This window comes from Hemiscyllium ocellatum, chromosome 13 (assembly GCF_020745735.1).
Source record: "Hemiscyllium ocellatum isolate sHemOce1 chromosome 13, sHemOce1.pat.X.cur, whole genome shotgun sequence".
Classification (NCBI taxonomy): domain Eukaryota; kingdom Metazoa; phylum Chordata; class Chondrichthyes; order Orectolobiformes; family Hemiscylliidae; genus Hemiscyllium; species Hemiscyllium ocellatum.
In genome coordinates, this window is record NC_083413.1 from 73,461,187 (window position 1) to 73,605,365 (window position 144,179).

A 144,179-nucleotide genomic window follows, 5' to 3' on the forward strand; every position below is an offset into this window, starting at 1 on the left:
CCAAAAGAGTTTAAATCTGCTGACATCAATGATGTTTCACGTTCCTTGTCTTAAAGGCTTTTAATAGTGTAGCAGAACGATGTTGTTTCCTATAGTGCTTACAGTTGTGAAGGGGTGCATAATTTGTGAGTTTGTGGCTAGCATTGACTATCTTTCGTGCTTGCTCCAAGGGGTAATATAACAATCAAAGGAAGGCAGTAACATATGTAGGGCTGGGGAAGTTATAGGCAAGTTGCTGCAGTCAATTCAACAGCTTGTTGATCCAGCTTCCATCAAGGAACAAACGATACATAAAGTCCTTTGGAACAGTGGTTTACTTCTGCTCGGTGGTAATACATACAAGAAAGTGTTACAGATCAACTCCCTTTGAAGTGATAAGTAAGGAAGGATGGGAAAGGGTCATAACTCAGCTCCTACTCAGGGGTTTAATACCTCTCCACCTCGCTACCACTCCCTCCTCAAGCAAGACCCAACCTCAGACCCAGTTTTTCTGACCTTCCCCAATACTTCCTTCCATGACTTGGTGTCAAATTTTGTTTGATAGCATTGCTGAAGTAGATTGTTGATATGAAGTGTTTCTATGATGTCCATTCATATCCAGACAATAGGAAACCCTAATCACAATGTTACTTGATGTCAAGAGTCTTATAATAACTCTACTTCAATACACGTTTAATCCAATATCTCACTTTGGTTTGTGGAATTGCATTCAAATGATGACTGAAATCAGTGAGTGACAGAAGTAGACTCTTTATTCAACAACTGCAGTAGCACAAGATTGAGGCAGCAATAGAATACCAAAATACAGCTCTTACAATAACCTCTTTAGTTCTCACAAATATTAGAATTCCATTACTATGGTGTTACATTGTTTTATCTTAAGGGTTTTTACAAATACATTAAAGACAAAAGAATAACTAGGGGGAGAATAGCGCCCCTCAAAGGTCAGCAAGGCAGCCTTTGTGTGGAGCCGCAGGAGATGGGAGAGATACTAAACAAGTATTTTGCATCAGTATTTACTGTGGAAAAGGACATGGAAGATATAGAATGTAGGGAAATAGATGGTGACATCTTGAAAAATTACAGAGCAAGAAGTACTGGATGTCTTGAAACACATAAAAGTGGATAACTCACCAGGACCTGATCAGGTGTATCCTAGAACTCTGTGGGAAGCTAGAGAAGTGATTGCTGGGCCCTTTGCTGAGATATTTATACCATCGATGGTCACAAGTGAGGTGCCGGAAGACTGGAGGTTGGCTAACGTGGTGCCACTATTTAATATTGGTGGTAAGGACAAGCCAAGGAACTATAGACCAGTGAGCCTGACGTCGGTGGTGGGCAAGTTGTTGGAGGGAATCCTGAGGGATAGGATGTATACGTATTTGGAAAGGCAAGGACTGATTAGGGATAGTGTGTGGGAAATTATGCGTGGGAAATCATGTCTCATAAACTTGATTGAGTTTTTTGAAGAAGTAACAAAGAGGATTGATGAGGGCAGAACAGTAGACATGATTAGTATGGACTTCAGTAAGGTGTTCGACAAGATTCCCCATGGGACTTTGGTGAGCAATACAGAGTGAACTCGCCATTTGGATACAGAACTGGCTCAAAGGTAGAAGACAGAGGGTAGTGGTGGGGTGTTGTTTTTCAGACTGGAGGCCTGTGACCAGTGGAGTGCCACAAGGATCACTGCTGGGCCCACTAGTTTTCATCATTTATATAAATGATTTGGATGTGAGCATAAGAGGTATAGTTAGTAAGTTTGCAGATGTCACCAAAATTGGAGGTGTAGTGGACAGCGAAGAAGGTTACCTCTGATTACAATAGGACCTTGATCAGATGGGCTAATGGCTGTGTTGTGGCAAATGCAGTTTAATTTAGATAAATGTGAGATGCTGCATTTTGGGAAAGCAAATCTTTGCAGGACATATACATTTAATGATAAGGTCCCAAGGGGTGTTGCTGAACAAAGAGACCTTGGAGTGTGTGTTCATAACTCCTTGAAAATGGAGTCACTATAGTAGATAGGATAATGAAGAAGGCATTTAGTATGCTCTCCTTTATTGGTCAGAGTATTGAGTACAGGACTTGGGAGGTCACATTTCGGCTGTGCAGGATGTTGATTAGGCCACTGTTGGGATATTGTGTTCAATTCTAGTCTCCCTCCTATCAGAAGGATGTTGTGAAACTTGAGACGGTGGAAAAGCTTTACAACGATGTTGCCAGGGTTGGAGGATTTGAGCTATAGGGAGAGGTTGAATAGGCTGGAGCTGTTTTCCCTGGAGTGTTGGAGGCTGAGGGGTGACCTTATGGAAATTTTTAAATTTCTGAGGGGCATAGATAGGATAAATAGACAAAGTGGGGAGTTTAGAACTAGAGGACCTAGATTTAGGGTGAGAGGGGAAAGATATAAAAGTGACCTAAGGGACATGGAATGAGCTGCCAGAAGAAGTGGTGGAGGCTAATACAATCGTGACATTTAAAAGGCATCTGGACGGGTATATGAATAAGAAGGATTTGGAGGAATGTGGGACTAGATTAGGTTGGGATATCTGGTCAGCTTGGATGAGTTGGACCAAAGGGTCTGTTTCTGTGCTGTACATCTCTACGACTCTACATGCTGGCTGCTACTTCTGATAGGATTAAGAGTGTCTGTCTGGTCTGCTTGCCTAATTAAGAGATGTTAGTCCTTTTGTCTTTTAATAAATGTTAGTAAAACATACTAGGCTTATATGCTGTAAATAAATTAGAAATTGTACTTGTACTTAATAAAAGAGTAAATGATATTAAACTGATTCCCGCAGCTAGGTTGAGAGATTTGTCGACTATTTTCCTGTGTGAGTCAAAGAGTGTGGTGCTGGAAAAGCACAGCAGGTCAGGCAGCGTCCGAGGAGCAGGAGAATCGATGTTTCAGGCATACGCTCTTCAGGAATGAGGCTTGTGGACCAAGGGGGCTGAAAGACAAATGGGAGGAGGGTGGGACTGGGAGGAAGATAGCTGGGAAAGTGATAGGTAGATGAAGGTGGGGCTGAAAGTTATAGGCAGGAGAGGAGGGTGGACAGGTAGGACCATTGGGACTAGGATAAGATGGGGGAGGGGAATGGGGAAACTGGTGAAATCCACATTGATCCTGTGTGGTTGGAGGATGCTAAGGCAGAAGATGAGGCGTCCTTCCTCCAGGTGGTTAGGCTTTGGCGATGAAGGAGGCCCAGGACTTGCATGGCCTTGGCGGAGTGGGAGGGGCAGTTTGAGTGTGTAACCGCAGGGTGGTGTGGTTGGGTAGTTTGGGTGTCCCAGAGATGTTCCCTGAAATGATCTATAAGTTGGCATCCTGTAGGTTTTGCTGTGTGCATTTCATCCATTCATGTAATTTCACATATATGCTGTTTTGATCGTAGGTTTCTTAAAGGGATTGTGGTCCAGTTAGTACATACAAATTGGGGAAAATGTTTGGTGTTCTGTAATTTATTCAGGTCTGTGTTTGATAAGGGCTGATTAGTGTAATAATCTTTTGTGGAGACATGATGGCGGGGTTGGTATGCTTTGAATATGTTACACTTATTCAGAGGTAAATAAGCCTAAACACTACTTGTAGCAAGGGCTGATAAGAATTGAAGATGTGAAAAGGCAGTAATGGTTGAAAGGGTTGTTTTAATTTGGTCTACCTTATAATAGTAATGTATACTTCAGAATCTCAGTTTTATGAATGAAACCATGTTATAGTAAATAACGGGATAGTAAAGGGTTATGAATGAATGAACAGGGACCTGGTATTAATGAATATCGTGAACTAGTGAGTGAGTTAATAAAGGTAACCTATAACACAACATCTCACGGTTTATTTAATCTCTCACTGCAGTATATTTCCTGTTCTCCACAGGAGATGTGAATGCTTTCTTGTTAAATTTCAATGGCCCTCGGTTAACACTGGTTCTCAGAAATGTGACAAAGCCCTTACGAGTTAACATCATTCCAGTACTTCGGAGAGCTGCAGCAAAGTTACTTGAAAATGGATTTCAGAACGGGCACAGCTTTCCAGAGTCAACCAGCCAAACGACACTCGAGAACCTTGACATCAGCAATGGAACTTATTACCGATGGAGGTATTGTATTGGGCTCGAATGAATGATACTGCAAATTGAGCTAATTTATTTAAAATTGTCACATTTTTTGCCAGTGTTTTGGGGCATCTAATTCTGGGATTCTTTTCATGTTCCCCTGAAATTAAACTTTTTTTGCCATTTATGTTGCAGATAAAATGATGTTTATATTTCAATTCCATCAACTCAGCATGATTTGGATTTGAAGTAATGTGCTAGAAATGAAATTATGTTAATCAATGACTACAGTATTAGCCTTTCAAGGGATCTTGCCCTATGCCGAAGTCAAGTTTGCCTTTGAACCTTGTTTGTTTTCACTGACATTTATGTTTGTCTTCAGTGACAGGAAGCTTAGTTTTGAACAATTTGAACTTCTTGCTTAGTTGCATCAATATAAGGAATACACTATTTAAAGTAATTATTAACTGTGTTAATGGACAAAGTGTGGGTTGTCCAATTTGGTAGATATCCATCTCTCAGAAATCATGTGGATTGTTTCTGAGATGTTGAGGCCAACACCGCTTGAGTGACTTCGTGTGCTAGCACACATTGAATCCAGTGATAGTCTCAACATATTTCCGATTCAGGATGTTGCGTTGCTTGGAGAGGAACTTGTAGGTGGTGGTACTCCTATGTCTGCTGCTCTTGTCCTTTGAAATGGAAGGAGTTGTAATTTGGAAGGTGCCATCTAAAGGATTTAACTTATGCATATGAAAAGCTACCCTGAAGAAATGATTTCCCATCACCGCCTATCTCCACAGCAATAAGAAATCACCCTCAGATATAATATCTGGATGCTGCTGAATGTCAATACTTATTAATCACAAATTCTGCTATCAAGGACACTTCCTACCTCATGTCTGCTTTTTAAAATTTTGTTCATGGGATCTGAGCATCATGCATTTATTGTGCATTCCTAATTGACCACAAGGTAGTTAAGATTCAACTACATTTCTGTGAGTCTGGAGTCACATGTAGGCCAGACTGGGTAAGGCCAGCAGTATCATCTCATAGAACCATACAGTACTGAATAGGTCCTTCAGCCCATCATGTCAGTACTGCCAAAAACTACACAACTACCTACACTGGTCCCATTTGTCCAACCTCAGTCCATAGACTTGAATGTTATGACATTTCATGTGCAGTACTTACAGTCATAGCCATAGAGATGTACAGCACAGAAAACAGACCCTTTGGTCTAACTCATCCACGCCAACTAAGTTGTCCCATATCCCCCCCCTCAGTCAAAGCAAAATGCTCAGAGACACACAGTGTAGTTTTACCTCCTTCACCTTTATCCTGGGCCCTGGAGGGAGAGAGAACAATCACCCATGTGCACAGGGACATGAGTTATTAGTCTTCTCTCTGGAATAGCAGTTTCTTAATGAGTTATATCATAATTTTACAGGGATGAGTATCCAGATAAGGCAACATACATATTGATAGGGTGACCATTACAATCAGCAATTGTCAGTAGGAAAGATTAAGCCATCTGCTGTTACACAACTGGCTGCACATAATTAATACTTTTCATCTTGTTAACTGACTTTACATACTGAATGCTTCTAATATTGTGAAATAGTTCTACATAGTGAATGCTTTTCCACCAAATTAACCCATTACCCTTGCCTCCAGCACGCCATTGTTAACTGCAAATTCTTATCTGATCTGAATCATGCTCAGCAGAACCTCAAAACTTAATTCTTTTCCTACCTGCTCACACCCTGTACACATTCTCAACTGGATATCTTAAACTAGATTGTCCCATTTGCCAGCACCTGGCCCATATTCTTCTAAACCCTTGCTATTTATATACCCATACAGTTGCCTTTTAAATGTTGTAATTGTACCAGCTTCCACCACTTTCTCTGGCTGCTCATTCCATACGCACACCACCTAAGCGTGAAAAAGTTGTTCCCTTTTAAATCTTTCTCTTCTCACTTTAAACCTATGCCCTCTAGATCTGGACACCCCCACCCTAGGGAAAATTCCTTGTCTATTTATCCTATTCATGCCCCTCATGATTTTATAAACCTCTATAAGGTCACCCCTCAGAAGTTACCCATCCCAACTACCCCATTAAGCATTGCATCCCAAACCCCCACCATCTTCTGGGTGAACATGCTTTTTCCTCAAATTTCCTCTAAACCCCTTCTCTTTCACTGTAAAGTTTTGCCCCTTCTTACTGACCCTTCAACTAAGGGGAATAGTTACTTTTTACTCAGTCTTACAACCTCTATCAGGTACCTTTGCAAAATTCTCCAGTCCAAGTAATCTAACCCAAGTTTATCCAGCCTCTTGTCAAAGCTAAACTGTTCCACCCCAGGCAACATCCTCTGGAGACTTCCCTCTGCACTTCCTCCAGCGCAACGACATCCTTCCTAAAGTGCAGGAACCAGAACTGCACACACTACTTCAGCTGTGACTTAACCAAAGTTCTGTACAGCTCCAACATAATCCCCTTGCTTTTATAATCTATGCCATGACTGACAAAGGGCAAGTGCTCTTTTTACCTTTTCAACTAATCTATTTGCCTGTGCTGTCACCTTCAGGGATCTGTGGACAAGAATTCCAAGATCCCTCTGTTCCTCTGAGCTTCCTAGTCTCCTGCCATTCATTAAGTAATCTCTTGTGCTGCTACTTCTTCCAAACTGCATCACTTCACCTTTATCAGGTTTAAATTCCATTCACTACTGATTTGTCCATCTGACCAATACGCTTATATTCTCCTCACTGTCAATCTTCCCTAAAGGACATTGGTGAACTAGAGAGTTTTTTTTCCTGACAACCGATAATGATTTCATGATCATTATTAGATAATCATTCCAGATCTTTGTTGAATTCAAATTCCACCATCAGCCATGGCAAGATTTGAACCCAGGTCCCTCAAATGTAACCTGGATCTCTCATGAATAGTCTGGTGATAATACATCTCAGCCATTGCTTGCCCTTTGCTAAGGAAGAACTAAGCAACGTCACTGAGAGTGATCCATGTTGTAAACAGGTTTTGTTTTGAACGACCGATGTGGAAGTTGCTGGAGAAAGCAGATGCAGATGGGGGCCATCGCCTGGACAGCCTGTGCCTCCTGGACAGAATTAAAACTGACCACTGGCTTCCGGGGGAACACAAGCGAGGACTCACATTTAACATGCTTAAGGTGAGCGAACTGTTTTTCCGTAAGGAGACAGAAGGAATTCTTACCTTAATGAGTGAAGTCATTTTGGATTTTTAATTCTCCTCTTTTCTAAGCAAGCAATCAGTGAGTTTTGCATGTCGACTAGTCAGGTAGGAAAAAGTGAGGACTGCAGATGCTGGAGATCAGAGCTGAAAAATGTGTTGATAGAAAAGCGCAGCAGGTCAAGCAGCATCCAAGGAGCAGGAGAATCGACGTTTTGGGCATAAGCCCTTCCTGAAGAAGGTCTTATGCCTGAAACATAGATTCTCCTGCTCCTTGGATGCTGCCTGACCTGCTGTGCTTTTCCAGCAACACATTTTTCATGTCTACTAGTCATTCAATTATAACACTAATACCAGGTAAAACAATTTCAATCTATTCCCTTGCTTCCTCAGATGGGTAGGCTGGTTGATGGGTTTAAATAAGTCATGACTCGGATGGCAGCTGGATGCTCCACACAGATCCCCGAGACCTGGAATGAAATGTTACTGCATTTACTCAGTGATATCCCAAGAATCTTCAGGGTTCTGTCAACTTGGATTGCTTTACAGCCACTGTGTGCGCAGTCTGCTAATACTATTGAGGCATGATCAGGAATGGCTAACTAACAAGGACAGGAATGTAACAGCATTGATGGATCGACCTTGTTTCAGATTGTTAATTGAGCAATATAGAAGCTACTCTACCTTCACAGAAAGACTGATCCCCAGTGGGAAAAAGCCAGAACATAATGAGCAGACTTTTACATTTCCTTGCGGACAGGTTGTGGGGGAGCGTGGTGGTGAGCACCATGGGGTGTGGTGCCAGGTCCCCATGGGTGTTTTATCTATGGCAGAGATGGCTTGCCATTATCCAAATGTAACTATCCAGTGAAACCTTGCAGCACTGTGACTGGGCTGGATGAGTACACCCTCTGTTGGATACACTGCTCCCATTGGAGGGTCCACTCTTCTCACACAAGGTATATCCCCTCCCCATGTTTCTTCTCACCCTGCCTGTCCCAGAACTCACATCTCAGATGTCCTTGTCAGGGCCTGTCAGCTCCCAGTCCATAGGTCTTGGTGACAACATGCAGTGCCAGGAGTGACGAGTGACGAGTGACCACCCCTGGTGGTAGACTCATAGAATCCTTCCAGTGTGGAAGCAGGCCCCTCAGCCCAACAAGTGCACAATGACTCTCCAAATAGTAACCCACCCTGACTCATTCCCCCTAACCTATTACCCCACATTTACCCCTGACTAATGCACCTAATCTACACATCTCTGAACACTATGGGCAATTTAGCATAGCCAATTCACCTAACCTGCACATCTTTGGATTGTGAGAGAAAACCCATGCAGACACGGGGAGAATGTGCAAACTCCACACAGACTTTTGCATGAGGCTGAAATCGAATCCAGGTCCCTAGTGTTTTGAGACAGTAGTACTAACTCTGAGCTACCATGCCGCCCCACACGGGGAGAATGAGGTGGTGCTGTCGAGACAATAGTGCTGCTACCATTCTATTGGCCTGCAGATGATGGAAGCAGGCTTTCCTCTCCAGTTGAAGGGAGAGCCTCCCCTCAAGCCGAATCAAGGCTTGACGATTATAAATGGTCACTGTGTGAGGCTGCCAAACAAGGCAGGCATATCCTATTACTGTATCAGGGAAAGGGGGTGTCTGATTTGCCCATTGGTCCTGTTGGCTGTCATGTATCACAAATGATAGGGTCAGAGGACAAGCACATCCACATTGTTGGAAAAACCCAGCAAGGTGAATTACATACTCAAAACCCACCACATAAACATCAGGACCATCAATGAGGGGGTGGTTGGGCTAATGAACTCACTTTCCATATCTAGCTTCCAACCATCTGAATAAGAGAGAGTGGGAGATAGAGACAGATAGATGGATAGACAGACGGACAGACAGACAAACTGATGGATGGCTAGATAGGCAGATGAATAGACAGACACAGGCACTATTAAGGGAAGGATACCTGGGATAACCTTATCTCCAAGATTGTTTCTACACTGCATATCACCATGACCTGAAAATATATTGCCATTCTTTCATTGTCACTGGGTCAAACATCTGGAACCCCCTCTCTAAAAGTACCCACACCGTGTGGACAGCTGTGATTTAAGACAGCAGCTCACCACCACCTTCTCAAGGGCAGTTAAAGATTAGACAATCCTTACAGCCATAAATGAATAGAGGGGGGAAAATGTATCACCTGAGCTTGTGTATTATTTGCAAAAATCTATTTAAATATCAATTTTGGCATAGTCCTTACGTTAGACTTATTGACCAATTCTAAATTTTCTAATTTTCAATAATTTCTCTTTTGCTAAATTTTATCAGATGGTATTACTGTGGGCCATGAAGTTTTTCCCAGCTCCGGAGGACTGGATCGACCTGGAATCGTCGGTTTATCGGGTGGTAGTGGTGCTGCTCCGGTGTCTTGCCCTCCGGAATCTGCCCAACTACTTCATGCACGAGATCAACCTGTTCCAGGAAGATTTTCAGGCCCAGTTCGACTTCCAAGCCATTTACGAGAAGGTGCAACAATTTGCTGACACTCCTGAGAAATTCCTGCAGATACACCTGACCCACCTCCTGCCTGCCCCACGCCAGCACATTGACAGCTACCTGAAGATGCTTCTGCAAATCCAGGACAATGAGGGCCTCTACTGGAACACAGCCTACTTTGACATCATCTTAAACAAGGTAAACCTGTGGGTCTTGTTGTGGAGGGGATCGCGCAGTGAGTAAGAGAGACTAATGAACAAATCAACGCCTCTATTTAATCAAAAGTCCCAGGTCAGAGATATCATGGGCGTTTAATAGAGGACACCTCTTATCACTTGCTACCAGGGTAGAGACAACACAGGTTAGGAACACAACAGAGCTCTCCCAACACTCTCTCAAACACAGACTTTGTTGCCAGTTTGATACCCAATTTCTTCCTTGGAAAAAAAACAGGAAATGCTGTGTTCACTGCAGCAATTGTATTTGGCACCTCACTTTCCATATAAACATTTCTTGGGATTGCACTTCAGAGATGGGGAAAGGCATTCACAGCCCTCAGGATTATGTTAATGACGTGTCCGGTATGGTCAGAACTTGTTGTTTGTCAGTGGAATGTCACTTTCTTTCTTAAACTGATGGCAACATGATTAGATCACTCCCAATTTACAAAAATAAATGGGCAATGAATAAACAGCTGGATGTTACAGTTAGCATTGCTGGCTTATTAACTGCATCGTCTGATGGGTGTGCAGACAATGAGACCTTTCCTTAAAAAGCTGGATTTCCATCTCTTTATCTCTGAGTTTGATAGTTTCCACCCCTTGTTTTAAGGAAGTAGGAGATAATATTGCAACTGTATCAGCAACAATCTTCTAAAACTTTGTTGATTCAAGAATAATTCCTGTTGTAGGGCATGTTGAAAAGTGACATCATTATTTAAGAAAAGTGCAAGTGAAGCATGTAATTTATAGGCCTGTTGGTATAGGATCTGTTGTGGGGAGGTTATTGGAATCTACACAAGGAGAGAGTGACTGATCTTAGACTCAGAGATGTACTGCACAGGAAGAGACCCATTGGTCCAACTCGTTCATGCTGACTATATCCCAAATAAACCTAGCCCCATTTCCCAGCACTTGGCCCATATCCTTCCAAGCCCCTTCTATTCATATACCCATCCAGATACTTTTAAATGCTATAATTGTAACAGTCTCCACCACTTCCTCTGGCAACTCATTCCAAAAAATCACCACCCTTTATGGAAAGAGGTTACCCCTTAGGTCCCTTTTTGATATCCCCCATCTCACCTTAAACCTATGCCCTCTAGTTTTGGACCCCTGATGAAAGGCGTTTTGGTCTGACCAAAACCCTCCTGCTCCTGGGGTGCCACCTGACCTGCTGTGCTTTTCCAGTATCACACTCTCGACTGAGAAAAAGACCTTGTCTATTTATCCTATCCATGCCCCTCATGATTTTATAAACTTCTATAAAGTCACCCGTCAGCCTCCAACACTCCAGGGAAAATAGCCCTAGCCTATTCAGCCTCTCCCACTTAGTATAAAATACAAGCTGATTAAAGAGACAGGTCATGTTGAACAAACCTAGTTGAATTTCTGAGGAATTGCTGAAAATAGGTAGATCAACATCTACGGGCATCACACGGACTTTCAGACTTCCTTTCACCTGGAAGATTGCCATCGAAAATTAAAGCTTATAGACTCTAGGTAACTTATTAACCCATCAATCCATAGGAGATAGTGTAGGAATTATTGGTATGTGTACAAACTGGAAAGTGATTAGTATTGTCCAACAAATGGGGGGCCTCAGCTTTTTGTAATATTGATTAATATGTTAGTTAACACAATGTTAGAATCATATATTAAACTTATCAATGATGCAACGGTTGGTGAACTAGTAAGTCACGTAGATGGGAGCACAATCCATCGGTAACTTTTGTAATTGTTAGTGAATGGATATAGCTGTGGCAAATGAGAATTTTCACAAGCAAGTGTGCAGTTAGCCTTTTTGAATCAAAAGTGACTAAATCTGATATAGTTTAAATACTGAACTAAGGAACGGCGGATGTTCAAAGTTCACATCACGGAGTAAAAAAATGTAAAAGTCAGGTTTTGAAAAAGATCAAAAGGCTGACCAGAATATTAGCTGTAGAGGGCTGGGATACAAGGGGAGCTTGCTATGACAGCAATACAAAGCCCGAGATACACTCCATCTGGAGTAGAATGAATAGACCTGGGCTTGGAAGGAAGACCCATGAATTTATATTTCCAAGAATCAGATTATGAGGAAGAATTACATAAACTAATTCTCTGGAATATTGAAGGTTAAAAGGCTGTTTTGATTGAAGTATTAAGGAATTTGAAGGAAATTTTAGGGTAGATAGAGGGCAACATTTTTCTGCTGTTATGGTCACATGTGACAAGAATCATAACCTTAAAATCAAAGCCAGGCCATTCTGTAGACAAATTAGGAGACAAATTGAAAAATGTGTGGAACTCATTCACAAATAAAGCAGTGGATGCTAGCACTATTCATAATGTTAAGAGTGAGATTGATAAATTTTTGTCAGACATGGGTACGGAAGGATATGGAGCCAAGGTGGATGGATAGAGTAAAGATATACTACCACACCCTGGAATTCTTGTTCCTCTCTAGTATCTTTATTTATATCTGTACTATATTCGTCGCTGTCAAGAAACCCATTCTGTGTTTTCTTCAAGCACAGTCTTATTAACCTGCTGAAAGCCCAATTTCAAGGCCTGATTTTAACTAACATTGTGTGCATCTGACTCACTGGGTACTGCAAAAACAAGCATCACCACTCCACTCAAAATACTCCAACACATGAAACCTTTGTCCTTGCAATCTATTGGCTAATCCTTATCCTTCCTTCCTTTCCTGTGATGACTTCACCTGAACAAGGAACAGCGCTCAATTTAACCTGTTGGGACTATAACCTGGTGTCGTGTAACTTCTGACCTTGTCCAACATCAGTGTCTCCCCATCATGACTATAACTTTGGCTTTGACTATCCTAAATATAATGCATATTCAGTCAATAGGTCACCTTTTTTTGATAAATTTTATCCATGGAAGTTCACAATTTGTCCAAACCTTTATCTCTGTTCAAATTATTCAGCTCCAATTTTGAAACCCTGTTCTTCTCATCCTGCTTCAGTTTAGAAATAGAGGAGCTAAAGCAATGTAATCAGGTCCACATTGTAACTTCATTTTTCTGCTAGTCATCAGGCTCACTTTCTGAAAGCAGGGCTGGGCAATCACAACCTGAAACTTCACGTTCTGACTCAACTGTCCTCTGTCCCCAATGTTACCCTGCAAAAGATAACTGTATTTAAATAGAATTCAAATCCACACTTTTAGGCGAGAACGTTATTTCAGTTAACCACTGTTACGAAGATGTGGGTGTACTGTATCTTTAAGAGAGTTGAAGGACTTAGAGAGGCAAAGAGAGTACTGGAAAATTTACAATGCAACGTTTGGTCCAGCAGCTAGTAGTACCTGGGTTGCTATGAGACAAAAGAAAAATTCAAATTCGGCCAATCAGTTTAAATTATACCCCAATCAAGTTTGAATTTGATATATTGATAATATTATGACCAATGAAACGATCCAATGCTTTGGGAAGTGAGACTGGGGAAAATTGAACAGTTGGAGGAGAACTGCCACGCCACCAGCATGTACAGACTGCCTGAAAAAAGCTCTCTTAAAGGTACCTTTATCAATCAATGACCTGTGCAACATAATTCTTAAGACAAAGTAAAGAAGACAGAAAAAGATACAACAAGAGGATTCAACAGCTGCCAGGTTTTGAAATTTGAATTTTTTGGTAAATCCTAATTGGGGGTTTTATTGGAGAGGAAGATAAAAGATAGGTTAGCGAAAGGAGATGTAAATAATTGTTAGTCTTTAAAAAATAAAGTTGTTACTTTTCACTTTAAATAGTGACTTTTGGGAAGAGTTCTTGGCCTCTCGAATTTTCACAGATTACCACATGGGGTAAATCTTTTCTGTATTGCTTGTTTAAATCAGTTGTGGGAGGGGCGGGGTTTGGTTTACCCAGTGTTGTAACAGTTTAGAGGCTTGTCTGGGATTTGAACCCAGGACCTCTTGCACCTCAGTCAAACTCATAAGCAATTAATTACAGATCTCATATTTATATAATCATTCAAAACCAATTAACTCTTAGTTAATATATGTACCACCTATTCATTCATTCCTTGAGGTCTCAGGCATTCCTTCAAGGCTATATAAATGAAGACACTCCATCTGTCAGATTTTATGACAACTCATTACACTTGTCTACATCTTTCAGCAAAGCCCTCCAGTTTTCTTTACAACATATGTTCCTATCTATCTTTGTAAGGTCTTCACATTTAACACCATGCCCTTGCTCCACTTAGAATAATAGAATCCCTACAGTGTGAAAGCAACCGTTCAGCCATCCACACCGGCCCTTCAAAGCGCATCTCACCCAGACCCGGCTCTCTATCATATCCCTGTAACTCTGCATTTCCCATGGCTAATCCTCCTAGCCAGTACATCCCAGAATTCTACAAGACAATTTGGCCAATCCACTTAACCTGCACATCTTTGGACGGTGGGTGGAAACCGCAACACCCAGAAGTAATCCATGTAGACAGGGAGAGAATGTGCAAACTCCACACAGACACCTGAGGGTGGAATCAAACCCAGGTCCCTGTTGCTGTGAGGTAACAGTGCTAACCACTGAGCCACTATACCATCCATCTAAATCAAAATCATGATGAAAATTGTGAAAGGGTTGAGGCCTCAGAAGAGACCCCGCAAGGACTCCACTTGTCACATCATGCCAATCAGACTAAGATCATTTATGCATTCTGTTTTCTGCTAGCCAGCCCCTCCTCTATCCATGCCAATACACTAGCCCCTATCCCATGAGACTTAATTTCTGCAATAACCTATGTGAAACCGTATCAATTTCTAAGCCTTGGGTGTCCAACTAAATCACCAACTTCTAGACCCATAAGGGAACAAATGAATTAATTAATGTTTATTGACTCACACAAACTCAGGTGGAATAAAAACAGAAAGAGCTAGCTGAAGGTTATGAATCTGGCAGCATCTCTGGTTGATGTTTTGCATCTAATTACTTTGGAACTGAAGAGGGGTGCAAAAGTCAGGGTTTTATGCTATTAGGGTGAAGGGGCAAATGGTACAGCAGAGTGGGCTAGGAAAAGGTGAAGGGAGATTTCCTCAAGAGGTTATAGGGAGACTAGGCTTTGATCCATCATAGATACTAATTACAGAATCAAAATGAGCTATGACTGAAGGCAAACTCTGACACCCATTAGCAACATTCTGGGGAGGTGGTGGTGGAATGGGGGATGAAGTAATATTAAAGCAGTAGACTGATATATTATTAACACCCACAAGATAACCTAAAGTGCTTGATAACCAAAGAACTTTTTGTGCTGTGATTACTGTCAAAATGTAGAAAACACAGCAGCTAAGTTGTGCACAGAAATTCCCGTTAACAGGAATTACAAATGATCAACCAGTCTGGCTTAGTGATGTTGATTGAGGGATAAATATTGGCTGGAACACCAGGGAGAACCATCTTGCTCGTTTAAGAATAGTGCCTTGAGATTGTGTCATGCGTTGATCACCATCTGAACCTTTATTGTTCTTCCACCTTTGCAGCAACAGCCTGCTTCATCACATCTGCTGTGGAAACCTTCATTTATTCCTTTGCCATCTCTGGAGCAATAATTTCTTGCGTTTGCCCATGGTCTTGCACTTTCCTTTTGCTATTGCCCTGCAGCAGAACTATTTGCTCTGATTTTGTCCACTCCCCACTCCCCCCCCCCCCCCCCCCCCCCACTTCATCTCACCACTATTAACCACTGAGGCCCTCTCTATAAACACACCTTAAACACCAATGATTTTGATTAGCTTTTAATCAAGCAATGCTCCTAAAATCTTCCATTTCCTTTAGTTTTTTTTGAGTGCTAGGGTAAATATAGATTGTTGCCATGAATATAAAATGTATATATTAAGTATTAGTGCCAAAAGAAGATTGGGTACATTCAACAACTCGCAGTTTTGCAGCTACACTGGCACCACCCCCCACCTTTTCCTCCGCTACATTGATGATTGTATTGGCGCTACCTCGTGCTCCCATGAGGAGGTTGAACAGTTCATCCACTTTACTAACACCTTCCACCCTGACCTCAAATTTACCTGGACTGTCTCAGACTCCTCCCCTTCCTAGACCTCTCCATTTCTATGTCAGGCGACCGACTCAACACAGACATTTACTCCAAACCGACCGACTCCCACAGCTACCTGGACTACACCTCCTCCCACCCTGCCCCCTGTAAAAACGCCATCCCATATTCCCAATTCCTTTGCCTCTGCCGCATCTGCTCCCAGGAGGACCAATTCCAATACCAAACAACCCAGATGGCCTCCTTCTTCAAAGACTACAATTTCCCCTCCGACATGATCGACGATGCTCTCCACCACATCTCCTCCACTTCCCGCTCCTCCGCCCTTGAGCCCCGCCCGTCCAATCGCCACCAGGACAGAACCCCACTGGTCCTCACCTACCACCCCACCAACCTCCGTATACAGCGTATCATCCGCCGTCATTTCCGCCACCTCCAAACAGACCCCACCACCAGGGATATATTTCCCTCCCGTACCCTATCAGCGTTCTGGAGAGACCACTCCCTCCGCAATCCCTCGTCAGGTCCACACCCCCCACCAACCCAACCTCCACTCCCGGCACCTTCCCCTGCAACCGCAAGAAGTGCAAAACTTGCACCCACACTTCCCCCCTCATCTCCCTTCAAGACCCCAATGGATCCTTCCATATCCGTCGCAAATCCACCTGCACCTCCATACACATTATTTACTGCAACCGTTGCACCTGATGTGGTGTCCTCTACATTGGAGAGGCAGGCCGCCTACTTGTAGAATATTTCAAGGAACACCTCTGGGACACCCGGACCAACCAACCCAACCGTCCCATGGCTAAACACTTTAACTCCCCCCTCCCACTCCGCCAAGGACATGCAGGTCCTTGGCCTCCTCCATCGCCAGAGCCTGACTGCATGATGCCTGGAGGAAGAGCACCTCATCTTCTGCCTAGGAACCCTCCAACAACATGGGATGAATGTAGATTTCTCCAGCTTCCTCATTTCCCTTTCCCCCCCCCCCCCATCTCAGTCCCAAGTCCAGGATTCAGCACCGCCCTCTTGACCTGCAATCTTCTTCCTGACCTCTCCGCCCCCACCCCCTCTCCGGCCTATCACCCTCACCCCCTTCCACCTATTGTATTCCCAGCGCCCCTTCCCCAAATCTCCTCCCCCCCACCTTTTATCTCAGCCCGCCTGGCACACCAGCCTCATTCCTGAAGAAGGACTTATGCCTGAAACGTCGATTCTCCTGCTCCTCAGATGCTGCCTGTTCTGCTGTGTTTTCCCAGCACCACATTTTTCAACTAAACGTAAGAGCTGTAAATATCAGTTGCATGTGACAATCTGGATGAACTGTAAATGTATTGACAATTGAATATTCATTTTCCTGCACTGTCTCTAGTTTCAGGTTTATCACGTCCCAGATGCTGATAGAATTGGAGCCATGCAACTTGCCTGGGCCAAGACAACCAAACTAGTGACTGATGAAGGATGCTCATCATAAACCAGAATGAAAGGCAACACATACCTACACCACCTTCAGATTAGACCAAAGACTCTTCTCCACTTCAACTGTAGACTCGATCACAGTGTCACATTCACACTAGCTATGGACTGGATCACCACTTTGTGTTCACATCAATTACAGACTGGATCACAATGTCATGTCCACCTCAACCGCAGTCTGGATCACAATCCTGTGTCCACATTAATGTAGATTGGACCACAACTTCATGTTCACTTCAATTGTAGAACTGCATCATAACCCTGTGTCCACATCAAGTGCAGACTGGATCACAACCTCATGTCCACACTACCTGTAGGTTGGATCACTAAAAAACAGTCTTTCAATTCCAAGAAAAAGAGTAAAGAGACCGGGGATACAACAAGACAACACAAATTAACGAGATAATTCTAGACAAATTTCCTGTTGATGAAAATTGTTCTTTTATTTTATTCATCCCTGGTTTGCAATTGTGAAACGTTTTGTAGCAACAATCTGTGTTGCTGCATTCAACTAACTTGACAAAAGATTTCCAAGTACTTATTACAAGTCTATTATCTGAGCAAGTCCATTGTCTCATCCTAGTGCCAGTGTCACAGGCTCATGCTCTCTGGGAAGCAACAGGCTCTGTGGTCTAATATGACTACCATAGAGGGGTATGATTGGGTTGTGTGCTGTTGGAGAGTCTGACGGTAGACTAGGGAAATGGTTCTTCATATGACATTTGATTATACAGTTTGGCTAAGTGGGGGAAGGGGGAGCAGGGTTTGTATTGATCAAATACCCCATCTGATTCTTATTATGAACCATGATTTTGGGAATGGAGGCTGCGGAGGGGAGGAGAGAATGGGTGGGGGCAGGAGTGGGCACAGCAGTTTCTGCTTTGGAAGGAACAGCAGCAAAGTGGTGAGTGGGAGAAGCACTGACAAACCAGTTAAAGGAGTCAACAAAATGTGAAGATTTTACTGATGAGAAATATTGAAGAATTATGTTATCTATTGGGTGATGCTGTATAAAGTAATGACACTGAAAGGGTCCATGGTGAAAACTCCAGTAAGCTCCACCCAATCTGTTGCTGGCAAGGGACTCAGTTGAGCAAAGGCAGAATATTTTAGGATCTCTAAAAGGACAGACCTGTTATCCTCAGTCTCTTCATAGTCTTAGGAACACAATTTATCTTACAGATGTAACTTGTGTCTGATTGCTATCATGCAATAAACTGCACCATGTTTAAGACAAGATCCTTTTTTCATCAAGTGCCTAGTGGTTTTTCCTACCACTTTAGACTAAGTTAATCCTGTACATCCAGTCAGCAAATGAGAACGGTAGCAGCAATCTATCCAATGTATGTTGATATTGCACACCATACACCAGGCGAGTACAGAATTAAAGAAGAGAAACCAAGCATTACCGCTGGGAAAATCGCAGAGGCATATTTCTTGAACATGGGACTATTAATCATCTGTGGATTTGAAATAGAAAAGGGATAAGCATTTGAAAAGGAAGAATCTAAAAGGATCTCACAGACCTGATCCACGTTCCCTCCCCTCTCGAAAGTCTTTGAACACGTTGTCACTTTTCAAAATAAAAGCCGAAAGAACTGTGGTAAATCAGAAACAAAAACAAATTGTTGGAAAAAGCTTGGTAGGTCTTGTAGATTCTGTGAAGAGAAGTCAGAGTTAATGTTTTGGGTCTGGTGACCCTTCCTCAGAACTCAGGTAGGGTCACCAGACCTGAAACATTAACTCCAATTTCTCTTCACAGATGCTGACAGACCTGCTAAGCTTTTCCAACAATTTCAGTTTTTGTCACTTTTCAAATTCCTTTCCATTTTTCCAACAACTAGATTGCTGAATCCCCCAGTCAAGTTTCCAATCCTGCCATTGTCCTGAAATAGCTCTTATTAACAACACAGATGATATCCTCTGGGAATGTGCCCATGGAAAACTATCCCTCCTTTATCCCAGAATGTCTAGTATTTGACATGGTTCACCATTGTCCTCCATCATCTCAATTCCATTGTAGAGCTAGATGAGACCATACTCACCTGGTTCAACTCTAATGTATTCGGTCTCAGCTGGAGAATCAGTTGAAATGGCGTCCCTCTGCCCTCTCACAGTTTTATCTTTGTTAACCCTGAGCGGCCATCCTTGGGTTTGCGTACCTGCCTGTTTCTCACCTACATACTGCCTCTCATCTGAAAACATAACATTCACATATATACTTATGATGCCCAGGTCTACCTCACCACCTACCTCTCATTATTCTCTCCACTGTCACTAACTTGAATTAGACTGCTTGTCCACCATCTAATACTGCATCAGCAGAAACGACCTCCAGCTGAACATTGAGAAAATGAAAGTTGCACATGAGCTGATTTGGCCACAGTTTGCCAGCAAGAAGAATGGGGTAACAGATGGTGTCATGTTTGGCATCAAGACGAGTTTCGAACTGCATAATAGTGCAACCATCATCAAAAAGGCCTACTTGCTCCTCCATTGCATTACTGTACCCCACTCTAACCTTTGTGAACCTAGTGCTGAAATGCTCATCAGTGTGAGAATCCCTCTTCTTTGTTATCTTTAGCTTTGACAAGACCAATATCATGGTGGTTGGAACCCTCGCTTCCATGCTTCATAATCCTGAGCTTATGTAAAACCCATTTGGCCATATCAAACTTGTGTTACTTCACATACACACATCATCCCTGTGTTCACTGACCCATATTGATCTATGGGTGACAACTCAATTTTAAAATTCTATTCATCACAATCAGTTCCTTCTACAACTTCACTCTTTTATAACCTCCTACAGTTCTTGCCTCTGGGGTCCTCCATGCCTACCTTAACTAATCTCTTGACAGTTGCGACGCATTCTGCCTCTTAGGCCTTCGACTCTGGAATTCACTCCTTACATCTTGCTGTGTCTCTTCCCTCCTTTAAGGCCCTCCTTAAATGTAGTGATTTGACAACTGTTCAAATACTTAAACATCAGTCCTCAGTTTGTGTTCTGCCATTCAGCTCCAGACTTCATTGCACTCTTAGATGGAGAAAAGAGTTGAACTGCTATCATGAGGGGAAAGCTATTCTGACACTAAGGCAGCAGTTGATCAAAGAAGTCATGGCAAAATTAAGGCCAATGGGAAGTAAGGGGAATTTATGCACTAAGAAGGCACATAACAAGATGGTTGTGGTTTTTGGCGGCTAATCATCTCAGGCAAGGAGCATTGTTGCAAGAGTTCTTCAGGCCAATCATCTAAGCCCAACCAGTTTCAGCTGCTTCATCAATGACCTTCCCTCATGAAATAACTCTGCAGAGGCCACTATCCCATCGTCACGAAACCCTTTATTTATTAATGCACAGTACACTGGCTGTGACCAGCCAGCTCAGAGTCAATCCTCAACTGAGAAGATTCTTATCTCCTGGTTATCTCCTGGTTATATTTTAATCTCCAAGGCTTTCCTGGTTGGCCCAGGTTAACTACCCCAATCATGACCCTTGTAGTCATGAAGTCCACCTGGATCCAATCACTACACTTCATAAGGTCACCATGGAAACAACACCACCACCTATAATTTGCCCACTAAGCTACTCATCATCCTGAACTTGGAAATACATTAATGTTCCTTCACTGTTACTGAGTCAATTTCCTGGAGCTACCTTCCTAACAGCACTGTACCTCCAGCCCAAGGATGGTAGCGGTTCAAGATGGCAGCTCACCACCATTTTCTGCACAGCATGTAGTAATGGATAACAAATGTTGACCTTGCCAATGATGTTCACTTGTGAGCAGAGAAAAACATTCTTTATGCGGCTCGCTGTCAAATTTTCTTTGGATAACATTCCTAGGAGACATCTTGGGATATTTTACAGCATTAAAGATGCCATAAAAATGCAATTTGCCTTTACAAGAGAACATCAGCCAAATGTCCATCCCATGTAAATACTGTAGTTCTATAAAACACTTCCTTATTGATGCTGAGTGACAAAGTGGTTTATAATTGTTGATGCTGAACTAAGCTTAGAACAAGGTGCTACCTGAAAAGAGTTAAGCCTAGAGTTAACATGTATCACATCTAACATTGGGTTATACCTACCCGCATAGCTGCGGTTAGCTCCCAGCTGTGCAGACAGACTTAGTTCAAGTTCACCAACATGGGCTGATTAACACAAGGTTCACAGTCAATCCATTTATTAGATTTAAGGTGCACCAGTGAGGAGACTGCAACTTTGGGCTAACATTCAACATTGGAGGTAGCTGCGATCTTCATTTAATAACATCACTGGATGGACCTGCAGTTTGGTTTACTTCCCAATCATCTTCAAGTTTACTAAGGAACTGTACAGAGGAATCTTGGAGTGTCAGTCTGTATGATAAATCTTTATTACTGTGGAATTTGAAGCTGTACGATTCTAAGCTGGCACCAAGCAAGGCTCCTCCTGGTGTTGATTCTCCCCCAATGGATAGGAATTTGTGAAATTCTGAATAGTGTATTATAGGTGTAAAAAGGGCTTGGAGGGAGGGAAGGTAAAGAAATTCTACCTGCTTAAAGCATAAGGTGGGAGAATATTTGGAAAGGAAATTCACATGGTTGGATAATTTGGCATCTTCAATGCTGTAGTTAATACTGTCAATATTCCTCCTTCAGTAATCTTTCTGAGTTTGTCTCACACTGCATTGAAATCTATTTTGCTTTTTCCTTCCTCAGTCTCAGTTTATCTTGGCTTGTATTTTCTCTCGATGTCCCACTAATTCTTGTCATTTTCTCTCTAACTTTTGTTCAAGCCTTTTAACCCACAGGTGAACTTATTAAAAAATAAAACCAGCCTTTAATTTTACTTGGTTTGGAAAATGTCAAACAATTGGATCAGTTTGAGACTGTCAGACTTGAATCAATTTGAGGAGTTATTCATTTTAAATGGGCTCACATCTATTGAAGTTACGAGCACAGGAATGCCACATAATGAGTTCAAGTGTCTGCTGTTATCCCTATAGTCATTTCTAGACGCCTGCAGTTTCAGTTTCAAAAGCAGGAAATGTTTAAAATGTACAGCAAGGCTGAAATGAATTATCAAATTGGGTGCGATGTGGAGCAGACTCCATTCTGCAAGTTTGTTGCATTGTTACTAATCTCACTTGGTTTAAAGGAAAACTCTCCTGTTTAAAATAGCGAAAAAAAACCCCACAATTTCAATTCTGGCAAAACCTCCTCTGCCCCATGGGAGACTATAGTTGTGAGCCAATTCTATCTGGCTCATGTCAAGTGGAGCACCCGTTGAGATTACTGTAGCTGTATTCTTTTGAAAAGGCTTTGCTTCACCAATTAAGACAACAATGTATCATACTAATTTGTGAATAGTGTCTGATTACCAAAAGAAGAAACAGGATTCTTAAGATTTACTGCAGTCCTTACAACTACTTCAATGCTCAAATTGTAGTATTTGGAAGCTTTGAAACAAAATCTCACCTTTTGAATATCTCCCAAATGCTATCCAAAATGTTAATAATAAAGAGAGCGCAGTTCTTTGGGAGGTGGAGTGGAGGGCTGTTTCCTGCTCATCCACCTTACCTCATTAAAAGAACAATGAAGCCCCAGAAACATCTTGCTTTAAAATGGCTGACCCTTTATTCTGAGATGATGCCCTTTGGTCCTGGACTCTCCCACGAGGGGAAACAACTTTTCTGCAGATCGCTTCTCATTGTTCCAGATTTCAGTGAGTACAGACCCAATCAACTGAACATCTCTACATAAAACAGTCCCTCTATAGTTGGTATCTGCCCAGTGAACCTTCTGTGGACTGCCTCCAATTCCAATATATCTTCTCTTGGTAAGAGGCACAAAACGGTTCACAATATTCCAGCTGTGGTCTGACTGGTGCCTTGTATAGTTTATAGCTAATCCTCCCTACTTTTACACTACATTCTCTTTGAAATAATGACCAACCTTCTGTTTGACTTCCCTAATATCTGCTGAACTTGGATGCTAGCTTTCTGCAGGGATTTCCAAGTCCCTCTGTCCCATATCATTCACAGTCTTTCTCCATTTAAATAATAGTCAGCCCCTCTATTCTTCCTGAGTGTCTAACTTTATATTTTCCCACATTACATTCCACCTGTCAAGTTTATGCTCACTTTCTTAACCTGTTTATATCCCTTTGCTCACTCATTCTGTCATCCTCACAACTTGTTTCCCCATCTATTTTTATATTATCTGCAAAGTTTTCTCCCGTTCATCCACTTTTCTCATCCAAGTCATTATTGTACATTGCAAATAATTGTGACCCCAGCACTGCTTCCTGTGCCACTCCACTAGTTACAGGTTGCCATTGTGAAAATGCCTCCCTTCACCTAACTCTCTGTCGTATGATAGTTAACTTATTCTGTATTCAAGCTAATACACTATCTCCAACAACATGGGCACTTATTAAGTTGTGTAATATGTGGTACTTTTATCTGAAAATTCAAATATATTAGATCTACTAGCTCACTTTTACTTATTCTCAAGGAATTCTAGTAAATTGTCAGACATGATTTCCCTTTCATGAAGCCATGTTGGCTCTGCTTGTTCTTAAATATATTCCTAAATGTTTTGCTATTACATCCTTTATTAACAGACTGTACCAATAACAGACATTAAGCTAACTGGCCTATACTTCCCTCTCTTTTGCATCCTTTCATCCCTCTTCACTTGAAAGCCTGACGATCTGGGGTATTCATCTGGAATCATGATAATTTAGGAGATATCGCTTATAGATATGTGAAATGTTTATATCTGTCTTGATGCTAAACTAGCCCTAACATTTCTTGGTTACCTCACTTTTCCCTAACTGTAAACCCAACACTTGGCTTAGAATATCCCAGATGTAACTGGATAAATAGCGGCAGAGCAGTATTGTTACGAGACCAGTATTTCAGAGCCCAAGGTAAATGGCCAAGGGACGATGCGTTCAAATAACCCTATTCCAGATGGGGGAAACTAAAGGCAATCAATTAAGAAATCTGGATAATCATTTACTGGAAAACCTATAGTTCTCCTAATGTCCTCTAGAGAAGGAAATCTGCCATCCTTAGCTTGGGACTCTGATCCCACAGCAATGTGACTCTTAACTGCCCTCAAAAGTGGCCTAGCAAACCACACAGTTCAAGGTCAATTAGGATGGGGAATAAATGTTGGCCTTGCCAATGATGCCCACATGTTGGAATTAAAATTAAACTTATCACCAACCTGATGGTAGCACTCTAATACTAATAGTAATGAATGACTGTATCTTCCAGTTCAGAATGCCAGAGTGGCACCTTACATTATTTTCTGTTTCATGAATATCTTGTTTTGGACAAGTTCCTTGTCTTCTATCCTCCATGTGCAACGTGTGATGTGGGTAGACTAAATATGGAGAGTAGGGTTGGGAGGAGCTTTTGTACAAAAGAATGCAGCTGTGTGTCACTATAGAGGTCTTGAGGTGAGAGAGGTATATGTACAAGGTAAAGCCTGAATCAGTCTCCCAATGGGCAGGTTGAAGTAATGGTGCTGGAAAAGCACAGCGGGTCAGGCAGCATCCAAGGAGCAGGTAAATTGACGATTTGGGCAAAAGCCCTTCATCAGGAATGTTGATTTTCCTATTCCTTGGATGCTGCCTGACCTGCTATGCTTTTCTAGCATCACACTCTTGACTCCAATTTCCAACATCTGCAGTACTCACTTTGGCCAGGTTGGTCTGAAGTCTTGCCATTGTGCTAAATCCTACACTACTGGCTGCATCAACATTGGGTTTGTGAAAACACACAGGGGAGTGCCATTGCCCTGCGTCTTGGATTCACAATGCATATTTACAGTCCATCGGAAAACAGTGCTAGTCCTACAGGTTCTGTTCTGTACAAACATTTCAAATTGTTTAAACACTTTAGTTGACAAATATGGAAATGCGACCATGAGGCTGCAAATTTATTCGGCAGACTTTGACCTCTGACCAGGCTGTGGATATACAAATTTTAATCTTATCATTATCGTTGGGTAATAGTCAGCAATTGTACAATAAAAAGTTGATTAAATATGTGGGAATGCTCTCTTAATTATTAACGTGTGGAATGAGATCATTCTCACTGCCTGCCATGAACAGCCTAAACATTCACTTTATGGTGTTGTGAAGGAGGAACTGGTGTACATAAAAAAAATTCACTGCTGATTCTCTCTGTATCTACTTGATAGAAAGTGAGGACTGCAGATGCTGGAGATCAGAGTTGAGACTGTGGTGCTGGAAAAGCACAGCAGATCAGGCAGCATCTGAAGAGCAGGAGAATTGACATTTCGGGCATAAGCCTTTCATCAGGAAGCCCTTCATCATCCATTTCTGATGAAGGGCTTATGGCCAAAATGTCGATTCTCCTGCTATTCAGATGCTACCTGATCTGCTGTGCTTTTCCAGGACCACACTCTTGTCCCTGTATCTACTTGATGATCATTATAAAAAATGAACACACTTGCCCAATATAGTGGGTCAGACATTGTCCTCCCATAGCTACCTGCACTATACAAGTAAAAGACTGCATTCCCTTCTCCCAGTTCCTCCATCTCCATTGCATATGTCCCGATGAGGCCAACTTCAACAAAGGAGCCTCCTAAACCTTCTTCCTCAACCAAGGATTCCCCAGTACCATTGTTGACAGAGCCCTCAGCCAAGTCCAACCCATCTCCTACACGTCCGCCCTCACCCTCTTGCATTACACCAGGCTTCCCCTTGTACTTACCTACCATCCCACCAGCATCCACATCCAGAAGTTCATCCGCCACCATTTCTGCCATGTCCAGCAGGATGCCACTGCCAAACACATATCCCCTCCCCTCCCGTGTCAGCCTTCTGCAGGGACCATTCCTTCTGGGACACCCTACTCTACTCTTCCTTCCTGCGTTCTGCATGGTAAAAATGACCATGAGCTTCCCGTTGCCTGCCAGTGTAACACACTACCTGTTCCCTGGCCAACATCTCTGTCTCAGACTTGCTGCGGTGCTCCAGCGAAGCACAGTGCAAGCTGGAAGAACAACACCTCATTTTCCACTTGGAGACCCTGCAGCCCTCTGAACTCAATATCGAGTTCAATAATTTTAGGGCCTGAACTCTCCCATGTCCAAGCACCATATCCCACACACCAGGCCTTGTTATCAGTTAGTCTGCTATTATACACTACCTATTGTTAGCCACTAACAGTCTCCATTAACAGCCAGATTGTTATCGATTCCTTTGCCCGTCCAATTGTTCTTCTCTCTCTTTGGGCTCAATCCCCGCTTAACAATTACTCCTTACTCCCTCACTTAGCGTCTGTGTTCTGCATATAAAAAAACATTTTCCTACCTACCATCAGTTCTGAGGAAGGGTCACTGGACGTGAATGCTAACTTTGATTTCTCTTCATAGATGCTACCAGACCTGCTGAGCTTTTCCAGCAATTTCTGTTTTTGTTTCTGTTTTACAGCATCCGTAGTTCCTTTAGTTTTTATCGTCTTTTCACACTCTGGGACTGACTGGGACAGTGGGTCAGACACTGTCATTTCACACTCTGGGACTGTATGGGACAGTGGATCAGACACTGTCCTTTCACACTTTGGGACTGACTGGGACAGTGGGTCAGCCACTGTCCTTTCACACCTTGGGACTCGCTGGGACAGTGGGTCAGATACTGTCCTTTCACACTCTGGGACTGTATGGAACAGTGGATCAGACACTGTCCTTTCACACTCTGGGACTGGCTGGAACAGTGGGTCAGACACTGTCCTTCACATTCTGGGACTCGCTGGGACAGTGGGTCAGACACTGTCCTTTCACACTCTCGGACTCGCTGGGACAGTGGGTCAGGCACTGTCCTTTCATACTCTCGGACTCGCTGGGACAGTGGGTCAGGCACTGTCCTTTCACACTCTTGGACTCGCTGGGACAGTGGGTCAGGCACTGTCCTTTCACACTCTGGGACTCGCTGGGACAGTGGGTCAGGCACTATCTTTGCAGATGCTCAGACCACGAGTCAAATGCAATTTAAATTGATAGATGACAACCAGTTCTTCAAGCAGTCAGTCCAGTTTCTGGTAGAAATGGGTCCACATTAAAAAGGATTGCCTCTAAGCCAGCATCAACAATTTCAGACAACGTATTTGAAAAATGGAAAATCTCATGTTGGTGTTCCATGGAGTTGCTAAAGGGACAGTGTGGAGGATTTTTTCTCTTTTTATCGAGCTGGTGTTGTACTTGGCCTGGGTGCGAGATGATGAAATTTGTTCTTGTCTTTGGAACCAAATGTCAGCATTTCTCCTGAGACCTGGTTTTGCCTGTGTGGAAACACTCACCAAGATTGGTGGGTTCTTAGCTGTCTCCAGTAATCTTGCTGCTTACTGCAACCGTGATGTAAAAATGACTGAGACCAGCCATGATCATTCCAGCCCATTATTTGGTCCAGACTGTATCAGATGTTAGGCTGCATGAACCTCTCCATCCTTTCTCCAGCTTTATCAGTGTAAAGATAAAGCTGAAGAAATTGGAACTATTTCAGATAACACATCACGACCTCTTCCTGTCATCTCTAGCATCACAGATGTCAGTTTTCAGCCATTTTGTTTTACTCCCTGTGATATCAAGAAATGGCTGAAGGTATTCAATATAGAAAAAGTTATGGGGCTGGACAACATTCTGACTGTAGTACGAAAGATATGTACTCCAGAAGTAGTTGCACCCCCTAGCCTAGAAACTCTGACGTAGTTACAACACAGGCATCTACCTCACAATGTGGAAAATTGCCCAGGTAAGTCTGATAACCACAACCCCCCAGGTCCCTGGTCCTTACTCTCTCGACCCACCGTCTGTCCAATCCTCCTTGCACTCTGTCCCTCCCTCTCTCACACTCTCCCCGACCCAGTCCTTGACCCTCAGTCTCTGGTTCCTGGACCTCACTCTCTTCACTCCACCCCACCTAGAACCATGTTTCAAAATTGCACTTCTTCTTTGTGCACGTCATCAATGACATTTTACTTGTTAACACCTGGAACTGCATGCATCCATAGTTCCCACAGTTGTAGCCAATGCTGTACAGATAACGAGGGGTTGATGAACCCTGCTCAATAACATGCAACCTCCTGTGAATATTTTTTTCTCGCTCTTGTATGTATCAGTCTGAGTTCACTGTGAGGATCACAGTGGAAGAACTACCCCCCAGTCACCCCTCTGTTACAGGAAAAGGAAGATCCTCTGATTCTGAGTGCTGAAAAGTAGACAAAAGGAAACATGACAACTAAAGGACACTCTCACCCTGAACACTGGGGTTCAATTATGTTCCAAAGGAATCCAAACAACAGAATCTCAACCAATCTGCACAACTGTGTGGGCGGCACGGTGGCACAGTGGTTAGCACTGCTGCCTCACAGCACCTGAGACCCGGGTTCAATTCCCGACTCAGGTGACTGACTGTGTGGAGTTTGCACGTTCTCCCCGTGTCTGCGTGGGTTTCCTCCGGGTGCTCCGGTTTCCTCCCACAGTCCAAAGATGTGCAGGTCAGGTGAATTGGCCATGCTAAATTGCCCGTAGTGTTAGGTAAGGGGTAAATGTAGGGGTATGGGTGGGTTTCGCTTCGGCGGGTCGGTGTGGACTTGTTGGGCCGAAGGGCCTGTTTCCACACTGTAAGTCTAATCTAATCTAAAAACTAAGGATCATGAAACTGACTCTTCAGCTTCCACTCTCCATGCTACCTATAACGTCCACTGCAATAGCAGCACTATTTAACTATTCATTCTTTGCAAATAATTCAAACATTAACCTGAATTTCTTAAACTTTTATCCTTTGGAATACTGTGTCCAGTTCTAGAGAGAGTTCAGAGGAGATTTACCAAGATGCTGCTGTGATTGGAGGGTTTGGGTTATAAGGAGAGGCTGGAAAGGCTGGGACTTCTTTCAATGGAGCATAGAGGGTTGAGGGATGACCTTATGGAGGTTTATAAAATCATGAGGGGTATAGATAAGGTGAATAGCAGGTGTCTTTTTGCTAGGGTGAGGGTTTCCAAGACCAGATGGCATATTTTTAAGATTAGAGGAGAAAGATTCTAAAACGACATGAAGGGCAATTTTTAAATGCAGACTGTGGTTCATGCATGGAATGATCCTCCAGAGGAAGTGGATATGTTAAAATGTTTAAAAGACATTTAGATGAGTACATGAATACAAAATGTGTGGAGAGATATGAGCCAAGCGTGGGCAGGTGTCCTAGTTTAGTTTGGGATTATGGATTGGTTGGACTGAAGGGGCTGTTTCTGTGCTGCATGATTCTATGACTTTAGGCTTGATATTTAATAAACTCACTCTTTGTCAGCTCAAGAAGGCCTGGTTAAATTGGGTCATAGAGTCATAGAGATGGAAACTGACCCTTCGGTCCAACCCATCCATGCTGACCAGATATCCCAACCCAATCTAGTCCCACCTGCCAGCACCCGGCCCATATCCCTCCAAACCCTTCGTATTCATATACCCATCCAAATGCCTCTTAAATGTTGCAATTGTACCAGCCTCCACCACATCCTCTGGCAGTTGATTCCATACCACTCTCTGCGTGAAAAAGTTGCCCCTTAGGTCTCTTTTATATCTTTCCCCTCTCACCATAAACCTATGCCCTCAAATTCTGGACTCCCCAACTCCAGGGAAAAGACTTTGTCTATTTATCCTATCCATGCCCCTCATAATTTTGTAAACCTCTATTAGGTCACCCCTCAGCCTCCGACGCTCCAGGGAAAACAGCCCCAGCCTGTTCAGCATCTCCCTATAGCTCAAATCCTCCAACCCTGGCAACATCCTTGTAAATCTTTTCTGAATCCTTTCGAGTTTCACAACATCTTTCCGAGAGGAAGGAGACCAGAATTGCCCGCAATATTCCAACAGTGGCCTAACCAATGTTCTGTACAGCCGCAACATGACCTCCCAATTCCTGTACTCAATACTCTGACCGATAAAGAAAAACATACCAAACGCCTTCTTCACTATCCTATCTATCTACAACTCCACTTTCAAGGAGCTATGAACCTGCACTCCAAGGTCTCTTTGTTCAGCAACACTCCCTAGGACATTACCATTAAGTGTATAAATCCTGCTAAGATTTGCTTTCCCAAAACGCAGCACCTCGCATTTATCTGAATTAAACTCCATCTGCCACTTCTCAGCCCATTGGCCCATCTGGTCAAGATCCTGTTTTAATCTGTGGTAACCCTCTTCGCTGTTCACTACACCTCCGATTTTGGTGTCATCTGCAAATTTACTAACTGTACCTCTCATGCTCGCATCCAAATCATTTATATAAATGACAAAAGGTAGAGGACCCAGCACCGATCCTTGTGGCACTCCACTGGTCACAGGCCTCCAGTCTGAAAAACAACCCTCCACCACCACCCTCTGTCTTCTACCTTTGAGCCAGTTCTGTATTCAAATGGCTAGTTCTCCCTGTATTCCATGAGATATAACCATGCTAACCAGTCTCCCATGGGGAATCTTGTCGAACGCCTTACTGAAGTCCATATAGATCACATCTACTGCTCTGCTCTCATCAATCTTCTTTGTTACTTCTTCAAAAAATTCAATCAAGTTTGTGAGACATGATTTCCCACGCACAAAACCATGTTGACTATCCCAAGTCAGTCCTTGCCTTTCCAAATACATGTACATCCTGTCCCTCAGGATTCCCTCCAACAACATGCCCACCACCAAGTTCAGGCTCACCGGTCTATAGTTCCCTGGCTTGTCCTTACCACCCTTCTTAAACAGTGGCACCACGTTGCCAACCTCCAGTCTTCCGGCACCTCACCTGTGACTATCGATGATACAAATATCTCAGCAAGAGGCCCAGCAATCACTTCTGTAGCTTCCCACAGAGTTCTTGGGTATACCTGATCAGGTCCTGGGGATTTATCCACCTTTAACCGTTTCAAGACATCTAGCACTTCCTCCTCTGTAATCTGGACATTTTGCAAGATGTCACCATCTATTTCCCTATCCTTTTCCACATACTGATGCAAAATATTCATTTAGTATCTCCCCCATTTTCTGCGGTTCCACACAAAGGCCGCCTTGCTGATCTTTGAGGGGCACTATTCTCTCCCTAGTTACCTGTTTGCCCTTAATATATTTGTAAAATCCCTTTGGATTCTCCATAATTCTATTTGCCAACACTATCTCATGTCCCCTTTTTGCCCTCCTGATTTCCCTCTTAAGTATACTCCTACTTCCTTTATACTCTTCTGAGGATTCACTCGATCTATCCTGCCTATTCCTGACATATGCTTCCTTCTTTTTCTTCACCAAACCCTCAATTTCTTTAGCCATCCAGCATTCCCTGTACCCACCAGCCTTCCCTTTCACCCTGACAGGAATATACTTTCTCTGGATTGTTGTTATCTCATTTCTGAAGGCTTCCCATTTTCTGGCCGTCCCTTTACCTGTGAACATCTGCCTCCAATCAGCTTTTGAAAGTTCTCCAATTTCGAACTTCAACTTTTATATCTGGTCTATGCTTTTCCATCATTGTTTTAAAACGAATAGAATTATGGTCGTTGGCCCCAAAGTTCTCCCCCACTGACACCTCAGTCACCTGCCCTGCCTTATTTCCCAAGAGTAGGTCAAGTTTTGCACCTTCTCTAGTAGGTACATCCACATACTGAATCAGAAAATTGTCTTGTATGCACTTAAGAAATTCCTCTCCATCTAAACCCTTAACACTATGGCAGTCCCAGTCGATGTTTGGAAAGTTGAAAGCCCCTACCATAACCACCCTATTATTCTTACAGATAGCTGAGATCTCCTTACAAGTTTATTTCTCAATTTCCCTCTGACTATTAGTGGGTCTATAATACAATCCCAATAACGTGATCATCCCTTTCTTATTTCTCAGTTCCACCCAAATAACGTCCCTGGATGTATTTCAGGGAATATCCTCCCTCAGCACAGCTGTAATGCTATCACTTTTCAAAAATGCCACTCCCCCTCCTCTCTTGCCTCCGTTTCTATCCTTCCTGTAGCATTTGTATCCTGGAACATCTAGCTGCCAGCCCTGCCCATCCCTGAGCCATGTTTCTGTAATTGCTATGATATCCCAGTCCCATGTTCCTAGCCATGCCCTGAGTTCATCTGCCTTCCCTGTTAGGCCCCTTGCATTGAAATAAATACAGTTTAATTTATTAGTCCTACCTTGTCCCTGCCTGCCCTGACTGTTTGACTCACTTCTGTTCTCAACTGTACCAGTCTCAGATTGATCTGTCTCCTCACTATCTCCCTGGGTCCCATCCTCCCACCTTACTAGTTTAAATCCTCCCAAACAGTTCTAGCAAATTTCCCTGCCAGTATATTAGTCCCCTTCCAATTTAGGTGCGATCCGTCCTTCTTGTACAGGTCACTTCTACCCCAAAAGAGATTCCAATGGTCCAAAATTGTGAATCCTTCTCCCATACACCAGCTCCTCAGCCATGCATTCATCTGCTCTATCCTCCTATTCCGCCCTCACTTGCTTGTAGCACTGGGAGTTATCCAGATATTACTACCCTTGAGGACCTCCTTTTTAAATTCCTGCCTAACTCTCTGTAATCTCCCTTCAGAATCTCAACCTTTTCCCTTCCTATATCATTGGTTCCAATGTGGACAATGACCTCCTGCTGGCCCCTCTCCCCCGTGAGAACATTCGGCACCCTCCCTGAGACATCCTTGATCCTGGCACCAGGGAAACAACACACCATTCTGCTTTTTCTCTGCTGGCCACAGAAACGTCTCTCTGTATCTTGGACTACAGAATCCCCTAACACAACTGATCCTTTAAAATGCAGGTTTATTTGGGTTTAGGAGAAAGGTTTCCAAAGGAAAGGGATCCATTTTTAACTTCATCTTGTGATCAACTGAGAAGATGGGTGAATAAAGACAGGGAGGAGGTCATCCCTCCACACCTGGGGTATCCTCTCTCAAACTGGGAAGCATCATCGGGATTTGATGTTAAACATGAGTTAAAAAACAAATTGCAATTTCTCAGATACTGTTCAGGTCATGTCCATATGTAGCAAAGTCCTAGGAAATATTCAGACTAGAGATAATAAGCAGCAAGTAACATTTGCTTCACACAAATACCAGGCAGTGACCATCTTCAACAAAACAGAATCTAGGCATTTGCCTCTGACAAGGCTGGGGCTGTTTTCCCTGGAGCGTCGGAGACTGAGGGGAGACCTTATAGAGATTTACGAAATCATGAGGCGCATGGATAGGATAAATAAACAAAGTCTTTCCCCTGGGATGGGGGACTCCAGAACTAGAGGGCATAGGTTTAGAGTGAGAGGGGAAAGATATAAAAGAGACCTAAGGGGCAACATTTTCACGCAGAGGGTGGTACATGTATGGAATGAGCTGCCAGAGGAAATGGTGGAGGCTGGTACAATTGCAACATTTAAAAGGCATTTGGATGGGTATATGAATAGGAAAGGTTTGGAGGGATGGGGCTAGGTGAGACTAGATTGGGTTGTGATATCTGGTTGGCCTGGACGGGTTGGACTGCAGGGTCTGTTTCCATGCTGTACATCTCTATGACTCTATGATTCAATAGCATTACCATTATTAGACACTCTACTGTCAACATCCTGGGGGTTACCTTTGATCAGAAATTGAATTGGACCAAACATCGGTTGTGATATCTGGTCATTATGGACAAGTTGGACCAAAGGGTCTGTTTCCATGCTGTACATCTCTGTGACCCTATATAAATGCTGTGGCCTCAAGGGCAGGTCAGAGTCTAGGAATTCAGCAGTGTGTAACTCATCTCATGGCTCCCTTAATCTTGTCAACTCTCTACAAGACAGTAATTAAGAGTGTGATGGAATACCCTCCACTTGCCTGTATGAGTGTAGCTCCCTGCAACAATGTTGAGGAAGCTTGAAACCATCCAGGACAAAGTAGCGCATTTGATCTTGCCACAAGCATAAACGTTCATTCCCTCCATTACCGATGAATGGTGTCCAGCTGCTGCAAGATGCATTGCAGAAACTCACCAAGGCTCCTTAGACAGCACCTTCTAAACCCACAACCTCTGCCAACTGCGTGGACAAGGGCAGCAGAGACATGGTAATGCCACGTCTCGCAAGTCCCTCTCCAAGCCACTCAGCACCATGACCTGTATCACTGTTTATTCAGCACTACTGGGTCAACATACAGAGACTCCCCTCCCCTATAGTGTAAGTGTTCCCATACCACACATATTGTAATAGTTCAAGTAGGCAGCTCACCAGCACCTTCTCCAGGGTACTTCACAGAGAGTGAGACAGACTGGCCCAGCCAGTGATGACGACAAACCACTGTATATGTATTTTTTAAAGGTGCAGATGCTCAGGCACCCGGTCCCCATATTCCACTGTCAAATAAAAGCAAAATACTGTGGGTGGTGGAAATCTGAAACATAAAAGAAACCCAGCAAGCTATTTCAGACTGGAAACGTTAACTCTATTTTTCTCTCTCTCTCTCTCACTCACTCACACACAGATGCTGCCATACCTGCTGAGTTTCTGCAACATTCCCTGGGTTTGCCCTTTACTTTAATACCTGGCTGACAGAGCCAGCAGTTGAGGGGCATCACTCCCTCTTGTTCAGCCTGCACTCAGAGTGACAGGCCAGCAGCCTGTCAGAGAGAGACAGAGAGGGAGGAGGGAACATCAAGGTGATATCACAGAGGCAAGCCAGAAAATGGATCCATTGGAGAAAGCGAACGATGAGCTTTGAGTTGGTCAGGAAGGCTGACCTTTATTCACAAGGGCAGGGGTTAGGTACATTGTTAATATCACGCGTTTTACAGCGAGTTGAGTGAACATTGCACTTTAACCTGAGTATTTGACAGCAGCCGAGCCAGTCACGGAAGAGCCAGTGTCCGTGCTCTGACAGAAGCAGCTCCTCAGTACGTGAGGGGAGCAGGGAGCCGGCACAAGGACAAATGGTTCATGTTGCTCCCCCAGCCATGGTTTCTCAGCGCTGCCTGCTCGCTGCTAAGAATGGGGACCTGGAGACTCTGAAGAGCCTGGAAGCCAGTGGCGAGCTGACCGAGAGCATCGAGGATCAGCTGGGGGCTAGCCCGGTCCATCACGCTGCCAGGGCGGGCAGGTTGGACTGTCTGAAGTTCCTGGTCACCCAGGCGAAGCTGCCGGCGAACAAGCGAGCGAAAAACGGAGCGACTCCCTGCCACGATGCCGCGGCCACCGGGAACATCGAGGCGCTGCAGTGGCTGACCCGGGTCGCTGGCTGTGACATTAATGTAGGTGACTCCAGACACCGCGAGTAAACACTGCAACACTTAGTTACTTCCAACCAGGCAGGCACTCCCAACAAGTTGGACTTACGGTCAGTAAGTGACAGGCAGGAGAGGGTCAGAGACAGTAAACAGGGAATGGACCGTCCTGTTATAGGACTCTGCAGGAACTAGACCCTCAGGAGCTGCACCCAATATGTGGGAACGATTATTACTGGTGCAGGAAATGTACAGGAATTGTAAATAATACTATACATCGGATCTGGACCCTCGGGAGCTGTAACCAGTGTATGGGAATGTTTATTACTGGTGTAGGAAATGTGCAGGAATCGTAAATTATATACAGGTATTCAGGGTCTAGATCCTCGGGAGCATTATCCAATGTATGGGAACGTTTATTACTGTTGTTGGAAATGTCCAGGAATTGTAAATTAGTGTATACATAAGAACTAAAACCACTGGAGCTGTACCTTATGTATGGGAACGTTTATCACTGATATAGGAAATATATGGAAATTGTAAATTATATTTCAGAACTAGAGCTACAGGAGCTGCACCGTATATAACAGAACAGCTATCATTGATACTAGGGGATATACAGGAATTGTTAATTATATTTCAGAACTAGACTTACAGGAGCTGCCACCCTATGTAAGAAGACAGTCTAGTCCTGCTGATGCAGCTATTTAGGGATTTAATATGGGTCAGACATTGCATTTGCATTTTAATAGGATATAAACATAAGAACGCTGCAGAAACTCTACAGGTCTGAAAACATTTGTGGAGAGAGAAAAACCGTGTTAAGTTCGGAGTCTTGGGGATTTGCATGTTATTGGGATATGAACAAGCAATGGCAACAAATAAAAAGCTTGTTTCAGGAAGGACATGTTCAGAAATGGGTCTGTGGATTTGAGAGAAAACAGTGTGACAGTAATCAAAGGGAAGACCTTGGGAATGATGGGGCCAGACTGGCTGAGGAAGCTGGTCAGGAGTTACATTGGCTGGTGTTCTGAAGGACTGGGGTAATAGAGAGGAATGGGGCCTAAGAGATAGAGCCTAATCTGATTTTACAGCAGGGGACACACTCTGAAGTTCCTGGTGGGGTTTTAACCAACTTTAAACACCATTACACACAGGGGAACTCACCGGAAGCTTTGGATATCAGCAAAAACTTTGCTCTGGACTGGGGACACATAGCATCATTGGATGTGAAGGCCATCAGGAATCGGGGCAGTATTAATATCTTCAAATTCAAGACAGAATCATAGCCAGTCTATAGACCGTTCTTCAAACTGAGAGGGATGAACTGGGAGACAGTGAGGACAGCAGGTGCTGGAAGCCAGAGTCAACAGATGTGAAGCTGGAAAAACGCAGCAGGTCAGACAGCATCAGAGAAGCAGGAAAATCAACGCCTTGGGACAAAACCCTTGGTCAGGTGTGGGGAAGGGGCAGGAGCCGAGAATTACATGGAGGGTGGGGCGGGGATAAGGGTAGGTGGGATGGTGATAGATGAATGCAGATGGGGGGCTATTGTGATTGGTCAGTGGGAAAGGTTGGAGCAGATAGATGAGTAGGAAGATGGACGGTGAGGTCAGAAAGGGGGGGGTGAGGAGAAGAAGGGGTGTGGCTAGACATGGAATAAGGGTGGGGGAGGGGGTTTTGAAGGTGGTGGGATAAGGGTGTGGGAGGAGGGTTTTGAAGGTGGTAGGATAAAGGTGGGGGAGAAGGTTTTGTAGGTGGTGGGATAAGGGTTGGGGAGGGGGGCTTTGAAGGTGGTGGGATAAGACAATAGACAATGGACAATAGGTACAGGAGTAGGCCATTCTGCCCTTCGAGCCTGCACCACCATTCATTATGATCATGGCTGATCATCCTCAATCAGTATCCTATTCCTGCCTTATCTCCATATCCCTTGATTCCACCATCCTTGAGAGCTCTATCCAACTCTTTCTTAAATGAATCCAGAGACTGGGCCTTCACTGCCCTCTGGGGAAGAGCATTCCACACAGCCACCACTCTCTGGTTGAAGAAGTTTATCCTCATCTCTGTCCTAAATGGCCTACCCCTTATTTTTAAGCTGTGTCCTCTGATTCGGGACTCACCCATCAGTGGAAACATGTTTCATGTGTCCAATCCTTTAATAATCTTATACGTCTCAATCAAATCCCCTCACAGTCTTCTAAACTCAAGGGTATACAAGCCCAGTCGCTCCAATCTTTCAACATAAGATAGTCCCACTTTTCCAGGAATTGACCTCGTGAAACTACGCTGCACTCCCTCAATAGCCAGAATGTCTTTTCTCAAATTTGAAGACCAGAACTGCACACAATATTCCAGGTGTGGTCTCACCAGGCCCTGTACAGCTGCAGAAGAACCTCTTTGCTTCTATACTCAATCCCTCTAGTTATGAAGGCCAGCATGCTATTAGCTTTCTTCACTACCTGCTGTACCTGCATGCTTACCTTCATTGACTGGGGTACAAGAACACCCAGATCTCTTTGTACTGCCCCTTTACCTAACTTGACTCCATTTAGACAGTAATCTGCCTTCCTGTTCTTGCCACCAAAGTGGATAACCATACATTTATCCACATTAAACTGCATCTGCCATGCATCTGACCAGGTCACCTGTCCAGGTCACCCTGTAATCTCCTAACATCCTCCTCACATTTCACCCTGCCACCCAGCTTAGTATCATCAGCAAATTTGCTAATTTTACTATTAATACTATCTTCTATATCACAAATATATATTGTAAAAAGCTGCGGTCGCAGCACTGATCCCTGCGGTACCCCACTGGTCACTGCCTGCCATTCTGAAAGGGAGCCATTTATCACTACTCTGTTTCCTATCAGCCAACCAACTTTCAATTCAAGTTAGTATTTTGCCCCCGATACCATGTGCCCTAATTTTGCTCACTAACCTCCTACGTGGGATTTTATCAAAGGCTTTCTGAAAGTCCAGGTACACTACATCCACTGGATCTCCCTCATCCATCTTCAGAGTTACATCCTCAAAAAATTCCAGTAGATTAGTTAAGCATAATTTCCCTTCATAAATCCATGCTGACTCTGACCTATCCTGTTACTGCTATCCAGATGTGCCGTAATTTCATCCTTTATAATTGACTCCAGCATCTTTCTCACCACTGAGGTCAGACTAACTGGTCTATAATTTCCTGCTTTCTCTCTTGCTTAAAAGTGGTACAACATTAGCCACCCGCCAATCTGCAGGAACTGATCCTGAATCTATCAAACTCTGGAAAATAATCACTAACGCATCCACGATTTCTAGAGCCACCTCCTTCAGTACCCTGGGTTGTAGACCATCAGGCCCCGTGGACTTATCAACCTTCAGACCTAACAGTCTCTCCAACACCAAATCCTGGCAAATATAAATTCCCTTCAGTTCAGGTCCTTCAGCCACTGTTAACTCTGAGAGATTGCTTGTGTCTTCCCCAGTGAACACAGATCTGAAGTACCCATTCAACTCTTCTGCCATTTCTTTGTTCCCCGTAATATATTCCCCTGTTTCTGTCTTCAAGGGCCCAATTTTAGTCTTAACCATTTTTTTCCCTTTCACATACCTAACAAAGCTTTTACTATCCTCCTTTATATTTTTGGCCAGTTTACCTTCGTACTCATTTTTTCTCTGCATATATGGGCGGCACAGTGGCACAGTGGTTAGCACTGCTGCCTCACAGTGCCAGAGACCCGGGTTCAATTCCCACCTCAGGCAACTGTCTGTGTGGAGTTTGCACCTTCTCTGCGTGGGCTTCCTCTGGTTTCCTCCCACAGTCCAAAAATGTGCAGGTTAGGTGAACTGGCCATGTTAAATTGCCCATAGTGTTGGGTGTCAGGGAATCGATTTGGATGGGTTGCTTTTCGGAGGGTCGGTGTGGACTCCTTGGGCCAAAGGGCCTGTTTCCACAATGTAGGTAATCTAATCTAATTTCCTTCTTAATAATCTTCTGTTGTTCTTTTAAAGCTTCCCAGTGCTCTGTTTTCCCACTCATCTTTTCTGTGTTATACTTTTTCTCTTTTGACTTTGTATGTTTCTTAACTTCCCTCGTCAGCCACGGCCACCCCTATCTCCTCATAGGATCTTTCTTGATCTGATCCTGCATCTTCTGCATTATACCCAGAAATATCTGCCATTGTTCCTCCACTGTCATCCCTGCTAAGGTATTGCACCATTGAACTTTGGCCAGCTCCTCCCTCATAGCTCCATAGTTCCCCTTTATTCAACTGAAATATTGTCGCTACCGATTATACCTTCTCCCTCTCAAATTGCAGATTGAGGCTAATTGTTTTATGGTCACTACCTCCTAATGGCTCCTTCACTTCGACGTCCCTGATCAATTCTGGTTTGTTGCACAATACCAGATCCAGAATTGTCTTCTCCCTGGTAGGGTCCAGCACCAGGGTGAGGGAGGGGGTTTTGATGGTGATGGGATAAGGATGGGGGAGGATTTTGAAGCTAGTGAGATAAGAATGGGGGAAGAGGGTTTTGAAGGTGGTGGGAAAGGGTGGGGGGAGGGGTGGTTTGAAGGTGGTGAAGTTGATATTGAGGCCATTGGGCTGTGAGCGTCCCAGGCAAAATATAAGATGTTGTTCCTCCAGTTTCTGTTTGGCTTCACTCTGATAGTGGAGGAGGCCACGGATGGACATGTCGCTGATAGAGTGGGAGGTGTATTGAAATGGATGGCAATAAGAAGGTTGGGTTTGTTAATGCTTGCAGAGATTAGATGCTCTGTGAACTGGTGGCCATGAATCTGCATTCGGTCTCCCCAGTTACCGTCCATTTCAATTCCCCCTCCCACTCACCTGGCGACATGCCCATCCTTAGGTTCCTCCACTGTCAGAGTGAGACCAAATGGAAACTGGAGAAACAGCACCTCATACTTTGCCTGGGAAGGAATGGACCAGGAACAAAAACGGTGTTGGCAAGCTGCACTGACCAATGACAAATTGTTCTGTTTTCTTTGAAGACTGAGATTGTGCAAACTGACCTCTCTAGAAGTCACTGAAAGAGTTTGGAGACACTGGCTGCTAATCCCTACCACAGCAAGCAAAATTAGCCTAACTAAATAGTTTCACGTGGTTCAGTCTCAGAGAGAGGACAATGTATAGTTCTGGTCCCGATGTAGTGAGAGAGGATCCACTGAAGAATAGCACTACGTTAAACACTGACCTTTAAGAAGGGGAACAGAAGCTGGGAATATTTACACTCAAACACTCAATGGCTGTTGTGTGCTGCAGTGCTTATGTCCCTAAAGTGAGCTAGGAGGCCAGGGTTCAAATCCCACCAGCTCCAGCGATGTATCATAACACACCTGAAGAATTGGATTTGAAAATAACAACACTGCAACACTCAATGCTGATTGGAGTACTCAACAGCCTAAAGATGTGCAGAAATTCCTCGTGCTCATAATGGCTGTCCCTGTACCACAGCAGCTCACCACAACTACAAATGTAAAATATATGTCATTGATAGCTAGTACAGGAATGTAGTTGCAGGGTGACCAGGACTGAGCAATTTTAAAGGGTATTTAACTTGCCCCAAAAGTCAGCAAAAAGGAGGTGGGGCAGCTTCGTTAATAAAGGAAGGTTGCAGTGTAGCTGTGATTAATGATCTGGGGCAAAATGTTCTGGTGTGGAATCAGTTCTGGAGTCATACAGCATGAAAGCAGACCCTTTGGTCCAACCAGTCCATGCAAACCATAATCTCAAACTAAACTTGTCCCACCTACCTGCAGCTTGGCCCACATCCTTCAGTAATACTTTGCCAAAAGATTCTTAAACCTCTAATTGTGCTGATTCTGTTCTGGTCCCTCAGTTTCCCCATGTCAATGGCTGTTTGTATTGGAGATTGCAGAAAATCATCCTGATCTGAGGATGCTCAGGTTAGCTTTGGGGTCAGACTAAGAGAAATTATTAAAACGGTAATGAACTAACACTCAGTTAGAAGCAATATGGAGCTGCAGTTCAACATGTTCCCAGAACTGGATTCAAACTGAACACATTTCCCACTAGAATAAGCAGAGGTAGTATATTAGCCTGCACAGGAAGAGCTGGGAACTCTGGTGGGGTCTCCTGAAGCATGCTGACCAACACGTTTCCTCTCTAGGCCCGCGATGACTACGGCGCGTCTACCCTCCACCTGGCAGCTCGGTTTGGCCGACCAGACACAGTCCAGTGGTTGCTACAGGAGGGCTGTGACGCCACGATGGAGACGGACAATGGTGCAGTGCCAGCGCACTACGCAGCAGCAAAGGGAGACTCATCATGTTTGAAACTCCTCGTCGCCCACTCCCCAAGGTAAGAGCGGTGTCCAAAGCAAAAATCCATTCGTTCAGGTTTTGCACCTGGCAGCATTTAATGTTGAATGAGTGCAGGTTCATTCCACACCCCTGCTTTGGAAGTGGCGCATTCCAGGATTCCTGCTCCTGATCTCTGCCCATTGACTTTTAACCTGAGGCACGGTTTACCGTCTCAGGATAGTAAAGATAAACATTTCATGGCATTGTTCCAAAGAAAAAGAGGAACGTTCTTTCTGGCATCCAGGCCAAATTAATCATTAAATCAATTTGAAGATTAGCCAACTGCAAATTATATTGTCATAATAATGTTTATGGGAGTTTAATGAGTGATAATCAGTTATCATGTTTCCTAACCTACAAAAACTATACTTGAAATGAAATTGAATACAGCTGAGAAAAAAACATTTTGTGGAAGACGTTCAAATTGCACTCTTCAGGACAATTCACAAGAATTAACATTATAAAAGGAAAGCAGTATCTATACTGCATGAGAGGATGTTGGTTGGCAACTGGATTCTGATTAGTTAAAGCATTGCCATGAAATGTGCAACAGCTAATGATGAATGACAGTTAACTACCAAGTTTGGTTTCCATTTTAAACCAGGCAAATTGGCTCCGATTGGTCAAAGATTGACCTGTTAGAAAAACACAGCAGGCCAGGCAGCATCCGAGGAGCAGGGGAATCAACGTTTCGGGCATAAGCCTTTCTTCATGAAGAAGGGCTTATGCTCGAAACGTCGATTCTCCTGCTCCTCGGATGCTGCCTGGCCCGCTGTGTTTTTCCAGCACCACATTTTTCAACTCTGGTCTCCAGCAACTGCAGTCCTCACTTTTCTCCAAAGGTTGACCCTGATAAATTAACCCAAGAATGGCCGCCACATATTTCGTTGAATTGAACGAGATGCGGTGTGTGTATATGCAAATAAAATCAAAATAGTGCAAATGCTTATAATTTGAAATACAGACAGTGATGGAAAAACTCAGCAAGTCTGGCAGCATTTGTGAAGAAAGAAAGAGCTAATATTTCAAATCTAATATGACTCTTCTTACAAGCTGAAAGGAGCTGGAAAATGGTGGTTCGTATTTTTAAAGACAGAGAGGGAAGCAAAGCCCAGAGGAAAAGACAATAATGATGGTAAAGGAGTGATAGAGATGTAAACTAGATGTAAATACTGGTTATAAAGAAGGAGAAAAGAGGTCTGCTCTGTTGAAAGCAAAGCCAACAAGAAACAAACAAGACACAGCTGGAAGAAGATGGGAAATGTAAGAAAAGTGGAGGAAAAATGTTGTACTGTGAAGTTGCAAAACAAATTAGTCAGTTCTAGAGGCCATTGAGTGTATATCACAATAGGCACAATATTAATTCAAGCATGTTTTCATTTAAGTTTGTGCGGGAGGGTGCTCAGGTATTATACTTCTTTTCCAGTATGATTTGAATATGTCGGTTTTGGACTGGAGTGTACAAAGTTAAAGATCACACAGCACCAGGTCATAGTCCAACAGGTTTATTTGGAAGCAGTAGCTTCTGGAGCGCTGCTCCTTCATCAGGTGGTCGTCCTGATGAAGAGGCAGTGATCTGAAAGCTAGTGCTTCCAAATAAACCTGTTGGACTATGACCTGGTGCTGTGTGATTTTTAACGCTTTTCCAGTATGTTGTGGATCACAACTGTCGTCCCATGTTTATCACCTCTCCCCTCACCCTGACACTCCCAAAACCCCCCAGCAGTGAGACACTGATGGTAATCTGGATCTCCTTGTAGCTGATGGTTGAGGGGTAGTAACTGGCTCAGCAGGACCCTTCAGCAGTCCTGTCTGCTGGAAAATATTGCTGTCAAAGGAGCTCTGTGTGGATACTCATGAGCTTAGGGAGTGCAAGGGTTTTGATGATGAACATGCTATGGTACTTGGTCACCATGCAGGGAGAAAGAGGCGCTTGAATATTGAACAGGGAGGGAACTGCAATTTCTGAGCCATCACTGTGCTCCATTGATATAGCACAGTGGGATCAATTCCCCTCTCCCTGCAGCTTGTCCCTGTGGAAGGCAGCAGCTTTGTCTCTGAGCTAACAACTCTTGGGTTCGAGTCCTACTCCGAGACATGGTGGTCGTAGGAGTCTTCATAACATGTTTCATTGTGAGGCTCATAAACAGGGTGCTAATCATTCCAGCACTTCCTCACCAACATCTTCCCCCATCCCTTCCAAAGAGATTCCTTATTATTCAAGAAGGATTGAGGGAAAAGCCAAGGCCTTTTCCCCAAGGGTGGGGGAGTTCAAAACTAGAAGGTGTATGTTTAAGGTGAGAGCAGAAAATTTGAAAATGGACCTGAGGGGCAACTTTTTAACGCAGAGGGTGGTACGTGTATGGAATGAGCAGCCAGAGGAAGTGGTGGAGGCTGGTACAATTACAACATTTAAAAGGCATCTGGGTGTGTACATGAGTAGGAAGGATTTAAAGGGATATGGGCCAAGTGCTGGCAAATGGGACGAGAATAGGTTAGGATATCTGATGGGCATGGATGAGATGGACAGAGGGTCTGTTTCCGTGCTGTACATCTCTATGACTCTAAGGAGGGAAAAAAGGGCATGTAAAAGATACAGGAGAAACAAACTGACTTAAATTCAGTTCAATTGGTCACTGTGAAGAAATTGTGAAGCAAATAATTTTGGGAAGGAAATGTGAAAAGCCTTCTGTTTGACAGACTGATCTCCGATAGCTGCAGGACATCTGCTAAGTGGCTCCCTTGCTTGCTGTCTTTGTCTTGTCATTGTAACCTATTACTCATCAGCTGTGTAGCTGACTAATGATGCGTGGGACAGCTGTAGCCTCTCATAGATCTGATGCCCCATTCTCGGGTGCTGTCTGTTCAGGGATCAATCAATGCTTCATATCTAATGCAGGCTTTTCCCTTTCAGCCACTTGCTGATCTATTTCAGCGGCTCCTTGTGCTTTAGAATGTGGAGCAGCACAACTCAAAAGACATGGAAACATTGCTCTGCTGCCACGAATACTTCATGGCTTGCCTTTGAACTATCTCTGGTAGGCAGGCAGGGGGCTGGAAGAACACAGCAAGCCAGGCAGCATCAGGAGGTGCAGATGTCAATGTTTCGGGTGTAACCCTTCTTCCAGACTTTGAACTCTCTCTGAGCACTCTGGTCTTAAAAAAAGTGCTTTAGTAGGGCTGAGAGGTTGCTCACAGTTTCTCTGAGACTCATACTATCTAATCTGCACCTTATTGCTTCTGTGAACCCCTGTCCAGTAAGCCCTAAGTGTGGCAGACCCAGGACATGCTCCTTTTGCCCTTGCTGGAATTACATTTCTTGCAGTGTGGTATTGGTGGGGGTTTCATCGGTCTTTATATCCCTAACCAAGAAATATTCTAATGAATGAACAGAAGCAAGCAGCCCAATGTCTGATTTCTGCAAGTACCTGCGTTGGCCAAAATATTGTGCCTGATGAATTTAGAGGTGGCCAGAATATGCCTGTCAATTGGCCATAGGGTTAACCCACTGCCAGTGTGTCAGCTTTGTGTCCCACCTCATTTCCATACAATTCTACTGCAGGGAATGTGGATAAACTAATAAGCAGTGGGGAATATTGTAGCTGAAATTCATCTAGTTCTTGCTCATTGTTCATAAGAAGCATTCAGTTGTTTTATATTCTTTCCACTTCCTCTTAAGTCAAACTCTATGTCCCCCCTCTTTCCTGGGACATTTATACATCCACATGGATCGGGAGTGGGAACTGAAGTTCCCTCGACAGATCCAGATGAGATGAAACTTTTCAGGTTTCTGACCTAAGGTAGGTCCAAAGATTTTCCTGTTTAATGGGTTCACTTTGAGACTGGTTCCACTTCAACAGGCTCAAGCTTCTCACAGACTTTAAGTAAGTAACAACATGGTGATTTCCACACTGCCTCTCAATGTATAGCTTTCTCCTTTTTTTTATTTTAACAGTCACTTACACACTTATGCTGTCTGATAAATCTATTAGACCGAATCACAGAATGGTACTGCCAGCTGCTTGAATGAACTCTTCAATCATTCCCTTTCCTCTGTTCTGTCTCCGTAATCCTGTAAATATTCCTTTTCCAAGAAAGTGTTTAATTCCCTTTTGAAATACCTACCATTCTTTCAGGTTTTACACACCAAGTCAATAACTTGCCATGCAAAACAGTACAGCAACTTCTTTAGCTAATCTGGTCTTCTCCTGCCACTTGGTACTGTCCCTCCCCATGCAGAAGCCTACATTATTTGAACACCTTTACTAAATTACTCTGAGCCCCCTCTGCTTCAAGGAAAACAGTCCTCGCTTGTCTCCAGCTCAGTAAATGTTCTCATTTCAGGTATAATTCCAGTAAAATCTCCCTGCAGCATTTCTAAGATACGTGGAATCACACATAGACCTTTTAAAGTTGTATGAAACAAGCTTTGCATTTATACATTCCCTCCTGTGACTTCAGGACACCCCAAAATGCTTTACAGGCAATTAAGTACTTTCAAAATGTAATCACTGTTGTAACACAGGGAGCTGAATTCAACTGTAAACACCCTGCCCATTCTCGACAGGTACTCAGTTTGTGTCCTGAACATCCAACACTTGCACAAACAATTGCACATGAAATGTTGATTTTTTGAGGTTCTAACCAGTGTGGATAGGAAATTGTGGTGCCCTTAGCACACATGGAACCCCAAGCCATCCCCACCCCCCCAAAAGGATAGGGCAAATTGGAGTGGTGTCAGGGGCCACTCTGGTGAGAACATAGATCACATGCCAGGGTGAGGGATGACCTTTCAATAGGTGGGAATGACAGTGGGCGGCACGGTGGCACAGTGGTTAGACTGCTGCCTCACAGCGCCTGTAGACCCGGGTTCATTTCCCGACTCAGGCGACTGACTGTGTGGAGTTTGCACGTTCTCCCCGTGTCTGCGTGGGTTTCCTCCGGGTGCTCCGGTTTCCTCCCACAGTCCAAAGATGTGCGGGTCAGGTGAATTGGCCAAGCTAAATTGCCCGTAGTGTTAGGTAAGGGGTAAATGTAGGGGTATGGGTGGGTTGCGCTTCGGCGGGTCGGTGTGGACTTGTTGGGCCGAAGGGCCTGTTTCCACACTGTAAGTCTAATAAAAAAAATTAAAAATGTGGCTTTTTCCTGTGTGTGTGTGTGTGTGTGTGTGTGTGTGTGTACATGCTTCTGAGAAACTAGGTGACAATCCGGAAAATCAATCTTCACATCTTACTGTTACCCCGGTGAATCAACAGGAACTTGGTCCAGTTAGACTTATCCTTGTGCTATTGATCAAATAACTACACATCTCCTTGCTGAGGTTGACTGGTGCCTGTGTGAGCAATAATCCAAAATATCTGTACGCTTTGGGTCAAGACAATTTCCAAGCACTGTCAGGCGCCACCATCTCCCTGTCATACACTAGGAAGTAGATCTCATCCCAAATCACTCTGCCTATGTGGCCAGCTAGCTCAGTTGGCTGGATGGTTGGTTTGCAGTGTGTTGCCAACAACGTGGGTTTAGTCCCCAGCTGACATCACCATAAAGGTCCTGCCTTCTCAGTATCACCTTTCACCTGGGATGTGGTGACCCTTGGTTTAAACCAGCCACTAAATTGTAACTCTTTCTAAACAGAGAGCAGCTGTGGTCCTTTGGGACGATGGTGACTTTCACTTCCCATCATCTTCTGTGTCTTGGCACTGACAGTTTCCTGAATCCTGCCTCTATTTCTAACTTGATGGTCTGACCATTTGACTGTGAGGTGCCTCACAGCTTGTTTCCAACCCTCCTCACCTGACACCCACAGGGAAATAAATTCCCCAGCAAGAGTCCCTAGAAAGTGGCCGGGAGCCAGGATCCTATGGTTGATGTCCATATTCTCCATGTCTTTCCTCCTGACTCGACCGACCAGCCAGCTCAGCATGGAGCAGGGTCTGCACAGAAGTAGGGTCTCCAGAAGGCACTGGCCTACCATTAACATGGATTTGAGAGAGAGAGAAAAACACCTTCAAAATAACAAGGATTTCCCTAAACTGTGCTTTAACCAGAAGTGCAACACATGGTTATACTGAGAAAGTTTTCCATAGTTTCTGAACGCACTGGCAATAAAGGTCTCAGCTTCAACTGCTGATAACTGCCACTGGGCTGCAAGATGACAAATGGTGAGCATTGCCTTCTCTTAAAGAGCCCGGTACATTTGCAAATCACCTTTAACATATGGAAATGACTGGCAGACAGAGAGCAACTAGTCCTTCAAACCTGCCAGCTTGGGAACTCTTTGAGGGAGTCGATAAAAGAGAGAACACCCAGGGGGCAATAATGCAAATTCCTCTCCAACTGCCACACCACCTTCCTCCCCTCTTCCTGGAGATGATCAAAATCATCGAGGGGAAAGTGAGGTCTGGAGATCAGAGCTGAAAATGTGTTGCTGGAAAAGCGCAGCAGGTCAGGCAGCATCCAAGGAGCAGGAGATTCGACGTTTCAGGCATAAGCCCTTGGATGCTGCCTGACCTGCTGCGCTTTTCCAGCAACACATTTTCAGCGGTGATCAAAATCAGTCCAGAACATTGTTTGCATCAGATAATGTCCAGGATTCCCAGACGGGAAATCCGTAGCAGTGTCCTCTTCAGCAATAAGTTTCACCATTAAGCTAGATTGTTAAAAAAAAATGATATATTGCTATTCCTGACACACCCTTAGGCTTCTATCCATCTCAAAGTGTGGAGTTGATGTTCCTATTCATGTCAAATATCCGAAGCACTTTGTTGAACCAAGATCAGACAAGCGCTGACACTGGAACAAAGGGGGCAATATCAGGAAGGTTGGACAAATGCTTGGCTTTAGGGAGGAGGGCAGTGAGGTTTAAACAAGGTGGGGCAGTCAAAACCCCAATCCAGGGGCACACAAGCCCTTTCTTTACCCAGTTTAATATGATACAATGCACTCGCGGCTGGGTTGAGTTCCCAGTAATTTAAGGAGCTCAGCACGTGGCCTGGTTCAACAAGACTCTCAGGGAATATGAGATGCCACTATCAAGCCAATTAACTCTCGAGCTGCCATGCTCCAACTTGTCAGGGAATGAATCGGTCTAGGCATTTGAGCTTTTCTCCTTTTACTTGCCAGTGTGGTTTCGAGCAATTTACTTTTGAACCTTACACATTGTTTGCAGTTGTGCTATCATCATCAACAAGCCCCACCCACCCCATTCCTCCCCTTTTCACCACTCAGGACGTTCCAGTCTGAGTGCTGTGACAGGATGGCGAGGGACAGTGCTCAGCTCTAACCAGCTGGAGCAGATCTCTATGTGCTGGCACCCAGTGAGTTGTCAATCTTCCCAGGGCCCTCTGTAGGTCATGCTATTCTTTATGTAAATCTATATGTGCTTTCAGGAACTATACTCTGTAACTTGAGTTGCATGAAACTGTTGGAGTTTAATAGGGCATTTGCATTGCATGCAGCGGTCTGTGTTGTATATTTTGTCGTGTTTTTATTTGTTTGTGGGTGTGGGTGTTATTAACTGCTCCTAATGTCCCTCAACAAGGTGATATTGAAGCACCTTGTTCAACCACTTTGGATCAATGTGGTTTACTTACACCCACAGTGATGTTAGGGAGGGACTCCAGGACTCTAACCCAGTGAAAGGCAGGCAATATATCTCCAAGTCAGAATGTTTCACTGCTCAGAGGTAGCCTCTCTTGTGTCTGCTGCCCTCGCCCTTTTAAATGGGTAATGAACAGGGGTTTGGTAGATACATCCTGTACACAATATACACTATAGTCCACCTTCACCAGTGGCAGAGGGAGGGACCACTTGTGTAAAACGTGTAGCTGTTACACTCAACTGTTTGTGAAAACGACTTCCAACTCTGAATGTGAACTCATCACCCTCCTGCATGACAGAGTGGTGGTAAGGGATGGAGATTCTCCTCTACTTTGGAGAAATGAAGGGTAGACTGGGTGACTGTTTTACAGAACACTTCCTTTCTGACCGCAAAAAAGGCCCTGAGCTTCCAGTTGCCTGTCACTTCAACACCCCACCGTGTTCCTTGGTCAATATCTCTGTCTCAGGTTTGCTGCAGTGCTCCAACTAAGCTCAGTGCAAGCTGGAAGGACAGCTCTCATTTTCTGATTGGAAACCTTGCAGCCTTCTGGACTCAATATTGAGTTGAATAATTTTACGACTAAGGCACCTTCTCCCATGTCCTTAACCCCCCCGCCCCCCCAAACATCTGGCCTTGTTATTACATGGTCTGCTATTACACACACACTATTGTTAACCACTAACAGTGCCCGTTAAGAGCCATTCATTCACCTAGCCTGATCATTATCCACTCCCTTGTCTGTCCAATTCACCCTCTCTCTTTGGGCTCTATTTCCGCCTATAGTTTACTCCTTACCCACTTCCTCCACCCTGCATAAAAAACTGACGTTTTCCCTAGTTCTGAGGAAGGGTCAGTGGGTGAAATGTTAACTCTGCTTTCTCTCCACAGATGCTGCCAGGTCTGCTGAGCTTTTCCAGCAATTTCTGTTTTTGTTTCTGATTTTCAGCATCCGCAGTTCTTTTGGTTCTGAATTGCTAGCAAGGGGAGTTGTGGAATGTGCCTGTGTGTTTGACAGAGCCTGGCATTGCTGCAAACATTTCCAAGTGAGGTGGTTAATGCATTTGAGCATTGAAAACTGCAAGTGGGGGGTGACTGGGGGAATGCAAGTAACTATTAATCATTGTTATGTATTGGAGGGTGTCAGTTTTTGAGTTACAGTGTTTAATGTTTCTTTGTGGTTTTGGATAGCGCCTTACTCAGGAATACTGCACTGTGAGCTGGAGCCTGGGATTCCATCCATACTGTGATGTAGAGGTGCTGGTGTTGGACTGGGGTGTACAAAGTCAAAAATCACACAACACCAGGTTATAATCCAACTGCTCTTTCATCAGGTGGTTGTGAGCTTAGTTCAGCTGCTGTGGACAGTTGCTGGATGTTCCTATACTCAAAAACAAATTGCTGAATTTTTGACAGGAAGGAAAATAGCTTGAATTTTTTGCAATGTCTCTTTGCAAGCTCAGTATGTCCCAAGGGACGTGGTGTTGGCATAATGTAATGCAGGAAACAAGGCAGCTACATTTTGTACAGTAACCTGATAATTACTAGACAGTTTGTAATTTAGCAGAGAAGCAATGGCCTAAACCCCGTTGATAATTCCTTTGAAAAAATGCCTTTTATATATGCCTGAGAAGGATGGTAGAGCCTTTTAATGTCACATTTAAAAGAGGGCATCTCTGACAGCACAGAGCTGATGAGCTGAAGTCTGAGATCTGATCACCATGGATACATCACGGAGGGTAAAGTGTTGGTCACGTCCTTTGTTATGTACCTCAGGGACAGGAGGGTGTGATAGAGAGGATACAGAAGGTAAATGGCGAGCACCCTCAACTCCTGCAATTGTCTGACAGCTTTGAAGATTGTGCACTTTGAATCAAGAAATACAGGAGCTGCAAGGAGGATTAACAATCTGACCACACAGCTTTGTGGTGCTTGGGGTCATTCAGCTCGGGGCGGTGATGGGGAATAAATAGGAATATTGCTGTAGCATGGACTGTAGAGTGAGGAGGGGCTGGGGAAGTGAATCTGTAATAGGGAGGGTTAGTCCTGAAGGCTGTGTTGCCTGTCCCATGCCTAGGGTTGAAGACATCTCCTTGAAGCTGGAGGCGAGCCGAGAGAGAGGGAATGCATCCTTTTAATGGCACCCCCAGTGGCATTTGTAAGGCTAACAGAAAGGTTTTACTGACTGAGTGTGAACATCTAGGATCTAAGAAAGCAGAACCGCAGAGGTAATGATTTCTGGATCAGAGAGTTGAATACGTGGTGGGGGAGGACTGGGTTTTGGTTCTTGGGGAACTGGGCTAGATTGCTGGGATAGTGTAGACTTGAACTATACTGGGACTAGAGTCCTAGAGAATTATAACAAGGACTGAATAGACTTAGCAACGTTTTCCATTCAGAAGGACAAGGGAGCAAATACATGGCAACACCACCATCAACAAATTCCCCACCAAGCCACACACACCATCTTGACTTGGAAATATATCAAACACGGAGTTGAAAATGTGTTGCTGGAAAAGCGCTGCAGGTCAGGCAGCATCCAAGGAGCAGGAGAATCGACATTTTGGGCATGAGCCCTTCATCAGGAATGAGGAAAGTGTGTCCACCAGGCTAAGATAAAAGGTAGGGAGGAGGGACTTGGGGGAGGGGCATTGGAAATGTGATAGGTGGAAGGAGGTCAAGGTGAGGGTGATAGGCCGGAGTGGGGTGGGGGCGGAGAGGTCAGGAAGAAGATTGCAGGTTAGGAGGGCGGTGCTGAGTTCGAGGGATATGACTGAGACAAGGTGGGGGGAGGGGAAATAAGGAACCTGGAGAAATCTGAGTACATCACTTGTGTTTGGAGGGTTCCTAGGCGGAAGATGAGGCGCACTTCCTCCAGCCGTTGTGTTGCTATGGTCTGGCGATGGAGGAGTCCAAGGACCTGCATGTCCTTGGTGGAGTGGGAGGGGGAGTTGAAGTGTTGAGCCATTGGGTGGTTGGGTTGGTTGGTCCGGGTGTCCCAGAAGTGTTCTCCGAAACGTTCCGCAAGTAGGCGGCCCGTCTCCCCAATATAGAGGAGGCCACATCAGGTGCAGCGGATGCAGTAAATGATGTGTGTGGGAGTGCAGGTGAATTTGTGGTGGATATGGAAGGATCCCTTGGGGCCTTGGAGGGAAGTAAGGGGGGAGGTGTGGGTGCAAGTTTTGCAAACACCCTGGAACTCCCTCTCTAACTGTACTGTGGGTGCCCCTATACAATATGGACAGCAGAGATTTAAGAAAGCAGCTCACTACCACTTCTCAAGGGCAAGAATGGGCAGGACAATAAATACTGACCCAGCCAGCAACACCCACATACCACGAATGAAGAAACAAATCTGTAGATGCATCTACAAGAAAGCTAGAGAAACACATGAATGTAAAGGAATACAACATCATACTAATGAGAGGAGATTGACTCAGAGCAGACGCATCTGCAAAGATTGTGCTTTTTTTGCTCCCCATGTTTTCTGTAAAAAGTCTAAGTTTTGCAGATCACAAACAGGCATTTTTTGCATGGTGTTTACTGCCACCTAGTGTCAGTAGCAATGTTTGAATCCACTCCCATTTCCTGATGCTGTTTCATATTTAAGATTTCCTCATATATTGCTGTCTATTGGCCTCAATCTTCTGTCTCCAGATTGTTGGCAATGGGGCATACATTGGGAGATTTGTCCAGAAACTGCAGAACCCCGGACACGAAACACACGTGGAGGATTTCTAGGGAGTTTAATCGCACAGCGAGCTGATTCTCCCCTGCCTAGGACTCTCCCCAATGGGCAACAACAATTACCTCAGAGTGGAGACCTGCCATAGACACATTTCACACCAGTGTGAAATGTCATACAGTTTACTGACAGATCTAATGGCCAGCTCACTCAATGTCGCACCACAGCTGGCCCCAAGGACCTACTCCCCCATCCGCACACCCCTCAACCCAAAATATCGACCCCAAACAGATCCAACAAAACAATGCCCTCCCCCAAAGTCACCCCTACCCAAACACAGACCTGACTATCACACACAACCCCCAAACACAGACCTGACTATCTCACACACACCCCAAACACAGACCTGACTATCACACACACACACCACAAACACAGACCTGACTATCACACCCCCCCCAAACACAGACCTGACTGTCACACACACACCCCAAACACAGACCTGACTGTCACACACACACCCACCAAACACAGACCTGACTATCACACAAACACCCCAAACACAGACCTGACTATCACACACACACACCAAACACAGTCCTGACTATCACACACTCCAAACACAGACCTGACTATCACACCCCCCAAACACAGACCTGACTATCACACACTCCAAACACAGACCTATCACACACCCCAAACACAGACCTGACTATCACACACTCCAAACACAGACCTGACTATCACACACTCCAAACACAGTCCTGACGATCACACCACACAAACACAGACCTAACTATCTCACACACACCCAAACACAGACCTGACTATCACACACTCCAAACACAGACCTGACTATCACACCCCCCAAACACAGTCCTGATGATCACACCACACAAACACAGACCTAACTATCTCACGCACACCCAAGCATAGACATGACTATCACACCCCCCAAAACACAGACCTGACTATCACACACCCCCCCAAACACAGATCTATCACACACACCCATACACAGACCTGACTATCACACATACTCCCAAACGCAGACCTGACTATCACACACACTCCCAAACACAGACCTATCACACACTCCCAAACACAGATCTGACGATCGCATCACCCCAAACACAGACCTGACTATTGCACTGCCCCAAACACAGACCTGACTATCACACCCCCAAACACAGACCTGACTATCGCACACACACCCCAAACACAGACCTGACTATCACCACCCCAAAACACAGACATGACTATCACACACACACCCCAAACACAGACCTGATGATCACACACACACCCAAAACACAGACCTGATGATCACACATAGCCCCCAAACACAGACTTGACTATCACACACACCCCCAAACACAGACCGGACTATCACACACACCCACCAAACACAGACCTGACTATCACACACACACCCAAACACAGACCTGACTATCACACTCACACCAAACACAGACCTGACTATCACAAACACACACCAAACACAGACCTGACTATCACACATACCCCAAACAAAGACCTGACTATCACACGCACCCCCCAAACTCAGACCTGATTATAACACACTCTCAAACACAGACCCAATTGTTATTTTCTGAGAGCCTTTGTTATTTCCATAAATAAAATTATTGAATGAATAAGATTTTTTGGAAGAGTTTGGCATCCAGTTCAATCTGTTGTTTCCTTAATTAATGATCTCTGCTAGTTAATGGAAATATATGACCATAGAGTTTTAAAACTGGAATTCATTACAGTTGGAAGTTTGTTGGAATTATTCATGAATCTTTGTCAGATGCATCATCGTCCCAAACAGAGCAAACCATTCAGGTACTGAGTGAGGCAAGGTCTGGGAGCAGCTTCTCACTCTATAGAAGGAACACAAGCCCTCAACATTCTTCAACAGATCAAAATGGTTAGACAGCAAACAATACATAGCTTGTTTGAACAGCAATATTCTATATTATTGCATGGATTAAGGACGCTCAGTGCTGAGTGCAGCATCAGATGAAAGACTGACTCTAAGCCATAATGTCTCTATACACCCAGGATCCTTTAATGGAAGAAGTTAAGAAACAACTTGAAGAATAAGTATCATTTCCCCTGTAATAAAGCCATTTGCATTGTGTTTGAGCCTGCTTATTGTCCCCAAACCCAATGGGTTTCTCTGACTTTGACGATCCCACAAAACCCAACAAGATAGTGAAGAGGAAGATTCATCACGTGCTTACAGTTGAGGAGGGCCCAGCCAAATCACTTCAAAGTAGAGATTTCAGGAAATGTGATGCTCACTCTGCATTCCAGCAGATGCCATTAGACGAATGATCACAACTGCCCACCACATCTTGAATCACATTTTGGAAGTTTTGCTACACCTAATGGCATCACTTCAGCCCTAGAGGTTTCCAATGGTCTGTCTCCAATATTCTGTCAGATCTGCAAGGTGCCGTATACCTGGCTGACATGTTGGCGCACAATGAAGCCGCGGAGAAGCCAGACCAGAGACTGCATGCAATGTTAAAATGGCTACCAGCTGAAGGGCTCGCCCTTCATGACCAGTGTGAATTCTGCAAGCAATTGGTTTGCTTTGTGGGACACAATGGTGACAGTGATAGAATAATGATAGATCCACAGAAAACAAAGGCTGCTAATCAGTTAGTAACTTAAAAAAAACACTTCAGGGACAATAAACTACTCGGAGAAACACCCAATTCATTTGGCAGCCATGATGAAACCCTTGAGGGACCTCCAGAAGAAGATGCAGAACTGCAATTGGAAAGTTGGGATACATCATTAGTGATGCATGCTGGTGTGAGACATTGAGTCATAGAGATGTACAGCAAGGAAACAGACCCTTCAATCCAACTCGTCCATGCTGACCAGATATCCTAACCTAATCTAGTCCCATTTGCCAGCATTTGGCCCATATCTCTTTGAACCCTTCCTATGCATATACCCATCCAGAAGCCTTTTAAATTATGTAATTGTACCAGCCTCCACCACTTCCTCTGACAGCTCATTCTATACATGCAACACCCTCTGCATGATAAAGTTACCCCTTATGTCCCTTTAAATCTTTCCCCTCTCACCCAGAATCTATGCCCTCTACTTCTGAACTCCCCCATCCCCGGGAAAAGCCCTCAAACAGCAAAAGCAGTAACTGTGCAGATTCACTGCGGTGTCAGTGAGCAGGTTTCTTTCTCTCTCCCTCCCTCCTGACCATGTGCTTGCTTTCTTTGTCTGCCTTTCTTCCTTTTAAAAGTGTCGTCGTTTTGACTTCTTTTTTCTGCAAAGATCCAACACCATATAAAACAGTAATTTTGCTCTTGGAATTTGAGGAAATCACCTCCAGCACCTAAAATACCTCAAAAAAGGAGCAGGTCTGACAGCCACAACTTTTCCCATCCTCCATCTTGGATTACCCAGAATCCACCAAGGATTGAGTTGCAATGATCTAGGAAGGCTCTCTCCCACCGACTCATGTCTATGGTATAAGTAGTGAAGAAAAGTTCATGTTCATCATTATGAGCACAGACTAGCCTGTCTCTACAGGCCTAAGACTGAAAAGCCTCAGTCTGCACTATCACAATTCTGTAATTCCCTCCTCAACCTCACATCAGGTTTACACAGCACGCTCCATAACAGAAATCTGTCTATTTAATGTCCCAACACCAATGCTCTCCTGGCTACAGAATTTCAAACACTAGCTATCCTACAGTAGAAGAAATTCCTCCCACCCTCCTTTATTTCTAAATAATTTATCTTTGTTCTATGTTCATATGCAAGGGAAAACAGCCTCTCAGCATTGATTGCACTGAAACTCTTGAGAGCTATCCTGGATTGCCTAGATTGTAGTGCTTAGCCATTGTTCCAAGGTATAACTTGAAGCTTGCTGGAGGATTGGTGTTGAGGGCTGTCTTTCCTCTTTCTCCATAGGGCTCTGAATAAACAGACTCAGAATGGTGCCACCCCTCTCTACCTGGCCTGTCAGGCAGGCCACCTTCACATCGTTGAGTACCTGGTGAAGGAGTGCAAAGCCAACTTGGACCTCCGGGCCCATGACGGTATGACAGCTCTCCATGCAGCTGCCCAGATGGGGCATTGTGCACTGGTGGTCTGGCTGGTAAGTTGATGCCATCCCTGTGACTTTGCTCCACCACCTTATTGTCACTGCTCCCTGTGACAATATCCCACACTGGGACTGGGGGGGGGACTCTCTCACTGGGACTGGGGGATTGTCTCCCTGTAACAATATCCCTCACTAGGACGGTGGGGGGGGACACTCTCACTGGAACTGGGGGATTGTCTCCCTGTGACAATATCCCTCACTAGGACGGTGGGGGGGGACACTCTCACTGGAACTGGGGGATTGTCTCCCTGTGACAATATCCCTCACTGGGATGGGGGGAGGGGGGGAACTCTCTCACTGGGACTGGGGGAATGTCGCCCTTGGACTGGGGGCTCTCTCTCACTGGAATTGGGGGGATCTCTCCCTGGACCTGGGGATGCATCTCTATCCCTGGGACTCGGGGGCTCTCTCTCCCTGGGCCTGAGGGGCATGGTTTCTGTCACTGGGACTGGGGGGGGGGGGGCATGGTTTCTGTCACTGGGACTGGGGGACTCTTTCTCGCTGGGGGGGGGTGTGCGTGAGTGTGTGTGTATGAGGGTGTGCATCTGCATATGTGTGATTTTGTGTGTGTGTGTGGATGTGTATATTTATGTGTGTGTGAATCTGTGTGAGAGAATGCATGTATCTGTGTGTGAGAGTGTGTATATGAGATATTATGTTATAGGTTATCTTTATTAACTCACTCACCAGCTCACTATATTCATGAATACTGAGTTCCCAGTCATTCATTCATAACCCTTTACTAACCTGTTATTTATAATAAGTTTTATTCAACCATTCATAAAACTGCTGTACTATAGTTTCCAAATTTAAATACAACCCTTTCAAACCCATTACTGCATTTCCACACCTTATCAGCCCTTGCTATAGCAGTGTTTACAATACCATTCCCAACAAGTCTCCGCGGAACATTATAATATTAATCAGTCCTTACCAACCATCTCCTGGACCTGAATAGATTAAGTTCCTGTTAAATACCTTTTAACTGGGCCATTATCCCTTTAAGAAACTAACTGCCATGAAATTGCATGAATGAATGAAACTCATACCCAAATAAATAAATAAGTAAATAAATCTCACAACCCAGCTGCAGTAATCAGTTTAATCTCCTTTAGTCTTTTGTTACAATTTCTAATTTATTTTGAGCATATAGACCGAGTATTTTTTTTACCTAAATTAACTAATTTAAAAGACAAAAGAACTAACACCACTTGACTATGTAAGCAGACCAGACCAAACACCTTCAGTCCCATCAGGAGTAACAGCCAGCACTTCGCACATGTTTGTGCTAACTCATCTCCCCCCCACCGAATCCACCTCCCGCCCACCGAACTCATCTCCTGTCTCCCAGGACAGAAGTCTTTCCAACCTTTGTGTACTATGGATGAAAAATGTAACCCCATAGTAATGAGATTTTAATATATGTAAGAACTGTGTATAAAGGGGCTCTTGTAAGAACTGTATTTTGGGATACTGTTGCAGCCTTGAACTTGTGCTGTGATTCCTGAATAAAAGAGACTATTTTCACCACTCACTGATTTTGATCATTATTTGAACACAATGCCACAAGTGTGCATGTGAGTGTGTGTGTGTGTATGTGCAAATGTGTGTCTGTGTATGTTGCTTCCCCTGTCCCCCACCCTCTCTCTGATTGACTTTATGAATCCTGACATTAACCCAGCTCCATCTCACAATGTATCTCGTTACATAAAAATAATAAACCACATCAAATCCAAAATAAGGTGACCATGCATTCCCAACCTCCTGAAACTCCACACAACTCCCTCCAGTAAAATGTTATCAGCAGTTGGATATCTCTTTGGGTGGCTCAGGGCAAACCTCATCTGGTTATGCCCCTTTAATGCTTTGAAAATTTATTTTTATTTAAAAGCTGTATTGTAATCAATCTTCCTCCAGCGTGATCTTTCCTTGTTTTGTTGCCTGTATGATGCAGAAATCCTTCACAGATGCAGATCTATCTGCACAGGACAATGAGGGAGCGACTGCAATGCACTTTGCTGCCAGCGGAGGGCATGTTGGGACGTTGGATCGATTAATAAGGATGGGGGCCAGGATCCTGAAGGACCATTGGGGTGGGACACCCCTACATGATGCTGCTGAGAATGGACAACTGGAGGTGGTTATTAACTCACAATTATTTTAACCAGAAACATCACTGCGCATGGTCACATAACTCCTCAGTGGTTGTAAGAAATGTCTTTTGTGTGAAACTGCTTTCGTGGTCATAGCTGTTGTCCCTGGGAAAGCTGAGAAAATAAGTTATTCTCAAAGGGCTATTGGAAGCATTAACATTGAGAAATAATCTCAATATTACACACCTCTAAAGTGGAATTTGTTTTCCAGATAGCTATACTGACAACATTATCGGAAGGAAATCAGAAATCAATGATTGTTCAGTTATGTCTTACTTAAAAATTTTTGTCTGTTAATATATAGATTCAAAATATTTAAATTTTTAGTTAAGCAAATTATAAATTCTACCCAAGATAGTTGGTGTTTTGTCCAGTATTTGGAACTGAAATGCTGATTTTTTTTTATCATGTGGTTCCCAATAACTTGTTATTTTAGGCAACTTTCTTTTCCAGAATGGCCTATACAGGTAAAAGGAAAGCTGGTTATTGAGGTGGGTATATAAAAGGTTGTTGCACATACAGTTTTTGATGTTTGAAGTGGTGTAGAAATATTGTTTGTTGAGAGTATGAATTCTTCTTAGTATATAGTACAGAAGGGGTCCTGTGTAGTTCTGAGAGAGTGTGGCCCTCAGTTGAGGCATAGCTGACTGTAGAGAGGCTAGGTGGCAGTGTAGGGCTGCGAGCGTGGAGTGGAGGATTCAGGAGCAGAACCGCTGCTGGTGGTTTTGAATTTGTAGTCTGTACTGGTTGTCCTGTTCAGATCCAAACTGTGCTGGTCTGAATGTAGTCCGGAGTCCATGTTTTGATCAGTTGGTTGTGGGGGTAGTCACTGAGGAAGTCAATGTGGTAGCGAGTCTGTTTCAGGACATGGTTGAATAGCTTCAGGGCAGAGGAGATGACCTGGGGGTTGCAGTGAGAGAGAGAGAGAGAGAGAGAGAGAGAGAGAGAGAGACTCACTGACATCTTTGTCAAGAGATGAGGAGAACTTCTTCAAGGTACAAAGTTAAAAATCACACAACACCAGGTTATAGTCCAACAGGTTTAATTGGAAGCACACTAGCTTTCGGAGCGACGCTCCTTCATCAGGTGATTGTCGCTCCAAAAGCTAGTGTGCTTCTAATTAAACCTGTTGGACTATAACCTGGTGTTGTGTGATTTTTAACTTTGTACACCCCAGTCCAACACCGGCATCTCCAAATCATTCTTCAAGGTAGGCATCCTTGCAAGAGGATTTTTTTTCGAGGAATGCTGGTTATTGAGGTGGGTATATAAAACTTTCCTGATGATGGGCCCCTGTCTGAAATGTCAGTTTTCCTGCTCGTTGGATGCTGCCTGACCTGCTGTGCTTTTTCAGCCCCACTCTAATCTTGACTCTAGTCTCCAGCATCTGCAGTCCTCACTCTCACCCAGGTAAAAGGAAAGGTCACTGATGCCAATCCTGCTGTCACTACAGAAGGAATTTCTGAGTTCATCAGGATCTGTTATTTGGACATTGTCAGCTATGGAAAATGTGATGTGTTTCTTTCAAATTATTTTTATGTATGTGGGTTTCTGCCCCTTCCCATTAACTTATGCGACGAAGAGGGGAAAACAGAATAGTCAGCTTTTGTGGTTCCCAGCTTTAGAATGATTTCAATGATGCCCGATTCAGCCAATGACAGAGCCTCAGTATGGTCTTAATAATACCTTAATACTGACAGATGTGGGGAAAGTGAGGAGCAACAGCAGTGTATATCCTACAATGTTGTTTAGAGTTGGCTTGCCAACCATATTCAGTTGGGAACTGATCCTACAAATTTCAGGGGGGTTTCTCTCTTGTGTTCTTCAGTGGAGAGAGGCAGTTTTCTTGGGAATGGAAGGATAGATAGAACAGGAGAGAGTGAGACGGGTGTGCGAATGCTGAGGCCCATTTCTGAGGAGGGATTGGCTACTCTGAGCCCATCAGTTGAGTCAAGAGCAAAAGAGCGAAGTAAAAATAAAGGCACCGCAATCAACAAACAACCACCCGGCTGCTGTCTCATTAGCGGGAGACGACTAGTGCTAGTTTAACCTGAGGGTCACTGTGCCCTGGGCGAGGGGTGAGGTTGAGAAAGGGGGACCGCCATGGTGGCTGGTATGGGAATTGAACCCACGCTGCATTGTGTACTAGCTGGCCAGCCACGTGAAGAATAGGAACCTGTGAATAAGGTAGATTTGGTTGCTGCTCAGACATCATGGTGTTCCTGTATCCACGGATCATTCTTTTTGAATTGCAGTGTTGCCAGATCCTCATCATGAATCAAGTGGACCCCACCATTCGAGATGATGATGGCTACACTGCTGCAGAGCTGGCAGATTACCAGGGGAATGTGGACTGTGCCAATTACTTGAAGCAAGTTGAGATAAAGGTAAGGAACAAGGGGATATTTGATCAAGTGGGATTTTGTATAGACTGTATTTCAAGTAGCCGTCAGCATTGAAGCATCTGTGCTTCCTGGGCTGAAACTATTGGATCTAATTCCTATCCTAATGACACAGGTCAGAGTTGCACACCTTTCATTTCTTGGGATGAGGGTTCAGAAATTGGCCACGGGGTTGGCCTTGAATGAAAACCATCAGGTTTCTATTGCTGATCACTGCCCAGTGACTCTGTTGGGTTTGAAGAGAGGCAGTGGGTGCTGTGAGGACAGTGGTGTTGATCACTGGGAAAGGATGGGAGGGACTAAAGTCAATGTTGTTGCTTCTTAGGGTTGGACAGTTGGAGCATGTGCAGTGCTCAGGGCCCTTGGCACAGCTGACACTTATGTCTTTTGAAAAACTCAGGTGAAGTGTTTCAGATGCATTACAACCGCAAGGTGCATTTATATAGCACCTTTAAAACATCTAAAGTCACATAGCCAGACCCCAGTATCAGAAAAAACTTGACATCAAGCCACACATATACAGGATTCTAAAAGGGGACACTGTGCATTTAGAATGCAGATAGTTAATGTAAAGCAGATAATAGTTACATTGAAAAGTCCTCAGACTTTATCATGAATCTTTCATAGAGTTGTGCACCTTAAACATCACTAAGGTACCACCTGGCAACAACAGAGTGACCAGGAGACTGGTCAAAAAGATAGGCTTTATGGAGAACCATAAAATAAGGACAAAGAATTGGAGCAATGGTTAGGATTACAGATGAAACACTCAGTCTTCAGATCTAGTCAATTGAAGGCATGGCCACCTGTGACACAGCGGAAGGAGATGGAGATGCACAAGAGACCAGGACGTTTATAAGTTCAAAAGTTCATAGCATATAGGAGCAGAATTAGGCCATTTGGCCCGTCGAGTCTACGCTGTCATTCGATCATGGCTGATATGCTCCTCAACCACATTTTCCTGCCTTTTCCCCATATCCCTTCAACCCATTACCAATTAAAAATCTGTCTAACTCCTCCTTAGATTTACTCATTGTTCCAGCATCCACCACACTTTGGGGTAGGGAATTCCACAGATTCAAAACCCTCTGGGAGAAGTAGTTTCCCCTCAAGTCTGATTTAAATTTGCTGCCCCTTATCCTTAGAGCATGACCTCTCATCCTAGAATGCCTCGCAAGAGGAAGCATCCTTTCATCATATTGTAAACTGCAATTTGATCTCCCCTCATTCTTCTAAATTCCAGAGAGTATAGGCCTAAACTGTTCAATCTCCCTTCATACAGCAATCCCCTCATTTCTGGGATCAATCTAGTGAACCTCCTCTGACCTTAAGGAAATAATAGGAGAAAAGATGAGATAAAACACAAGGTAACGAGTGAGGGGAAAAGATGGGCTGTCACTTCACAAATTAGCATTTTACATGAGCATTTTATGGCTGGGAACAAGAATGGCTGGTCCAGGATATCAGATTCTGAATAAATCTGCATAGCAGAAGCATCCTTTAGCCCAGGCTAATAGAGGTGTAGTTGCATGGCGACCAATCTCCAAATAAACATACTCCAATTAATTAATCATGGAAGGAAACAGATGAGGTTTTAACAGTGACAAGCCATGGAAGAACAACCACATTTCATTTTCCTCTTACAATGTTCACAGCACAGGGGAATATCGTGTTCAATCAGCATTGTTTAGAGTCTTGACTACACGTCATTCTTTGGTCTGTGTTCTCCTTGTTAGTATTTGATCAACAACACCTTTGGTAAATATGTTTCCCGTTGGTGTGTTGAGCCGGAAGATTATTGTCATCTTCCATTTTATTTACTGGCCAGTTGGCAGGAAGAAAAGGCCCAGGCTTCCTCTGGGATTATGCTGCCTTCCTTTCCTAACTGCGGTGGGATGGGAAAATACATTGGGCGGGAACCTGTTCCACTGGCTCCCTGACTCCTGCCTCCACTTCCAGGGTTTCCTGTTATAAGTAACACCGTGTGCTATATTTCTGTGGCTGAAGACAGGTAGCTATAGTGTGCATAGGAAAAGGAGGCCATTCAAAACATCAATCCTTGTTTTGCCATTGAGTTTGATCATATATTTAAACTTCATCTACTGGCCTGGAGTCCCATATTCCCCAACATCTTTACCTCACAAAAAAACAGGAATCCTAGTTTGCGCTCTGTCGATTGATTTTCAGCATCAATAGCTTTTTGGAAGGCAATTATAAATTTCTGCTAGATTTTGTAAAAAAGAATTGCTTCCGATGCCCCCTTGTAAAGCCAGCGTCCTGAACTCTCCTACCGAAACAAATAGTTTATTCATCAACTTTATTCAATTCTTGAATAATTGTGAACGATTCAGTGAGATTACCGTTTACTCGTCTTTATTCTGGGGTACACCAACCTAGTCTGCAGCTGACAAATTATTAATATCTTTACAATTCCTTACTGGAGGCTGAATTTACTTCTTTTGTCTTGTTAGTCGAAGATCCAGTAAATTAGCTATTCCAATGCTAGAAACCTAAGTATAATGACTAGAATTTGCTACCTTCCAAGTTTCTTGTCTCATAGCCCCTGACACGCTTTTATAACCACAGTATCTATATGGCTAGTCCAATTCAGTTCCTGGTCAGTGCTAGTCCACAAAATGTTGATAATGAGATATTCAGTGATGGTCATGCCATCAAATACAGTTTGGAGGGAGAACTGAGACTGCAGTTGTGCTGCTGCTGGAGCAGTGCTGCTGGTGAAAGAGGTCATAGCCAGGGGCAGTGATGGCATTTCCTGGAATGTTAAGTGCAAGGTACGATTACATGCATATGGGATTGTCAGTGTGATAACTCAGGAAGCCCGGCTGGAAAGGAATGACATTTACTGTTGGACATCAAAACAGAGCCATTACTTGTTCTGTTCATAGGCTAGTCCCAACTCAGGACATACAATTCTGCAGACCCATCCCTGTACCTACTTAATAAAGGGCTCAGCTGATGAGTTCCAAGTGGGTAAGCCATTGCCTGTTACCTACGGAACTCATACTCAGTGAACTCCACAAGGAGATTAGTTAGTGACACCCCATGGATCTTGTAGGAGTGATCACATTCTTCCACCACCCAGTCCAAGAATTCCCCCTCGCTCCTGTTATTTTGGGACCTTTAAGGGTAACTCCTGGGTTCCCTGGAGAATCATCACCAAAGTTCCTTACATGGACCATATCTCCCCTAATGATTTTTGAGTTGTAGGAAAAACTTCAACTTTGATGTTCCTTGGAGTCATAGCTCCTTTTCGCCTTCTCTTGGACGGGGAGTAGTCCGTTCCTGTCAACTCTGAACCTGAGGTACTTTACTTCACTTACCTAGAATCCACACTTTGTAGCTGGATGCCAGCTGCAGACAAACAGCATAAAACCTCTTCCACACTCTCCACATGTTCCTTTGCAGTGACTCCTGTCATGCAGACAAGCTGCCACTCTGGGCGTCACTAGGAGAATATTCATTACCATTGAAAGATAGCACAGGCCAAAGACACCCCAAAGCACAAGTGAGTGTACTCACACAGTCCTTTGTGAGTATTTATAGTGACATATTCCCTGGATGCTTCCATCAAGCTTCAGTTGGAGGTAGGCATGGCTGGCTCATATTCAGTTTAGAAAATATTCAACCCCCAGACACCTTTGCACGCAAGTCTTCTATGCGTGGGGTGGGATATCTGTCTAAGATCTGTTGACCATCAATTTATAATCTCCACAGAGACTGACTGAGTTGTCAGGCTTTACAACTGAAACTACTGGCGCCACCCACTCAGCAAATTGTACTGGGCATAAAATGCCAAGTTTATCCTGACGTTTCAATTCAGCCTATACTTTGGCACATCAGGCCATGGGCCTATCATGGGTCTCTTGCCCAACAGAGATTTTATTTCCTGGAGGCTTTTATCCTCCCGAGGCCCTCTTGTAATACTTGGGGACACTTCCCAATGACAGCATATGGATCGCCAGAAGCCATTTGAAAGACCTGTTACCAATCTAGGTGGAGTTTATGTAGTTAGTCTCTTTCCAAAGGATTGGGACCTGGCCCTTGCACTACCATTAAAGACAGTCAGAATGGTGAAATTGAGTGATGTTCAACAATATTGGGATGGGCAGGGAAGTAATATTAGAGGAGGCAGCTCAAATACAAAGTTAACACTGGCACGCAGACAATGACTAACCTTCTGCAATCTCTATCATTCTATGATAATTGCTGAGATTATTGCTCAGGCAATGGTTAGATGCAAACTGCTGGCCAGTTCTGAAGAAGGGTCATTGAACCTGAAATATTGACTGTGCTTTCTCTCCTCAGATGCTGCCAGATCTGCTGCGTTTCTCCAGAAATATTTGTTTTTGTTTCAGATTTCCAGCACCTGCAGTTCTTTGTGTTTTGACTGGCCTGAATTGTATAGGATTCTGTATTAAATGAAGTCAGAGTCTTGGGGGAGATCTGGTGAGAAGATTCATCTTAAATATGTATAGTCTACATAATCCATGATGTAAGATCATATGACAACAGTCCACCAAGTGATGGTTCTATGTGAAATCGTATGTCCAGCCTTGTTCTGTATATCCTGGAAGACAATGTTTAATGAAAGGCAAAGTGTACTGACAGCCTAGCCCAGTCTATCAATTCTAACCCACCAAAACTCAAACCCATAAAATGATAACAGATGTTTGCAATACCTCATGAAGTAATCCAGGCATGGTGAGACGGTAATCTCTGTCATCAAGATCAGTTCTTTAATTCAGGGTGATAGAGAGAAAATAAGATGCTACGAAGAAAGGTTTTGTTAACAAATGTATGATTGTTGTGAATCAAAGAACCTATCCATTGTACAGCGTGCTATCATGCTGGCTATCCACTTACCCTTCAGTCATTCCATGTTCCATGATCTGTGTTTTCAATTGCTGTAAGATCACCAGGTTCAGTTTTCAGGCCCGAGGGCAGTTCAGTTCTCAATAGACCTTTGTTTTATTGTTCTTGTCAGGAAGGGAATCGGTGGTGTAAAATTGTTTGAGTTGGTTCAATATCAATGACACCTGACACAAAGAGTTAGCTGGACACTTACTCACCGCCTCTGTGTGAAAAAGAGCCAGGGTAACACAGTCCTAGTGACAAGAGACAATGAGGAAAGATATTAGCTCACACAAAGTGAAGGGGTGCAGGCATGCAAGCAGATACTGAGGCACATGGGAACCGTACAGTAACAAATAGAACGAATCATTGCTTTACCTGCTATGACTGAGATAGAAAAGCTGTGTAGCCCCAGACTGAGTGAACCCCCTTCAGTCCAGGATGTCCCATTGGATCTGACACTGAGCTGAAAGGAAAGTTAAAGATGAATTGTAGCCGCTACGTTTTTTTTAATTGATTGTGTCTGTCTTGTGCTTCAATGTATGGCTCTGTTGAATCGCAGAATATGTACAGGACAAATACCTACATTACCAATGGAGCTCAGTGGGAAGGCAAGTGAGAAGAGAAAATCAGCTTCTATGCTGTGGCCTATGCTGCAACATGTTAAAGTCTAGATGTTAATTGGTGTCAGAGTAAGGTACTGCCTCCACACTTGTTGGCTGAGATATTGAGCTAAGACCCTGTCTGACCCCTCAGGTAGATGATAAACATCCTGTGACATAATTCAAAGAAGAGCATGAGTATTCTCTCCAGTGTTCTGCCCAATATTTGTCCCTTGATCAACATCACTAAATACAGATTAGACACAGCCAAATTACACCTTTTTCCTGAAAGGCAGCAACTACAGTACTTTGTGTCTATGGGGCAGGGCCAATAACTACAGGCATCCTCTCTCTCCCCTTTTTCTCCTGTCCTCCTGCTCACTTACAACCTCGCTAGCTCACAGTTAATATTGGAGTCTGAATGCTGGCCAAATTTTTAAAATTATTATTGAATCTCTACAGTGTGGAAACAGCCCCTTTATTCCATAGAAAGAAAAAGTTGCCATTAAATTGCACCTCCCACAACCTCAAATCAATGAAGTAGTTTTGAAGTAGTCACTGTTGTAGCGTAGGAATCTCAGGGAGTTAAATTGCAGACAGAAAGATCCCACAATGGGTGATGTGCAATGACCAGATTTTAATGTTGTTTGTAGAATAGATGTTAGCATTTGGGGTAAAACTTGCCTTTTCTTTGAAATAGTACCAGTGGCTCTTTTGCAACCCTCTGAAAGGACTGAGGGGCCGACATCTCATCGACAAGATGAAAGCTCCAACAATACAGCACTCCCACAATACTGTGCTGGTATGTCAGCCTTGTTTGCTGATGACACCCCTCCGTTCCTGATGAAGGGCTTTTGCTCAAAACGTCGATTTTCCTGCTCCTCAGATGCTGCCTGACCTGCTGTGCTTTTCCAGCACCACTCTGATCTCTACTCTGGTTTCCAGCATCTGCAGTCCTCACTTTTACCCAGCCTTGTTTACTGTCCTGGATTGGAACTGGACCCTTATGGCCTTTTGACTCAGAGAGTGAGTGAACTGTCTCTGATCAATGCTGGTAGGTAGAGAGGCTACTGTTTCAATTCAGTTGAAGAGATGGTTTGCCTTTATGCATCTGTTCCTTGTAGGCGATTGAATGTTTTTGGATACAATCAGTATTGAAGGAAGTGGCAGAGTATACCACAGTTTTCATGGCAAACATCCGTCATTACTGCGCTCCTTTAAGCTCTGTATTTACTGAATAGCTACACAAGCAAACAGGATGTAACAAGCAGATCACATTCCTCATTAAACATGGAATACCTATAGGATTACAGTGCTCAGACAGAGTGACCACAGAAACAATCACAGTCAGTTGCTGGATTCAATCCTTTTAACCACTGCATTGAGACTATTTCATTGTAAATAACTGGAATTAAAGATTGGATTTTCCATTCATCCGCCACTGTTTCATTTTCTGTTTGAAAGGAGGAGAAATAGTATTTGGAATTAGTGAACTGGAGACACAGGGAATGACAGGCTGGAGTGACACCAAATGTGCAACCACTACAGCTGCCTTGACCTGCTTTCCCTGATCCTGTGCTCAGTGTCTTTATGAACTGGGTCCCCCTTGAGTGTGAATGGGCCGCCCGCACGGTAAAGTGACACATGGAAAAATCAGCTAAAACAACATGACTGGAACTTGATTAGTAATTTATGCAGGCAGGTTCAAATCGCTTGGATTCTCGGAGCGAGGCTCATACAGTCCTGGTTAGTGCCGCACATGAAAGTTAAAGGCATCTGAAAGTGGCTTCATGACTGAATCATTTACCATTGGAAAGTTCTGCATTTGATGCCTGCTTGAACCCAGAGTGAACTCTTGTAAGCTGGACCGTGAGTGCAGGACTCCAACACTCCAAGGCTTCATTCTATCCAGTGGCCCTTGCTACACTGTGTAGATAACTGTGCTCATGGAGACAGCATTGGGGTCAGTTGGCATGAAAGCATTTCGCCAGTCCTGCCCAAGGAGCGGTGAGGTGGAAAACCCCAGCCACTGCACACAGGAGTGAAAAAATTTATTCCAGTCTTGCATATAACCCACAGGTATCTCAGGTCCATTTTTCAGGTACAACAATATTTGTGTGTTGCTGTCACTGTAGTTGGCTAGCCCGAAGAGTTCTCTCAGGAAAATTCTTGAACAAATTTGACATAGTCCTATAAGGAGACATTGGGACATGTACACAACATCTTGGACGAAGAGAAGTTTCATGAAATATTTTGAATGAGAGTTCACAAGGCAAAGAGGTTTAGGAGAAGCTAAAGGCTGAATCGCCAATAGTAGAGAAATTCATATCTGGGTGACGCAGGAGGTCTGAACTGGAGGAGAGCGATGTGGGCTGGAGGAGCTTACAAGCAAAGGAAGGGCTGAGACTGTGGAGGGATCTGAAAACAAGGATCAGAATTTAAAAACTGAAACATTGCCAATATACTTCAGCAAGGTCTGGGGTGTTGAATGACTGGAACTGCTCTCCAAAAGACTTTATCTATATTGCCTCTTTCACAACCTCAAGAGATCTCAAATCAGTGCAGTCCTAATTAATTTTCTTTCAAAATGTGATCATAAATGCTATATAGGAAACATGAGAATCAATCTACACACAGCAGAGGTTTGCTGACCAAAGTAAGTTCTTAGAGATGTTTTAGATCCAGGGTAGATAAGGATCAGATCGCGAGAACCGTCCTGTTCTTTTATAACTAGTGCCATGGGATCCTCTATGTCAAGCTGAGAGTGAAGATAAATCCTAAAATTAACATCTCACCTGAAAGTGCAACACCACCTGAAAGCTGGACAGGTCTGTCTGTCTGGATAGTGTGTTCAAGTTTCTGCAGTAGGGTTGGAGCCCACCTCTGTATGACTGAACTACAACAACAATAACTATTTACATATAGCACTGAATGTAATGGCCTGTCACAAAGTGTTACAATCACAATTGGACACTGAACCACATAGTAAGAGATTGGGATGTATGGCAATGACCTAGTCAAGGATAAATGCTTCAGATTTGTTTTCAGGAGGCAAATAAGGTGGAGAGGCTTCAAGGTGGAATCCCACAAGAATCAGCCAATACTGAACAGAACGCATGACTGCTGTTGGTGTAGACACCCAGATCTTCCCATCTCCAAAGTGTTAAAACCAGACCAAGCTGCACTATGGAACTCCTCAGAATTCCTGATGCAATGACTCCATTGGAATTGTCTAGGAATTTAAACCTCTGACAGGAAATTTCCCAGTTCTCCAGAACATTGTGCTAAGGTCCTGGGTTATTCCATGCTGAATTGCACACCTTGCCCCCTCCAACACCCACTCTGCACCCCCCCCCCCCATCTAATTGGTCTCTGACCTGACAACCCTTCCTGATTCAATCTGTGACCCACCTACCCACTCATCCACTTACTACTTCACCCAGGTAAGGTCCTGGTGTTGTTTCTTGGCTCTGCCTCCAGATTACAATGTCATGGGTACAGCAGGATCCTTCAGCACCAGACCCTGGTTATTGGGCCCTGATATACCTCTATCCCAGGCCCGATCTCACCCATTTGCCATCCTCCCTACTTCTTCCCTTTATCTCATTCATCCAATCCACTTAACTCCCCAGCTTTCCCACTGAGCCAGTCTCCACTCACCTATCTTCATACTGGACATTTAAACATAACAGACAGCAGCTGCAACTGTAAAAAAGGGAATATGCTGATTCTCTCTACAGCTCTCTGTGCTGAGGAAGTTCTTATGCATTGTGGTTTGGAAGTTTGGACCATTCAATTTGGGGATAAACAAGAAACCAGAATTGGAGAGGTGCAGAAGTATCAGATATTGGAAGGCGAACTGGGATTGCTGGATTGAATTTGATTGTTTTTGCTGATTAATATCTATCTTCCATGAAGTTAGCAGCTTCGGCCATGTTCTGTGATACCATACTGTAAGAGTGCTTTAAAATCCAATATGGACAATTGTGATCTGATTGTTCAGGCCTTCATATCACTGCCATATCAAGCAGGGCCATGTTGGGTTTGTATTTGGGTTCTTTTTTAATTTAACCTATTTTTCTAATCAACTGGTCCAGAGATGTTTTTACATACCTCTAGTGGGACTTGAACCCAGGCCAACCAGGTTCATGGAGTGGGAACACTACCACAGTGTCGCAAGAGAGCCACATGGGCAGAATGTTGCTTTTATGGATATTTCTGATCAACCTGTTCTGACACACATCTGGAGCTGATGGGCCTTGAACCCTGGCCTCCTGGCCTAGTGGTCAGGATGCTATCACTGTGCTACAAGAGTCCCTGTATTGTTTTTGGTTGTTTGGTCATGTAGATGGGAGTCAGTCGGCATCCGGCTTGATTATTGGAGGGTAACAGGGACCATCACTTAAGTGGGAAGCAATCTAGTTTATTTAAAATCCCTTGCATTGTCTCAGAGTGACACAAGAGAAGAGGAGAGCAGTGATGCAGAGCAGGGAGATGGCAACCCAGCACAATAGCTTTAATAAATTGCTCCTAACTGACTTACGGTTGATGATCTAATTCGTCACTTGAACCGACCTTAAATAATTGAGTGACTACTAATTGCAACTTCATAAACTAGCATTGCAGCCCTCATAGCTGAGATGACTCCAAAACACAGGGGATGTGGGAATGCAAACAGCCGCTGTAGCATATGGAGTAATACACCAAGACTTTGATCACTTAGAAAGCATTCAGCTTTTATTCAGCCAGTTTAACATTTCATATCAGCGAGTCGAACGATGCTGACTTCATCCGAGAGTTCAACAGTTGTCGAAGTAAGGGCATTAAATGGTGCACAGCCGAAAAACGTGAGTATTGCAACTGAAAGTGGGTCAGACTGTTGGCAGTTCTGTGGCAGGGATGTGCATCAGTGCCACTTCAGGTAATGTGGGCAACCTGTCTGCAAATCCTGGGAGCCTTCCCTCTGACTGCCATCAGGGACAAGTACATGGTGAGAAGATTCACACCAGTGAATGGTTGTTCCAGAAATAATCTAATACATGCTCATTCATCTGCTTCGTAGATGAGAGCCAAGTGGGTGATGAGCACTGTCTACCTGACAAGCATTGTGTGGTTCAGGAATACTATGAACAGCCAAGTCTATAATATTGGCTCGGCCAGTTCTAATTGACCGTCCCTAGTATTGCTATTGAGAAAATCCTGGGGAGCTGCTTTCTTGAGTCACTGTAGTCCATTGGGTAGACACAGCCAGGAAGGGGTTTCCACCCTTTTGAACCAGCGATAGTGAAGAATAGAGACAGAGTTCCAACTCAGGATAGTGAGTGACTTGGACTTGCAGTTGGTGGTGCTCTGATGTATCTGCTGCCTTTGCCCTTCATGGTACTAGAGATCGGAGTATTTTTCCAGATGATTATCTCTGATACAGGTAGAGTGACAAATACATCAAATATGTGAAATTAAGGATTTTTTGAGGTTGTTCTGAAACCCTTTATCTTGGGTAAATCAAGTCATCAGTGGTTGAGGGTACACCTCTGTAGGGTGTCTTTGAAAGACACTGTTCTTAGCAAACAAGATTCACTGCATGATAACAATATGTACAACCACTGTTAGCTGGGCCTTATTACTGGGACTTTAGGGAGCTGGTACAGACACATCAGTTCCCTCCAAACGCTAGAGTAGATCTCCTTATCTCCACCTAAGACTGTATGTCGCAGAAGTGGACAGAGACTTCCAGAACAATTTTCTGATACAACAGAGCTTGTGGATTTGGAAGGTGCTGTCAAAGTCGATATGGTGAGTTCCTGCAATGCATCTTTTTGATAGTGCACACTGCTGCCACAGGGGTGTGGCAATCAAATGGACCTCTTTGCCCTAGCGTCAAGCTTCTTGAGTATTATTGGAGCTGCATTCCATGATATAAGAGAGTATTCCATTACACTCCTGACTTCTGTCTTGTCGACATTGGTCCACCTTTGGGGAATCAGGAGGGGAGTTATTTGTTGCAGGATTCCTTGCTTCTAACCAGTCTTACAACCACAGTATTTGTGTGGCTAATCCAATTCAGTTGCTGGTCAATGGTAGCCCCCATGATGTTGATTGTGGAGTATTCAGTGATGGTAACACCATTGAATGTCAAAGGAAGATGATTAGATTCTCTTTGGTTCGAGATGGTCATGACTTGGTACTTGCCTGCTGCAAATATTACTTGCCACTTGCCAAAATCTGAATATTGTTCAGCTGTTGTTGCGTTTAGACATGGACTCTTTCAGTATCAGTGAATTCTGTACAGTCATCAGCAACCATCCCTACTTGTAACGTTGTTATGGAGGGAACATCATTGATGAAGCAACTGCAATTGGTTGAGCCTAGGGCACTAACCTGAGGAATGCATACAGAGATGTCCTGCATCTAAAATGTTAACTTCCAATAACCCCAACCATAGATATTTTATTAAAATTATATTTTTGTGATAGGGTAATTCTCGACTTTCATTGTTATTATTCAATTACATGTAATTCTTTTAACAATGTACTCAAAATATATTTCCATATGGACCATAAAATGAAATTGAATTGGAGTTTCCTTTATGCTAATTATTACTTCAAACATCAGAGGATTTTCACCCAAGATCCATTCACTTCAGGCCCCTCAAACCTGCTCTACCATTCTGTGTAATAATTGATGGTCTTCCACTTGAACTTCACTTTCTTGCCCTCTCCTCCATCACTTGATTTACTGAGAGACCAAAGAAAATTCTCAATCTCAGCCTTACAGCGATTAATGATGGAACATCTGCAATCCTCTGAGTTAGACAAACCCAAAGGAACTCCTTCTTTCAGAGGGTAAAGAATTGGTGGAATTCTGAACACAGAGAGCTGTTGAGGCTGGGTCATTCAGTAAAGTCAAGGCTGATTTTTCATCAGAAAGGGAATCACAGGTGAGAAAAAACAAGAAAGTGGTGTTGAGGATTATCAGGTCAGCCATGTTCTGATTGAAAGGTGGAACAGGCTCGATGGGCTGAATGGATTATTTCTGTTCCTATATCTTATGGTCAAAGACTCAAATGTTTAATCTCCTTTCTAATGCAACTACAATAACATGTAAAGTGTTGGTGGTGTACACAGGCGACGTGATCACGTGGAGAAAGCATTTCATTGTACTATTTATTGATAACACAGTTATAGATGGAGGCCCCTGGTCAAACAGAGGAGCTCTGATCACAAACACAACTTGCCTGCCCAAACTCATTGCCATTAATATAAGACTTTAAAACACAAAGATGATACCAGTGTGAGTCAAAATTACATTTCACTTGGAATTATTTCACAATGCTTTGTTTTCAGTTTATTCATATGTGTGTCAGCATTATTTGTTGAGAAAGCTGAGTCAGGGAACTAAATGTATTGGTTTCCTCATGGTTAACACACATTGTTACAGGGGAGCTAGGCACATTTTCTTAATCATGGGAGAAATAATGTCATGCTTTTTGTTCACATTTTATTGAATGTCCATGCTAGTGGCCAGTTTGTTTGTAGCTTCAGCTAGCCCTTCCTTCTGTCCAAGGTAAAGGACATAGTCTGACATTATGAGAAAGTGTGGACTGCAGATGCTGGAGATCAGAGTCAAAGAGTGTGGTGCTGGAAAAGCACAGCCCGTCAGGCAGCATCCGAGGAGCAGGAGAGTCGACATTTCGAGCATAAGCTCTTCATTAGGAATGGAGGGTGGCCCAAGTGGGCTCAGAGATAAGTGGGAGGGGAGTGGGTCTGGGGGAAAGGTAGCCAGGAATGTGGTAGGTAAATGAAGTTGAGGGTGAAGGTGATAGGTTGGAGCGGAGGGTGGAGTGGATAGGTGGGAAGGAAGATGGACAGGTAGGACAGATCAAGAGGGTGGTGCCGAGTTGGAGGGTTGGATCTGGGATAAGGTGGGGGGGAGGGAAAATGAGGAAACTGGTGAACCCACAATTTCAGCCTGTGGCTTCATCTCAACATTGCAATTCACAGGCTGAAAATCAAGATTTCTCATCATGCCTAATTAGGAAATGAATAACTTATTACTAATGATTTCTAATTGCTAATTACTCATAATTCCCACCACAGGCTCCATAATATCACCCCTTCCCCCAGGTACCCCAAGTTTAATTGAAATCTACAATAAAAAGTTAGTGTCGTGCCTAGTACAGGTATGTCCTATTATGAATTTTTATTCAACACGTAAAAATTAGATACAGCAAGCCATTAAGATAGCTGCCACAAATCATGGTGACTTTTGACTATGGGGTACTCTAGTGATTGTCTAATTAAAAATAGACATCAGCAAGGGCACGTCCCAGCTATCTGGTGAAATCCAGATACATCATTATTTAAAGATGGATCAACACTTAAAGACAGTGGAGCTTCCAGATTACCTGTTTCCATATTTCATACCGGCCAAAAGGAAAGGTCAGAATGTAATGATACTAGCAACTTCCCACTGCTTCGTGAAGGTTTCTCCCATCCAAAATAGATAGTGTGCGCCAGAGACACGTTAACCTAGCAGTCATGTGATCAAAACAGTTTCTGGGACAGTACCCTATCTCCATAGCACTGAGCAGACTTATCAGAGTCTTCAGTTATCACCCAGTCAGAGAAACAGACACTGAAACAAGCTGTAAGGCATCAAGCAGCCAGAGGATGTAAACTATTCCTGTTTGAAACTTTACTAGAAAGGGAACCTCCAAGGTACTTCATGATACAAATCCTCCTACTTTGCTTTACAAATCCTCATTTGAACTTTAAAGCATTCAATCTATTCAAGAAACCATTGGGCTGCCACATGGGAGACTAGGAGTTGAGAGTGTGTTCTGGAAAAGCACAGCAAGTCAGGCAGCATCTGAGGAGCAGGAAAATCGGCATTTCGGGCTGGAGCCCTTCATCAGGAATGAGGCTGGATGTCATTTATCAAAGATTGAATTTACTGAAAGTGAATTGTCATTAGTCAATAGATGTAAAGCTGGAAGAGCACGGCAGGTCAGTCAGCATTCGAGGATCAGGAAAGTCAATGTTTCGGGCTGAAACCTTTTGTCCCCGCATGGCAGAGAGCGTGGAGCTGAGAATCCTCAGGGAGAATCGCACTGTCATTATCTGTATCCCATCTTTGTGGGTATATGTGTGTGTGTGTGTGTGTGTGTGTGTGTGTGTGTGTGTGTGTGTGTGTGTGTGTGTGTGTGTGTGTGTGTGTGTGTCTGAGTATGTGACAGTACACTGATTTGATGTAAGTGGGTGAGCGTGGATGTACATACACACACACATACTCGCACATGTATGTTTGGGAGGTGAATTTGTACTTGCAGTGTTACATTGTTCTTTGCTCAAAAACTGCATGAATCCATGTAAGACTCTGTTAACTCACTTTTTAGATTAGAATCAGTCTAAACATTGTGGCACAGACAGGGAATGTAGGGGGGCTAACACCTTCAACATCGCAACATCTTATCTGTGCTGACACCAATTGTTACAGTTAACCTGAGAATTTAACTTTTTTAAAAAAGTTTTGTAATTTACTTATGAAAGAAGTGAAACTAACATGGTCATTCTAACAGATGAGAGACTTAACAAACAATCAAGGTATTTTTCAATGTATAATTGCAGTTACATCACACTGTAAACTTTTGCTATAAATTCTGTGTCTTACAATTGCGTACTTCACAACCACCTGATGAAGGAGCATTGCTCCGAAAGCTAGTGCTTCCGATTAAACCTGTTGGACTATAATCTGGTATTGTGTGATTTTTAACTTTGTACATTCCATTTAGGGTGGCAAAGTGGCTCAGTGGTTAGCACTGCTGTCTTTAACAGTTGTATGAGCAATGATAACCATGAAACGACAGCAAGTGTACCCTAACATTGATTGGGTAAGGAAGTCTGTCGGACTAACCGAGTCTCCAAGTTCACAACAACGTAGTTGACTCTTGACTGCCCTCCAACTTATCCTAGCAAGCCTCTCAGCTGTAATGAAGAGGGAACGCACTGTCTAAAATGGTGATCGAACTAATTAGATGAACACGTGATACACTATAACGTACAAGGCTGGATTGGAGTAGGTGGATGTTTAATGAACAGCAAGAACACGATGGGCCAAAGGGCCTCTTTTCATACTTTAAAAACTCTGATTTGAAGGCAGCTCACAACCATCTTCATTAAGGCAGTTAGGGATTGGCAATGCAATAGGTCTTGCCAGAAGGTGCCCACTTCATATGCATAAATAAAAACTTCACTAAACAATACATTGGGTGCCAGAAACAAAGTTGGCAGTATGTCCCAAAGGCTGTGAAGAAGGTAAAATCATATACAGGAGAAAGGGGGAAAGAGAGAAGAATATCTTTGGCTTCAATGAAGCACCTTTTTCAATGTTATGAGCACATTAAAAATGGCTGTCATGGTTGTGTACCACCCTCCTGCACTGGTTAATATTGCTGTTAATTACCATTAGATTTTTAGCTGATGGTTTGGCTGCAGGTTAATGTTGAGCTCTGGCTTCTCCTTCAATTCCAGCCAGTACCAGATGACCCTCCAGCTTCTGTTCAGAGACACGAATCGTTCCGGAAAACAAAGAGCATGGTGAGGCAGCAGAGCGACAGTGACTACTACAGATCCATCAACGAGGGCCGCAGGGAGTCACGTGACTTTCAGAAAGGAATGGAGAATGGCAAGGTAGGAAGGGGGCTTCCAGCTGGATCTTTAAAAGGTCCACTCTGTAACAAGACTTCCGCAGTGTCCTCATGGTAGATGATCAGGGGTATTCAGGAATGTAGAAGAGATGTTAAAATTAGAGCAATCATGACCAAATTGAATGGTGGGTCAGGATTGAAGGAATATTCATGTTTCTTGTTCATATGTTTATATTTACTGACCTCTTCTAATCAGGAGGTACCTTGTGTTGATTGCATTCCCTGGGCCTAGACAAAGAGGGTTTAAGTTCAAGTCTGTGAGGGTGCAGGGGGCAGACAAGTCAGTATGCATGTGTAAATGTATCTGTACATATGTGTCTGTGTGTATGTATGTGTGCGTATCTGTATATATGTGTGTCTGTGTATATGTGTGTGTGTGTGTGTGTGTATATGTGTGTGTGTGTCTGTATCTGTATATATGTCTGTCTGTATATATGTGTCTGTGTGTATGTATGTGTGTGTATGTGTATCTGTATATATGTCTGTGTATGTGTGTGTGTAAATGCAGTCAGCATTCATTGCCAATTTAATGTTTTCAAACTGTTTATAGTAGCTGATGCCATCATTGAATGAACTTAATGGATGGATTTGTTCACACAGAGATTTACAGATAGTCTTGTTGCTTACAGAGCTTGTCCTGGCAAGGGTTGTGCTGTCACAACAAGTGTACTGTCTCATTCTGCATCTGATTTCATTTCAGAATACAATTCTGGTGAAACCCACTCAAATATCTCCACAGCAGCTGCCAGCAGCCCCACCACTATCACCCCTTAAACCAGCAGCCCCTGAGTTACCAAGGCAGAACCATCCAAGTGGTGAGTAGGATCAGTGCTCAACTCTCTTTGTCTCTGTCTGACTCAGATTCTTCCTCTGCTCAGCTTAGGGAAAGGGAAAGGTAATGTCGCCATTGTCCCAGAGGACCATAGTGTTGCTCTCTCTTTGGAGAGAGATAACTGGTGATGGTTTAACCTGCGGGTCACCATGCCTCAGGCTAGAGATAAGGTTGAGACAGCAGAACCTTCATGGTGACTTCAGCTGAGTGTGTGAATTGAACCACATTGTTGGCGTCACTGCATCACAAAACAACTGGGCAGCCAACTGAGTGCACACTAAGCTGCAATGCAATGCACTGTTGGTCTCAGTTAGCCTGCCATTATCACTCACCATTGAATCCTTGCCTGAGCCTAAGCTGAATACACTTGCAGATGTAAAACAGATTTGACTTGTCCTGCCCTATGACTTAAAGAAGGATTAAGCTTGAGATTGTCAGTTTGGCATACATGTCACCAGGCAACACAGCCAACCCACTCTCACCAACGTATGGTCCCCATCAACAGCTTTTCTTTCTCCCTGGCATACTATCATCCATCTCTTTATCCTGTTGTTCTCTCTCTCTCTCAGAGCCACACCTCCCCCATCCGCTCACTTCTCTCCTGCCTCCCCACCCACCCAACCAAACACCACCCATCTGTCTTCAACATTCATACCGCCTTGTCCAAGCTACCATCAGTTCTGAAGGAGGGTCACTGTACTCGAAACGTTAACCCGGCCACCTTTCCATAGTCTAGGGCCAGACCGGCTGAGTTTCTCCAGTAATTTCTGTTGTTGTTTCAGGTTTCCAGCATCCACAGTTCTTTGTTTTTATTTAATTCATTGGATCAAGTTGTGGCAAAATCCACTTGCGAATGCCACTGACAGCCAACAACAAAGGGAGAGCTCTGGTGCATTGGTACATAATTTGAAAACAAAACCTCTGTATCCTTTGTTTTGCCATGGGTAGTCCATGTCTTTGAATTCCTCCTGTGATTACCTTTGGTGTGGGGTGTTCTGTGGTCAGACTGATGTGAAACTGCCCACAGTGAGGCTAATGGCAGCTCTCCTAGAACCAGGCTGATGTGAGGCCTCCTGAACCCAACCTAAGCTGCAACTACTTGTGGTCAGGCTAATGGGAGGCCTCATGAGTAGCCAGGTTGAGACTGTGTTCCTACTTCAGCTGCAGACCTCTTCTGTTTTCTCTCTCTGCAGGTAGGAAGTCATTCGACACAGGATATCTCAACGAAAACAATTATGCAGCCCTCATTGCGGAGCTCAAGTCAGGCAAGACACTAAAGTCTACAGGTTTTGGTGGGACTGTGGCTCAGACAGTAAGTCATTTAAAGAAAGGTTCTTTCATCTTCTGTAAAACCATGATATACTACAATATATGCACAGAGGCACACACACACACACACACACACACTAAGTACTGCGGCACATGTTCATTAAGTTGTGAGTGAATGTATGCGAGACTGTAGTTGATGTCTTGCAAAGTTATTTCACTTATTCAAGATTGACCAAAGGAACAAATGCTCAGGAATTAGCTGGAGGGAGAACTGCATTTTTTTAATCTTACGAAAACTGCAGAAAGCTGCAACACAAAGGGACTTGGGGGCACTTGTGCATGAAGCACAGCAAGCTAGCACACAGGACCAGCAGGTAATCTGGAAGGTGAATGGGGTTGCAGTATAAGAGGAATGAAGCCTTACTGCAACTGTACAAGCTGCTGGTGAGACCACATCTGGAGCACTGTGAGCAGTTTTAATTCCTTCATTTAAGAAAATATATCATTTCATTGAGGCATGCAAGAGAGGGTTTATGATGACGATCCCTTGTATGAAGGGATTGTCTTAAGAGCAAAGGTTAAACAAGTTGGGACTCTACTCACTGGAACTTAGAAGAATGAGAGGTGATCTTTTGAAACATATAAGATTCTTTAAAGGCTTGACAGGGTAAGGCCTGAGAGGATGTTTTTCCTCATGGGAGAGCCTAGGATCAGAGGGCATAGTCTCAGAATAAAGTGGCACCAATTTATAGAGTCATAGAGTCATACTTCATAGCTACAGAACCTTCAGTCCAACTCGTCCATGCTGACCAAGTTTTCCAAAAGTAGTCCCACGTGCCTGCGATTGGCCATATCCTTCACTGTTTTCCTATTCATGTGCCTTTCCAAATGTTGTAACTGTACCTGCATCTACCACTTCCTCTGGGCGTTCATTCCAGACACCAAACTCCCTTTGTATGAAAAGGTTGTCCCTCAGGTCCCCTTTAAATCTTTCTCCTCTCACATTAAAAATATGCCTCCTAGTTTTGAACTCAACCCCCTCCCCAAGGGAAAAGACCGTTGCTATTCAGCTTATCTATGTCCCTCATGATTTTATAAACTGCTATAAGGTCACCTCTCAATCTCCTAAACTCCAGTGAAAAAATTCCCACCTATCCAATGTATCCATATAGCTCAAACCCTCCATTGCCAGCAACGTCCTGGTGCATCTTTTCTGAACCCTCTCCAATTTAATAATATCCTTCCTCTGGCAAGGTGACCAAAGCTGGACATAGGAGTCCAAAAGTGGCCTCACCAACATCCTGTACAACCTCAACATGACATCCCAACTCCTATATTTAATAGTCTGAGCATTGAAAGCAAGTGTGCTAAACACCTCCTTGACCATCCTGTCTGCCTGTGATGCAATTTTCAATACATTTTATACCTGAACCCCTAGGTCAACCCCTAGACAACACTATGCAGGGCACTACCTTTAAGTGTATTAGTCCTGCCCTGGTCTGTTTTAACAAAATACAATACTTCAACATTTATAAAAATTGAACTCTATCTGCCACTCATCAGTCCATTGATCCAATTGATCAAGGTTCCTTTATAAGATTAGAGAACTTTCTTCACTGTTGACTATACCATGAATTTTGGTGTCATCCACAAACTGACTAACCATGCCTCCTGAAGTGTCCCATCCAAATCGTTTATATCTATTACAAGCGAAAGTGGACCCACCACTGCTGGTCACAGACTTCCAGTCCAAAAACAACCCTCCACCTCCACCCTCTGTCTCCTTCCGTCAAGCCAATTTTGTATCCAATTGGCCAGCTCACACTGAATCCCATGTGATATAACATGTGGAACCTTGTCATTGGTTCACTAAAGTCCATGTCGAAAACATCTACCGGTCTGCCCTCAATCATTTTGTTTACATCTTCAAAAAACTCAATCAAGTTTGTGAGACATAATTTCCCATGCACAAAGCCATGCTGACTACCCCAATCAGCCCTTACCTCTCCAAATGTATGTAAATCCTGTCTCTCAGATCCCCTCCAACAACTTATCCACCTAAGATGTCAAACTCACAGGTCTATGAGTTTAAGACTGAGGTGACGAGGAATTTTTCTCTCAGAGTGTTGAGAGTCTTTGGAATTCCTTGCCATGGAGAGAAGGTTGGCTGCAGAGACCTTGTGTCTGCTTAAGGCTGAGATTCTTGATCAGTAGGGGAGTCAAGGGTTGGGGGAAAATGCAGGAAAACGGATATGAGGAATGTTGGATAAGCAATAATTCTATTGAATGGTGGAGAAGGCTAATGGGATTGAACAGCCTACTCCTGTTCCTATTCCTGGTCTTACCAGACTGACACTTCAGCAGTTGCGGAAGAGATGGCAAAGGAGGAGACTGGAGGGAAGGAACTGGGGAGAAATGCCAGTGAGGCTGGATGATGCAAGCGAACCTATGGCCAAAATAACATGTAGGCCAGTTGTCTTTTTTTTCCTTTTCATTATCATCTCATTTGATTTTAATCCTGCTCGTTCTTCAGTGGTCCAGCTTTTTACCTCATTCTCCTTTTTTTTTCACTCTTGCTGGTTGAATATTTACTCAAAAAAAGAGGGTCTACAATTTAACGCGTGCGTGAAGTTTAACAGTTAATCCATTGTGTGATGTACTTCGGGGAATTGTAAGAGATGGAATAAGGTACTACATAAATGCAATTGTTCCTTATAGTGTAGTGCTTCTCATATGACAGCAGGTGAGAAGAAAGGCCAGAATTACTGAGTGATGGAAATCAATCTAATCCCCCTTCTTTCTCTCTCCCAATCCTAAATTTCTTAAAGCATTTTGTTGTACCCTCCTCTTTCACAGAGCCAAAGTCAAACATCCGAAGAGCAGTCAAAAGAGAACAATATAGCGTCACTCCCTGTGGATGAGGTCACCACTACCGATGTTGATTTGCTGGTGCCCACTCATGATGAGAGGGGAGATCCCATCCCAGAGTGGAAACGTCAAGTGATGGTGCGAAAACTACAGGCACGACTCAAGGATGAAGAAAGGCAACGGAAGATGGTAAGGGGAAGGCTTGACTGAGGAGCATGGTGTGTGTGTGTGTGTGTGTGTGTGTGTGTGTGTGTGTGTGTGTGTGTGTGTGTGTGTGTGTGTAACTGCCATATCAATCTGAATGAAATACTCAGTGAAAAAGACTGAACTTCTGTGAATTGGCGAAACTAATCCAAGTAAATTGTTTTTCTGTGGTGAGCGGCTCAAACCACAGGAACAAATATTTTCCATGAGGAACGCTGTCATCTAAAAGCTGATCGAACTGTGAAATAAGTTACATAGGAAGGACAATCAAACAGTCAATGAAAATCGTCAAAAAGCAACTATTGGGTTAGATGGGTTAGGGCTGAGGGAATAGAGAACGAGTGAGTAGGTGTAGTTGGTCTTTATAAATGGATATGGCTCATTGTTGGGCATTGCTTTATTTTGAAGTTCTGCTGTCCAATGTGTATTTTATCCAATGTTTATCATTCCATACTTAAAGGTAAGTTCTCCGACAATGCAGCCTCACCTTTATGAACAGAATAATCAAGCACAGTCTGGGTATCATTCAGGGGCATCATGCCTGTGTCAGATTCCTCACACTCGCATCACAGTTGCTAAAGTAGACGACCAAAGATTTCCCAATAAACCTTCCTTGGTATCAAATGGAGGCTATCTACATTCCAAAAGAATGCCGGAATCACTGCTATGAACAAGCATACTGGAAATTTGGTGCTTTTCTCATATTTTTCAGTTGAGCCCCTCAAACAGGAATGTGCCGTAGATCAATGAAAACCTTGGGGCAAAGGTTCTGCATAAAGCTCAGCTGACTTAGTATCAAGAGTAGAGTGGGATTAAGGAGAGAGTAGATGGTGGATCCATGGGGGAATAGAAACAGGAGCAGGGGATAATGCTACAGTAGGCCTGAATAGTCCCAAGGGAAAATGTCTATGGAGGTAATCATGCAGTGAATGGAGGCACAATAAAAGTGACAAGTCAGTAGGACAGCAGGATAGTGGGAAGACAAAGGCTTGAAAGTACGGCTGAGGTGACTTAAGTAATGGTTGACAATGAGATGGAACCTGCTGAAGACCACAATTTTCCTGCAGCTTCCTGGAAATGCTGCCTGCAATTGTTAGTTTCTTTTTGAATGTATTCTTTCCTGGGGATATGGGCATCAATGGCAAGGCCAGCATTTGTTATGCAGCCCCCAGTTGCCTTTGAACTTAGTGACTCACCACTGTTTCAAAGGGCAGTTGAACAGTCAACTGCAATGTTGTGGACTTAGAGTCACACACAGACAGGTACTGGGTAACGATGGCAGATTTCCTTCCCTGAGTAGCGTTAGGGTTTTACAACTTACAATGACAATTTCACGGCTATTGCTATTGAGACTAGCTTTCAATTGAACTGAATTGAATCGGTGGAATTTGATCTTGTCTCCCAGGGCATGGACCCCCACCCCATGACATTACCACTCAGATACCATGTCCCTTCCTAGCAGCTCCATTCTGTATCTTGACAACTACAGTACGACGCTGAAAGGAAAGAGGAAAAATAAAAGACATGATGGGACTCTAAGAGTGCTGAGGAGAAACAGGAAGAAAAGAAAGATTAGATTACTTACAGTGTGGAAACAGGCCTTTTGGCCCAACAAGTCCACACCGACCCACCGAAGCACAACCCACCCATACCCCTACATTTACCCCTTATCTAACACTATGGGCAATTTAGCATGGCCAATTCACCTGACCTGCACATCTTTGGACTGTGGGAGGAAACCGGAGTACCCAGAGGAAACCCACGCAGACACAGGGAGAATGTGCAAACTCCACACAGTCAGTCGCCTGAGTTAGGAATTGAACTCTGGTCTCTGGCGCTGTGAGGCAGCAGTGCTAACCACTGTGCCACCGTGCCACCCTAAAGAGAGAAATGAAAACAAAAAAAAGTATCAGAGAAAATCATCATCATAAAAACAACAGAAATGCATTGGAAGGTGATCACATTCTCAAACTTACCATCCACTGATCACTAAATTCATTTGATAGTCAGGGCCTGTAATAAGTTCTGTTAGTTAAACAAAATCTCAGATTTAATGAATATTTTCTGATTATTTTTCTGCAAATACTATTAAAGCTTATTTCGTTTTCAGAGCCAGTGATAATCAAAGAGTGCCTAATAATTGTTTATTAGCGTGTGGGCAATATTTGAGAGTGCATGGATACTTAAACGTTTAGGCTTGAGTTTGCGGATGTGCTGGCTTAAAGGAGCATTCATGTGCATGGCCTGTGTGAGAACTTCAGATTGTCATGCTCCACACACCTTAGCAGGACCACTCGTGATGATGACAGCTCTTTGGGTCATAGAGACTTGAAACTCACACATGAAAGTTAATGATAGTTGCCTTTTCCCTACGATGGGGGATTTCAAAACTAGGGGGTACATTTTTAAGGTGACAGGAGAGAGATTTAAAAATTTAGGAAATATTTTACACAGAGCAGTTCGCATGGGGGATGAACTTCCTGAGGAAGTGGTGGATGTGGGTACAGTTACAATGTTTAAAAGAGGTTTCGATAAGTACATGAATAAGAATGGTTTGGAAGGATATGGGCTGGGAGCAGACAGGTGAGACGAGTTTAGTTTGGGCTTGGTCTTGGGTATTGCACTTAGGAATGGAATATTAGCCCTGGCAGGGTGCTTCTTGTTGAAATTACTGGGGAAGCTATGTTAAACATGTCTCAAACCGGTCTCAATTGATTAGACTTCAGTTACAGTACCGTGTACTGTTCTGGTTGTCATAAAAAGATCAAGAGGATCTAGGGAGTGTGCAGAGATGACTGACAACCATGAGAGCAGCAATGGGTAGTTTTATATGTAGAGTCATAGTCATAGAGATGTACAGCATGGAAACAGACCCTTCAGTCCAACTCGTCGATGCCGAACAGATATCCCAACCCAATCTAGTCCCACCTGCCAGCACCTGGCCCATATCCCTCCAAATACTCATATTCATATACCCATCCAAATGCCTTTTAAATGCTGCAATTGTACCAAACTCTACCATTTCCTCTGGCAGTTCATTCCATACACGTGCCACTCTCTGTGTGAAAACATTGCCCCTCAGGTCTCTTTTATATCTCTCCCCTCTCACCCTATAACTATGCCCTCTAGTTCTGGATATCCCAATCCCAGGGAAAAGACTTTGTCTATTTATCCTATCCATACCCCTGATAACTTTGTAAACCTCTGACGCTCCAGGGAAATAGCCCCAGCCTACTCAACCTCTCTCTATAGCTCAAATCCTCTAACCCTGGCAACGTCCTTGTAAATCTTTTCTGAACCCTTTCAAGTTTCACAAAATCTTTCTGATAGGGAGGAGACCAGAATTGTACGTAATATTCCAACAGTGGCCTAACCAATGTCTTGTACAGCCACAACATGACCTCCCAACTCCTGTACTCAATACTCTGACCAATAAAGGAAAGCATACCAAATGCCTTCTTCACTATCCTATCTACCTGTGACTCCACTTTCAAGGAGCTATGAACCTGCACTTCAAGGTCTCTTTGTTCAGCAACACTCCCTAGGACCTGACCATTAAGTGTATAAGTCCTGCTAAGATTTGCTTTCCCAAAATGCAGCACCTTGCATTTACCCGAATTAAACTCCATCTGCCACTTCTCAGCCCATTGGTCCATCTGATCCTGCTGTAATCTGAGGTAACCTTCTTCGCTGTCCACTACACCTCCAATTTTGGTGTCATCTGCAAACTTACTAACTATACCTCTTATGCTCACATCCAAGTCATTTATGTAAATGACAAAAAGTAGAGGACCCAGAACTGATCCTTGTGGCACTCCACTGGTCACAAGCCTCCTGTCTGAAAAACAGCCCTCCACCACCATCCTCTGTCTTCTACCTTTGAGCCAGTTCTGTATCCAAATGGCTAGTTCTCCCTGTATTCCATGAGATCTAACCTTGCTAATCAGTCTCCCATGGGGAACCTTATCGAACACCTTACTGAAGCCTGTATAGATCACATCTACCGCTCTGCCCTCATCAATCCTCTTTGTTACTTCTTCAAAAAACTCAATCAAGTTTGTAAGACATAATTTCCCACACATAAAACCATGTTGACTATCCCTAATCAGTCCTTGCCTTTTCAAATACATGTACATCCCCTGTCCCTCAGGATTCTCTCTAACAACTTGTCCAGCACCGACGTCAGGGTAACTGGTCTATAGTTCCCTGGCTTGTCCTTACCACCCTTCTTAAACAGTGGCACCACGTTAGCCAACCTCTAGTCTTCTGGCACCTCACCTGTGACTATCGATGATGCAAATATCTCAGCAAGAGGCCCAGCAATCACTTCCCTAACTTTCCACAGAGTTCTAGGGTACACCTTTATGTGTTTCAAGACATCCAGCACTTCCTCCTCTGTAAAATGGACATTTTTCAAGGTGTCACCATCTATTTCCCTACATTCTATATCTTCCATACCCTTTTCCACAGTAAATTCTGATGCAAAATACTTGTTCAGTATCTCCCCCATTTTCTGTGGCTCCACACAAAGACAGTCTTTCTGATCTTTGAGGCGCCCTATTCTCTCCCTAGTTACCCTTTTGTCCTTAATGTATTTGTAAAACCCTTTGGATTCTCCTTAATTCTATTTGTCAAAGCTATCTCATGCCCCCATTTTGCCCTCCTGATTTCCCTCTTATGTGTACTCCTACTGCCTTTATACTCTTCTAAGGATTCACTTCATCTATCTTGTCCATACCTGACAAATGCTTCCTTTTTTTTAACCAAACCCTCAATTTCTTTAGTCATCCAGCATTCCCTATACCTACCAGCCTTTCCTTTCCCCCTAACAGGGATATACTTTCTCTAGATTCTCGTTATCTAATTTCTGAAGACTTCCCATTTTCCAGACATCCCTTTACCTGCGAACATCTGTGCCCAATCAGCTTTCGAAAGTTCTTGCCTAATACCATCAAAATTGGCCTTTCTCCAATTAGAACTTCAACTTTTAGATCTGGTCTATCCTTTTCCATCACTGTTTTAAAACAAATAGAATGATGGTCGCTGGCCCCAAAGTGCTCCCCCACTGACACCTCAGTCACCTGCCCTGCCTTATTTCCCAAGAATAGGTCAAGGTTTGCACCTTCTCTAGTAGGTACATCCACATACTGAATCAGAAAGATTTTTTGTTCGGTCTTAACAAATTCCTCTCCATCTAAACCTTTAACACTATGGCAGTCCCAGTCTATGTTTGGAAAGTTAAAATCCCCTACCATAACCACCCTATTATTCTTACAGATAGCTGAGATCTCCTTACAAGTTTTTTTCTCAATTTCCCTCTGACTATTAGAGGGTCTATAATACAATCCCAGTAAGGTGATCATCCCTTTCTTATTTCTCAGTTCCACCCAAATAACTTCCCAGGATGTATTTCCAGGGTATCTGGAAAGTATTTAGAGGTTGGATCTTTTTTCTTTTCAAATAAGAAACCTCATAGTGGTCTCAAAGATTATGCAAGGTTTTGGCTGCTCACAGTCTGCTCAGGGAGTGGAGAAGCTGATGACCACTCGGTCCATCTAATGTGCTCCACCAATCCAGTTCACTTTGATTGAAAGCTAGTCTCAATAACAATGGCCATGAAATTTTCACTGAAAGTTGTAAAGAGAGAATATTTCCTCTTGTGGGGAATCGAGATGAGAAAACATGAGATCAGCAGCAATCTTATCAAATGGCATAGCAGCCTTGAGGGGCCAAATGGTCTACTCCTGCTCCTAATTGTTGCATTCTTGTGGGAAGATTGTAACTCAAGGCTGTTGATGTAAGATAGTCATCAAGAAATCAATGGGGAATTTGCAAGTCGTGCCTTTACCCAAAGAGCAGGAAGAATGTGGAACCTATTCCCACGTAGAGAGTTTGAAATGAATAGTATAGACTTATTTAAGGGGAAATAAGTCAAGCATTTGAGGGAGAAAGGAATGGTGTGACAATGGTAGATTTAGCTAAGCAAAGATGGTGGTTGACTGGAGTGTGGCGTAATCACCAGCAAGGACCCGTTGGGCTGAATGGACTATTCCTGTGCCATCTATCTTTCCACTGGCTATCTTTTCTCCTGTTTTCATGTCCAAGGGTTGAGCCATAGACTTCCCTTGGGTTGGTTCACACTGATTGGAAAGTCCTGAAGGACTTATAAGCTCAAAGATAATCTATCTGGCCAGCTCACCATCAGATCTGCAAAGGCCGATAAGTCCTGGCACAGGGCTCAATCCAGGGCTTCAGGCTCAGAGGTAGGGATTCTATCACAGTACCACAATACCTTTGATATCTTATGTAGCAATATCAAGGCTTGGAGATTTAAAGTAGAAGGGCAGGTTACACTTACTTTGTACTCCCTTTTGCTTTTGACTTTCGGTATAAATTTATTAAGGCCCTTAAAATAATGGCATGATTCAGTGGGGTAAGATTTAAATAAACTATGCCCTCCATAAGGAAATAAAGAACAAATAGACATAATCTAAAAGTTAAAGCGTGGCAATTTAGGATTGAAATTGGGAATACTTTGTCCACAAAAGGTAAATAATGAACTGGAACTTGCTTTGTAAAGATCTGTGAATACCGAGATAGTTGCAGTTTTCGAGATTGAGATTGATAGCTTTATTGTTAGATATGGTTATCAAGGGACATGAAGCAGGGGTGGGTGAATAGAATTGAAATGTGGGTCAAATGAAATTTAAACATAAGCAAGACCAAAGTGAAGAACAGCCGTATTGGGATGTGTGGTGATATGTCCTGCACACCTGTGTGGTTCATAATGTAAATTCTGTATCTATAGTCAATGCTTAGTGTTTTGTACACCTGAAATATGAATTGCTGTGCATTTACAAACTTGCACATCCCATATACATAACTTTGTATTTACAAAGCTGTACATCTCATGTACATAGTTGTGTATTTACAAAGCTGCACATCCCATATACTTAACTGGGTATTTACAAAGCTGCAGTCTTTCTGAGTACTGAAAACCTGCAATCTTGGAATGTGTTGCTGTGTGTTTCTATGCATTGTGCATACCTGCTGTTAGATTTGGATTTCCTCACATTGCGCACTTGTGTGGTTTGCCAACCTGATGTTTCATTGGGGATTTGTCTACATCATATAGATATGCATCTCTGCATGCATGTAAAACACACAAAACGCACCCAGTTACAATGTGCATTATGCAGATCTGCAGCTGGAGTGTGTTCCTGCATGTTTTACTGACTTGGAATTTCAGTTTGAATTGAGATTGCATTTTGGTGTATTTTCTTTAACCCTTGCTTTGTATTTGTGCATCACTTTCAAGGATAAGGCTAATCTTGCAAAACAAAACATTGGATTCTACATGATACAATAACTGGATGTATATACATTGCACTTTCAAGGGATGGTATTGGGTGGGGAGATGTCAGTACAGATACACAATCCTTTATCCAAAATCCTTGAGGCCAGTTGTTTTTCAGATTTTGGAATCTTTTGGATTTCAGAATACGTGACATTTTCAAAGTGAAATTAAGAACATTACCAAAGAGCAGGCCTACATGTGACTAGTACGAATGCTGAGACACAATTGATGCCATCCAGTGCTGGGCCACCCTGCCACGTCACATCTGAGTGATGTGGGTCGAGTGGGTGTGGAGTTGGGTCACCTGTTCGCACAAACAACCTTGTTATGCAGAAAAAACTTCACAAAAACATCTTCGGATTTTGGAGCTTTCGGATTTTGGAATTTCGGATAAAGGATTGTGTAGCTGTACTGGGAAAGAAAACTTTTCCACTTGTGCTTTCACTTTCAATGCCAAAAACATGCAAACTACACATGCATAGATCAGAGGAAAAGATCTTTTCAATGCTGTCCATTTGAGCTTTTACAGAGCGAATGCAGTGTAGATTAGTTAAAGTTCCTCCATATTGTTATAATTTGACCATATCTAAATTCTCAAAATAACTGAATTAGAATAACCCAGAGCATGCATTGAGTAACCCTGGGACAGTGGAGTTACTCAAAAGTTAATGACTTGGGGATGCAACAGTAAATTTGGAAGTGACAGCAAACCACCAATTAGAATGGTGTGTTCCTTAAGTTAGAATGATGAATGGGTTGAGAGCTCTGACATTTTGCAATTTTAGAAGTAAAAGTATTAACATTGAACAAATATTTTCTGGGATATGACATGAATAAGCTGGAGAAAGAGACAATGTAAAGCTGGAAACTGTAAAAACTGAGAGAAACATGACATGTGATCTTTAAATGTTTTTTAAAAACCCAAATTAAAATTGAAATGCCCCAGCTAGTTGCAGGATTTCAAGTGATTTCCTCTGTAAATTCTAATTTCATTTAGGAGTATTCAGTCACATTTGATTTGGAAGATTGTCTTATCCTTAATCATGGATTGTGATGTTGTTTGAGGCTCCATTCAAATCTTCTTTACTCCATCAAGCACAACGGCAATGGTTATCTACAGACGGAGATATGGAGGTACTCCCAGGAACACAACGCCATACTAGGTCCATTTGGAGAGCTTCTGACTGAGGAAGACCTTATCTACCTGGAGAAGCAGATCGAGACAGTCCAAGTCATGAAGAGGTGCCAGGGATACGAGGGGGAGTTGAATCAGTTGGCGGTGCAGCTGCGGACCATTCTCCCTGCTCCCATAGTCAACCTAACAGTCAGTATTCAGCCTTTGTGTCAGGATTCAGGCAAGGATAAACACTCACCTTTGCCCGTGTGGTGCAGCAGGATATCTGGCATTGTGAGGACTATGTCACTGCTTCTGTCAAATTTGAATGAGAAAGACTGCGCAGAGCAACACGACAGCAAGGAAATCACCGGAATGCCAAATGTGGAATTAGCAGCTGCCCCCTTCTCATCCAAGCCCAACCAAACGCCCTCCCGAAACAAAGTGGAGAAAGAGATTCAGCAGTTCGGTGTCTCCGTACGCACACTCAAAGCAAACTTTGAAAAGCAATGTGTGAGCAAAGAAAAAGCATTGGCGTGCTCTGACACACAGGGAAACCAGAAAGGTATAGGCAAAGAGGATGACAGCAATGGTGGCTCTTACTCCAAGTCTTCTGAATGTGGAGATGGGAGTCAAAGTGTAGAAGCTACTCATGATGAGGATGAATCTCTCCATGAGATTATTACCAGGGGTCAGCAGAGTGAATCATGTGAAGAACAATTGCCTGATCCTGAGCAGTCAGGCAGGATGGAGGACAGAAGTGAGTCAAGAATCGCTTCACAGGTTAACATAGCTGAAGACAGCACTGTACATTCACCTGTGACTGAGTCGACTAGTCTGAGAAAAGAAAGAATTGTTGTATTATTCTTGGGTCACTGGAAAAAGTCAACTTACGCTATGTCTTTGGGAACGAAAGTCAGAAACCTGCATAAAGTTGCTAGTGTTGAAGACAGCAGTGAACTACCAGATAATGGCAAGATGGCTGAAACGGGGGAGAGTAGACAAACACCAGAGTTGGAAAGACAACTGGAGCCCCAATCTAAACAATCCATACAAAATGGAAAATTTAGGCACCTGTTCCTACAGCAAAGGACTATCACCAAACTCATTAGTAATTGGAGAAATATCATATCCCATGTTCCATCCAGACAGATTAGAAGACTGAACAGGCAAAGGATCACCTATTCCCCTGAACAGTTTCTCCCACGTGTCAATGGCGTTCCTGTTGATCACAACAGTCTCACCCTTGATCTTTTTATGCTGGGGTACTTTCACATTCTCGAACTAGACCTGCCCCCAGATGAAAGGAAAATGAGGCATCTTCTGTGTTTCGAGGTGTTTGACCACTTGGGGAAGTTCAGTTGGGACTTGGTCCGTGCGTTCCACAAGGCAGTCATTGAGGAGATCGATGCTGGCAAAAGGGAATGGAAAGATGGGTTTGACGACATTAAGCAGAGGTTCTTCAGCAACCCTGAAAACATGGCGGCTGCAATGAACACGCCCACACAGCCCAAGACAACTGTAAGAGCAGTGCCTAAAGTTGTCGTGCAAAGTGCCACACCTGAAGAGGATGAAATGTCCATAGAGCAAGGCTATTCTTCTGACCTCGGAGGTTTCAGCAATGATGAGATTTGCAAGTACATTGACAGAAGCTTTACTTTCTGGAAGGACAAGGAAGCTGAAATTTTTGATTTTGAGAAGTAGCTTCAGGATTACCGTCCATCTGATGGTGTGGTTCGAATCCCTACAGCTCATGGGAGAATAGTTGGGTTAGTTCTCTGGCCCAAATGGACTTAGGTTTTATAAGTTGAGCCTTTGTGACCAAGAGAAAAAGGGGACATGTTTTTGGTGCTAGTATAGTCTGTTACTGACTGCATTATATTGAGTCCTGACTAGTGCCCCCTTAACTACAATGGAAGTGTTAACAAACTCCAACTAATCAGCAGAACCCTGTAATCCACTCTTCGTAATGAACAGAAGCCAGTTCTCTCCTCTCCATAATGACTCTACCATTACAATAACCTTGAATCTTATTTGCACTCTATCCATATATCTCGCTCAAATAATTGTGTAATTCCTGGTGATTGACATCCAGTTGCTCAAGACATCCACGAGTATGGTTTATTTTTGTAAGAATGGGCCAATTAAACTAAACACCAGTGGAATAGCATGTATTACCAAAACTATTCTTTTTTTACAACTGTTAGTGGTCCAAAAGATTCAGTGCACTAAGTAGAATGACCTGTTAATACAGCGCTACCAAACTCATAAATCGCAATATAACCAGCCTTCCTTCACTGCAAGCTTGGTGCAATAAGATGCATCATTATTATAATGTAACCTATCATGTAAATCAAGCAATCACATCTTTAGTTCTGGCTTCATCCGTTAATATATATATATATAATACAATATAACTGCATTGGTCCCTTAGTGTATTGAGTTAATAGATCACTTTGGTTTAATACTGTTCAAGGTCTGGATTATTCTAGATTAAGCACAACACCAGACATCTATCTCGGATTCCAGCTGTGAAAAGAATCCATGTTGCTACATACTAAAGAGATACATTTCTATATTGCATCTTACCACCTCATTCAGAATACTTTGAAGCATATTATACTCAGGAATCTTTTTTGTTGCAGTGCAGTAAGTATAATTTTGGCAAACATTGCTGATGATTTGCACACAGCAAGATACTACAAAAATAAATGGAATTAATGTCGAGTGAGTCCATTTAGTTTCCTCAAATAATTCCACATGAATATTGTTTAGGACAGCAATCTCTTCATTGACAGACTGTATCTCTGATTAGTATGTTATTGGAAACCTTTAACTAAAACAAGGCTTGAAGCATAATCTTCCTACTTGGGTGGGAATGATGCCAATTGAACCAAAGTTGAGCTAACACTCTTTCTTATAAACAATAGTAGCTTCAAAATCATCAGCAAAATGAATGACCATTCATATGTCACCACTGGTAGAAATTGAACAACTTTGACTTTATACCAGAAAAAACTAATTTATTTCAAGCTCTAAATATAGTCATGCCTAAAGTACATCGAACACAGAAACCCTCCTTCACTTTTCTAAGTCATTCAACTCCACTTGGTACATAGGGTCATAGAGTCATAGAGATGTACAGCATGGAAACAGACCCTTCAGTCCAAACTGTCCATGCCAACCAGATATCCCAACCCAATCTAGTCCCACCTGCCAGCACCCGGCCCATATTCATCCAAACCCTTCCTATTCATGTACCCACCCAAATGCCTCTTAAATGTTGCAATTGTACCAGCCTCCACCACATCCTCTGGCAGTTCATTCCATACGTGTACCACCCTCTGCATGAAAAAGTTGCCCCGAGGTCTCTTTTATACCTTTCTCATCTCACGCTAAACCTATGTCCTCTAGTTCTGGACTCCCCGAACCCTATTTATCCTATCCATGCCCCTCATAATTTTATAAATCTCTATAAGGTCACCCCTCAGCCTCCGATGCTCCAGGGAAAACAGCCCAAGCCTGTTCTGCCTCTCCCTGTAGCTCAAATCCACTAACCCTGGCAACATCCTTGTAAATCTTTTCTGAACCTTTTCAAGTTTCACAACATCTTTCTGATAGGAAGGAGACCAGAAATGCACGCAATATTCCAACAGTGGCCTAACCAATGTCCTCTACTCAATACTCTGACCAATAAACGGAAGCATACCAAACACCTTCTTCACTTTCCTATCTACCTGCAACTCCACTTTCAAGGAGCTATGTACCTACACTCCAAGGTCTCTTTGTTCAGCATCACTGCCTAGGACCTTACCATTAAGTGTATAAGTCCTGCTCAATACTACAATTAATAAATAAGAGAAAACGTATTAATTGAGAAAAAAAGTCAAAATAAATTTCAACTTATTTGATTAGAAGGTGGAGTAACCTTTTGATTTGTTTGTCTGTGGTTCACTAACTCTGCATGTATGAGTTTGCCTAGACACAGATAAGAAGACAGAAGGATCTGAAAGAACTTCCATTAACTAGCACATTTTTGACCCAAAAACATTCTAAAGAACTCTACAGCCAGTAAAGTACTTCTGAAGGGCAGTCACTGTTGCAATGTAGGAAATGCAGTTGTAAATGTCAACTCTCCAATCAGAGGAATCCCTCACTACCACTGAGAGAAATGACCAGATGATCTATTATTGTGACATTAATTCAGACCACTAATGGACCAGGCCATTTACTGATTCAAAGTAAAGTAGGCAATTATCATGTCCTGTTTCATGGCAATTACCAGGAATGTTGTTCACTTTATTCAATAATTTAACCTGACAGCACAAGCATTCTAAAAAATTATTGCCTTTTAGGGTCATTATGAAGAGGTTGGATTGGTTCCAGGAAAGATTTTGCTGGGGAAGTGGTGTCAGTTCATGCAAAATGCGGATCTTCTTGTTTTTGTGTGTCAGTTTTTGATTGCTGAATAATTAAAAATTAGTAAATGATTCTAAAATACTTCTCATGATTTGAATGAAAAGTTGTTGCTTGTGAATGGAATTTATCAGCTCTTACAGGGGTGTGGTTTGAAATTCAGCTGGGGTACAGCATGTGTTTGGGGTCGGTTGACCCTTGGTTTACTTGGTAGCCATCAAAAATGTGTAACAAACTGAGTAATATTACAATCTGCGGCCGATTAAAAACTTTCATTGCATAACCAAGCCTTGACTGTACCAAAACATCTTAAACTCTCTGGTTTTAGGACATTTGCATGTGTCCTTCATAGGAGAGAGCGGGGGAGGGCTCATTTGGTTTCTGACAAATAGAAACCCTACCAATGTGAAGTTCTACAGGAAGTTGGAGACTCTTAAACAAGGGGCTACATCTTTGACCGCGGCAGTAATCAGATGACCAAGATTAACAATCTATGCAGTTTGATTTTTGTGATTCTTCTACCTACCCAACACGACTACCATGTCTGCAATGACCGAGATGTTGATGGTAAGAATTTTCCATGTTGTGAGAATCTGATTTAACTTCAAGGGTTCTTAAATCTTATCAAATCGCATGGTCAGAGGGTCAGATTAATTTGTGACAATTCAGAAACATTAAGTAAAAATTCACAAAGCAAGCAAGCTTTACTGGCTACAACAAGTATTAAGTTAACCTTGGGTGTGGAGCAGGTTACTCAGCGTGACCCTTGATGCCTTTTCCTGTCTACGTCTTGCTGTGAGACTGCTTTGTTCTCTGAGTTCTAATAGGATGTCTTTATGTTCTTGGTGGTTATTGTGCCCTTTTTAATTCTGTGACCTGAAGCTGGTTTTTGCCTGTGCTCTTTTTATCCTGTGTTGAATGTGAAGGTTATCACATGAATAATCCATGTCAACCCAATAATTGGTTCTGGATATACCCTCTGAGATTGGGGTCCAAGTCACACAAAGTCACACAACGCCAGGTTATAGTCCAACAGGCTTATTTGGAAGCACTAGCTTTCGGAGCGCTGCTCCTTCCTCAGATGGTCAGTCATGAAAAATCTTGAGCTGCCTTCTTGAATCAATACTTCATTTTGAAGCCCATATAATGACTCAGGAATGCAAGGTGAAAATTGCTGCAAAAGTACTTCAGTGACTGAAAAATACGGCCAAGCCAATGCTTTGCTAATATGACAAAAAAAGGATGGTTGTATCCCAGAAGAAGGCCATTCAGCCCTTTCTGACTGCACTAGCCATTCAAGGAATGCTAAACCCTGTGCCACTTACCCACTTCTCCCAGTAACCTTGTATATTCTTCCTTATCAGACAATAATTCAATTGACCATTCAATGCCTTGATTGAACCTGCCTGCACTGTACTCTCAGGCAGAGAATTTCAGACACTGACCTCTTGCTGTGGGACAAACGTTTTCCACGTGTTGCCATTGCTTCTTTGACCAACATCTTAAGTTGTGTAATGGTGAATTCATTGTCAAAGTATTAATCATTTCAATTTCAGCTCATTTCCACAAGATTTCTGTGAACTTGAAGGTCTGTGTTAAAAGACATAAGTACAGGGAGTCCTCATTTTAAATCTCTGCTTTTAATGCATTTTATGTTTTAACCTTCGTTTTATATCTATATCACCTCATTTAAAGTACCGTTGCTCCTTTGAACAAGTCTCACTTCCGAGTCACATCTTGCAATATTGTGCTTTCTAGGTCATTGTACTTCATTGATCATCATGTGGCATGTATCACTGCATCATCAAATGTCTCTTATTGTGTTTCTAGAGTTGGCATAATTGTGACTGTACACTGCAGTCTAAGATCATTGTTTTTTTTAAACATCTCTCTCTTCACCTATTGAAATAAGCTTAATTTAAATCATTTTTCAAAGTTTCTCCTCTGTATCTACAGTAATCAAGGAACTGCTGTGGTCTTTTGTTTTTAGAAGAATTCTTTGTTGTGTAGTACTCTATACTACTTTAGCTGTACAGCTACAATAGTTGGGGAACTTGTACTATACCCATTATGGACTGAACATTTCTTTAAAGACTTCTCTGTAAGCAAGAAGTCTGCTTTCTTTATTGAAGCTTGCCTTGTTTAGTTTTGCAAGTTATTCCGACTTGGAATGCACAGTGCTGCACATGTATGACACAATATTTCAACACTTGACTTGGCTTTTCTGGAAAAAAATTGACCTCAGGAACCTAAGTCTGGCTTTAACATTGATTCCTGTGGGAAATCATGCTTTACTTAAGACTGTTTCATGGAAAATCGCAATTTTAAGCAGCACAACCCCATTTAAATGAAGACATTCTGTGTGTGCACCATTAAATCTTTAGAGCTCAAGTTTCCATGCCCATCACACAGATGCCTACCTCCTAACAGTCCAGAGATTCCAAATGTTGAAACAGATATATAGTGGTCACCACAGTTACAAAGATGAAATGATGACATGATTAAATAGTAAATATAGTGGAATATGCTTCCATTTCGATGCTAAGTCAATCGAAACAATTGAATATCAAATATAATTCTCTTTGTATGCTTTTATATGTTGGACAGAACATCATGCTCTGCATCTCAGAAAGTATAAAGAATCATCACATTAATATCTCAACAATTCTCTCACTGCCATAAACTCCTGTCTTGTTTCATTCCCTTTTTCTTATTCTATTGCTTTTGTCAGTTTACCTGCTCTAGGTAAGCCTATTACCCTCAGTTATGTGTCAGGTAACTTTGGAAGCAATGTAAAGTTGGAGATAGTGGCACCGTGAAAATAAAGTCATATGACAAAAAAAAAACGAATGCTGGGAAAATGGGAGAGGAGTTGGGAAGGATCAGGATTGTAGGAGAGGAGATGGGAAGGACTGGGAATGTGAGAGAGAAGATGGGAAGGACCAGGAAAGTGGGTGAGGAGATAGGAAGTACTGGGAATTGAAGAGAGGAGATTCACAGCATATTGGGCAAATGGCAAGGAGGAAGTTTGAAAAGATTATAAAGCCTCAGATTTGGCCTCAAATTTTGAAAATAAAGAGTTTGGAGATTACAAACAAATTATGGGTGGCACAATATTCCAGTGGTTAGTACTGCTGCCTCACAGCACCAGGGATCCATGTTCAATTCCATCCTCGGGCAACTGTCTCTGTGGAGCTTGCACATTCTCCCTGTGTCAGTGTGGGTTTCCTCTGGGTACTCCAGTTTCTTCTCACAGTCCAAAGATGTGCAGATTAGGTGGATTGGCCATGCTAAATTGCCCATAGTATCCAGGGATGTGCAAGCTAGATAGATTAATTATGGGAAACGCAGGGTTACAGGGGATGAGCTGCTCTTCAGAGGGTCAGTGTGGACTCGATAGACCAAATAGTCTGCTTTCATACTGTGAGGATTCTATGAAATGTTCTCCTGGACCAAAGAGATCCCATAGTTTTCAGTTTGGTTGAGTCTGGGAGTCCAGTTTGTGCTGGAGCCTAGGGATCAGGCAATTCTGGATTTGGTTATGTGTATTGAGGATGACTTGATTAAGGAGCTTAAAGTGAAGGAGTCGCTGAGGTGACAGTAACCATGATGTGATAAAATTACCTTGAACTTCGAGAGGGAGAAGCTGGAATCAGATGTAATTATTTTACAATTGAAAATAGGTAGCTAGAAACACATGAGGGAGGAGCTAGCCAGAGTTGATTGTAAGTGGAGCCTAACAGAGAAGATGCTGGAGCAGCAAAGCAATGGCAGGAGTTTCTGGGGATAACTTAGGAGGCACAGCAGAGATTCATCCCAAGAAGAAGAAACATAGTGAGGGAAGGACATAGCAACTATGACTGACAAAGGAAGTCAGGAACAGCATTAGGCAAAAGAAAAAGCACATGATATGGAGAAGATTGGTGGAAAGCAAGACGATTGGGAAGACTTTAAAAACCAAAGGTCAACTAAAAAAGCAAGAAGATGGTTGAAGGATAGCTGGCGGGGGGTAGTCGGTGGGAGAAGATGAAATATAAGGATGAGCCATGAGTAACACAAAAGAAGATTCCAACTTTTTCTTTAGATATATCAATGGAACAAGAGAGGCTAGCATAGACATTGGACTGCTGGAAAATGAGGTTGGAAATGTAGCAACGGGGAACAAAGAAATGATGGAGGTAGTGAACAGGTACTTTGCAGCTGAAACATATCAAAACTTCAAAGGAGTCAAGAGACAAAGGTGAATGTAATGGTCATCACTAAGAAGTAGGTATTGGGGAAGCTGAAAGATTTAGGCACAAAGGGACTTAGGAGTCTTTGTTCAAGATTATCTTCAGGTTAATATGCTGGTTCAGGTGGCATTTAGGAAGGCATGTGCAATGTTAGCATTCATATCAAAGGGACTAGAATTAAAGAGCAGGAATGTACTGCTGAGGCTGTATAAGGCTCTGGTCAGATCATTTTTTGGAATATCATGAGCAATTTTGAGCTCTATTTGAGGAAGGATGTACTGGCCTTGAAGGAGGTTCAGTGAAGATTTACAAAAATGATCCTGGGAATTAAGGGCTTATCATATGATGAACAGTTGAGGACTCTGGGTTTGTATTTAATAGAATTTAAAAGGGTAGGGTGATCTGATTGAAACTTACAGAATACTAAGAGGCCTGGATAGAGTGGACATGGAGAAGATGTTTCTGATATTGGGATTGACTGGGACCTGACAGCACAGCCTCAGAGTAAAGGGACAACCCTTTAGAACTCAGATGAGGAGGAATTTCTCCATGCAGAGGGTGGTGAACCTGTGGAACTCATTCCCAGAGAAGGCTGCAGAGGCCACATCATTGATTGTCTTGAATACAGAGATAGATGGGCTCTTGTTTAGTAAGGGGATCAAAGGTTATGGGGAGAAGGGAATAGGGTTGAGAAACATATCAGCCATGATCAAATGGCTCAGCAGACCCGATGGGCTGAATGGCCTAATACTGCTCCTATACCTTATGGTCTAATTCGATATACATCACAGACTGCTCAATGGTGAAATGGTTTCTTCGGTGTGGACAAAAACTTAAATCATTGATTTTATTTCATCTCCATAGCAAAAAGAAGAAACACTGCTCTTCAATGGTCTGCCTCCATGGAGACAAGAAATGATGATGCAGAAAATGAACAGAGAGAAGTACGTATTGATAGTAGCTGAGTCAGAAGCTACTAGTGGTGGAGCAGCATCAAAGTTCAGTTATTACAGGGAGTATCTGCAGCTCAAAACTGGGTGGAAATGCCTATCTACACCCAAGGAATGAGTATGCTGTATGTAACGGTAGAGGAATTTACCGGGACCTATTATTGTGACATTCATTTGTGTGTGCCCATATTGACCTTCACCTAGAGGAATTTAATATTAGGATATCCTCCACCCAGAGTGGCTAACATCCTTAGAATAAGTTATTGCTTCAGTGACTTAAACAGAGGGCATATTTCTGTAGTCAGTCACATTCCAATGGACCTACAGCAATGGTTCTGCCCAGTTGGTGTACATCTTATTGTTGAGGTATTTGTGTGAATGAACTTGTCAAACTAGGCCTGGGAGTGTGATGCATGGTGTTAGTAGCAGCCCCAGGTGAGGTTCCTCCATTAATTACAGTTCCAAATGGGATACCCCAAATTGTTAAGCTCCTGGGTGAGGAGGGATGAATTGCCTCCCCTACTTTATACACCTACTCCTTCAATTGGTCACAACAAGGTTAATGTTTAAATAATGTCTCTTCTCCTGTGGGTACCTCTCTCCCAGATCAATGATTTTGTGTTTTAAAAGGAGTCAGTATAACCAGGCTTTCGCAAGTCAACAAAATAGTGAGTTTATTAGTTACTAAACATGAGAAGAAACAATAATACCACACACTACACACAGCTTTGGAATAAGAAATAAATCCAAAAAAAATTAAAAATTAAAGGTCAGTTTCTAATTTGTACGTGGAGGGTAGCAAGTACAACATTGCAACTGTTACAAGGGATGTTATCTGTCGTGTTGACATTAGTAGTTGTTTCGTCCATTTCTAGATTCTTGTATTTGCAGGTTGATTGAAATTCTTTTGTTCTGGTTCCTTTCAATAGTGGCTGGCAGCACTCAAAGAGAGAGTGTGTTTAATGGATTATCTCAAGCTGTGAACTCCAAGCACCCTAGTCCGCACATTCAGGTCACCAACATACACAGACTTGTAAGCCCTGTGTTTCTTTTTGTATATCCCTGGGTGGGTAGAACAAAGGCATCTCTGCAGGAGGTAGGATTATCTTGTGAGGTGTTGGGTATCCAGCCTCTCTTTGTCTTTCTTAGTCTTTCCATGTGAAGTTGCCTTGACTTTGCACAAGTGTGATATTTCATGAGTCCACGCAGACAGTCACTAAACTTACATCTGCAGTCCCTTTTTGGTCATAGTGTTTCTCTCTGGAAAAGGGTACACTGGAATTAACAGTTTGATATATCCATAGCTATGCTGGGATTATGATAACCGTTGGACCGTGGATCTGAGTCTGATACCTTCCACCCCTGCCATTCCTGCATGTCCTCAATGGTAGCAAGGCCACTTTCTTTCCCCTCTTTATAGCCTTTTTTTTTCTGCTGTGGTACCACTGGCCATCTCCTTCAGACCTCACCCTAGTGACCATTTTACATGTTGGCCGGTTAATCAACCAATGGCTATATTGCAACCAGACCCAATCTTGCCCTCATCTGGTTTATACTGATTTCTAACTAGATCCCTGGAAGGTGATCAACAGCAGGAAAACTGACAGCTTGTTGCCTCACCCTAACCCAGGAACATTAAATGATTGTAAGCATCCTGACATGTATCAGTTAAATCACAATGAAACCAGTGATTGGAGCTAGAACTTCTGCACGATGTAACCACTTACTTTTTAAATGTGACTACCTACCTTTGTTACATGACCATGTACTTTTAATATATGACTACCCACCTTTAACATGGTGTATCTTAAATTGATCACCTACCATTAACACATGATAGTGTAATTTAACATGTGATCAGCTACCATTAACACATGATGGTGCATTTTAACATGTGATCAGCTACCATTAACCACATTTCTAAGTGAACAGAGGACTGCGATCACAGATCTGTCTGTACCTTTCCACATTCAATTTTTTTTTTCTGGGCGCAAGTCCCTTAAGCATGTCCCACTAGACCGCACCCTTTCACTCACTTTTCTCAAAGATATTTTTAGCTAATTCCTCAACTTATTTTTAATGTGTTCTCTTATCTTTGTTCTCAACAGGAAGAAGCAAAGGTGAGTGTTGCCCCTGGAGTTGAAATCAATTTGAGTCTGTTCTTACAAGTACTCAAGCTCCCCAGGTATATTACTGACGGGTTAATTCAGAAGAAGCACAGTGAGGGAGTTGTATAAGCAGTTGTATAAGACTCTGGTGAGGCCTCATCTGGAGTATTGTGTGCAGTTTTGGTCGCCATACTATAGGAAGGATGTGGAAGCTTTAGAACAAGTGCAGAGGAGGTTTACCAGGATGTTGCCTGGAATGGTAGGAAAATCTTATGAGGAAAGGCTGAGGCACTTGGGGCTGTTCTCATTGGAGAAGAGAAGGTTTAGGGGAGATCTGATAGAAGTGTATAAGATGATTAGGGGTTTAGATAGGGTAGATACTAAGAACCTTTTACCGCTAATGGAGTCAGGTGTTACTAGGGGACATAGCTTTAAATTAAGGGGTGGTAGGTATAGGACAGATGTTAGGGGTAGATTCTTCACACAGCGGGTTGTGAGTTCATGGAATGCCCTGCCCGTATCAGTGGTGAACTCTCCTTCTTTATGGTCATTTAAGCGGGCATTGGATAGGCATTTGGAAGTTATTGGGCTAGTATAGGTTAGGTAGGATTCGGTCGGCGCAACATCGAGGGCCGAAGGGCCTGTACTGCGCTGTATCCTTCTATGTTCTATGTTCTATGGAACTGCTTCATCAAAGGCCAGTCAGTTTCACTGTAAAGGCAATGACTCAGTTATCATCAAGGCCAAGAGGGGAGGATGAAACACAATGATATATTGTCCAGAGGAGCATTACCTACCAAATACAACAATAGAATAAAAATTCTGCACCACTCCCATCATGAACAAGCAACAATCACTCAGTCTAACCTTCTCCTCCTTACATGTTCACTCGAGCCTCCTCTGCCTTGCCTATATACTCTTGCTTCTTTTTCATCCTATTCCAACACCCTCATCCTCACTTAAGCCTCCTTCTTGAACAACCCTCCTCCACACACTCACTCCAACATCCCCTTCCCTGTGTACTCACTCCAATCTCACACACGCACTCCAACCAAACTCACACTTTCACACTTACCTACCCTCCTTACCAGCACCCCCCTAATTCTTGTTTCTTCTGCACAGACTCATCAGAAATCAGGAAGCCTCAGTGATATTTCAGTGGCAAATACACCACTGCGAGAGTTTTGAACTCAATTTGCAGCTGCATGTTGCTTCAACAAAAACTTACTTTTAGAAAATACTTTTACACTCCTTGGGGTATTTCATGCTGTTAATCAGAAAGAAGGAGGCGTTAAGACAGGTGACCAAAAGCTGGGTCAAAGAAATAGACCTTAAGGGGAATTGTAAAGAAAGGAGAGGTTTAGAGCTAGAAATTCTGAGATAATAGGGAGATCAGGGATCCATAAAAGGCCAGAGTTGGAGAAATACAGATTTCACAGAGGGTTTCGAAACTGAAGGAAGTTATAGAGAGGGTCAAAGGGAAGGGGCGAGGCCAGAGAGAGGCATAAGTGAGACACTTGAATGGTCAATTTATTCAGCATAGGCAGAACATGGCAATGTTCATCTCAAACTTCTGTTGATCTGATGTCCCCACACAGGCACCTCCAGCAGATTTCAAAGAAGAATTTCTTCGAATCCCTATGATGCAGAATGCGGCCAATCAGCTCTTTGAGTCTGCACCGACCCTCCGAAGAGCATAGCCTCTACCCTAGCTGCATAATGTCACATTTCCCATGGCTAATCCACCTGGTCTCCACATCCCAGAGCCCCATGGGCAATTTAGCATGGCCAATCCACCTAACCTGCACATCTTTAGACTGTGGGAGGAAATTGAAGGACTGGAGGAAACCCCTGCAGACATGGGGAGAACGTGAAAACTCCACACAGACTCCAAGGGTGGAATTGAGGCTGGGTCCCTGGCGCTTTAAGGCACCGGTGCCAACACTGAGCCAGCCTGGGAGCTTCCAGCTCTGCATGGCTCATTGCCACATTTGGCAGTGCATTTACCCACTGAGCCACTTCCCCAAAATTTAACACCAGTTTTCCACTAGACTCGATCGTGATAGCCGAGGCAGGTGGAGGGAACAATTTCCCTGTGGGGGGGTTCTGTGACGGACGGGAAATCCATTTTGTCAGATTACAGTCAATGACAATGTAGTTGAAAAGTCCCCTTTGTCCCACAGGTTAGAGGAAGAGAAAAGGAAGGAAGCAGAAAACCAAGAGAAGCTTCAACAGGCTGCCATCTTAAAGCAGCTCGGATATGATGAAAATCAACTGCTACCATGGCAACGGCGTGCCATTCTCATCAACCACAATGGAATAAAATTCTAGCAACAATCACCTCCTGGGAGACAAAAAACAGAGACCGCAGAGAATCAATCACTTCCACAGATGCATTTCATTTGGGGAAAGGTGAATCTACAGGCCCTTTCTGACTTGTGTGTCATCGTCCATCACTGATTCCTTTCAAGTGATTGTGAGAAATAGAAAGGCCAATCCAGAAACCAGCCCTCATCTTCACATATTCTTCTCTGTGCTTGCTTATGGCATTCTTCTCATTCCCATGGCTCAGTCCACCACGCAAATCAGCCTTCCTTCTATTGACTCCATCTATACTTCTCACTGCCTTGGAAAAGCAACTAACATCATCAAAGACCTCTCCCACCTTGAGTACACTCTCTTCCACCCTCTTCCATCTAGTAGAAGATATAAATGTTTGTACATTCATAGTAATAGTTTTAAGAACTGCTTCCTCCCCACTGTTATCCGATTCTTGAACAAACTTCTCAAATGTTAATTCTGATCTTTCTCTCTCTATGTCTCTGCATCTATTTTGTGGCTGTAACATTGTATTCTACACTATGTTCTATTACCCTGATGCACTTTGTAAGGTGTGATCTATCTGTATAGCACTCAAAACAACACTTTTTAATTTATTTCGGTGCATGTGACAACAATAAATCAATCAATCATTAGGATAAAAGTAGAAAATGCTGGAAATGTTTGGAATTCTTTTGTGGAGAGAGAATTTGCAGTAATGTTTCTGATAAACAGCCACTCAGTGGAGCTGGAAACAGTTAAGGGATGTAACAGGGGGATGGATAGAAACTATCCTGGCAAGAAGCAGAGAGCCCTCAGATTGTCCAGGTAAGGGCCGGGGAGGTGGAGATTGTGTTAAACAGAAAGGATGAGATTAGGGCTGAGAAACTGGCACTTGTCGTGGTAGAGAGGGTCAGATGAGTCCTTGATGAGCGTAAGAAAGGACTGGATGAAGGGAGAGTGAATAGTGTTGAGACAGAAAGCAATCAGCTGGGGGAAGAACATGGTCAACGGGTTTATCAGAGAGTAACTTGGTCTTGTTGAGACTCTTAGCCTTGTGTTGACATTCTGACACATTTATTTTCTAGTACAGGGTCTTCTTCGTATTCAACGTTATACCATACCTTTCTCACAAACATAGAATCACTGAAGGAGGCTGTTCATACCCATGCCAGTTCTTTCAGAATGTGTCCAATGAATCCCACTCCTTTTCCAATAACACTGTACATTCTTTTGTCCTAAGTTTTCACAACAGCCTTTCCTGAAGGCCTTGTCTGTCTCTATGATGATGATGGTGTCTCCTCCCACAGGGCCTTTCTAGCAGCATCCTCAAACCCAGCTTTCCTTTAACAGGATTTCCACATGCTCACATCCTGGCAGAGCCTAGTCCTGACAACCAGCCTCCATGGCACTTGTACATCTGGCAATATTTCAAGCAAGAGCAGGGGAAGATATTCTCATTGGCCTGGTTAATATTCATCTCTCAATCAAGATCAAAAAGCTGATTATCAATCATTAGCTCTCTGTGACAGCTTGCTGTGTGTAATTTAGTTGCTTTATTTCAGGCATTACGACTCAGATTAGACTTAAAAAATAAGAATTAGAATTCCTACAGTGTGGAAGCAGGCTCTTCGGCCCAACAAATCCACACCGACCCTCTGTAGAGTAACCCATCCAGACTCATTCCCCCTCCCTACCCTCACACTAGGATTCCCTTAGATAAAATCTTCATGTTCACATACATATGCTCACATTCATAGTGTCATGAAGCCTTCTTTTTACCAACCCTGTAAACACATGCATATTCTCAACCCAGGCCTTCCTCTCACTCAGTCCAACAGACTGAATTTAAGTAAACAGGATATTCTTTCTCTTTCATTCTCTCTCATAACCTCTTCTCTGCTTCTGAGGGAAGCCTGAGATCTTTTCGAGGAGTGATTTACTGAAAATTTACTGTGGCCCTGAGTCAACTCAACAAACTGAGGATTGCAGCAGCTGAACTGAACATAAACGAATGTTTGCTGATGGAAGTTCAGTATAATTAATAATTATCATATTGTAATGCTCTACTATTCATGCAAATAAATTATTTTTGTGAAAGCTGATTTTGTACAAAATGTGTTCCATGACAGTTGCCATTACCCTGAATAATTCGTACTTCTTCCTATCATCAAGTCCACAAATTGCTCCATCATTCATCCTTCAGTTGTCAAGTGACTAGTTCATCTGAAGTAAGATTTTCAATTCTGTTATGATCCCTGTGGGGAAATGGCCAATTGTACTGATTGATCTCCAAATGAAAAATTAACCAACATGATTCCACTTTCTCTGGCAGCTCATTCCATACACCACTCTCTGTGTGAAAAAGTAGCCCCTCAGGCACCTTTTAAATCTTTTTCCTCTCACCTTAAACCCATACTCTCCCCTACTTCAGGAAAAGACCTTGGCTATTCACCTTAACTATGCACCTCATGATTTTATAAAACTCTAAATGATTTAATCTCCAAATCTCAGCCTCCTAAGATTAATCTCAACCTCCTAAGCTCCAGGGAGAAAAATCCCAAACTATCCAGCCTCTTCTATAACTCAAAACCTCTACACTCAGTAACATCTTTGTAAATCTGTTTTTGCATCCTTTATAGTTTAATACCATCTTTCCTATAGCAGGACAACCAGAATTGGATGTAGTACTCCAAATATTGTCTTACTAATGTCAGGGGCATGACATCCCAATTCCTGTACTCAATGCACTAACCAATAAAGGCAAGCATGCCGAATGCCTTCTTCACTAAGCTGTGATGCCACTTTCAAGGAACTGTGTACCTGTACTTCTACACCTCTTTGTTCGACAAAACTCCCCAAGGCCCTACCATTAGCCCTGCAAGTCCTGCCAGGACTAATTTTGGAAACACAAACAAAATGCAACACCTCACATTTATCCGAATTAAACACCATCTGCCACTTCTCAGCCCAGGGGCCAGTTGATCAAGATCCCATTGTACTTTTAGATGACCACCTTCACTGTTCGCTATATCACCAATTTCAGTGTCATCTGCAAACTTACTAACCATGCCTCCCATATTCTCATCCAAGTTGTTTATATAAATGACGAACTAGCACCAATCCTTGCAGCACACTGCTGATCACAGGCTTCCGGTCTCAACCACAAGCCTCTGCCACTACTTTCTGTCTCTTACCTTCGAGCCAATTTTGCATCCAATTGGCCAGCTCTCCTTGGATCCCATGTGATCTCACCTTGCTAACCAGTCTACCATGTGGAACCTTGTCAAAGGCCTTGCTAAAATCCATGCAGACCACATCTACCACTTTACCTTCATTTATCTTCTTGGTCATCTCTTCAAAAACTCAATCAAAATGGTGAGACACAATTTCCCACACACAAAGCCATGCTGACTATCCTTAATCAGTCCTTGCCTTTCAAATGTGTGTAGATCCAGTCTCTCAGAATTCCCTCCAATAACGTACCTACTAATGATGTTAGGCTCACTGGTCTATAGTTCTTGCTTTTATTTGCAGTCTTTCTTAAATAGTGGCACAACATTAGCCACCCTCCAGTCTTCCAGTACTTCGTCTGTGGTTGTTGATGATAGAAATATTTCTGCTAGGGCCCATAATTTCTTCCCTAGCTTTCCACAATGTCCTGGGATACATTTGATCAGAGATCACAAATGTATCTTCCTTCAGTTTACTATCTTATCTAGACCGAAGGAATATATGCTTCCAATTCTGCGTTTAGTCACCAAATGGATCAAGTATTTGCCAGTGACATAGCTGAAACTAATTCCATGCTATAAAACAGCTGTATATTTGATTGATGGTGTTTGCCATTTACAACAGAATCTGATAGAGCTTCTCATTTTACTCAAAACACAACTGAGAATGTATGAAACCTGCTGGGAATATGGAAGAAGCTGCACTTGTCATAGAGTTACCTAGAGTCTTTGGGATGAACGCATGAGCCTATAATAAGCACCCTAAAGAAATACTTCTCAGCATATAGCTAAGATAGGGATGCTAAATGCACACTGATCTATTCAGCTATTCAACAAACTTTTAATCAATCTACTGCACATTCTCAATCTCTTTTTAAATGATAATACCCTGTACATTGCTGTATCAAATTTATGATGTATATTTAGATTAAATTACTTACAGTGTGGAAACAGGCCCTTCGGCCCAACAAGTCCACACCGACCCGCCGAAGCGAAACCCACCCATATCCCTACATATACCCCTTACCTAACACTACAGGCAATTTAGCATGGCCAATTCACCTGACCCGCACGTCTTTGGACTGTGGGAGGAAACCGGAGCACCCGGAGGAAACCCACGCAGACACGGGGAGAACGTGCAAACTCCACACAGTCGGTCGCCTGAGGCGGGAATTGAACCCAGGTCCCTGGCGCTGTGAGGCAGCAGTGCTAACCACTGTACCACTGTGCCACTGTGCCGCCCTGCAAAGTAGGAACATGAATCTCAGCATGTAGCAAATTAAAAAAATAATGCCTGCAAGATTAATTTGCTTTTGGCCTGAAATGCTGATCAAACAGCCACAAAAACATAGTATGATTAAAAAGTGTCAATTGTAACAAGATAGAAAAAAAGGGAGAAAGAGTATTCTACTTCAACTATGGTAAAGGTAATGCAAAAGTAAAATATTTTGACCCAGCTGGGCACTCATTACACGTAAGGTATCAATGTTAACTTGCCTAGTCTATATCTAGGCAGGGAGGAGGCTCAAATACAAATGTAAATCTATTACAATCTAATCATTTTCAGGGAAATGTCCAGGGGACTGGCTCAGAGAGGGTGTGAATGAAAACCTGGTCTTGTAAATTTTTGCACGATTTTGACGGTGAACATTGGTGAAATATACTCCTGTGTTAATTAACCTTTCCTTTACTTCCACCATGCAAGACCTACTCATATGATGTGTTAACTTTAGAATACAAAGATGGATATTGTCCTTTGCAAGGAAATAAGTTGTCAACACTTAATGACACTAAATTGACTCCAGCTAATACCTGAGACAAAAAGGACTCTCGAAAAGATCACTTGAACACTTGCTGATTTAACTGGGCCATGATTTGCAAAACACCACACAGCGGAGGATTGAATATTATAGCAACAAGTCTGGGGAATCAATCTGAACACCAAGTTAAGTTAAATTGAGGGTACACAGAAATCAAATATCAGTTGACGTTGAATAGTATTTGATGAAACCTATTCTTGACAAATTCCAGTCCCAGAAATATGTTTCTTGGTTAGAAAGAACTTTTGAAAATAAGATGCTTTAGAGCAAAAAGAGACACAGCTTCACAATTATTGCCCCGTTATCATCCTTTGCTTCCTGATGGGGTTTTCTGAACTGGTATCTTCTTGGATCCTTACTACCAGTCTTCCCAACAAGCTTCAGACAATGAGTATAAGACTAGTTATGGAATTCATGAAAGTCTAGCATTTTACATGTCCACAATGGACTCCATCATTTTAGCAATTCTAATTTGAGCTTAAACCCATAATATTCTCAGAACTCTTGGATCAATTTTCATGTTGATATCTAATGAATGACTATTTTCCTCATTAAGCCATGGTTTGTCAAAGAGGTTTCTTTATGAAGTAGAGTCCACCAAGTTAAAAATGAAACTAAATTACATGGAAATAAAAACTAATTTTGCAAATGAAAGGTATTGCTGGAGGTGGCGAGGTGGGAGAAAGGCAGGGTATTTAATTAACGGAATGGTGGAATACCCAGTTCTAGCTCCACCATGAAGTGAGTCCTTTAAATGGCCAACAGAAGATGATTTAAGGGTCTCATCTGCGGCTGATGGGATCAACTTAGCTTCAGGTTGCTATCTGGCCTTTCCAAATCAAACAGAGTGCAGGCTACTTGTTGGTTGGGCAGAAGAGGATGGGGTTGGAAACATTCGATCAAATGTCTGATCAAGGCAGCACCACTGACAGCAACGTTTACAAAGGACCTTCAACATTCTTTCAAATATAGCACCAAGATAACAACTGAAATACTTCACAATCCAAAGCCATCACGATGTGCAGAGGGAAGGACTGGAGAAGAGTTGGGTGGGGGGGTGGGTGTTGGGGCGGGGGGGGGGGAATGGGGTGGGCTGTTGGGGTGGAACACAGTGATTGCAAGCCTTTCCCAGAGCACAGTCACTTTAAAGGAGCCAGCGAGATTTCTGTCAGTCAGCACATCCTTCTGTGGATACATGACAAGCTAAGAAAGATCAAAATATAGTTGATTCAAGATGTGTCACATGGAAAGAATGGTGGGTTTCTTGGTTATATACTTCACAAAAGGCAAGAATCTGATTCTTTTCCCAGCTTGACTCGAATTACTGCTGCACTGGAGTCAGGTACCAATCCACATGGATCAAGGCTGGGAACTCTTATGTCTGACAATGATTGGACTGGAAACACTCTCTGTGGGTGAATGAGTGAATGGATGAGTACCGAGTTAAGTGCATCAGCTTCCCAAAGTTTCCCACTCTAATTCAGACTTGAGGACATTTTTTGCAGCATCGTCCATTGGAAGGTTAACCTCCCCAAGCAACTGTCATGGTGTCAGTGTGTTGACATTTCCAATGGGTTCTGATGCACACCTTGGACCACATTACCGCTTTCTGATGATCCAGAAATTAGAAGGTTTGGCCCACTCCGCCAGTCACATGGAGAGCAGCAAGAAATACACTCAATGAAGCTCCCAGCTTTTGAATCTAAATGCACAATTCTTTTAACCTGTTTGTTTTATTTCAAAAATATTCTTTGTTCATAAAAATTATCTTTGTATACACACATAGTCACAAAATGCAGTTCGCTCCTGTGCAGTATCATATCAAGGAAACAAACAGATATTGGAGTTTGACTCTATCCAAACAAACCAAAGGCCTCTCTTTACATACAAGACTATGTTTATATGCACTTGAAGCAGTAGGAGGGTTTTGAACGGACCCCCATTTTACCTCAGACAGTGGTCTTTCCCCACAATGCCTTTGGAGCAGCTATCCCAAGCTTTAGTCAGTCCCTCAGAAAGTGGTCCTGGACTTGGAACATGCCAGTCTGCAACACTTGGCTGAGGTCAGCCCCTTGCTCTGGAAGACCAACAAGTCTCGGGCAGACCAAAGAATGTCTTTCACCAAGTTGATGGTCCTCCAGGTGCAGTCGATGTTTGTCTCAGAGTGCATCCTGGGGAACAGACCGTACAGCACAATGTCCTGCATCATGTAGCTGCTCAGAATGAACTTTAACATTTTTTTTGAAGTCAGGGAACTGAACAACATCCTACTTACACCGAGCCACTGGGTAAATGGAAGTGGAAAGGTCTTGGTAGTTGCTATGCCCCACTGGCAATGTAACCACAGGAAGCAGGCCTGCCAGATACTTTCACATTATCTTTGTGTCCAAGCACTGGAAATAATTACCCATTATTGTCCTTTGTCCTATTACAAGTTAAGATTGTTAAGGGCTGAATTAGATTTGTTAAATATGCTAATCATATCAGGAAATGATGCAATGTCACAAGACTCTTTAATCCCATATTGGTTTCCTAACATCAACCCTTAGGAAAATTCAGTGCAATCTAGACTCTGGTGTATATTGGTTTCTCACCATGCCCCATTGTTCCAATTTAAAATTCTCAGCCTCATGTTTAATTCTCTTTCCTACTCTGTAAACTGTGCTAGCAACTCCTGCCCTAACCTGCCATCTCCCTGTGTCTCTGACTCTTTGTGAATGCCCCCAATTCCCCTTCAGCTGGTTATATCTGGAGCTTCTGAGGCTTACACATCTTATTGAAGAGCTGTCTTTTTGACTCAGCCTCTGATCACCCTGCCTAATTTGCCCTTTTGAGTTGGTATTCCATATTTCTGATTATATGAAGTGGCGAACAGACACAAATTCCTCACAACCGGAACAGAAATTGCTGGAGAAACTCAGCAAGTCTGGCAGCATCTTTATTTTTATTCATTTGCAGGATGATGGTGTCACTGACTAGGCCAGCGTTCATTGCCCATCCTGAATTGCCCTAGAGGGCAGTTAAGAGTCAACCAAATTGTTGGAGTCCCATGTAGGCCAGACCAGGTAAGGTGGCAGTTTCCTTCCCTAAAGGTCATTAATGAACCAGATGGGTTTATCCAACAACCAATTCATAGTCATCATCAGACTCTTAATTGCAGATTTCATTTCTTTATATTGAATTCAAGTTCCATCACCTACCGAGGCAGGATTCGAACCCGGCTCCTTGTAACATTCCTGGGTTAACAGTCCAATGATAATACCAGTGGCAGATCACCTTCCTGTCTTTGTGGACAGAACACAGAATCATCGTTTTGGGTCCAGGGACCCTTCTGGACATTCCGAAAATCCCTGTTTGTTGTCCAGAACTAGTTGGTTTTCCAGGACTCCTGTGCCGCATTGACATCCAGCGATTTGTGGGGGTGTGTGGATGTGTTCAAACACAAAATTAAAGCTGACTGCCCCTGAAAATTGAATGGAATGAATCACAGTCACCAGCATATAAGGTCAGGAGCCTCATTTGGTAAAGGGAAAGCATATTTGCTTCTATTATATGTTCAAATAAGTGGCTTGCTGGTGTTACATGATATTGTCTGACTGAAGTGTTGCTTTAAGAACAGGTGGCCGGGTGGGAGGGCAGATAGCCAGCGCAGTGCTGTGTGCTTGGAGAGGATAAATATAGCTCAACACAGCAGGAACATGACAGTCTGCGTGGAGACACAATAACCCACACTCGCCTCCTGAGTCCAGCTCCGTTCCTGTGCAAATCTTCTGTGTTACTCTGAATCAAACCTTCACTTGGTGAGGAAATCCAATTGGATGTGTCTCTAATATTTCCAAGACCTTGGGTAAGTTTCATCTTTTGAGTTCAAGGGGAGACCAGAGCAATTGGTAAAGGTTAAATAGTCACGCTGCGCTGCTTGTGTGAGAGATCTCAAAACATAACTGCTCACTCAGAGAGCAGATTATTTTGGAGGTTTTGTTAGCCGTCATCATCATTTTGAGCAGATGCCGAGAGTTAACAGCAACTCAGGCCCAAGTGTTGGACTGGTGTTTTCCCTCCTGCTGCTGATCACGATTTTGTTCCTGTTGACTCAATTTCTTCTCTGTTTAATCTGCTTTGAATCTTAATGCTTCCCTGAAACTGGCTGCAGACCAACTAGTAGGGCGCAATGTGAGGCAGGGTTTACTGTGACGGGAGGTTTTGTTGCAGGATTTTCTTAGACAGGACGTTGTCTGTGACAGGACACTCTCTCACAACCTGTGATAGGGTGATCTCTGTATGACAGGACTCTATGTGACAGGCTTACCCAGTTATCATTGTTGTATAACTGACAAATTATGGAACAATGCCTTGAAACATGAGTTTTACTGGTCACTGTGGCACCATCTGCCCTCTTGGGCATTATGTAGAGGCCTACTCTACAGATGTGATCTCCCCCTTGGCAGTTATTTAACCGCATGAAACATCACAAATGAGCCTGGCCTCATACAGCATGCGTTGTGAAGTGGGTCAGCTGGACACATAGCAGGGGCAGCCCTTGGATCCAGAATCTGGGATCTTTGAGTTCAAATATAAGAGAAAAATTGCATTGATGTAATGCCTTTCGTAACCACATTGCCTCACAGTCAGTGAAGTCTCTTTGGAGGGTTGTCTGGAAGTGGCAGATGGAGTTGTGCAGGTCAGGTGGATTGGCCATGGGAATTGCAGGGTTACAGGGACAGGGTGAGGTTGTGGGTCTAGGTGGGATGCTTTTCAGAGTGTGACTCCATGGGCCAAATAGTCAGCTTCCACACTGTAGACTTGTTATAATTCTATGGCGGAGACTAGGGCCTCCAAAAGTGCGACAAGCCAATATAACAGATATTGATAAGATAGGTGGCCAAAGATGTGCAGGTCAGGTGGATTGGCCACGGGAAACCTGGAGTTACGGGATAGGGTGGGATGTTCTTCGGAGGATTGTTGTGAATGTGATGGGCCAAACAGTCCGCTTCTGCACTTTAGGGATTCTATGACTCTATGAATATCATTGGACTGTAACTGAAACGTACATATCTCTGCCCCAGGATCACACCTTATCTGCAAACGTCGTGTCCGTGGTCCAGTGAAGTGGGAATGGTGCGGAACGTGGATGATCTGGATTTCTGCCTGGCCTCGCACCCGCAGAGCGTGTTGGAGGGGCTGCGGGCGCTGCGCTCCAACCCCAAGCTCTCAGACGTCACCCTCCTGGTGGGCGGCCGAGAGTTCATGTGCCACCGCAGTGTGCTGGCCCTCTGCAGCGTCTACTTCCATGCCATGTTCAGCGGGGAGTTTGTCGAGAGCATCTCCGCGAGAGTGGAGCTGAAGGAATTGGAGCCCGCTGCCGTAGAGAGCCTGATCGAATTCGCCTACACAGGCAAGTTGACCATCAACCAGCAGAACGTGGAATCCCTGACCCAGACCGCCAACCTGCTGCAGTTCAGCAGTGTCCAGAAAGTGTGCAGCCGCTATCTCCAGCACCAGATCGACCCTACCAACTGCCTGGGCATCTATGAGCTCGGTGAGCTGTATGGCTGCCCGGAGGTCATTGCCAAAGCCCGCTCCTTCCTCCTGGAAAACTTTGAAGCAGTGTCCCAAAGTGAGGAATTCCTCCTGCTGGGCAGCGAGAGGCTGCTGGGCTATCTCGGTGCAGAGCTTCTGCAGATCCAAGAGGAGCAGTCCCTGGTGCAGGCTCTCCTCCGCTGGATCCGACACGATGAGGCGCAGAGGAGTCGCCTGCTTCCAGAACTCTTCGAGCTGGTCCACCTGCCCCTGCTCTCCGTGGAATATCTGAGAGACCAGCTTCTGCCTGACAAGCTCATCCAGGAGTGCGAGCCCTGCAGGAGGCAGATAGAGGGCTTTCGCAGCAAGGTATGTGCCTCTCAGTGAGAAACAGCTCAGTGGGGAATGGTCAAAACATTGAATAATGGACTATCCCAATACGTGGCTGGTTGCAAATCCATTTTCTGCCCTTCATAAACCTGAGCTCATCCAAAGTCCTCCCTGTTTGCTCATTCATACTAAGTGCCGTTCACCCCGTTCTACAAAAAAAAAACTATGTTGTAGTTGACCTGTTCAGCGATATTATTGCACTCTTCTGGAATAGGTGAGACTTAGAACCCAGTCGTCCTAGTCCAGAGGTACAGCACTATCACTACACTCATTGTTGTACATTGGCTCCCTGTTTGGCATCATTTCAATTTTTATAAATCTCATCTTTGATCCTGTATCCCTCCTTGGCCTGGTCTCTCCCTATCTCTGATAGATTCCTGAAGTTTTACAACCAGCAGGGCATCCACGTATTCTGATCCCTTAAATGTGAAGATCCAGAATGCCCTCACTAACCCCTTCCCTCCCACCTTTGTCCTTTTTAATGCTCATTAGTCATCCGCTCTATAATCTCCTCGTGTCACTTTGTATCAAGTTTTGTTTATGTCATGTTCCTATAAAGAACCTTGGAATGTCTTCCTGTTTTTGCTGTATGAAGATAGGCTCTTGTTGGCTGGTTTGGGGTGACAGACTAAAATTTCATTGAAGAGTTCAAGTGTCCTTTTTATCAAATTGTAATGAATACCTAACAGTGTGCTACAGGCTCTGTCATCAAACTTACTCATCTGAATGGTTTATATGTGACTGGTGGATATTTGAGAATGAATTAAAGGGTAAAGTCTGGGTGGTTTATGTGTAAAGATTTTATACCTAATGTTTACTTAGAGGTCGGAATCTAATCAAGCTACCTTTACAATGATTCTCAGTCGCTGAAGTTTGTTCTGATAGGTTTTGGTGATCCCTAAATAATTCTTCCTGCAATTACATTTTATTTTGCTTTATCTGGTTTTAGCAGATGAGTAACTTTTGATTGTTTTGGATAGATCGTGTTAGATGAGAGGGAGGAATGAACAGTATGTGCTATTAAATTACAATAAATGTTGTGTAATGTGCTGGAAGTATCTTGAAATTATATACTTGTGCCTAGCACATGACTGGCCAGACATTTAATTGCAAAAATCATTAGACTAACCTGCAGGGAATACAAATTCAGCCAGCAGCTAGAGCAGGCTTCCAATGTCAGAACTGTGCTTCCATGTAAGCTAGAGTTTCATCCTCAATCCAATTTTGGATAGGCTATCAGAGGGCAAGAGATGAGAGATTGTGTGATGCTAGTCACAACAATCTCAAGATCTCCTCGCCCCGTGACCCTTCCCCAACTCCTGCTGGGACCACCTACCTGCTAGATGCAAATGACTGTGGAGGATGGCAGAGAGGGGTTGGGATATAGGTTACTGCCACATTTCTCACTTGTCTGACACTGGTTTCTTGTCCTCGGGACTCTCAGGTGAACTGTGGCCTTATGGGAAGAGTTACACTCATGTCAACTGGATAGCAAGGGTGCAGTGACAGCCTGCTTCTCCTTTGATTGCTTGCCTTCAGGAAGCCTCAGCCTTGGCTCCAGCCTCATCCATTAATCCTGGAAAAGCCTTTCAGAGCCTTTTTGTGGTCTTTTTGATGCTGCTATTCATTTCTTCAAGTGCTAGAGTCCTACAATGGTCTAGAAACTGGGAACCTGGGTAAGCTCATGCCTGAATCAGGGATATGGCAGAAATAGGAAGGGCCAACCCTGATTGTCAGACAGAAGTCCCATTTATCAGAATCTAACGAAGTTAGATTCATCTCTCTTAATCTAACCCCTCCAATATATCTTTCTATTCCTTCCTTCCTCATAAAGTTATATTGTCACATAGCACAGAAACAGACCCTTCCATCCAACCAGTCCATGTCAGATGTAATCCCAAACTAAACTTAGCCCCATCTGCCGGCTCCTGGCCCATATCCCTCCAAACCGTTCCTTTTCATGTATCCGTCCGAATGTCTTTTAAACATTGTAATTGTACCCCATCCACCACTTCCTCAGGAAGTTCATTCCACACACGAACCACCGTCTATGTAAAAAAGCTGCCTCTTACGTCTTTTTTAAATTTCCCTCCTCTCACCTTCAAAATGTGCCGCCTTGTCTTGAAATCCCCCATCCTAGGGAAAAGACAACTACCACTAACTCTATCTATACCACTTATTATTTTATAAACTTCTATCAGATCGCCTCTCAACATCTTATGTTCTCATGAAAAAAGTCCCGGCCTATCCAGCGTTTCTTTATAACACTGGGCAACATCATGGTAAACCTCTTCTGAACCCTCTCCAGCTTGAAAATATCCTTCCTATAATTGGTGAGCAGAACCGGACACAGTATTCCAGAAGAGACCTCACTAATGCCCTGTATAACCTCAACTTGTCTTCCCAGCTCCTGTACATAAAGGATGTGCTTATCAAAAGTTTCCTTGAATGTGCCTATTGAATGTATGTCAGTCACTCCAGTCATAGTGAGTACCACATTCTAACCATTCTCTTGTTAAAGAAGTCCCACAGAATTCCATGTTCTACCTTATATTGATGGTACTTAGGTCAGGTCTTGCCTTCTCTACTCGTACTTTATCAAATCATTTTATCATCATGAAGACTTTTATCAGGGCACCCCCTCACAGTTTTTGTTTCAATGGTAAAAAAGCTGTATTCTCTACAATTCTGCTTGAGTGATAGAATCTCTTCACACTAGTATTCTCCTTGTGAATCTTATTTGCCTCTTCCTGGGTACCTCTATAATCACTTTATTTTATGGAGAGCAGAATTATTCAGAGTATTCCAAGTTCGATCTGACCCATATTCTTTACAACTTTAACATAAGCTTCCTTTCTATTTTTCTAGAAATTATTCCAAGTGGTTTGTTTGCTCTTTTACAAGTCTTCTAAATTGTGTTGTGACTTGTAATAATGAGTTTACCTACGTCTCCAGGTCTCTTCATCCTCTGGCACATTGAGACATCAATGTCCTTATTCATCCTACCACTACCTTACACTTAGTTATATTGAAGTCATTGCCAAGGAAGTCTATTTCTCAATTACATGTTTATTAATGTACTTCTGTTTTTATGATGAGCACATACTTTCTAACATTAATCATTGGACATCAATGAAGCATCAACCCTGGGTGACATTTTATTCCTGGCTCCCTGCCCTAAAGATATTCGCTACAGATTATACTGTCATGATTCCTTTCCACAACCCACTAGTGGTGAAGGTATTTCTATTGCTAATCTGTGTGAAAGTCAAAGTTTTCTCACTGATGTTCCTATAATCATTTGTACATTTGCCATGTGCTTTCAATCTGAAGCTCATTTTACCTTCTTCCAATTTTAAATAGAAGTTAAGCAGAAAGGTAACGTGCTGTTGGGAAACTGTCTAACTAAGTTACTGAGGTTAATCAGGAGAATCCCTGAGGGAATATCTGCTACCTGACTCTTGGGGAGTTTTGGTCAGTATATTAGAAATTGACTTGCAACTGCTCTGCTGGAATTCCCTTGTGTAACTCCCACCCCCACTGCACTATCTTTGTTAGATTGTCTTTAGAGACCCTGCACTGTGTGAAGCCCTCCTGTCCTTTCCACTCTATTTAAAGTGCTCCTTAACACCCGCTTCTGTGACCACATTTTTTCATGGTCACATATTGCCCTCTCCTTTGGCTCTGTGTTTTAATATATTTCTGTGGAACATCTTGTTTTTTTTTAAATAGTGTCATATAAATGCATATTATTGTTGATCTGAAGAGGACTAAGAGATCAAGTATCTGGAACATAGGATCATCATGCAAGCATTGTGAAACACATAATTGTTTCGACCTGAAATTGAGAGAATATGGTCCTCAAGTTAAAGGAAGAGAAAATAGATTACACTAAGACATAGTCTGATGGAATAAATGTTCCAGAATAACTTGATAATTACCAGTTTGAAAAGCAAACAATGCGTGAGAAATCTTGTTGGTTTCTCCAAGTAGACAGTGGAACCTTTGGAGATTGTAGAGGATAAAAATGTCCTCAGCTGTGAATAAAATTAAGTATCATAAGAGTCTAGGGTAGAAACAAGTCTAAAAAACAATTTGATTGAGTATTATAAATCAAGAGCCAGGAATCTCTTGGAAATGATCCCTGCCTTGTAGTAAATGTATAACAGTGTCCCACGTTTGGTGAAGTCATGGTGGAAATGTGGGAGCAACTGAAAGGATTTTACTCAGGGAAGTGTATTTGTGAGCATCAAGGCCATGGTATGTTTGGAGAACAGGAATGGGAGGAGGAGAGATTGCATGTGGAAGAGAGATCCTGGACTGGAGAGGTCAGACAGTAATGACAGTATCTCATTATTATTTTCAACGTTCCCATCTCCCATACAGTCAGATTAGAAGTGGAAATGTTAGTATGCAAAAAAAACTGCATTTGGAACTGTCTTAATTTTGGCATCTAGGAGAAAATGGGTCTAATGGGAGAAGCAGGGAGGAGTGTGAATTTAGGATGGAGGAGTGGTGCAGGCAGTTAACTCTGACAGTAGATTTTCAAGAGCAGTGTTCTTGCTTTACTTGGTCCACAAACAGTGCCATGGAAATAACATACCTGCTGAATTTGACTGTTTGAGATGCTCATTGCTGGGTTGCCTGCACACCCTGGAAACTCTATACCGAAGACATTAACTTGAAAGTATCAGTGAAAGGCCTGTATTCAAGTGTCAAATATCCTATACAGATTCACTCTCCAAGACAAAATAGTGGAACGTCCCAATATCTGACAGAGTTAAAATGGAAACAGACACATTCATTGCCTGTTGGGATTAGATTTTATGATTTTAATTTGATCTTTCCTTTCCTGCCCTCCACAACTATTTCCAATTCTCTGTTAAAACTCTCCTCCCCCATAGTGTTAGGACAGACTTAGTAAAACTGACCTCTGATAGAGAGATGTGAAAAATGAAAAGAGAGTTATCTATTTACTTCATCACTGACAGTGTCTGGGTAATATGAAGTAGCAATTGAAATTCTAATAAATTAATAGGTTCTGTAAAGACATTCGTGGATTGTCCTTCTTCAGAGACTGTGCTAAAGCTTTAGTGTACTACAGTCTGACATGAAACTCAATATAACACACATCAGTCTTAGATGCCAAAATATTTATCACCACCTGAGAAGGAATTAGAATATTGCTGCCTGAGCCAAATTCCCACAAAAGCCTCCATTACATGATTGATCTTATAAGAAGCAACTTCACATTGATTGCATAATCTATTCTGTTGGTTGAACTCTAAGCTAGCCAGTCACCAATTACGTGCAAGTGTTTTGTGTGATATAGTTGCATTTGAAAACCTTGCAGTGTCAATGAATGAATATTTATGTTGGAGAATAGCTCTGTAGATGTCAGTGGTTCTTTGATAGCTCATTCCAAGGAGGCAGGGAAACAACTATAACATGAGAGTGTAAAAAAAGGTTTGATCCTGTTTTCTCTTGAAGATGTATACTTTCATCATCAGTCACATTACATTATTGTGAATACAGGTTTGGCACCTTCGAAAGGACCATCCTATCATGTGTTTACAAGGTATGGTCCCTATAATCTGCCCTATAGTGGGCCTCAAAGTACACTGTTCGCCTAAGGTGTACTCACTTCGTATTACCAAATGATAGTCAGCTTAAATGGTGTTACTCTTTGTCTTCGATGGTTGTGAGTTCAAGTCACACACCAGGTCTTGAGTTTGTCAGTAGGCTAATGACTCATTGGAGATATCGTCTTTTGGATGAGCGGCCAAATTAAAGCTCAGATGGATGTAGATAGTGAGGCAATTGCCTTGTGTTATTATTACTAGGTCATTAATCCAGTGGCCTAGGTAATGTTGTGGGGACCTGGGTTCGAATCCTGTATTTACAGAAAGTAGAATTAGAGATCAATAAAAATCTGGAGCTAAAAGTCTAATAATGATCATAAAACAGTTGTTGATTGTTAGAAACGAAATACATGGCTCACTAATGTCCTTTAGGGAAGGAAACTGTCATCATTACCTGGTCTGGCTTTGCACATGACTCCAGACTCTCAGCAATGTGGCTCACTGTTTACTGCCCTCTGCGCAGTTAGGAATGGGCAATAAATATTAAAGAAAAGACCCATGGTTCTATTTAAGGAACATGAGGGAGCTATGCTAGAGTCAACATTCCACGTGCAGCAAATACAGATTTACTGGTTATTTGTCATATTGGCTATTTTTAACACAGTTTGTACCCTTGAATGATGATCTGTGCAAGTCCTTCTTACCCTCCCATATAGAAGTTGTACAGAAATTAGAGAGGATGTGGCAATCAAAGTCGAAACAAATAAAACCCTCTTTCAAAGATGACTTCACTGATGTACTTTGACATTTAAAACGTTTCATTCGTTTCATCAATCTTTTGTGGGGGGTGTGAGCCAGTAATTTTTTTTAATTCTTTTATGAGGTGCAAGTGTTGCTGGCAAGGCCTATATTTTTAACCAGCCCAAATCCTGAATAACTGAGTGGCTTGCTCGGCCTTGTCAGAGGGCAGTTTATATTGTTGTGGTATGGAGTTACATGTAAATTAAACCTTGGTAAGAATGGCACGTTTCCCTCCCATTAAAGAACCACATGGGTTTTTACAACAATCAATGATAACCTCATGGTCACCATTACTAAGACTAAGTTAAATTCTACCAGCTGTAATGATGGAATTTTAATTCATATCCCTATGAAGAATGCCAAGAGTATTAGTCAGGGCTAATAGTTTGTTAGTCCAGTAACATTACCCACTAGGCCACCATCTACTCTTGAATATCCCTAATTGCCATTGAGAAGGTAATGCCAAGTCACCTTTTCGAACTGCTGTAGTCTAAGTGGACTAAGCCCTTGGTACTCCATAACAGACCTGTCTGTTGTGCATCTCCCTGGTGAATCAGCATGAGAGAGATTGTGCCACGATTTTCAAATATATACAGATTTATGATTAGTTGAGTTTTCATGTATGCAGTAGTTTGAATTTGTGGGATCGGGTAGGCTAGACTTGGGATGCCTGAGTAACTGTTCAGCAAGATATTAGGATTATATCTTCTTTAACTAGAAATGTTCAGGAAATCTCTTGAAGAATAGTTAGCTTTTCAGAAATACCAGAAGATATGTTTTGTGAATCTTGAAAATTCAAGAATTTTGGATTCATTTGAATTAAAAGTCAATTTTTTTTTAAAAAAGGTGCATTCAAATAGTTGAAATTTTTATTACTGCATTCTGCAACAAAAAAATACATTCCAATACCTCCACTGTCTCTCTGCATGATCCATATTGTATCTATACTATTAAATCATTCTTGGCTTCTTTATTTATTGAATACATTTCAATTTTTAAAATTTGATATAAAGTTTCATGTAGCCCACTTTGTGAGACTTTGGAAGAGTAGAGTAACAGATAGTTTTGCAACTGCATTAATGCTAACCTGAGTGTACTGTTCATGTGCCTGGGTACATTCCTCGAAGCTTGTTTCTCGATGTAAGGATAAACACTGTTGCAGAGCTCAGTAACTGGGGTTCAGCCATTACAGTAATTCAAAATCTGACAACAAAAAAACACCTAGAAGTAAGATGAAAAAAAGCCATTAAACTTTGAGTGAGCACAATTGTCTTTGTTTATAATCCCTGGCTTTTCTTGTGTTCTGCTGTTAGACTGAAAAAGAGGGATCTGCTTGGCAAAGACATGACCCTGGCCTCAAAAAGCTGCAGGAGGTCCTGGTGGTGGTTGGAGGACGGGCAATGGATGATTTTGATGATGAAGATGAAGATAACCAGATGCTGTCACAAAATTGTGCTTTTTACAACATCAGGATGAGTGAGTTACACTTTGAGCTTGAATTGTGTGGTGTATGCTAGGCAATGGGCTTCTGTAGTGCGGTGTGTTTGTGACTGTGGCTGCTTTAGTCTGTTAGATTATGGTGAATGATGCTGGATTCAAATAATGGGGCCAGTTAATGTATTGTGTGCTTGGCATTGGGACTAAGTTGTGTTTTAGACACTGGGATATCACTTTTTATGACACAATATTTTAGAGATTGATGAGGCTGTTGTTTTTCCAGCTATTCATAGAATCTCACAGAAACATATAAAATCCTGATAGGACTGGACAGGCTAGAGGTGGGACAAATGTTCCTTATGTTGGGGAAGTCAAGAACTAGGGATCACAGCCTAAGAATAAGGGGTAAGGCATTCAGAACTGAGATGAGGAAGAATGTCTTTATTCAGAGAGTTGTGAACCTGTGGAATTCTCTTCCACAGAAGCTGTCGGGGCCAGTTCATTAGATATATTCAGTAAGGTGTTCCACAAAGTTCCTCATGGTAAACTGGTCAGCAAGAGACGATCACATGGAATATAACGGGAACTAGCCATTTGGATACAGAAATCGTGGGGAAAGTCAAGAAATAACTGACTTTTTAGCCTTCTACCTGGCTTGAAGATAGAAAACAGAGATTGTTGGTAGAGGGTTGCTTGTCAGACTGGAGGCCTGTACCACAAGGATTGGTGCTGGGTTCACTGATGTTCATCATTTATATAAATGATTTGGATGTGAACAAAGGAGGAAGGGTTAGTAGGTTTGTAGATGACACCAAAATTGGAGGTGTAGTGGACAGCGAAGAAGGTTACCTCAGAGTAGAACGGGATCTTGATCAGATAGGCCAATGGGCCGAGAAGTGGCTGATGGAGTTTTATTTGGATAAATGTGAGGCGCTGTATTTTGGAAAGGCAAGTTAGAGCAGGACTTATACACTTAATGGTATAGTCCTGGGTAGTGTTGCTGAACAAAGAGACCTTGGAGTGCAGGTTCATAGTTCCTTGAAAATGGAGTCGAGGTAGGTAGGACAGTAAAGAAAGCATTTGGTAGGCTTGCCTTTACTTGTCAGAGTACTGAGCATAGGAGTTGGGAGGTCATGTTGCGGCTGGATAGGATATTGGTTAGGCCACTTTTGGAATACTGTGTTCAATTCTGGTCTCCCTGCTATAGGAAGGATGGTGTGAAACTTGAAAGAGTTCAGAAAAAATTTACAAGGATGTTGCCAGTTTGGCAGGTTTAAGCTATAGAGCTGATTAGGCTGGGACTATTTTCCCTGGAGTGTCGGAGGCTGAGGTGTGACCTTCATAGAAGTTCATAAAATGATGAGGGACTCGCAGCTACCGGTGGGGTGAAATAAACTACCTTTCTTCAAGCTTGACTGAAGAGACAAAGAACAGCTCCTTCCCTTTCAGGGATCCAACGGCTTCTCCTTCAAACCCTCTTACCCTAAGCAACAGTGTAAAAACAAATCAAATTAAGTTCCAGTAACTTGCTTTTAAAAGTTCAGCAACTCCTTCCATTGTCTTTGTTTTAAAACAGTGCTTTTCCCATTTTAGTCCACAATTGAAAATAAAACAAAAGATGCATGGTCTTGATATTATTTTCTATTGAAGGACAAATTCAATTCCACTTTGGAAAGTTACTACTAAATCTGCTTCCATCATTCTTTCAGTAAAATGCATTCCAGATAAACAACTCACCGTTTAAAAAGATTGCTCTTCACTAGAAGCCCAAACCAGGTATCAGGTTTTAAGTGAAATGTCAACTGATGCTTGTGTCAGCTTGCTAAATGTAGAAGTGTTTCCTTATAACTAAGAAGTGGCTCATCAAACCTTGTTATTCACAGTCAAACCTCGAACATGTTGAACAGTAAATCTGAGCTCCTGACTCAGAGAAATTCTTTGAAACAGTTTTGAGAAACCCATTGAGGGAACACTTCCAAAAGTGCCCCAAGACAAGACAGCAGGCATTAGGATTCCAAACAAGTAACCAGGAGATAGTGCTCATGTTTCAGGTTGTAGCTTATCTGGGCAGTTAGGAAAGGAAGAAGTTAGAACGTGCAATCTGACTAAGAGGAAAGCACTCAAGGACTTGAGTCTTAATATATATTTTTTATACAGAGGAAACTCTTCAAATTCCCAACTGCCCAGAGCTGCTCATTGTGCCACCTCTTCCATCCAATTTTCAAACAGTTTCTCAACTACTCCAGGAGATATAATGTAGAGTTTTTTAAAAAAACGGCCAAATGATTGTTAATTGATACCACCCTGATGGAAGGAACATGCTGATAATTAATCACCGCCAGTCCACAAACTATACCATTATCGTAAATGCCTTGATTTAATCACCATATGGTCAAATTGGTTTCCTTTTAATAATGTTATCCAGAATTAGACATTCACCAAGTTTCTTTAACAAACTCAAAATTAACTTATTTATTGTAAACAAAAATATATTCTTTAAAGAAGTAGACAAACTGGTTGACAGCACTGAAGAAAGCATCCCATCTGGATGCAGTATGGTACGGTTTAGCAATTGCTCTTCCCAAGACTGAACGAAACTACAGAGAGTTGTGAACAGAGCCTAGTTCAACACTCAAACTAGGCATTTATCCATTGACTTCATCTATACTTCCCTTGCATTGGGAAAGCAACAAACATAATCAAAGACCCCTTCCACACCAATTATATTCTCTTCCATTCTCTGCTTCTGGGCAGAAGATATAAAAGTTTGTATACATGTATGAACAGATCCAGAGAAGTGTTTTTTGGGAAAGGCTAATACAACAACGGAATACACAATAAATAGGATATTGAAACTCATAGAGCAACTGGAGATACTTAGGAGTGTATGTCCACAGATTACTGGACATAGCTGGACAAAGTAGACCAAGTGATCGAGCAAACCTATGGGGTACGTAACTACATTGCCTGAGGCACAGATCACAGGATTTTAGACTTAGATATAGATTTAGGTTTTATGGTCAGGTGTACTCAAGTATAAGGGTACAGGAGTCAGTGAAAAGTGTACAATGTCGCTATTCCTGGCACTATCTTAAGTACAAAGGTACCAAGGTACAAAATCTTAAGGAACAAAAATAGAAGGTAAAAGGAATAAGTTAAAAAGGTCATCACTACAATTCTTTTTAATATAAAGTAGAAAAAGACACAAAGCTAGAAGTTAAACATTATAGTTCTTTCCTCAGCCAAAGGCCTTCAGTTCCTCCGCACTGGGTTATCCCCATAAGGGCACGGTCTCACCTGCGCTGGACATACTCTCACCCGCACTGGCATGATCTCACCTGGACTGGGCACAGTCACACCCGCACTGGGCATGCTCTCATCCAGACTGGGCATGCTCTTACCAGCATTGGGTATGCTCTCCCCCATATTGGGCACACTCTCCCCCTCGCTGGGTACATTCTCACCCGCAGTGGGCACACTTTCACCTGGACTGGGCACAATCTCACCTGCAGTGGGCATCACCTCACCCAGACCTGGCACACTCTCACCTGGGCTGGGCACACTCTCATCCACAGTGGGCATCGTCTCACCCATGCTGGGCAAAGTCCCACCTGGGCTTGCCAGGCACTACACTGCCGACTGCCAGTTTGCTGGGAGGTTACGCTGGAATGATATAAACACCAGGCTAGCCCATAACTGTGAAACCATTTGCAGCCACCGTACTATAGGAAGGATATGATTCCACGAGAGAGAGAGTACAGAAGAAATTTATGAGGATGTTGCCTGGACTAGATTAGATTCTCTACAGTGTGGAACAGGCCCTTCGGCCCAACAAGTCAACACTGCCCCTCCGAAGAGAAACCCACCCAAACCCATTCCCTAATCCCATATTTACCCCTGACTAACACTGTGGGCAATTTAGCATGGCTAATTCACCTGATCTGCACATCTTGGACTGTGGAAGGAAACCAGAGCACCCAGAGGGAACCACAGGGAGAATGTGCAAACTCCACACAGACAGGCAGGAATTGAACCCAGGACCCTGATGCTGTGAGACAGCAGTGCTAACCACTGAGCCACCGTGCCACCCCACTAGAAACCCTCAGTTATGATAAAAGACTGGAATAGGTGAGAGTTGCTTTCTTTGGAAGAGAGAGGGTTGAGCAGAGATCTAATTAAATGTATAACATTATGAGGGCTCTCTGTGATAGGACAACCTTCTTCCTCTTGATTGAGGAATTCATAACCAAAGGCCTTGGTTGAAGTGGGATTTGAGGCGGAACCTTTTAACCCAGCAGGTAGAATGGATCTGGAACTCTGCCTGAACAGATGCTAGAGGCAGATGCTCTCATACCATCAAAAATAAAGTACTTGGATAAGGACTTGAAGTGCCATAACCTAAAAAGCTATAGAACAAGAGCTGAAAAGTGGAATCAGGTCAGATTGTAGTTCGTACATAAAAAAAACCAACCTGCTTCTTTCGGTGCTCTGGTCTGATTAACATGCAGGGATGTGAGTGAAGAATCTCTTGCAGCCTCCTGGTTGTGATGATGGTGATGCTGATAACCCGATACCTTGTGCCCACAGAGCGCTGGTCTGTCCTTCCTGACTTCCCGGATCACTACAAATGGGGATTCTCCGTCACAGCCTTGAACAATGACATCTATGTTACTGGTGAGCTATCTGTCTAAAGAAATGCTCGGGGAAGCTTGGGAAAGAAAGAAATAATTTGCATTTGAATATCACCACTTACATCCACAGGATGCCCCGCATTGTTTCACAGCAAATAGGTTAGCTTTAAGTGAGGTCACTGCAGCATCCAGTTAATGCCAGATGGACCCACAAACAAAAATGGGATGAATAATTAATAATTTATTTTTTGGTGATATCAGTTAAAAGGTGCTTTGGATATTGGTGGAACTCCTGAGTGAACAAACAGCACTGTACAAACCTGAAAGGAACACATCCCAGTGTGATGTCAGGATGCTAAGAAACACTTACAGAGTTCAAGAGGGGAGTTTGTAACATCAAACGGTGGGAGGGTACTCTAGTAGGAAAAATGGCCCAGTATTCACTGAGTTGGAACTACGGTTGTGATTATCCTTTGGATTTCTGGGCAAACTCTCAGGAAATGAAACGTGGCCCTGACCCTAATATTAAATCTGAGCTTTACCATGATAGGATTATTTGATCTCTTCTGTGGAGCATCCACTTGCTGTAAAGGATTGGTTTGTTGCTTTATCTGCTGTCTTATGAGATAGAAGGAGCTGGATCTTCAATTCTGGGAATATTGGACAAGTAATTCTTGCCAATGTAGGCAGATCAGGGCATGAACTGGGGATCTCAGGGAGACAAAGTGCAGGAGTCTTTGGGTAACTGAAAGCTGTGATGTATGAATCATTTAAAAGGGAAAGATTTGGTTCCATTCACACAGCCTGATATGGGTCCTGTGTTATCCTATCAGTAAGCAGAACCCAGCAGGAAGTGGAAACAGTGGGAATCTCGGAGAGGTTAATGGTTGGATTTTCCAATTGGCTTCTTGAAATTTGTGATGGGATCCAGCCTAGCTGTTCCAGGGCGTATCTCTCAACCTCATCATCGTTAGGTTATCAATCTCTGTCTTAGGTGCCTTCTCTCCCAGGGAATATATGGAATACTGTCAATAAAAGGCTAATGTTATTAAAAAACATTGTTGGAATGTTTGTCACAATTACTTGGTAAATACCCAGCTATTGTCTTTCCAGGAGGTTCCAGAGGCAGCAAGACTGACACATGGTCAACAACCCAAGCTTGGAAATTCCATTCCAAAGAAGGCAGCTGGAAACCCATTGCCCCAATGTTGAAGTCCAGAACCAACCACGCTACTGCAGCTTTAAATGGAGAACTCTATGCTGTTGGAGGTAGCAGGCCAGCAATTGCATCTAGTGTAACATTATGGGATAAAGTGAACACTCAAATGAAACATTGCAAACATGATGTTTTATTTCATATTGATGTACTCATTAGGCCATCCCAGAACATCAATAAATTTCCAAGTCTATTTCTTCTGGTAGTGAAATGCTGATGTACAAGTTCAGAAAGGCATAGGAAATAGCAGCAAGAGTAAGCCATTCAGATCATTGTGCCATTCAGTAAGATCTTGGTCGATCTGATTGTGGCCTTAACTCCACTTTCCCTTCCATTGCCCCCCATCTCATGTTTACCCTTGGCTGTCTTGTCTCTCTGTCTAGCTCAGCCTTGAATGTGACATTGAATAGTCAGTGACCCAGCCTCTGCTGGTTGCTGGAGAAGAGAATTCCAAGCACTAATGTCCTTCTGAAAGAAGAAATTCCTCCTCACCTCCAAGTTAAGTGGGAGACTCCTTATTTTAAAACTGTTCTAGATTTCCCCCAAATGCGATATGGTCGCGTGATAGTATCCCCTTCAGAAATCCTTTACAACCTTGAGCCTAGCTTGGCCACTCAAGCCTTTTCTGCTACCTAGAATAATTCAAACTGACAGAAGTGAAGAAATATTTTTGACTTTCTGTGTAACTGTAGGAGGTTAGGCATGATCAAACTCCATGTTCACAAACAGTTGGAAGTACTCTGCACTACATGGGAGTAGTTCGGTGTACGTTGTAAAAAGTGGTCCTGGGAAACAAGAGGAAGAATAAGGCAGAAGGTGGAGATGGTTGATCATTTCCCAGTTGATAGAAAGGGGGGGGGGGGTCTACAGCCTCATCTCCTGAATGGGGAACGCTCCGAGCCCCAGAGGAGAGGCATTGAATCAATTAACCGAAAATCAATTATTCGCACGAAATAGTGTCCGCCCATCTCATTCAGATAATCAAGGTTCCTCTGTAAACACCATAGGTGGAATCAGGGCATGAATCCTGTTGTAAAGTCTGGTACTTTCTGAATTGCAGGTACGACACTAGATGTGGTGGAAGTGGAACAATATGACCCGTACAATGATAGCTGGGCCCTGATTGACCCCATGGTGAAGTATGTCACTAACTTCACTGTCACAGGCTGCATGGGAAAACTCTATGTGATTGGTTCATGTGCAGCCAAGTACAATGTTCTGACCCTGCAGTGTTATAATCCTGTCACAGGTAGGTGCTGTTCAAGACTCCGGAAAGAAAGGAGAACTGTAAATGTGCAATGTTGATTTGATTGTTTTCAATTGATATTCCTTTGAATCTCATGCAGCTCCTTGTAACCTGTACATATCCTGTCAATTTAGTAGTGTACTTCATCATTTCATTGCCTTTTCCCATTCCCATTCTATTCTCTTTGTTATTCCCTTCCTTGCTTTATTCCCCACTCCTCTTCTTGCTGTAGAACAGATCTTGGATGAGGAATCAATTGGAAGAAGTGACTAATATTGCCTTGTCTCTCTTAGAAACCAAGAAGCAGAGAGGCAGGGTCCATTGAGGAATCATCATTGCCCCACATTGTTCAAGTGTCTGATACGCAACATGAAACACTGAAGATTGGGATAGTAAATAGTACACAAATATGCTGGGAAACAGGGATTTATTCTAAAATTATGGTTTTCAATTTAGGGCAAAGTTTCATCAAACATGTTAGGAATCTGTTGTCACACAACACACCCAAGACACCCACAATACTGATAGTGCAGCAACTCTGATCATAAAGCAAGCTGTAACATTAGTTACAACTCAACCCTATTCTCTTGTTCAGAACCCAATATCAGATTGTCTTATAACAAAGGTGTGTGGCTATTCTGCTCCTATAAATTCCTCAGATGTATTTCTTTCAGTTGCTAAAATATTGAGTGATCACCTAAACTGACAGCAATAGTTTCAACCTCCTCAGAAATATCAGGCATTACCTTGGACACAGCAAGCCATCAGCACTGAATAATAATCTGAAACATCTCCGTGTCGCCAAGAGAATCACAACTTGCTTCCCTTCCTTCCAAGAAAATGTTCTTTCTAGCACAATATTTCAAACTTATACAGTTAAAGTGATCAGACTTTCTCTACATATCCCCCTTCACATTTTTGCTTTGACTCTGCAGATAACTGGAGTGTTGTTGCCTCTCCATTCATTCCCAAGTACCTCTCGGCTCCCCGGTGTGTCGCTGTAGATGCTATGGTTTATTTAATCGGAGACAACACGAAGAAAGTCTATGCATACGATTCCGAGGCCAACATGTGGCAGAAGGTAGGAGTGGAGGGAAGAGCTGGGGCTGATGGTACTTTTAATTACCACATTGCACTGTCTCTTTCCCTTAGCAGTGGCTCAATGTTAACTCGCAACATCAATCGTAAGTGTTGATAAAGCAGAGGAAGGTTTTCCCAGGTCTCTAAAACGATGAACCAATACAAATCCATGTTCTCTCCTCATGGCCATTCAGCGTCAGTAATTCACCAGCTCTTCCTTTGAAATGTAGGATTGTTTCTTGTGGCTCACTCCACGTGACTCACACTCAGAAAGGTGGGGTGAGATTTTATTGATCTTGATGGAAATTCCAATCACCTAGAGGAAGTTAAGATTAGATTAGATTAGATTACTTTAGACACGATTAGATTACTCACAGTGTGGAAACAGGCCCATCGGCCCAACAAGTCCACACCTACTCTCCGAAGAGCAACCCACCCAGACCCATTCGCCTACACTTACCTCTTCACCTAACGCTATGGGCAATTTAGCATGGCCAGTTCACCTAACCTGCACATTTTTGGATTGTGGGAGGAAACTGGAGCACCCAGAGGAAACCCACATAGATGCGGGGAGAATGTGCAAACTCCACACTGACAGTTGCCTGAGGCGGGAATTGAACCCAGGTCTCTGGTGCTGTGAGGCAGCAGTGCTAACCACTGTGCCACTGTGCTGCCCATGTACTGTTTTTATTTATTCGTGGTGTCATGGGTGTCTCTAGCTGAGCCAGCATTTATTGCCTGTACCTAGTTGCCCTGGAGAAGGTGGTGGTGAGTCACCTTCTTGAACTGCCACAGTCCATGTGCTGTAGGTAGACCCACAATGCCCTGAAGGAGGCAATTCCAAGATTTTGATCAGGCAACAGTGAAGGAACGGCATTACATTTCCAAGTCAGGATGATGAGTGATTTGGCGATGTGGTGTTCCATTGTATCTGCTGCCCTTCTCCTTCTATATGGATGATTCTGTTTAAGGAGACTTGTTCAATGTCTGCAGTGCATCTTGTAGATAGTACACACTGCTACTACTGAGCATCATTGTGAAGGACATGGATGTTTGTGGTGCCAATTATGTGCTGTCAAGCTTCTTGAGTTTTGCTGGAGCTGCAGCTGTCTGGGCAAGTGGAGAGTATCCCAACAAATTCCTGATCTATGCCTTGTAGATGGTGGACAGGCCGTGGGAAGTCAGGAGGTGAATTACTCACCTCAAACCTGCTGTATGGACCACTGTATCAAAGATTTACCTGTCTTTTGTGATTTACTCATGTAAGTATGAAGAAAGTAATGATTCCCCTGCCCATCTTATATAAATATTATCACCAGCTTATGGATGTTCACCCATTCCCACCTCACCACTCTGCACCTGCCACTCCCTTTATCCATAGCTCCCCCTACACCTGTCCCCCTGTCCCGAAGAAGGGTTACACCTGAAATGTTGACTTCTCCATCTTCTGATGCTGCCTGGCTTGCTGTGTTCTTCCAGCCTCCTGCTTGTCTATCTCTGGGCATTTTTGACAAAAGCCAAATGGTACCCACATGAGGGCAAACTGCTATGAAATATTGCAGCAAGATTCCATCACTGATGATACACCATAGCCATAAGCATTTAACTAAACACATTGCTCCCTTCTCGGTACCTTTTGCGTTTAGTGGCTCAGTCACAATAACATGTACATTTTTTTCAAGCGTCTTCAGTGTCCTAAAACATTCCGAAGTGTACAAGTGAGTGTAATCTGAAAGATCTTGGCACCAAACTACCAAAGATATTAGCATAAGAGAATATTCAAACAAGACACATTCCTCTCCATTTATCTTTCATGGGGTATGGGCACCATTGGCCCACCCCTAATCGCCCTTTCACTGAGTCATTTGCTCAGGTTATTTTAACAGTTAGTCAAGGGCCAACCATGTGGCTAAGAGTCTGGAGAGACTTGTGGGCCCATCAGGTAAGAAGGGCAAATTTCCTTACTTAAAGGGCATTAGTGAACCAGGTATGTTTTAACGACGTGTTGTGGTGATTTCATGTCCCTGAGGCTATCTTTTCAATTCCGGATTTTATCAGTTGAATTTAAATTCTACGGAATGCTGTTGTTGTTGAATTTGAGCCTGTGTCCCCTGAGTATTAGCTTGGGCCTCTGTTCTAGTGACAGTACCGCTGCACCACTATCCCCCTGTAATGGAGAACTTGTTCCAAGCAACCACTGCAAGCTAAGAACCCTCACTGGAGATGTTTTTGATCAGTGCTGGCAGGTTCTTCACCAACGGCATGGAATGTTTTGCTGTGACATCTAATGTTAACCTGCTTCCTCCAAACTTTTACTGCAGCAGTTTGAACTCAACTTGCTTACAAACTACTACAAGAGATTCACCTTGCCCCACTTGTACATTCAGCATTAAGCAATCCTTGCTGCTATGCTCTTGATCTCCACTTTCAAAATAGGAGCAAGTTTTATTTGTTGGTAAAAGGGTTTGCTGATCAAGAGCTGAGACGTGTTCTTCAATAAATCAAGAGCTGAGATTTGACAGTTGGCAAAGTTTATTTTCATAATTTGCTTTTGGGATGAGTGCATCACCGGAAACGTCAACATTAATTGCCCTTGAGAGGTTGGTGGTCAGTTGCCTTCTTTAATCGCTGCAGTCCATGGGGTGTAGGGCTGCTCACAGTGCTGTTTATGGAGGGCTCCCAGGATTTTAACCCAACAACAGTGAAGGAATGGGATTTAGTTGAAGTTAGGATGGCATGTGGCTAGGAAGGGATCTTGCAAGTGGTTGTGTTCCCACGTATCTCTTGGCCTGAATCCTTCTAAGTTGCATTTTCTTTGACAATGTACCAAAACGTTCCACAGCCAAAGTATATACTCATGGGTCTCTTTGTAATCTGATTGAAAGTACCAATGCTCTTTAATGATGGAGAATCACACCACTGCTGATAAGCTCGTGAAGTTGGTAGAATAATCCTGGTACACCATGATTCAGCCTCATGGATGGATGTCAGGGATCTCATTCTTTGAACTGGCATCCCATCATTCATTTTACTGCAACTGATATCCCATGATTCATTGTACTGTTGTCTCATAATCCAATGGGTTTGACATGTCATGATGTATAATTGTCCTGCTGTCCTATTTCAGGTCCAGTTGCTCCATAGGCTCCATGAGAATGGCGGCATGGTGGTTGTTGCTGGGAAGATTTATGTTACTGGCGGTCACTGGAAGGGGATGGAAGGAGACTACAGTGTGGAATTAGAGGTGTATGATTGTGCCAAGGACATGTGGACTGTGGAGGGCTCCCTGCCGCGTCCCTGGCTTTATCACGGGTCTTGTTCCATTTTTGTTGACACATCAAGATGGACTGAAGTATTTCCGGACATCAACACCTAGAGAAACCCACTTGTAACTCTTCTTTGTCCATGCAGCCAACTGTGGAGACTGCCTGCACAACACAGCACAGCTCACACAATGACCAGTTAGTGGAAAAAAGGAGAATATAACTTGCTCTCCAAAATGGGCTGCACTTGCTCTTTATTAGCAGCTTCACCTTCGATAGTCTGAGAGGTTTGTTTTCTAGAAAGCCTCCCCTGGAGGCCAGGTATTCAATGAAGCAAATGGACTGCGTTGCAGGATCAAGCTCAAAACTCAAAATGTCTGGCATCCAACATGATCAAGCTTATTCACAAGTTGTGCTTATTGGATTGGGTGTCAGCATTCAGTTATGGCATGTGAAAGAAATAAATTATTCAATATAAGTGGTCTGTTGGCAACCCATAAACAATGATGTAATCTGACAATGGGCTCCAGATCAGGCCTCTTGACATTTATTTTGAGCTGTCATCACAACTCTTCAGATCAGATTAGTGCAGATGACATCAAAAATACTCACTACCACAATCACCTTAACCTTGAAGAGTGAAGCTGAGCAAATAATAGGTAGCAATATTCTTTTTTATAAATGCACATTATGTTATTTTATCTGCAGTAATATAACCTTATCCGCTTAGTGCCAACACGTGAACCTGTAAGGACCCTCCCAGTCACTTTAACAGCTGTTCAAGTTCAAGGATCTACCTAGAAATGGAAATGACCTTCAAAACACATCATAAAATAATGGAAAACAAAACAATGGGTGAACATTGCGTGGAGTGGTGAGTTTTGCCTCCAGTATAGTATCTTTATCTGATGTGGCCAGGTTTTATGTTATCCCTCATAACATATTGAGCAGGTATTGAAGGATCCAATAAATATAGATTATTACAGCTGGCTATTATATGCAAACTCTACATTCACAGATGTGGAAGTGCCAGTGTTAGACTGGGATGGAGAAAATCAGAAGTCACAGGACACCAGGTTATAGTCCAACAGCTTTTTAAAAATCATAAGCTTCACCTGACAAAGGAGCAGTGCTCTGAAAGCTTGTGATTTCAAATAAAATAGTTGGACTATAACCTGGTGTTGCGTGACTTCCGACTACATTCACAGACGCCTCAGTGTCTAGGTTAGTAATAAGTGATAGAAGCAGCATGTTTCCATTGGCTATTATATATAATTATTGTTACAGATAATTATTGAATTCACAGATGTACCTGAGCAACTATTAAGTTGAGCAACAAACTTTTATTAATATGTCATGCTTTGTGATCTTAGTTAAGACTGAGTATGCAATCTTTTTACTCTTAGATTACAAGTGATGATACCATGACCATGTCTCTTAAAGGTATTCTGACGTACTGACCATGAAATACAGCACAACATTAAGGGGGTACAATCCAACAGAGTAATGTCCTTCCAAGGAGAGCTTGAAATAGGGTCATCGAGTCATAAACACACCCTTTGGTCCACACTGACCAGACATCCCAATCTGACCTAGTGCCATTTGTCAGCATTTGGCCCATATTCAATTCATTCAGATGTCTTTTAAATGTTGTAATTGTACCAACATCCTCCACTTACTCTGGCAGGTCGTTCCATAAACATACCACCTTCTGTATGAAAACATTGCCCCTTAAGTCCCTTTTAATTTTTTCCCCCCTCACCTTAAACCTATGCCCTCTAGTTTTGGACTCCCTTACCTTGGGAAAAAAAGACCTTGAGTTTTCACCATACACACGTCTCCCATGATATTACAAACCTCAATAAGGTCAAAATTGCTTACTCACATTTAATTAAGATTAAAACTAAAGAAAGAAAACTTATTCTGGCCCTCAAAGCATTACTTTTCTCTCCATTTATGTTAGCAACATCAAGCTGTTACCCTTTATTTTAAATTGATCTTCATTTTTGTTGCCATCGTTACGAGATATTGACAAGTAGCACCATCTCCTGGCCAAACTTGGAATCACATGAACTATCATGCTCGATTATGCAGGCCTTTAGCTTCCTGAAGAAGGGCTCAAGCCCGAAACGTCGATTCTCCTGCTCCTTGGATGTTGCCTGACCTGCTACGCTTTTCCAGCAACACATTTTCAGCTAAAAAAAAGTCTCAATGTTTTGATAAGGCGCAACACTGTGGATACAATATTCAGCTCAACAATTGCAGACAGTTAGACATGGAATCACAGAATAGCTACAGAACAAAAAGAGATAGTTTGGCCTATTATGCCTATGCTTGCTTTCTCCAAGACCAATTCACTGCGTGTCACTCTCCTGCCTTTCATACAGCTGTGCAGATGATTCCTCTTCAGATTACAATCCAGTGGTCCCATATTGGACATAAACCATTGATAATGATGTTGCTGCTCTCGCTACACCTGGCCCGTATTTGGGTTTCTTTAGTTGTCCTTTTGCCATCTTCTTCTGCCTGACAGCATCTTTTTTTCTCTAACTTAATCTCCCTGCTTTTCCACTTGTTGGGGAACTTCCTCTCTTGTTCTTTCCTCCCCTTCATCCTTTCTCTGTATTTACTTAAAATCAGCTTGCTTTTCTAACAGGAAGTTCTTAACCCGAAACATTAACTCAGTTTCTTTCTTCACTGATGCTGAGTGTCGCATATGGGTCTGACAGAGTTAATACTGAAGCACGCTGTACACGTTACCCACACTGCTGAAGTCATGTAGATCCTGCCATCTGGTTGACCTCAAAGTCGGTAACTATGTCTACCATATCAATTTAACCTGTAACAAGTGGCTAAGATGCAATAAGGTATCTCTTCAGGAAGTGGTTTCTCTCTATCATGCTAGATTATGCAGGCCTTTAGCTTCCTGCACCATAATGGTAGCAATAACCTTCAATACGACTAGCAACTGGTATAGTGTAGGGAGACAGCTCTGCCCAATAAAACTGAGTGTTTCCAACATTGTTTCTATTTCAAGTTGCTAGCAATGAATGTACTTTGCGTTTAGATAATGGATCTAAAAATATTCCATTACTGGAATGGGGGAGATTAACTGGACGATATATGCACTTTTCCTGTTTTTCTTCCTGTATCTGTGATTGTAGTCACTCTCCGTGTCCCAGATTTCCCTGATCTCTTTTTCTCCCCCAATGCTTTTTCATCTTAATTCCCAAGCTATCAATCACCATTGATACCCATTGCCAGGGATCTTTCAGAACAATGAACACTAACCCCTGGTCAGGGTATAAATCTCCTGTGAAGTGCAGCTCCATCTCAGATACCTCAGGTTCACAGGTTTCAGGATAGGTCCGGTCATCCTTCACACAAGGCAAGCAACTGAAATGAAACCCCAACAGGGCAGAAGCAACTTGAAGGAAATGTATTGATGCCCTGATACACTGAACAGCACAGAATAAAAGCAGATAATTTGAGGAATGAACGCAGGCCTGGTGACATTTGTGGAGAGAGAGTGGCAAAATAAACATTTCAGGTGGATGTCCTCCCAATCAAAACTGGGAAAAAGTCAGATTATAAATAAATATTGAGGTAGGAGGATAGAGGGTGGGCAAATGAATGGAAAGGACTTAGGCAGGAGAACAGAAATATGAAAAGATGAGGAGATGGTAATGGATAGAAATAAACAATGCATTCAGGGGAGGTGTAAATGGTTACGGATAATAGAAGGGGCAGAGGGGAGTTTAGGAAATTTGACCAAGAGGACAAAACTAGATTGACCTGATCAAGGCATGGTTTTGAAGCATTGGTCTAGACAATTTGTTACAACTGGAAAGACTGAATTTACATAATATCAATTAAATGTAAGCGGATGTTTTAAGGTATGTGATTTTCTGCTCTTTTGTTTCAAACCTTGAGCTGTGTAGAATTGAATAAATTAGTGAATCAAAATCTTGCTTAACTTTCTGCAGTGAATATATTGATGAAATCTCTGCATCATTGAAATGCCTCCGTCATACCGGAATAGTTGGGGGCCTCCGTTTCCTCCCTCACATGTCCCTCATCAGCCCTTGCCTTCATCCTCCTTCTTCAATTTTCACTTTGGAATCCTTCCAAGTGGTAGAATTGCAAAGGGCTCCCACCCCCTTGTCATTTCACATGGGAAAAGAGATGGTTAATCTGCTGGCAGGAGAGCCCAGAACCCATTTGAGCTCAGTCGTTAAGGGTTTACAGAAGCTCTGGCAGCTGTCCATCAGTTGAAGAATTGGGTTGCAAGTTAGTAAGGAGCATGTGGCAATCTTCTTGCATGGTCCCTTTTGAATTGATGATCGGTAGGAGATGCCTGTGCCTCCGACTGGATTGGGGCTGACTGCAGATGGTTGTCCATCATGTCCTTTCCTGCCAAATTAAATTCCACAGCAAGTTTTTTTTTTCTTTCATGAGGATATTACTCTGTGAGTTTGTGACTCTAACTGTGGGACCTCTCATTTCCCAGACATGGAACATGCTCAATTCCAAGGTCGGAGGAAAGGAAATAAGCAGGCAGGAACAGATTGCGCCGGGTCTTTTCCACAACAGGTTGAGGATTTCTAGAACTATCCGTGGTACAGGGCTTGTGGCTGCATTCAGGGAGGGGTTAATTCCTGGGCTTTCTACCACAGTTTTCTCAGTCAGGAAGGGCATCTGAAGACACCCAGTGTGGGGGCTTACACCAGGATCCACATGGATTCTGATGATTTCCAATTCAAATTCGATTCTGGAACTGTCGACCTTCTTAAGCTGGAGAAGCTTGGTACTGGAAACCCAGAGGCTTTTCACAGGCCTTCAGCTAGGCTCCTGTTTCCACCCTCCAGCCCTAGCACACGGTCTTTCCAATGATTAAAATTGTTCCAAGATGATTAATTGACCTGAAATGGGAAACTTTGATCAGACTCCACCCCTCATCCATCTGGAACACCAAAGGGAAAAAATCGACCCTTGTGATACTGAGAAGTCTCGTAGGATACTACAAAACCATGGGGCCTGACTCTCATACTCACTGCCTGACTGCCGTGTGTGGCGGCCGCATATGGGATATATCACACATCCAAGGAAGTGGAAAAGTCAGGGTACGGGAGGAGCCATTGAAAGAGAGGAAAGAGATGACTGCACGACCACAAAGAAAAGCTGTTTGTAGAGAGAGGTTTGGAAATTAGGTGCGACAGGATAGGGACTGTTCACACCTTCAAATAAGACTTTCAAATCTATCCAGTGTGGTTAGGTTTGTATAGTTTATTAGATCACCGAAAAGTCCCTTCAACATAAGGAGCATCTTTAATGTGAGTTCGTACCTTTAAGACAAACAGTTTTTCACTTTTTTGATCAAGGTATTTTGAGTAGAAACAGAGTTTCACAGCACGGACAAAAATCATTGGATTATCGGGCTTGTTTGCTGTCTGAAATAACTATCGCCCCTTTTCCCTGCCTCTGTCCATTGCTTCATTTTACTTTTCCTTTTATAATCCTTGTGTGATTCTCTTCTAAGTGACGATATAAGATAGAATGATCTTGATGGGGACCATAAGTGAGGACCATAAGACATAAGAGCAGACATTAGGCCATTCAGCCCATCGAGTCTGTTCCATTCAATCATGGCTGATACGTTTCTCAACTCCATTCTCCTGCTTTCTTCCTGGAACCGTCAATCCCCTTGATACTCAAGAACCTGTCTATCTCAGTCTTAAATATACTCAATGACCTGGTCTCTACAGCCTTCTGTGGCAATGGGTTCCATAGATTCCCCACTCTCTGGCTGAAGGAGTTTCTCCTCAGTTTTAAAAGGTCTTCCCTTTACTCTAAGGCTGTGCCCTCGGGTCCTAGTCTCCCTGCCATTGGAAACATCTTCCCAAAATCCACTCTGTCCAGGCCATTCAGTGTTTTGTAAGTTTCAGTGAGAATCCCCCTCATCCTTCTAAACTCCAACAAGTATAAACCTAGAGTCCTCAAATGTTCCTCATATGTTAAGCTTTTCATTCCTGGGACCATTCTTGTGAACCTCCTCTGAACACACTCCAGGACCAGAACATCCTTCCTAAAATATGGAGCCCAAAACTGTGTACACTACTCCAGATGTGGTCTGACTGGAGCCTTATAGAGTCTCAGGGATACATCCCTGCTTTTATATTCAAGTCCTCTTCCCTGCCCCTCCTTTTCTGCAGTGTGCCATCCAGCACAATCTTTCATGAGGTGGCCAATTAAGAGGTTGCCTCCATGTTTGTTGTCAATTAGTCGGGTGGCTATTTGAGGCAGGAGCCTATTCGGAGGGCCCATACCACTGGATGGTTGACACCTCATTAGTAAAGGTGAACATAGCTGAGACAGATAGGGAAGCAAGGCATCTCCTCAATGTGGAAGCATGCTGGAATGCATGCAGCAAACTTTAGAATAAAGGAGGGACAGAGATCAGGAGGGGCAAGGTGATTGGAGGGATTTAAGAGCAAGAATGAGACTTTTAAAATCGAGTCACTGTTTATCCAGTCCACAGTGCAGGCTAGTAAGCACTGAAGTGATGGGCAGAATGGATAGAAGTTAGGCCACATGCAACAGAGTTTCGAATGACCCCAGGTTTACAAAGGATGGAATGTGAGAAAGCAGCCAGAGATTTGGAGCTAACAGGAGTGTTGGTGAGGATTTTGACAGTATAAGAGCTCAGGCAGAGATTGAGTGGGATGATATTGCACAGCTGGAATTCTGATGGTGCAACTAATGAAATCGACAGTGAGGGAGCAGAGTTTGTGATGAGAGCCAAAGGCAATGGCTTCAAACTTCCTGACATTTAGGTGGAAGGATTGTCTGCTCTTCCAGCTGATGTCTGACTGGCAGTCTGGCAATTTCAAGACAATAGAGGAATCGAGTGTTATTGCTGAGGTCAGTCTGCAGTGTTACACATGTTCCCTTCCATCAGGGAATATGTGGAAACTGACGTGGGATAATGCCGTCAAGGGGTAGCATGTTGATAAGAAATCAGAGAGGGTTAAGAGTAGATCCACAGAGGAGAGATATTGGTAAAGCAGACATTAATTGTGATGAGGTGGCTACAATTAGTAAGAATGGAATCAGATGAAAGCAATCCCAACCAATTGGACAAGGATGGTGTGGTCAACTGTGTCAAAGGCTCCAGTCATGGCAAGAATGATGAGGAGGTGTTATTTCTCTTTGCCACAGTCACATAGGATGTCATTGTGGTCACGATAGGAACTGTTGTGGTCTGAGGTCGAGGGCAGAGTTTGATTGGAGACATTCAAACAGGGAGAGCTGAATAGGGAGGCAACACATTGGAAAGAAAAGTGAAGTTGGAGATGGAACAGTGCAAAGATAGAGAGGTCAAGGGTTGCTTTCTTAAGGAATGAAGGGACAATGGAAGATTTGAAGGTGAAAGGGACAGAACCCAAGAAGGAAGAGGAACATTAATGATACCACAAGGAGCAGGAGGGAAAGCTGGACAGTCAGTAGATTAATGGGATCAGAGTCTTGGAAGGTGGGTGTGGGTCTACTGGACAAGTTAAACTCAGGGAGGGCACAAGGAAAGTAAGGAGGGGAAGTAGTGAAAAATACAACTCAGAGCTAGGGAAGGAAAAACCTTACCTGTGGTCTAACCAGCTGGACTAGGAGACAGAGTGAAGGGGTGAAAATAGCTACTGGGATAACCTCAATTTGCTGACAACTATTAATGAGCTCTTGGTACTCCTTTTTGGAATGGGGTTTAAGAGGACCTTTACAAGTAGAGATATGAAACCAGGGGTTATTTTTGCATTCTAGGGTGAGCAAGCAGTTTGGGGAAACAACAGCAGTACCTGATCAGACTTTGTGTGTGATCCAGCCAAATCTGGCTAAACCAGTTGTCTGCCATATCCTTCAAAATCTGTGTCCCTTGGATTTACAGAAGCAAGATGAAGGCTGAGTCAGGGAAGGTGTCAAGCTGAGAGGGCATGACGGTCTCCACGGAAACGGGGGTATCAAAGGTGGCGGTG

At 43.1% G+C, this 144,179-nt stretch overlaps 3 protein-coding genes across 3 annotated transcripts in view; all 3 read left to right on the forward strand.

Annotated features, from left to right (window-relative positions):
- Positions 1 to 18,746, forward strand: part of LOC132821939 (protein mab-21-like 4) — a 26,031-nt gene extending 7,285 nt beyond the window's left edge. Inside the window, exons 2-5 of the mRNA XM_060834933.1 lie at positions 3,881 to 4,103; positions 7,105 to 7,258; positions 9,622 to 9,987; positions 17,406 to 18,746. Of these exons, the coding sequence (XP_060690916.1) occupies positions 3,881 to 4,103; positions 7,105 to 7,258; positions 9,622 to 9,987; positions 17,406 to 17,507 (845 nt within the window). The 3' untranslated portion in view covers positions 17,508 to 18,746. The remainder of the gene's footprint in view (positions 1 to 3,880; positions 4,104 to 7,104; positions 7,259 to 9,621; positions 9,988 to 17,405) is intronic.
- A 16,508-nt stretch (positions 18,747 to 35,254) lies between these two features.
- Positions 35,255 to 105,948, forward strand: LOC132821361 (espin-like). The gene is made up of 12 exons (XM_060833944.1): positions 35,255 to 35,792; positions 41,915 to 42,105; positions 57,341 to 57,527; positions 59,488 to 59,670; positions 61,942 to 62,073; positions 78,092 to 78,250; positions 78,968 to 79,082; positions 80,293 to 80,411; positions 83,225 to 83,425; positions 101,424 to 101,503; positions 103,618 to 103,629; positions 105,801 to 105,948. Exons 1-12 carry the CDS (start codon positions 35,475 to 35,477, stop codon positions 105,946 to 105,948), a joined length of 1,845 nt encoding a protein of 614 aa, XP_060689927.1. The 5' UTR covers positions 35,255 to 35,474.
- Positions 105,949 to 116,084: 10,136 nt separating this feature from the next.
- On the forward strand, positions 116,085 to 138,748 carry klhl30 (kelch-like family member 30). The gene is made up of 7 exons (XM_060834288.1): positions 116,085 to 116,878; positions 124,596 to 124,758; positions 129,307 to 129,393; positions 130,464 to 130,619; positions 131,627 to 131,815; positions 132,748 to 132,893; positions 136,020 to 138,748. The coding sequence occupies exons 1-7, from the start codon at positions 116,105 to 116,107 to the stop codon at positions 136,266 to 136,268; spliced, it is 1,764 nt and encodes a 587-aa protein (XP_060690271.1). The 5' UTR covers positions 116,085 to 116,104; the 3' UTR covers positions 136,269 to 138,748.
- The last annotated feature ends 5,431 nt before the right edge of the window (positions 138,749 to 144,179 follow it).

What these genes read in the sequence shown, in the direction of transcription:
- LOC132821361 (XM_060833944.1), top strand. Translation starts at nt 35,475, where the DNA reads ATGGTTCATGTTGCTCCCCCAGCCATGGTTTCTCAGCGCTGCCTGCTC. An exon ending in GTGCACTGGTGGTCTGGCTG is followed by an intron (nt 57,528 to 59,487) that starts GTAAGTTGATGC and finishes TGTATGATGCAG; the next exon opens with AAATCCTTCACAGATGCAGA. An exon ending in AAGGAATGGAGAATGGCAAG is followed by an intron (nt 78,251 to 78,967) that starts GTAGGAAGGGGG and finishes ATTTCATTTCAG; the next exon opens with AATACAATTCTGGTGAAACC.
- klhl30 (XM_060834288.1), top strand. Translation starts at nt 116,105, where the DNA reads ATGGTGCGGAACGTGGATGATCTGGATTTCTGCCTGGCCTCGCACCCG. An exon ending in TTTTTACAACATCAGGATGA is followed by an intron (nt 124,759 to 129,306) that starts GTGAGTTACACT and finishes TTGTGCCCACAG; the next exon opens with AGCGCTGGTCTGTCCTTCCT. An exon ending in AGGCCAACATGTGGCAGAAG is followed by an intron (nt 132,894 to 136,019) that starts GTAGGAGTGGAG and finishes GTCCTATTTCAG; the next exon opens with GTCCAGTTGCTCCATAGGCT.